This window comes from Micrasema longulum, unplaced genomic scaffold, assembly GCF_059751315.1.
Source record: "Micrasema longulum isolate JH-2025_06_02 unplaced genomic scaffold, ASM5975131v1 h1tg002829l, whole genome shotgun sequence".
Lineage (NCBI taxonomy): Eukaryota > Metazoa > Arthropoda > Insecta > Trichoptera > Brachycentridae > Micrasema > Micrasema longulum.
This window is the reverse complement of record NW_028279953.1, coordinates 5440-128008: the sequence shown is the minus strand read 5'-3', so window position 1 is coordinate 128008 and position 122569 is coordinate 5440. Positions and strand designations below refer to the sequence as shown.

Here is a 122569-nt window from a genome sequence, read left to right as displayed (position 1 = left end):
TTTTGTTGTGTATATATATTGCTTCAAAAAGTAGCGTTGATTCTTGGACTAGAGAGTATTATTCTTATGCTAATATAGAGTCAATGTTAAATATTTCTAGTTTACAAAAACGTAGAACTAATGTTGACTCCACATATATATTCGGCATACTAAATGGTATGATCGATGTTCCATCATTACTGGGACAAGTAAAATTCAATATTTCAAATCGTAGGTTGAGAAACAATGAAGTAATATTCATCGATCAGCATAGAACAAACTATGGCCTTAATTCTCCAATGATCCGTCTTTGTCGAATTGTTAACTCAAGACAAGATCCGGACTTTTTTGGTTGAAGTTTACAACGTTTTAAACGAGCACTAAATAAATAGTCAAGATCTTGTCTTGATGTCCTTTATGTATGTCAATGCTTCTTTTCTTTTTGTAAAATTAATCATTTGGCATTCGTGTAAAAAAATATCGAAATACGTCGTAATGAGGAACTTCAGTCTTACGGGAAATTGGATACAATAAATGTTTTCTTGCGCGCGGCAAAAATTGGAGCATTAAAATGTATTGCAAATTGTCGAAAAAATAATAGAAAGCATTTTGCTAAGAACGAAATACTTTGAAGGACGTCACTGGTTTATATGAATAAATCAGTGATAAGAGAGTTATGAAATATTTTTGGTTGGCTTGCCTTGAATGGACCAATGGGCAGAATTGATTGAGAATTAGCGGAAAAAAACCTCTGACGTCACACGTGGAGTTATTTCAGAAATACAAAACTTTAAAAAAAAAATGGCCCAGTTTAATAGTCTTATAACGAATAAAAAAAATTAAAAAAACCACTGAACTTCCTCATTGAAAGTCATCTCCGTGATCAATAAAAAAAGTGTGTGATTTATTTGCGTCATACGTTTCATATATCGATTGCTATGTATGAAAAGTCATTTATATTTATTACTAATAGAAAAATATTTTCTTTTTATGTTTGCGTACATAATAAATTATTTAATGAATACCTTTCAAAAAAAATCTATGCAATTTCAGTAATGACAGTAAATGGATGTCATTTTCATGTCCATATATGATTATATTTTATCCGTTTATTATGGCTGAATAATAAATGTATTTATGAGTAATTGATAAATATGTGTGTTTGTGACGTTTGTATATTCCAAAAGATCAGAGATGGAAAACATGTTAAACATTATTTTTAAAATTGTAAAAAAGATTTTTTATTAGAGTTAATTTAAACAAAAGTAAAACATTTTTCCATTTTCCTAGTATTCAATGTTTGGTTGTACGAAAAAGTATTCATTTGATTTTGTAGATATAATATCTACAGCTTATTTGGGTTATCAAAAATCAAATTTAAACAGCAATTTTTGTAAAATTTTCATAGTTTTAAGTACGATTTTGATTGATTTATAAAACAAATCATTTGTTTTATATCACAACGACAGTTGGCTCATTTACACAGCGCCGTTTTTGCGTAAGATCACCCCAAAGACGCTTTACAATCGTCTAATTTATTACAATATAAAGATTTATGAACTTTGATACTTAAAAAATTTTTAGTACATTAAACTAATACAGTATATTAGTATATTTATAATATAGTGTATAAATTGTAGATGAGGTTTATAAAAAAATGATTTGAGTTCGATGTTTTAAATTTGTATTCACACTTTAAATTGGTACATAAGGATTTTTTAAGTGTTTCTACAGTTCTTGAAAAAAATACGCTATTTAAATTTAAATTGGGTTATGGTCTCGTAGTGTTGACGACTCACGGATCAGAGGTCCAAAGTTCAAACTCCACTTTCCGATTACTTGATTCCCATTTTCTAACAGTGAGTTATTTGGAACTCATTGAAAATGACCCCGAAAATTGAAATATTTAGGTAAATCATAAAAACGCTTTATATATATATATATATATATATATATATATATAAGTTTTTTAGTTTCATGACTAGTTTTTATTTTGTGTTGATTTATTTATATTGGGTAATTTTTAACTACATTTGTTGTTTAGTTTATTTATGATACGTAAATAATGCTTGTACAGAAATAGTAATATAAAACAAAAATATTTGGAATATAAATCAAAGGTTTATATTATAAAATTCAATGAAACGCAAAAGAAAACAGTACAGCATTTCTTTAATATTCGATTTATCGACCAAGACTTAAAAAGTTGATATCAAAGTGCGCATTCAGTTATTAATTTGATATAAGTATATGGTTGGCAAATTTGATTATTTTTCCAATTATTGTTATTGGCATTGGTTTTAGGGTATCGATATTCGAGAACAGATTAATCACTTCGTCTTGAATTAACCATACAAATAATATTATTTTATTGCGCAATCATCCACGATTAGATTTTCCAGAGTAAATAACGTTCATAATCGTCTCGATTAAAAGGGGGAATGAAGTATTCTTCAAATAGACTAATACACGTATTACCGAAAAGTTTCTGGTCAGAAACTTTTTACTTTTGGAGCTCCCAAAGTTTGAAGCACAAAAATACAAAAAAGGTTTAAACCATTCTGCCGAAAACAAATCACAGCTTTATATTACTTCTAAACAAGACAAACTAAAGTTTCGTAGAATTCCCTGTATGACAACTTTATATAATATCGAGTAAATATTTACGTCTCTAATAACATGTTTGACATTTTCTTTTCGGTAAGAGCAAATGAAATTATGACTCAACTGACAGAACTGAGATGTACGATAAGAAATATGTCTGTTATAAGGAGTTTTTTGGAGAAATCTTTTCTTTTTTGTGTAATGTTTCAACCATGCAGAAATTAATTTTTTGGTTTACAAAAATTTAAGTTAATAACAATGTACAAAAATATCTTACTCTAATACCATTAAATAAATAGTAAAAAGAAAATTACAATACTTATTAACTTTTTAAAGGGATATTAAAATTGTTTTTATTTTTCATGGATTTAAAAGCAATCGACGTCACCGTGTGTAAAATAAATAAATAATACATATAAGTATATGCTATATACAATTAAATAGTTATCTTACCTACCCAAGAGGTCATACTTCAGAAACATGGTGTTTGCGAAAAACTTTTAACATACGTTTGAAATTCGCAAATAATACGTATCGTATATCACGTTTAAAAGGTTTTTTGCAATGAAAAATCTGGATAACAACATCATTTCTACCCTTATTTTGATTCTTAGCCGGAATTGCGCAATTGTAGAGGGAGATAGAATATCTGGAGATGATTGGTGGCAGAAAACAGTATTCTATCAAATTTATCCAAGATCTTTTAAAGACAGCAATGCGGATGGAATTGGTGATTTGAAAGGTGAGTAAAAAAAATAATGAATTATATATTAGGAAAAAAGTTTTGTTGAATTGACAAGCAATATAAATTCTTCATTACCTTCGAGTAGGTTAATATTAAAATTATTGTTTATGCGTAATCTTCAGATAGTGCATATATAAACACAATCTTATGGATGCTATCATAATAAAATTACGAATAATAAAATGAAGTATCTATAAATTGCTAAGTTTACTTTATATCTAAACGATTATTTCAAATCTTGATTATTTCATAATAATTTTTAACTTCCTTGCATACATTTGAATTTCTGACTTTACCTAATTTATTAGAAAATGGGATCAAGTTGGGGTAGAGTAGGATCCGAACCACGAACCTTTAAGCCGTGAGTCCGAGACACTACCCACGGGACCACAACCAGAAGTTTGAAATCATTTTTAGTCTAGTTTTAAGTATCTATTATATTATAATCGTATTATTGTATATATAAGTGTAGATTTCAAAAAATAAATAAATAAAATAAGATAAAAAAATCAAACCTGCAGTCGAAATTGTATTATAAATACTGATTTAGTTTGAAAACTCTCAATTGAGTAAAAAAATATAAATAGTTTTTTTTTATACGTAACTTAAACATTGTGTTATATTAATAAAATAAAATAAATTTTGATTTTGAGATTTATTTGCTCACGTCAACGTCAATAAAGTAATTGAATAATGAAGAGTGAAAAATAAATTCAGGTCTGTATTTAAATGTATACAATTATTGTTAATTATAGGGCAGTACTAACTGCTTTCAAGAATAGTAATAAGGGTTGAATACAGATTAGATTTGTGGCAGTTTTGGTAGAGCGTGGTATAAGTGGTTTGACCAAAAGGGGACAATGTTATGGACCAGAAGGTTCATAGTTGGGCTTGTGTGGGAAGGCAAGGTTCCTTTGTGTTCTGGTATAATTTGATAAACTGTATGCTACTATAAACTGATGATTAATTAAGTCTTGTTGCTATTTGGATTATATTCTAGACAGATAATTATTAATTTCGTAAATAACTCCCAAAACGCGTAATCAATTTTTCTTTTTTTCATGCGTATAATTATTCACCTCCTTTAAGAGTTCATCATCATCAATCCATGTCCACTCCCTAGTTGGAGCATATGGTGCCCACAAAGAGCCTCTGTGCATCCGTATTGGCTGCTAACTTCTGCGCATCCTCCCAAGTCAGATTCGCGCCCCGTAGTTCTGACATAAACTGCCGACAAATAGTCAGCAGCAGACGTGAAGATGATGTCTTGAAAAGTAAACGAGCGTGGTTAAGGCTCTCAGGAGGCATCTGCATCCGCATTATATGGCCCAGCCAACCGTATCGCCTCCGGTTGATGACAGCGGCATTTGGTTTTTACTGAGTAAACATCCAATTTTCTGACGGCCTTCATACAATTGAATGTGGTGCTTGCTATTCATAGTCGCACTTCCAGTACTTTTTGAATGCTGCCATTTTCCGTAACATATGCTCCCAGATATTTGAAACTCTCGACCCTTTCAATGACTTGGTTTGACAGAGTCAGAGGATTTTAAGCATCGATACACAAAGTTTATACGGTATATGAGTTTTTGCAATATTTATTTTTAAACCTACGCATGCGGAGAACCTATTTAGCTTATCGACAGTGACCTGAAGGTCCTCGACTGAATCATCAAGTATAACAACATCATCGGCATACTCTAGGTCGCAGAGTTTTTGAGAGGAAGACATGGATCTTTGAATTTAAATTGACTTCCTTAGGTTGAAGTCCATAAAGATTATAAAAAAGAACGGTGCAAGAACGCAACCTTGACAAACTCCGGTGGTGACCTCAAACCAATCTTTGACAATATTATTAATTCTGATTGGGCATTCGCTACTTGAACGACTTTAATAAGTTCGATTAGTTTTATAGGCATCCCATATGCTTCTAGTATTTTCCTGTGAGTGTAGGTCTATGCAATCAAATCAAACGCTTTTTGGAAATCTATGAAGCACATGGCCAAGGAACTATAAAGGTTTTTGTTCTTCTGTAGAATACAGTGTATGTTGTGGTCGTTATGGATATGATCTCCACATGACCTACCAGGCAGGAAACCCATCTGGTTCTATCTTGATGCTCTCATAATGGGTCCTTAAAGTCTTTGCAGTATTACGTATGCAATTGTTTTTCTCGTTAAACTAAATAGAGTGATGCCACGATACTTATCACAGTTTAATGGATCACCTTTTTTATGCAATGCAGTGATCTCTCCGTTCACCCAGTTTTTTGGCTACCTCCCTTGTTCCCACACTTTAGTCATTAGTTGGTGTAAAGGGCCAATAATGCTGGTGACGCTGCTTTTGAGAAATTACGGGTATATATCGTCAACTCCTGATGCCATTCCATTTTTCAAGGATGACAAAGCCATTTTTATTTCAGCCAGTGCCGGAGAATCATCAGGAATGTTGACGGCCCGCCATGCTTGCTGAAGTGATTGAGCGTTTATCACAAATCTAAAGCGTGATTTCAAAAAAGTTTCCGCGTGTCATTTCTTCGAACAGCCCCGCAGTAGCAATTATTGGGTCTCGATGGCGGTGTTTTTCCAGTTTTGTAAAACGTTTAACTGAACGATCCTGCGGTGCTATTCTAAATGCTCTCGCGGCCGTAGAAAAAGCTTTTATTTTGCGTATTTACATTCATACATTTGGAATATCACCCCTGCTGCATTTAGTTATCTCTACGGGTGCACACTTGGTCTGGATCATCTTCATCTCTCAATGCTTTGAGTTTGGCGTGGTCCTCTATTTTCTTCCATGTACAATCTGAAATCCAAATGGCTCTTCTTCCCTATTTCGGGCCAAGAATGTCGTTCGTGGAAGAAACAAGTCCTGATTTAAGATTTATCCATTCCGTTTCAATAAGATATGTATTAGTAGTGGAGAGTTGGTCGTCAATCAGCTAAATGCGTCGACTGACCATGTCCTCGAATCTGACACTCTGTCTCGAAATGTCGTTATGCTACTTATCACTACAAAAATAAAAATTGTTTTTAGACGACAGTATTTCATATACCCCTATTAATTTATAGTTGTAAAAAAATGGTGATATATCTTATTGTAGTTAAGATATAAGTTCACTTGATATTGTTTGTTTGGACTAAAAGTAAATCCAAGAACAAACACAATATAATAAATACATAATTATGAAATACGGTTCTCTTTGCACCCATAGGAATTACAAGCAAATTACGCCATTTGAAGGATTCTGGGATTAGTTCAACTTGGATTTCTCCAATATACAAGTCCCCTATGTACGACTTTGGATACGACATATCAGACTTTTACGACATCCAACCCGAATATGGAACAATGGAAGATTTTGAGGAACTTCTAAGGAAAGCGAAGGAAATGGGTATATTTTTAGCTTATCTCCATCAATAAAAACGCCAGTCTTCTTTGTTTACAAGTCATACAAAAAAAGAAAACCAAAAAGTATTACTCGAAATTTTGAGTCTATTTTTGTTGTTGTTAAAAGATGGAATATTTTTACACACTTAAAGTAACGCTTTAAATGTATCAAATAGATTTACGGCTATTACAGTTCAGACATGTCGTTCATAAGTGAAAATTCAAGTTTACAATGTCTTGAGAAAATAAATTTATTTTTATGTCCCTGTACTGAATTGTGGGTGATCTGAGCTGTCACGACTGTTAAAGATTTTTTTTAAAAAGTGTTTCACTTTAAAAAGAGAAAAATTCGCATTATTTTTATTTACGTAGATTTTTCAAGTGTGAAGCTGTTTTCTACAATTCTCAAATAACTGTGATATAAAAATAGGAATCAAATGGTGGGAAATCGGGATTCGAATCTCGCACCTTTATTTTGTGAGTCTACGACTCTACCACTGAACCACAACCCGGTTCGAATATAGATTAACGTATGCTATCTTAAAAAATGAAGAGTTTATTAGATTTGTTTCTTTTTTAAAAGAGGCAATTCGAAAAAAAACTTGGGTATCTGCTACGTAATTTATAGATTATTTAGTAACGCTTTTAAAAAAAAAATTAAAGCATTAACTTTGTGGTCAAATATTTTGTTGAATATTAGTTAATAATTGGATATAATCACTTATATAGTAAGATTAGCACCTTAGTGTAATTATTATCAAGACGAAAAGACGGTTGCATCTTAAAACCGGTGCACATAGAAAAGTCTGTAAGTGGTTATAAACAATTATTTATTTATGAATTTTTAGTATGAATGTCTTCCGTGTATCTAATTTTGCATTATTCTTTCAACTGTTTTTTTAAAATTATTTACTAAAAGAATAACAGTGAATTTAGAAACACTTAGCCATGATAAAAATCTTATTTACTTATTGTGATCTTATCGATAATTGAACCTGAAACTTTAGCGCCAGAAATAAGTTTCAACTAAACAATAAAGAAGTTTGGTGTTTTTTTATTTTTTTTTATTAGTTAATAGACTTTCAAAGTAGCCCAAAATTCAAATGTATCGTATTACGATTTTTATAAATGTTGCATTTATAAAATTAATTCGCCCGTGGTGTCACTAGTTCTCGTCAGTGAGTTGTTATTATATTTAAAAGTAGAGCCCCGTAGCTATCAAAGTTTTAATAAATGTTGAAAAAAATAACTTCCTGGAAATCAGAAATTTATCACAACACATGTCAACGCTATAATCGTTCGGTTGATTCACAAGAACTTGTGACGTCATTCGCAGTAGTCTTTTTTCATACATTATCGAGAAACTTCGTCGCTCCATTTAATGCTCTATTTTTTACCGCGTGTAAGAAAACATTATTAATATCGAATTTCCCATAGCACTGAACTTCCTCAATCAATTACGTTTATTTATTGACTGTAATTTTGTAAAATTATATTTTGCATATCGTATATGGTGAAAATAAAAAGTTCTGCCATTTTTTTTAGTTAAAATGCATACATCGAAAGAATTAATGAATCAATCAAAGAATAAGTTTTCAAATAAATCTAATCGAAAATGTAAAATAATTTTAAATAGAAAGCATTATTTTAAAGACCTTGAAAACTTCATCGATTTTCTAACTAACAATTAATGTTTGTGGGTACTATATTAATTAGAAATGCTATAGTAATTGGACACATTAAATCTAATGGTCAAAAATAAATTAAATTAACAATTTGTCTCAACCATAAAATAGACACTTTGTTGTGTGTTTTTTCTTAAAAAGGACGTATTAAATCGATTTATTTTCTACCATTAAATTTAGAATGTACAATTACTGTAGCATGTTCATTTACTATAGCACCTATCCTACGTACCCACATGAAAATTAAATAATGCGAAATTTTATCAGTAATTAGATATTTTTACAGAGATATTTCGTATAAATCAGTTATTTATACGAAAATACCCTGAGTGCTTTGTTTTATAATAATAATATATAAGATATACCATTTTAAGGTGAGGCATGTCCTGGAATAATCAAATTAATTCTAATCATTCCGCCTAGGGCGGGCGAAGATAGAGAACTCATGTATTAATATATTATTCACACAGATATCAAGATAGTTATGGATTTTGTACCAAACCACGCCAGTACGGAGGGCGAGTGGTTTAAACAATCCTTGAATGTGAACAGTCCTTATGCAGATTGGTTCGTATGGGAGAATCCTGTCATAGTGAATGGGCAGAGAAGACCACCAAATAACTGGGTACGTGATCACAATAAATGGTATTAATTATGTTTATCTAATTAAATGTTGACCTGGGTCACTGCTCACTCACTCACGGTGAAGTGGTTAATGTGCCTTTCTATCATGCCCGAGGTCTTTGAAGAAGAAGAATCGAAGTTTGATTCTAGACATCACCGACATGTATTTAATATTGATAAAGGGGTTAATATTCATTGCAATATTTCTTAGCTTAGAGAAATGTGTATAAGTATTTTTAAGCAGAAGAATTTATGTTATTAAAAAAAATATAAGCAAATACAACAAAAACGAAGAATTTTAGAGTAAAAATTAAACAGCAGAAATAACAACGAAATTCGGAGAAGATCCCTGTTAGCTGTAATAAAACATTTGATAAAAATATGCACAGTTATTCACTTTCCAGTTTGCACCTTTCCTTAGACGAGTTTTTTAAAAAGAAAACCGGGTAGAACTGATAGCCTAGTTTTTAAAAATACACATGTTTACATAAGTAAATTTTCACAATATTTCTTATGTGTATTTTATAAAACAACTCATCTCGGGAGAATATCATTACCTTATAACTACATAACACTGAGGAACAATTTTTAACAAAAATTTTTTTTAGTTCAGTTTTTCAGCTGTTTTAAAGTTAAATAGGCATGTTGATTTTAAAACTGTAGTTAGTTTTCTTCTACCATGACAACTCGGACAACATACATCGGATCATTGAAAGAGCTAGGGCTCTCCTATTAGCTACAGTAAACCTCCCTCGATCGGGGCGCGGGCAGGGCGGGGTGAATGATGTCGTAGGAGACTAGCGACAGGTTTGTACTTGTCTAGGCTATTCAGTTACACCTGAGACAGCGTAGTGGTGTCGTGTGTCGCTCTTTAAAGAGAAGCGCATTTCAAAGTGGAGTCTGAGTTTTTGTCTGTATATTTATTTATTTAACTTTTTGGACATAATGTTATTTGTGCATTGGCGGGCTTATTGCCAAATGGCAATTTCTTTCAACCAACCTATAAAATAAAAGTTTTATTTTTATAATTCAAGTTACAGAACATATTCAATAGAAAAAAAGATTAAAAAGCCAAGGATATGTAAAAATAGAAATAAGCTTATTTGTTTATAAATTACCTTAAATTAAAACTATTACTCAATGGGAAAAAAGGAAAAAAAAGGAAAAAAGAGAAAAAAAGAAAGGAGGAGAGATTAAGGAAGAGAAAGGAGATGTTTCTTCAGATGTGATTTAAACAGAGATAATGTATTAATATCTTTGATGGTGGATGGGAGATGATTTCACAGTGGAGCCGCATGGACACTATATAAGTATACAAAGAGTTAGGAGAGTTTAGTAGTTTTAATTAACATACAGACTAATTTCCTTCTCTTCAGATCATATGTGTCTCTGCAATTTTGCATGGCAAGCTTTGTGTTTTGTTATATCTGGGGTAGTTTTTCTATTCCCAGCCATGGACAAACGCAACTATTAATATTTGATATCTAAAAATGAACATTGGTGACCAAGATAAATCTTGGGCCCCTCATAAGGTAGGCAAGCATTGTATCTAGAGTTTAGGGATGTGAACAAAGATAACAGAGCCCAGAAATAATTCAAGTGACATTACTTTTGTATAGTGAAAACGAAAACCAAATAAAAAATAGAACATCCCACCATCAGGTATACATTCAGTCCTCATTCTTCATCCCAGATCCAGTATTAAATAGGAGTATGGTAAAGATCACCAACGATGATGAATTTGAAACTAAAGATGACTCTATTTGTAAAGGGTTTGATCAACTTGATATGAATAATTTAGTACAAGATTTGGGACTATGCAAAAAGGTTTCAGAATTCCTAGCATTAAGACTGCACTAGAAAAACTCGCTAAAAAAAGAACCTAACCAATTTCCGATCAAAAAAAAGTGCATTTCTGCAATACTTTCGAAGTGACTGAGAATTTGTGTATTGCCATAATGTACACGGTTTAAAGGAGTTGGGGATTCGAGTCAATAAATCAACTGAATGGCGATTGTTCTTCAATAGCTCAAAGCGGAGTTAGGAGCAAAATTTGTACCTTAATATGTATGTTTTTTGTTTGGTAAAAGAACTGAACAATTTGTGTGATAGCAATTCGATTAACAGTAACTTTATCATAGCCTTTGTATTAAATATATAAATTATTCTATGCGAACAGTAAATTTGGTATTTATTTCCTTTATTTTCCTTTGTATTTATATGTTGTTCGACCTTTGGGATAAAAAGAGAGTATCCTGTAGATAAAGGTGTAGACGTGATAGACTGAGGTTCATTTTTAGATTCAGAAGTCATAAGTGAGTCAAAAACAAGTGTCAGATCTAAGTCAAGAAAATTTGTGTTCCCCGGTGTAATTTACACATGCAAAATATGTACATTCAAAAATTCATAACAAACATTATTAAATTACTCATTTAACAGAAAAAGGAGTGAACACACATACAAACTTCACCCTCACAAATCCACAATTATAAACATATTTATATAAATTCATACACACACACACACACACACACACACACACACACATACAAACACATGATACATTCACGTAAGTTTATTATGTAAACTGCAATAAAAAGTAAGACGCGTAAAAAATCACATAAAAATTAATAAACCAAGCATACAGTGGAGAAATTTATTACTTCTTTTGTATTTAAGTGTATTTCTTGATTAAATAAAAATTTTCTTAAAAACGCTTCTTATCATCGATAAACTTAAAAATAAAATTCATCAATCGTAAAAAAACAAACATCTTACTTACATTTTACAAAAAATAACAAGATACTCTGCGATTGTTTTACCAATTCAGTGCCCTATGCACCATTAGGTCTGAAAAGGGAATCATGATGATGATGATAAAAAATTAAAACCATTGAATTTTGTAAAAAATTAATTGATTGATTGATTTGGTGTTTATTTTGTAGAACTACATATTTAAACTTATAATATTAGAAATCAAACACTTATTTGAGTCTACTGAACACTTAATTTTATTTTTACAAATATAAAAAAATATTTTTGTAAACAAATTTAAAAACAGAAATTTCGTGATAACTGTTTTGCCTTGTTAGGGCATTTTCAAATGAATGTGATTGATTGAATGTCCTTATATAGTTATATAATTCAAGGTACTTAAGTAGAAAATAAAAATAATCTTATAAAGTATAGCATGAACATTAATCACAATTGAGAGAAAAACCAATAGTTAAGGGCAAGGCTTAGTGTTTAATAGGTAATGGGAAAACAATTATCACGAAATTTTTGTTTTTATATATTTAAAAAAAATATTTTTTTATATTGTAAAAATAAAATAAAGTGTTCAGTTGACTCAAATCATTGTTTGATTTCTAATATTATAAAGTAAATAAATTTATTTTTACTTTAAAATGTTTAAAAAAAAATAATGTAAGAAAGGGCAAGATGTTGTATTATTACAATTAAATAGTATTAATAAAACCGACGAACAGTTAAGTGCTTTTAGAAAATCTGCTTGGGAATACAGGAAAGAGCGTGGACAGTATTATCTGCATCAGTTTGCCACACAACAAGCCGACCTTAACTTCAGAAATCCAGCAGTTGTTCAAGAAATGAAGGTAATAATAACGTGTGCACTTTATGCAAACATATCACATTAAACCGTAATTATCCACTGTTAGGTCTTACGCCATTGAAATAATAAACAATTTAGAAGATTGCTACATAAATGGAGTGTCATTATGTTCATATGTGTTATATGCTAGCAAAATTTTATGAGTGCCTTTTTTTAATCGTTTGCCATTTTACACTGTAGCATAATTTATCATTATAGTTTGTGCAATTGGTTTAATCTCAAAACAAATATTATACCATATTGATGCGTGATAGTTCAATTGTTTTTAAAAACAAAGTTATCAGATAAACATAAAAACAAAGACATATTTTTTATCGGAAGTATAGGCATTTATAAGTCACTTATCAGTAATTACTTAACACACTGTGTCACTTAGAATTTTAATGTTATTTATTTACAACTTTTCCTATGATCGCACAAGATTATTACTTAAATTGTTCTGACTTGTATAAAAATATATAAACGTGAAATTTTGAAAATTATTATAGGCCTTTGTTGCCGTTTTGTGAAATACTACAAAATACATAAAGCAAACAACATGAAAAGGGTGTAATATTGGTGTGTATTAATAAATTATATTTACATTTAAGTTACCAATTAAAAATACTTGGTACACTTCCACTCACTTATTTGACCAATAAGCACTTTCACATCGACATCTTCAGATTGGTAAAATTTTATATCAAGTATTGCCAATAAATAATTTAAATCGGAACATGAAAATAATGTAAATTTATATTATTTATCCTCAATGAAATTAAAATCAAAACTCTTTGATATTTTCTATTGCAAACTGTAATTATTAACTGTCTCTGTAAGTAAAATACATTACAGTCATCAGCCGTTGAAAAAAAAATGGACCCGAAAATATTATTTTAAATAATTTTATCTACGTCAAGGCATAAATGCCTGATATTTAGAAAAATGCTAATTGTTTTTATTATTATTTTTATTCAAAAGAATAAACATAATTAGGAAATAATTATTTTACAAAAATGTAAAATACAGTATTTACATGTCCCGATAATCTGCTTACCGAACCGTGTTATTATTTATTTACTTTACTTAGAAACTTGTAATATTATTTTAAACAAAATGCAGCAGGTAAAGTCCATTGAAATCTTTAAAAATCTCTGCTTTATGTGTGGATAACAATAAAATTTCATATAAATCATTCTAGGGTGCCTTCTAACACAAACGACATTAATTTGTGTTTACTTGGTTCACCGACTCTTTGTTAGTAAATATAAGTATATCTAGAAACTGTATAAGTTAGTGTATTTTAGTATTTGCATGTTGGTGTAGTGAGTGTCCTGGCGAAGAGACGTGCACGTCTCGAAACCGATAGGCATGAAAAGTCGGTAAGCGGTTATATGCTAATATTTACTAACATTAATTAAAATATTTGACCACAAAGTTAATGCTTTGAACATAAACAGAAGGTATTTATGGGCTTATTAAACATTCGAACGCACTGTGCTTGTCTATAAAATTTAAACATACCACAACCAAGTTTTAACTTATGGATACACATAATTCTATTAGTAATCCTAATCGTGTTTACTTGGAATGAAAAAAGTTGTGTTTGGCCTAATTTTTGTACTGTATTTATAGAATGTCATTCGTTTTTGGATGAAGAAAGGAGTCGCTGGATTTAGAGTTGACGCCATTAATTTTTTGTTCGAAGTAAACAAAAAAGATTACGGAGGAAGGTATCCTGATGAGCCGAGGTCTGGAATACCAGATCTCATGCCTGACGATTACGAGTACTTGGATCACATTTATACAAAGAACATCAATGAGTCATATTGGATGATATATGAGTGGAAGAAGCTTTTCGATGAATTTTCGAAAACTGACAACGTTACAAGGTAACTAATAATTCCAACATTACTAGGTATAATGCATAAATTATACTTGATTTATTGTTGGAAAACTTAAATTGTATTTATTAGTTAAAAACCAAAAAGATTGAAATGTGCCTTTGAACTATAGATGCCCGACTTAACATGGAATTTTCTAACAAGTCGGGACATAAAAAAATATAATTGTGCTCTATGATAAAATTGTGTATTATATGCATTAAATAAAAAAAATAAAAAATGAAAAAACATATTTTTAAAAGCAGTGCATTTGCTTTGTACATGTAGTTATGTATACGAAATACTAATTACAGTTATTTAGATTTATGAAGGTAATGAATATTATATGATGTACGATGCAAATTACATGAGATTTAATTTTCACAAACAAGTACTAATAATTTATAGAAAAATAGTTTTAGAGATTAGACGGAACGTACCTATTTGTTGGGAGTTGTCAAGCGTTGAAAGAAAGCGATTTGTCTGGTATTTTTTGTTTTATAACATTTGACAACGCCCTCTGTTAGCCGGCCATGTATGTTTTTCGATATTCAGTTTAATGTATTAATATACAATTTGTTCAAAATATTTAATAATTTAATTTAATATGTTACAAACAATTAAATCACTTAAGTCATTTAAGTTTTTATTATATTATATATAATTTTAGTATTTTGTTATTTAAATACGGTTCCTCGCCAAAAAAAAGACAAAATATTGTGCTTCAAGAGGCACATAACACTGAGTCAATAGTAGGTACAAGTATTTAAAGTATTTTGTTTAATAAAAATATAAAATATTGCCTTTTTAATAAGTTTAATTGTTTAGATTAAACGCATATTTTGTTTAATTGATAAGAGTGTTCCACAGGATGGCAATGATTGCCATAACATTTTTTTGTATAAAAAAAATATGGGATTCAATCAACATGGATAAGTTTATAAGTCATCCCATTTATTATGTGTCAACAAGAACCCACAGTGCTAAAGTTGCCAAACACACGTGAAAGTTGTAAAGTTTTAAATTCATTAAAAATCGCGATACATAAAATTGAAAATACCGAAAGAAAAACTCGTTTATTGACAAAAAACAAATAGAAAGACCCACGCTTCTTAAAACGGTTTCGGTTGTGTGGAGAAATGTACTTTCACCGTGTCCGCGCGGAATAAAGTATGACATTTTGAGCGTGAAAAGCAGAACCTTGGACGAGTGTTTTTGACGCGATGCTACTGTTCGGAAAAAAAAAAATAAAAAAAGTCGAGTGGAGATTAGTTCGCCTCATAGCATACTGGTCAGTGCGTTTGCCTACCATGCGTGATTGTTTTTTTTTGCAATATTTCATATTTCCTGGACATTCCACGGTGAAAAATTTTGAAAATTTTCATTAATATGTATTACAAATTTATTAACTTATGTAATGACTAGCATATCACTAGGTTAGATGAGGGAATGATAATGTTTGTGTAGCATCTTGCTATTTTTAAAACCCTTTTTTTTGTATCAGATTGATGATGACAGAGGCCTACGCTGATATCAAAATGACGATGAAGTACTACGGGAACTCTACAACAGAAGGAGCGCACGTTCCTTTCAACTTTGGATTAGTTTCTGAAATCGATGGATCGTCATCTGCCAGAGACATCAAATATTTAATTGACAGATGGTTGGCTTACATGCCGCATGGCAAAATAGCCAATTGGGTCGTAAGTTTTTTATTTTTAAATAAAGAAAAGAAACCTTACTATGTTTAAGTAAAATATTACAATTTTGAGGCTATTCTCTATATAACTAGTACAAGAAAAAATGTCTAATTTTATAAACGACCCTAAAAAATTGTAATTAGGTTATGTATTTCCGTAATTTAAATTAATTATGTATATTTGAAATGTTTTAACGTTGAGGAATTTGGCGTTTAAGAAAATTTAAATGTAAATGTCAAATGTCCGTTTTACGTTTCAAACTAAATTATTATCACTGATAATAGAAATGTTTTAAGAGTAAAGCGCTTTTGAGGAAGGCACTCTCTCATAATGGTGCTGTACACAATGTAACTGTCCGCCCTTTCCACAGATTATTTGTGATGACAAGAGCTGTTTTTCTCTTGTTTTACAGATATGTGTATATATATATATATATATACATATTTTAATATATATTTATTTAGTATATATGTTAAGATGAACCGTGATAATCAAGCCATAAAAAGCTTTTATTTCACGGTAGTTCAATCTATTTAATGCATACATTCAACACAACTAAAAAAGTACCCCTTGGCACTTGGCAGCATTCCAAATTTCAACTTATATCAAATACACACAGTCAAATAACAAAACTACTCTGAGTAAAAAAAAAACACTAGCAAAGAAACCCTTAAAAATTCTCACAAAACCCCGAGTAATAATGCGCTTCAGCTGTAGAGACGCCATTTCACTCTATTCCATATAACAAAAGCGTTGCAAATTTCCAGTTTAACAACAGCGTGTAACGGACGGTTCCGTCACTGCGCTTGCGGTTCTCGACCTGAGTACCTACGGCCTATTGTTTTGCTGTAAACTAAAGCTAACTTCGTGTTGAATAATCCAAGAATGAACTTTTTCCGTAAGGGCGGCTGAATAGCGTCAAAACCTTGAAAACTTTGCAATGATACTGTTGACAAAAAATAGTTTTACGAAATAAGAATAAATAATAACAATGAAAATTGTTATAATTATTAATAATAATTAATATCAATTTTTATTAAACATGTATTTAAAATACCAATAAGTGCTATGTAAAAACAAAATCTACACCATAAAGTAAACGAATACTTGCACTGATTTTATTATTTACAGATTGGAAATCATGACAACTCAAGAATTGGGTCTCGGTACGGAGAACAGAGGATTGATGGGATGAATATGTTGGTTCTTTTGCTACCAGGAATTGCTGTTACGTACTCTGTAAGAATACATTTTGAGTTAATCATAAAAAATTGTCGTTATTATTCGATTGAGATTCGACACAACATTAGATTTTCAAGAAGTAAATTTACCGTGAAAACCAAATTTAAAAAAAATAAAATCCGTTTTTTTGCAAAATAAAAAAAACCAACATAAAAATAAATAAAAAAATTGTGGGTGATGTGGATATCAGATATTTATTAAACAGATAAAATATATAGTTTTTAAAAATAACACGATTTCACAGAAGTAAATAAAGACAATAAATGATCTCAAATTGAGTAACACTACAGAACCAGATAATATTCGCTCAAAACTACTAAAATCAATTCGGAGTCACATTGCAGCTCCACTGGCTTACATATATAATCTCAGCTTTAATACAGGAATATTTCCTAGGCACTTGAAGGAATCTTTTATTATACTTATCTTCAAAAATGATTATAAACACTTAATCTAAAACTATCGACCCACTTCATGACTAAATAATATCTTAAAAATAATAGATAAAATAGTTAAACAAAGATAAAGCTATTTCTTAGAGCATAACAACTTACTGTCTAATAATCAGTTCAAATTTCGGGCAGGGTTAAGCACAGCAAACGCCATAGTTAAGTCAACCGAGACAATTACATCTATAGATAAAAGTAAGAGATTCTTAGCGGTATTCCCAGATTAAGCAGAGGCATTTGATACCATTTCTCATAAAAAACTTATATAAATATTATGAAATATGGGTATTCAGGCAATGATCCTGGATTGGTTTAGAAATTTTGTATCCAATAGATCACAAAAAGTAAAAATTGGCGATAAACTAGTGATGTTGCTTTGTTAGACTATGGTGTTCATCAAGGAGTATATTTGGACCGCTGCTGTTATTAGTATATATTGACGGGTTTGGTAAGAGTGAATCTCTTGGACAAATAATATCTTTTGTTGTTCATACAGTATTTATATATAGTGCCCCAAATTGAGCTAAAGTTCATGATAAAGCCGACAAAGATATGATGAGGCTAAAAAAATGGTTAAACGACAATTTGCTTATTCTCAATGCAGACAAAACGAAGTTTTATCAGTTTTAGCGCAACTTCGATAGGACAAACAAACTCCGGATATGAATTAAAATAGCATCATTGCATAAATAGTGTAAATTATAAATCTACAATATTAAAAAACGTAACTAGAGTAAAATATTTGGGTTCAAAAATAGATAAGTTCATAAGATGGAACCTACAAACTGAATAAATTTTTAATAAAATGACCAGTATGATATTTTTTTTCATTCCTTTAAGAAATATACTAAGGATAAAAGAACTAAAACCATTGTATTATGGATTGGTTTCATACTATTCATATTTCATACGATTATTAGAAAATGGGAATCGAGTTAGGGTAGAGGGGAATTCGAACCAATGACCTTTGAGCCGTGAGTCCAAGATACTAGTCACGGGACCACCACACCATTCAGATTTGCTATGGTCATAATACTAGGCACTTCAATAAGGATCTAATTTTACAGAGAGGAGATAATATTTTTTGGTTCAAAGGCAGCAATACTATATAAACCCAAGGATGTATAACCTAATCCCAGATTCATGAAAGTGTGGTTGGATTGCCTGGCTGACGAAGGTGTCGACTGCATTTTTAATATGTATCGGTCAGGGGGAGGTCAGAGAAGTTGTTGTCTGATATAGAAGGACGTAAGTTGATTTTATAGTTTTACTGGTAATGACTTAGGATTAAGGTATTCGAGGTATATTTACTAATTACTTTTAAATCTGGAAGTAGGGCACACATAAACATATTTTTATTTGTGCTCTTATAATAATAATAAAATTGTAATAGTTTTTTTTTTATTTATCTTTAAAATGAAAATATATTTACTTTCTTAATACAGGGAAGCTGGCATTTTAATACTTATTTTTGTAAATTTATTTATTTTGACGGGTGTATTCAAATAGATCGATAAATTGATTTCTAGTTTTAAAGGTTATGACAAAGGATTTAGATATTTGTGTTCTATATTTTTGAGTACATTTATAATTTAAATTATATCTGGAATTAGGGCACACATAAACATATCCTTATGTGTGCTCTAGTAATAATACAGTATAAACGTGTATCTTATTTATAAATATTTTTTTTTTGTATTATGTCTTAACTTTAAGTTTAAAAAACGATTAAAATGGATAAAAATGATTTAATTAAGTAAATGATATTTATGACAAAAATAACTTTAAAATATACATAATTTACTGCCTTAGAATAAGAAAGCTATCCCTAGTTACGCAGTTTAGATGACTTACCAGCTAAAACAAAAAATATGTACGTATACGTTTACTACTCAGTTAAGGTATTGTATATTTTGAAATGTAAATTGCGGTAATAAATTTGTTACAATTTTAAAAATAATACAAATTTTTAAATATTTGATAGTAAACTTATATTATAAAGTGTTGTTACAGAGATGATTAAAGTCAAACAAAGCAAAACAAGTTCCAAGGGTTTGTCTAGATGTTTTTTTATTATTCTTTAATTGAAAATGTCATATTTACAATTTTATATATCTCATCAAATTCCCAGTAAACTGTAAACGCAGTTTTTTTGCAGTGATTTTAATATTTTGAAACTTGAATAGGGTGAAGAAATAGGCATGGTGGATACAGAAATAAGTTGGAAGGATACAGTGGATCCACTCGCTTGTAATACAGACGATCCTGTCAACTATTGGAAGAAATCCCGAGATCCTGTAAGGACTCCATTTCAATGGAGTGGAGAAGTGAATGCAGGTAATTTAAACATCTGATAATGAAATTTAATCCTAATAGGTAGTTAATAACGTTTCGATGCGGTTTGCTTGATAATTCTTTAAATACTAAGATTAGTAGGTAATACACAACTTTTATGATACATGGCGAATATGCCTGTGTTTTACGCATCGCAGTCGCGGGTTTGATTCCTGATAAGATCACGAAAATAAAAAAAAAAACCTTTTTAAAGCATTTTGTATTCGTTAAGGAATTTGGCCTGTTATGGTGTAAACAAATAAAATAAAATTTTTGTAGTAAAATACACAAATAGATTTAAGGGGCTTCTCTTACTAGGCATACATTTTTAATATAAATTAAGAAAAAACCAATAAAATAAAAAATGAAAGATTAGCTTAAATTTCTGATAAAAAAATATTATGAAAAGTATCTTTCTTACAATTCTGGGTGATTTTTTTTATAATAGCTGAAAAATTACCATATTTGGTATATTCAGATCTAAAAATAAAAACAATATTTTTTTGTAGACATTCAACATAAAACTCTACTCTCATACTGCATGGTTAAGATTAATAAATTAACATATTACAACAGAGATGAAGAACATTTAAGAAAAGGTAAAATAGAAGTCTAGGCATCTACAGGGCTTATGACCTGTCAATGGCTGGTTTAAGTGGCCACTTTACACACTGTGTAACATTCACCATTCTGCCTATATTTGAACATCTATATTCCTTCAATTCTTTCATCTGTTGATGTTTGTGAAGTTAAAGAGCTGAAACCTTTATTTATGCGGGTGAGATTCATCTAATTGAATTATATCACCTACATACTAGGCAACGCCTGAAAATGTTATTTTTTCAATTTCTATACTTCTTCATGGACCAGGTAATTTATCAACAATATTTTGAGTTTGTCCAAACTTTTGTAGACAAAGACTGGATTCAACTTCCTGGGGAGCTGTTTATATTAACATATTACAACAGAGATGAAGAACATTTAAGAAAAGGTAATATATAAGTCTAGGCATCTATTACCTTTTCTTAAATGTTCTTCATCTCTGTTGTAATATGTTAATATAAACAGCTCCCCAGGGAGTTGAATCCAGTCCTTGTCTACAAAAATTTGGACAAACTCAAAATATTGTTGATTAATAAATTATTTCGAGCGCTTTTCCTCGTGTAAAGAACAGATTATTAATTCAAGATGCCTACTCATTAAAAAGCACTCAATGGTCAATAAATGATAAGCAAAGCTTACCGTAAAGTTGAATCGCTATTTTGTATGAAAACCATTACTCAAAAATAAAGTAAATGTTCTCTAAAGGATTTTTAAGAATAAAAGTTTGTTTGCAAAACATATCGAATATTTGTCTTATTTGTAATATATAAGTCTAGGCATCTATTACCTTTTCTTAAATGTTCTTCATCTCTGTTGTAATATGTTAATATAAACAGCTCCCCAGGGAGTTGAATCCAGTCCTTGTCTACAAAAATTTGGACAAACTCAAAATATTGTTGATTAATAAATTATTTCGAGCGCTTTTCCTCGTGTAAAGAACAGATTATTAATTCAAGATGCCTACTCATTAAAAAGCACTCAATGGTCAATAAATGATTAGCAAAGCTTGCCGTAAAGTTAAATCGCTATTTTGTATTAAAACCATTATTCAAAAATAAAGTAAATGTTCTCTAAAGGATTTTTAAGATTAAAGGTTTGTTTGCAAAACATATCGAATATTTGTCTTATTTGTTTTAAATATAAAAAAATGAACTACCAATCGAAATCTTCTTAAGAATTAAAATAATATTAACAAATTTCAAAAGGGATTAGAGAACATTTTAGAGAAGGGAATATGGAAGTTTACGCATTTACAGGGCTTATGATCTGTTATTGGCTCGTTTAAGTGACCACTTAAACCAGCCAATGACATGTCATAAGCCCTGTAAATACTTAGACTTCTATATTTCCTTCTCTACAATGTTCTCCATCCTTGTTGTAATTTTTTTATCTTAATGACTTCCTTGGGGGTGAAATCCAGTCTTTTGTCGAGAAAACATTTTGACAAACTCAAAATTTTGTACTTTAAATAATAATCCACAGTATATTAATTAACCGTAATCAAATTATTACTTTTCAAAATGTCTGGATTACTTTAATTCAGTAATTTTACTACACCTCAATCAATTTTGTTTTGACTTTCATGAACTTTATAATGTTAGTATAATAAATAATAACACACACATTTCTAATAATTATACGCATACTTTTTTCGTTACATACACGTAAACATAAGGTAATAAAACAGTTGATATATTCAATAATTGAATAATAACTTAAAAATTTATGAAAAGTAAGAGATGACTGTTTTATAAAACCTCAAAGGTGTAGAAAAGTCTAAAAACAAAGTCTATTCCCCTATATGGTCAAATTTAGTATTTTTCTAATCCCTAGAATAAATATACTCGATCATATTAAGGATATTGAATAGTATTATAGTAGTTTTGCGAATGGTTTTTCTTATCGTCATCAACAGTTGCGCTACAACCCGTCATGGGCCCTGGCCTCCTCCAGAATCTGTCTCCATTCCTCCCTGCACCCTGCGTCTCTTCTCCAGCTTGTCAAGCCAATTGCTCTAATGTCACTTTCCATATTATCCAGTCATTTTAATTTTAGTCTGCCTCTGCTTCATTTAGAGAATCTATTTCGTGGTACGATTATCATTCATTCTGTGCACATGGCCCAACCATTGTAATCTTCTTATCTTTAAGAATTGTTGGCTGGATTGGTGCTTCTTCTTATAGTGTAATTTAATGTTTTCAGGATTTTCTTCCAATGATAGAACATGGCTTCCAATCAATAAAAATTATAAAATGGTTAATTTACACAAACAAAAATCTATGAAAAGAAGTCACTACAAAATTTATCAACAATGTGTTAAGCTTAGATCACTATCGACGTTTTTGCATGGGAAATATGAATCAATCGCTTTTAATGATGAAGTGTTTGCTTTTTTAAGGTAAGTTATCAAAATGAATAATATAAAGTTTATATTTGAAGCACTAACTTTGTGGTTATTCAAATAATGATATCAAATTACCACCCGTGAAAGAAAAAAAAAACACTTGATTTATTGGGTCCACGTGTAGTATTTAGTGAACATGATAGAAATAAAATAAAAAGGAATCAATTCATTAGTTACATAAACCTTGACAAAGAAGCTTGTTTGCTTTGAAACCGGTCGGTGAAAAATAAAAATTAGTGGTTAAAAACAAAGTTGTTTTATTTATTTTATTAAAATGAATAATGTTTCTATCAATTAATTGATTATCAACAAATTCCTTGTTTAACAAACATCATACTATGTCACAAGGGCGAATCGTCAAAAGAGGCGATTATACACAGATTACCATTATATTTTAATTTCGATGGTAATGTTTTATAGTAAATATGTTTATGCGAAAATAAATAAAATAATTGTTTTTTATTAAAAATCACTACCACCGTTTATATATTCCTACAGAAAAATATCTATGAAAGGCGTCCAGCGCACAGCCCGTTCTTAGTGAAATATGAAACTAACCTATTACCTCAGTTTATTACTCCATACAAAAAAGTACACTATATTTTACATCCTTAACTCAGATTTATTAGAACTAAAACAAGCTTGCAGATTACGAAATATTTGACGATTCTCTATTTGAAAACTAGTATTTCAAACATTTTCTTTGATAGGATACCGTTGTAATAAATATTATGTATCATATAGGACATGTGGCGTTAGCAGGGGCCGTTTTTGACATTATTCATTTTAAAAGGAATCGGCCAGTGCTCAGTGTTGACAGTTACTGCTGAATGTCATTGTGGTTTTGTTAATGAAACAAGTATGGTATTAAAATAGTGTATAATAAAGCTACGTTTATCGCGTGGTTGATAATAATGATTGTTTAAGTTGATTTTCACAGAACCACAGAAAAAATAGTATTATTTAAATTATATTACTTACATATTATGTACTTATATTAATGAGCATTTTTTGTAGATTACTTATAAAATAAATCACGGCTCGCCACAGTTATGTCATCCGCTATCCGCACCTAATTGTACACAGGACACTGCATTGTAAATCAAAGTGAGATGATAGGTCTTAAACTTCAGAAAGTCCAGAGATAGCGCTGTTTCGCATTGTAAAACTATTTTAAAACTAATATTTCTTGTTGATTTTTCCAGCAATAGCATTTAGTACGCGAGGATTTTTTAATGAAAATGGTGGTGCACCATTTTTTCAAATATTTTTTTTAACAAATTACAACAGGGATGGAGAATACCTTAAATAAGGGAATATGGAAGTCTAGGCATTTACACATTTGAACAAACTCAAATATTGTAATGAAACCAACTGGTCCAAGAAGAAGTTTAAAAATTGGAAAATTGTTTTCAGGCGTTGCCTAGTATGTGAAATAATTCAGTCACTAAAATCAACAAATGGAAGAATTGAAGAAATATGGATGTTCAAACATAGGCAAAATGGTGAATGTTACACAGTGTGTAAAGTGGCCACTTAAACCAGCCAATGACAGGTCATAAGCCCTGTAAATGCCTAGACTTCCATATTTCCTTTTTTAAGGTATTCTCCATCCCTGTTGTAATTTGTTAATCTTAATGACTCCCGAGGGGGTGAAATTTGGACATTTGGGCATTTGGACAAACTCAAATATTGTATTGTATTTTTGTTACGTATTCTGTTGAAAACTATTTAATAATATATCCATCAACACATGGTTTTTGGTTTCAAAGAGTAAGGGATACGTTTTTTATTTGTTTCTTTGCATGTGTGAATAAATAAATAAAATAAATAAATTTAAAACAAATAAGTTGAAGTAAAGCGTTAAAGCTTGTCAAGTATGCTTACAATGTAATGAATCATTACGCAGGTACAACGTTTTTCTAAGTCGGCTTTTGAAATGTAAGAATTGCTTTGCTATTGTGTAATAAATTATCACGATAAGCTACAATTAGTGAGCTAATGCAGCGCTCTGTGTGATATTAGTTATAGAAAAGGGTATGAGTATGAAAATCAAATGACCTATTTTATGCTTCCCTCTTTTGGTCTTTATAAGACGCTAAGTATACATCAAGCATTTCTATAAAAATATACGATTTTTAAACACAATCGTTTTTCTAAATTATTTACTGTCTTTATAAAATGAACACGAAAGCATCGCTTTTGAAAATTGTTTTCTTTGAGCATTTAGTTTTATTTTCTATTAAAAAGATTATGTGTGTTAAAATGAAAGAAATCGTAAAAAAACAAAAACGTACACAGATAGTATAAAGGTGGTGGCCTCTGTCGTGTAGTGGTTAAGACACTTGAGTGTCACACACAGAAGGTTCCTGCAGGCTTATTCTGTCACAATTTCGTTTTGTAAGTTCGTTCGTTTGTCATATATCCATCTCATTCTAACGCAATCAAAACCACATTTCGCTCTCGTTCCATCTCATACTATACGAATGAATTTACGAAACGAATTATTTACAGCATAAGGCCATAGTTTTTGATTCTTGGTGAGAATACAAAAATAAACATATGCTTTTTTTTCAAGCCTGGGTGCTATAGTTAGGCCTCTTGGCCAGTTGTGGCGCAAAAAAAAATAGTTATAATAAAATAAATGAAAATATAGACATAAATCATAAATAAATTGATTCAACAACGCTACGACTTTTTAAAACGGCAATATTTCTACACCACGGCTATGTACAGAAATTAATCGAATAATTTTACAGTAAGCAGATATAAGTTCTTCATTTCGGACGTTCGAACTAAAAAACTCATCGCATGGTCATAATTCCTGAACTCCTGAAACGTGGCAATGTACTCTTATTATATAATATAGATAAAACAAGGTCAAGTTATTTTTAAGTACGTTCCTAGATTTCCCTATTTCCCACATCTCAGGATCTAATTAAATTGTATTTTAGGTCTCTTCGTGGACATGATTCGTATGTTGTTGTAAGTAATATTGGAAAAAAAAGACAGAAAGTTAATCTAAAAAGTTTCGACAAACTCGAAGACAGACTAACTATCGTTGAGGCCAGTATCGACTCAAGGAAAAAGGCTGAGTAAATAAATACATTTTACATTTTCCTAAAATTAAAATTAGCTTTATAATCCTGCATTATCTCTCTGTTCTTGCCTCAGCAATAAAAATATCATTATGTGAGATAAAAAGGTTGTGAATCGAGTTGCGGTCTCAAGGCTAGTGTCGCGGACTCACTGATCAGAGGTCTCGGGTTCAAACCCCGCTCTACCACTACTTGATTCTTGAATAGGAAGTTATTTACAACTCGTTGAGAACTGCCCCTAAAATTGAAATATTTGGGTTAATCACACGAAGAAAAATGTTTCTTTTACGAGTATTAAAGTAAAAGCTGGGATACTATTATTTTAAGTTAAATGATATTCTTTTGTCATAATATTTTCAAATAAGGGATTTCATCTCCTTATCCCCAATTAAAATAAAAAAGCAAGGTAACAAAGTTTTCTTCGATTGTCCTTAAAGTAAAATAGATTTTTCCGTACAAAAATGTTTGTTTTTTTTCGAAACATTCAATTATAAGTGACCGACAAAGATATTATTTACATACTGATATAAAAAATTAAAGATAATTTCCTATTATTATCGTGAAACAAAATGTTTTTGAGAAGATAATAATAAGTATTGGCTCTAACAGGGCTTATGATCTGGCTAAATATAAATATTTTTCTCTCTGTGTTTAAATAAATGTCAATTTTGAATATTTTCTATGAAGCTAAGAAAGTATAAGTATTCAAACATAAATCCCGTTAATGCTAAAATTTCAACGCTTTTTAACGTACAAGAAGAATTAATAAAAAAGCAATGTAAAAATAATCACAATATAAGTATATTAATACTATCAACATACTAAATTGTAACTATTTCTTTGGATAATGTCCAGGGTGTACTATTAAAATTACGAGTAAATAATTTGCAGATTCTAGTGCTGCGATTTGGTATGCAAATGTTGAACCTATTTAAAAACAATGGACAGTTCAAGAGATCGTTTAGTAATTCAAATAAAAATAAACTAAATTAGTATTTCATACAGTAAAATATTCTAATAAATTTTATTTTTCTCTAACTCGATTGGATAATGTATAAAATGCATGTTTTTTTGTTTAAGGGATATTATTGACACTGGGTTACTAGATTTGGATCCATACGAGTCTCTGGTACTTTTGTCTTCTGTGGCGAGAAAAACGAATTCAATATACAGTGTTATTATTAGTATCGTAATAAATACAATTCTAACAAATTAATAAAAAAGTGGGTAAATTTGCTAAGCACCGGAGTTTTAGACAGAGTTAAAACTGACGAACACTAAAAAAATAAACACATTATTTGTGCTGCACTGTATTTTTACAATAACGAAAAAAGCGGGTGATTCTATAAAAAAATCGCTATCATTTCCCTATCCACAGGGGTGCAAAGAGCACTAAATTGGTACTCTAATTGCAGCATATTATCAAACATACAAACGTAGATCATTTTGCATATAGATGGCAATAAATGCTTCAGGCGTCAGTTCAGGAAATATGAATGGAATATTGCACCATCGAACCACCTTTAAAATGTATTGATGTTTAACGTCAACCTTCCCAAAAATTGAACCGAAGACTTTAAGCATGGTAGGCATACGATCTTACCTCTGGACTATGAGGCGAACTTATCTCTACTCGATTTTCCTTTTAATATTTTTTACATGAGATTAAAAACACTTGACAGAACTTCATTTTTAATAAGTAATGAAATATCGTACTCAAATAATAAACAAATTTTGAAAAAAATGTATTTTTGGTTTTCATTTCTTTTCACATTAATCTATGTAACTTTATTTTATCTTCGATTTCTTGTTAATATTCAAGTACATTTATACTACAAAATTTTAAAACATTATCTTCCTAGTGTCCATGTCAAAAAGCGTACAAAAGACTCCATAAGTACTAAAAAAAGGACTCCATAAGTACAAAGTAAGAACAGCAATTTGTAATAAATATGAAGGTACAAAACGACGATCAGTTTTATGATCAGTTCATCAGTCCAATGACTACATAATTAATATCGCGGCGGCCTCCGTGGTGTAGTGGTCAAGACGCTTGACTCACAGACGGAAGGTTCCGGGTTCAATTCCCGGTGAGAACACAAAAATTAAATGTGATTTTTCTCAAGCCTGGGTGTTTTGTAATGTAATTCACCACTGTAATTGGGCCTCCTGGCCTGTTATGGTGCAAAAATAAAATAAAATAGTATTGCCAAGAAACATCACGTTCTTAATTTTATGATAAAAATCTATTCAAATTAAATTTGTAAAATTATAAAAACCATAGATTTTTAATAATATTACAAGAAAAATAGAATGATAAATTAAGTTATTAACAACTCCTTGAATAAGGCCCCAATAATCGAAATATTTGAGTAAATAATAAGAACGCAAATATTTTCTTTTAAAAAGAAAAAAAATAAAAGAGAGAGGAATACCTTATTCCCAGAGTTTATGATCCATCGTTTACTGGATAACTCAAACCAGAAAATGAAAGCTCATTAGCGCTGTAAGCGGCTAGATATCCACACACAATAAGTATAGTATTCGAATCGAGTTGTGGTCCCGTGGCTTGTGTTGCGGACTCACGGGCTAGAGGTCCGAGCCTCGAACCCCAGTCTGCCCCAACTTGATTTCCATTTTCTAATAGTCAATTGTGTACAACTTGTTCAAAATGGCTACAAAAATTTGATAAAATATAAATTGTTTTGGTAAAATATAAAAAAATGTTTCCTTTTTTATCAAAATGGAAAAAAAAGTTTTTTTTAAATATTTTCTACGGAGTAAAATTCATAGGTACCTAGTCAAAATATTAACTAAAAAAACTTAAAACAAAAGACCTAAAATGTTGTTTTGAAAAAAAAAACCTTACAAAACATTATAAATAAGTGGGTTTAAAACTCGTACAGTCAAAAATAAACATTTGAATTATGCCATGTCCGAAATAATGAGATCATTTACCACTCGTCTAGTCGTGAATAAACACGATTTAATAAATGTGGGTGAATTTATTTACATATTGAGTACGTAAATCATATAAATATCGCTTAATGGAGCAATGACTAAGTTCACCGTTTTATACCCAGTTATCTATACAGTATGTTTTATAGCATTTATGCAGTAATAAAAATTTAAAACAATAATATTATTGTAATAGTCTCAACGCAAAATTATAGCGAAAGTTGCAATGAGAAACATATAATATGTCGATGACGAAATATCACATTAAAAAAACATTACCAAAAAATACAAACAATTTAAAAAATACCCCACAATAGGCTTAAGTTTAACAATGACTTACATGAATAATTGAAGAATTATATCGAATGAAAAATTGAAATCTTAATAATTAAAAAGTACACGATGATAACTAACCACACGAGATATAGCATAATTCCACCTCATGTGTGCCATGAACCCAAGCGAGCTTCTAAAAATATTAAATACTCGTAGATGAGTATGTGGGCGAAAACAATTTTTCTTTTTAATTATACAGTTAGCAAATAACTATTAAATATTGGAGTTTCAAGTTTACAGCCTAAAAGATAAATGTTGTTCCTAGAAATCTAAACAGGGAACTCACGTATATATATTATTAGTGCTATTCTTAGTTTTCAACAATGAGGAAGTTCAGTGATTAAAAAAAATAAAAATGTTAATGAACTATTAAACTAGCCGAAAATTAAAAAAAAAAAAAATTATATCGTATTATCAGCGCCACGATTTTTTAAAGTTTTGTATTTCTGAAATAACTCCGCGTGTGACGTCAGAGGTTCATTTCCGCTTATTCTCATTCCGTTCTTCCCATTGGTCCAGAAACGACAAGCAGACCGAAAATCTTCCATATCTCTCAGATAATAGGTTGATAAATCAGTGACGTCATTAAAAGTAGTGCGTTTTTATGAAAATATATTTTTTTATTTTTTCCGTACATTTTCAAAAATTTTGCCGTACAATTTAATGCTCTAATTTTTACCCAGCGCAAGAAATCATTTTTTGTATCCAATTTCCCGTAAGGCTGAAGTTCTTTATTGAAAAACAACCACGTCGTCCCGTCATTCCCTTCTATGATTGGAAAAAATGATGCTGTTTTTTTACTGAGTTTTAAAGGTCACCACCGCTTGTCAAAATTTAAAAAAAGTTGAATTTATACACGTACGCCTATCGCTTAAATGCCTAATTTAGATTTATAAGGTCCTTCAAAGCACGATGTATCCTATTTTGAGATCCCCTTCTTTTTTACAGACACTGACTCCGTAGCTCGCGCATAAGGTAAACGAGTAATATTTCACACATTTGAAGAAAAAAAAGATTTGTATCCTCGCATCATTTTTTCATAGCGTCGTGTTCTCCTCTATCGGTTCGTTTTAAATGGCTAGGAATAAAACAAGTGTTTGGTTAAGGAGTTTTCACTGAGTCAAAACAAATATTCATAGATTGAAAAAGTGGCGAGATTATTTTTTCACTTCGAAATTTATATATAGCAAACCAAACTTTGTTCGAAAATGTTTACCTCCTGTGATGTTATGGCAATATGGAAACTAGCGGGTATTCCAACAAAATTTAAAAATAATGTTATTTAAAAGGTAGAGTAAAACCAAATTAAACGCCCAGGACTACAAAAAAAGAAGTATCGTGGCAACATAAATTGGAAAATCGTTTGAAGCTCATGCAGATGCTCAAATTCAGGCAGGCAATATGACAGGGCGTCGATTATTTTTTGTCGATTCCTAAACGTAGTCGTTCAGCTGTGCATGAAACTATTGTGCCCTGGAACTTAACCGATCAGATAAAATGCTTCCGTTTCTACATACTACGGTCAACGCTGGATTAAGAAATGTATGAGTAGATGGAAAAATATGTGCTTTTGTAAGCCTGTCGCCTTCATATAATGAAAATAATGCCATAAGCAGTCATCTTACAGGCCTTTGGTCCAAAAAGGAGATGGGAAATTTTAGTTTTTATATGTTTCAGAGCTGCTTAGTCAAATATCGATCAAAACAAGCTTAGCACATTTTTTTTTAGGCACCAGTGCTTTGAGATATATGAAAAATATAGCAAGCAGCACAATTTTAGACTACCACTTCTAATGTCTATCCAAGCTAAATGCAAATCTGAAAAAAATATCGAAAACTTTGTTTCCTGCAGCACATTCGAGATTTTTTTTTAATATTAAAAATAAGCGCTTTAAAAACAAAATTGTCTTCGGAGAGAAAATAAAGACTGCAAAGCTTCCAAAGATGAAGTGTGTTCTATGAGAGCCGTGAACTTTATTTCGAAGCAAATCATGGTATTAATTGAAGAGTAAAAATTAATTAGCGTAAATGAAGAACAAAAACTATATCTTCTGTTAACCGACAAACAATATCGACAAATGTACCCAAACACAAAAAAAACTTTAATTCTATATGTATAATATACATCAGGCTTATTCTATCACAATTTCGTTTCGTAATTTCGTTCATTCATCGTATATCCATCTCATTCTAACGCAATCAAAACCATATTTTACTCTCGTTCCCTCTCATACGATAGTAATAAATTTAGAAAACGAATTAGTCACAGCATAAGGCCACAGAGCGTTCGAAAATTTAACAGCCCTATGTTAATGTGATGTTGTTTATCGGTCAACCAAATAAACTTACAAATTTCGTTTGTGTAAGTAGGGCACACTGGACTGATTTATATGAAAACTTATTGTAACGCACATAAACGCTGAGGTTATTGATGATTTGAATGAACGGTAACTTGATTTACTCTTTTATGCTTGATTAACCAAAAAAAACAATTTTCCAATTATAAGTTTAGCTTTGAAATCAGTTTTTTTAATATTTAGTTTTATATGCTAGTAGCAACCTCTAAATTTCGTATAAAAACTATTTTTTGGGTCTTATAATCAAATAAAAGTGTGACAGAAAAAATCGTAAAATAAAGCTTTATTGGGTCAAATTAGAAGCACCCTAGTATAAATGTATATATGTATATATGTATATATATATATATATATATATATACATATACATATACACATATATACTATATATATATATATATATACATATGGTTGTCTAATGTAACGTTTCCCAACCTTTATAAGCCCGCGGACCGGTGAAAATAGGAGAAAAAAATAGCGGACCGGTAACGCAGGTATAAAAACTTTTATTTTTGTTGTATTTTATTTATTGGTTTTTAATTTTATATTTTGCCAGATATAGAAATAACAAATGCTGCTTTTTAGTTTTTAAATGGGCTACAAGTATTTCTGCGAACAGGCAGAAAATCTCAACGGACCGGTACCGGTCCGCAGACCAACGGTTGGGAAACGCTGGTCTAATGTGCTAACCTTAGAGTATATAAGATGTATATACTCTAAGGTGCTAACCCACAAAATGAGGTAGTTTCAAACCATTTTATAATAATCTAAAAAGTCTAATAAAATAGCAATTTGCTAGTAACTGCATTGTTGTTAACTCAATAAATTTGATATTTAAAATAAATACAAGTCTTCTGATTCCGCAAAGAGATAAACTGGTAACTAGGAAACAAAATAAAGGAAATGAAAAAAAAAATGTTATTTCTTACTTGATTTTTATCAAATATATCAATATTTAAAAAAAATATTTGTCATTGAAAATAATAGAAAATTAAAAGTACACATTTTAGTGGTCGTAATATGTAACATGTAGAATAAAAAAAAAGATTAGGTCTTTTGTAATTTTATTAAACCAATAAAGTTAAAGTACCTAAGATTGTTATCTCAAATTAAAGATAAATAATAATGTTCGATCTTTTATAAGTGATTATCATTTTGACGAACACCGATATTGATTAAAAGAACATAATAATGTTAAAAAGAAATAGCGACACAATCAGTTGTCCTTTCTTAATATCTAGAATAAAAATATTTTATCTGGTATATAAAACAAAAGGTTATTATATTTTAAAATATAAAATCAACTAAGGATTTCGTAAGAAGTTCACAGGAAAAAAATATTATAATACATAAACGATAGTAGGTATCAACTTTGTAGATAAATATTCAAACAAACATACATAGAAACAAATCATTTGTAGTTTTTTTTTGTGTACCAGCTACAAGACGAAACCGTCTCTTCGTCAAAACAGCCATTATACTAAGATGAAAATATTCATATCTAGTTACATTGTCGTAGGTATTACTAATCTTAAACCACATACTCAAATTACACACGCTTTTGAAAGTGTTTTTTTTTTTTTAAAACACAGAAACAAAAACATTTACTTGGTTTATAAAAAAATTCAACAAGTATAAAGATTTCAATAAGTATATAGTCCAGTGACTACATAATTAATATCGTGGCGGCCTCCGTGGTGTAGTGGTCAAGACGCTTGACTCACATACGGAAGGTTCCGGGTTCGATTCCCGGTGAGAACACAAAAATTAAATGTGTATTTTCTCAAGCCTGGGTGTTCTGTGATGTAATTCACCACTGTAATTGGGCCTCCTGGCCTGTTGTGGTGCAAAAATAAAATAAAATAATATTGCCAAGAAACATCACGTTCTTAATTTTATGATAAAAATCTATTCAAATTAAATTTGTAAAAAATATAAAATAGAATAGATTTTTAAAAATATTACAAGAAAAAGGTCTCTTCGTCAAAACAGCCATTTTAATAAAATGAAAATATTCATATCTAGTTACATTGTTGTAGGTATTACTAATCTTAAACCACATACTCAAATTACACACGCTTTTGAAAGTGATTTTTTTTTTTAAAACACAGAAACAAAAACATTTCCTTGGTTTATAAAAAAAGTCAACATGTATCTTTATACATGTCAACAATATCTTTATATCAATAAGTATTAAGAGGGAACAATAAGTAAGTATTGAGAGGATTAAGAGAACTACCCCATCGGTTGTTGCAAGTAAAATATTTATTTTCGTTTAATTTATTTGGAAAAAAAAACAACATTTTAATTATTACGAAAATTTGTAAATTATGTTGTCATGAAATTATCATGGATAATAATATAATTTAATTAAAATAAGCGGGTGATTAATCTTGTAGATATATTTCGTCAGTGATAATGCAATATCGCGTAACCTGTTTTTTTTTTTATGAAAAAGTTGTACTTCAATGAATTTTCTATAGGGACCAAGAGTCGTTAGTTTTAACTTATTGCTATTTTTATTTTGAATAATAAAAGTTATTCTGATGTATTTAAGTGGTATTTTTGGTTGATTAAAATCGTAAGTAATATAAATTAAAGGAACGCTATTTATGGTTTCCCCGCCAAAAAAATCGATTGATAGTTACGCGGTGTTGCAATATCACCGACAATTTACGTATTGAAATATTTATCAGATAAAAGGTATGATTAAAATCTAGAATTTGTGTAATAACACGAAAGAGTGTGTTAAAGCAGAGTAAACAGGTATATTTACATACACACAAATACGAATTTTACGTAGGACATCTTTAGATAAAATCACATAGTGGTTCACCTACTGATTTCATTTCTGAGATAGATTTTCGTTTCCTTTTTTTAGATGGTAAATATACAGGTTAACGAAAATTTACTTACGAGTGTAATACTATGATTGATTTTTAATTTAATGATTATTTATATACCGAAATTAAATACATCTAAAAATCGACACAATACAGAAATGAATTATCTTTATCCCTAATATAAAAATAGCATTTAGCTTGAAAAGTGGAGATGCTTCCGCTTTCCTGAGAATTTCTGGCAGCTCAGTAAACATTTTATAACCTTTATATTCAAGGTAGTTTTGAGTTCTAGTTAGTCTCACCTTAGAAAGCCTGAAATCACCTCCACTTTTTGTTCCGTAACTGTGGAAATCTTTACTGTATTGTATATTTTTTATTGTGTACCCAGGAAGCAGTCCGTTTTTAAACTTATAGATAGTCAGAGTATCAAACATATAAGTTCGGTATATTATATTAATAATAAAGGATAAATTGATAAACTTTAACAATAAAATAAAGAGTATTTTCATATCCGATAATCCTTTTCTTGGAATTATTGACAAAATACTTAGGGTTGGATGGTACAAGAATGCGCAGAATGTAGTTTTTCGATTTAAACTTACCACCTATGACGTTAAGTAAGAAATTCAATCACAATGTGGTAGTGTAAAGTAGTGCCGTGTTGCCAATGTCTGCTGAGTGTTATTAGGTGAACATTAACTATTGCAGGTACGATAATAGTTTTTTTGCTTGTTCGTTATACCATTTATCTATTCTGAAAACTCTGTCATGTAGAGGTTTCATGCAATATATTGTTTTTGTTTTGTTGTTTTTATTACAAATCTATCTTATTAGCTGTCATACGACCAACATTTGTGAGGTTTCATTAGATGACGATAATATGTTTTTGACAAAATATTTGCCGGCTGTGAAAAAACCGAAAATTCTAAGCAGTTCTCTATACAAACATAAATAAAAAGAAGATTAAGCAACTAGAAATACTAAAACGAAGAAGATAGCTGCTCCTTAAAAAAAATGTTTACAAAACCTCAGCAAGATCCAAAGAAGAAAATCTGGAAATGTCCAAGTTGCGGAGAAATATTTGAAGAACTATTGATTCAGTGCAAAATATGCCAGGAATGGTGGCACGATAGATGCACTTGTTATTTGGGATCTGCGGATTATGTTTGTGATTTTTGTCTTTAATTTTCGTATCATATACTGTTTACGCACTGGTGTACACCCTCTTACGCACTCTTGGACTGCAGGGTGTGCACGAGTGCGCGCACTGACTTTTTTTACTTTTTCAATTATGTGTTGTAATAGGTAAAAGTTAGACTACTCGCATTTCCTCTTGTAACAGCTGGATAGTGAAGAGTTGAAAAAAACTTATTTTTCTAATATGTTTAGTTTTATTTGCATTAATTTTAAATCCCAAAACCGCGTTTTTTTGTACCACCCCACCCTATATCAAATGAGCTGTAAAAAAATAAATGTTCTTTATTTGAATGATAATCATTTTCAAGTATATCTCATGTTGTACTTGCATGTGACTACAATCATGATAATTCTTTTAAATATTTCAGATTTTTCTAGATCGTTCTTACTTTTATATAAAAATGTGATATGGTAGATGCCTAAAAATAAGTTTTATGCATAAAAAACTCATTTTCAATTACACATCTCTATTATTTTGTACAGCGCAACTGAATGAATAGAATAGAAGAATTGTTTAAGGAGTTCTATTAAATCTAATTGTGGTGACATATTACGAACAAGATAAGAGATAACCAGACCTTGCTTATAAATTGCAGCACAGTAGGACATGTATCAGTTGGAAGAAAACACGTGAATCGGTATGTTCAAATAATATTTTTTTTAACAAAATGAAAATTAATTATTTGATTTAAGTGTCTAAATCAATGTAAATTATAATAACTATCAACGTATTGATTAAAATATAATCTAAGTGCTATATAATCCTCATTAAACTTTTGATAAAAGTGCTTTTGTCCCGCATCCAAATAAATTTTGACTAATAGAAGTGTGAAGGATGATAATCTGGCGATAAACATTTTTTTTATTGTATGAAAAAACTTGACTGGTGATGAATTGGTCTATTTCTTTTTCGGTTATTATTTTTCTTCTCGTTTCAATCCCTGGAGATAGTTTTTCAAAAAATACTCTCATCAACTTCTCTTTTTATTTCGGTCCTCAGCAACCTTTTTTAACTGGCCATGTGTATTTTTAATTTTCTTTAATTTGATCGAAGTACAGTCGGAACTTTGAGACTATACGGTTCCAGCCGTCGACCGTTCAGCATATTCGTAAATACCTGTTATCCGTTCGGGATGTTTCGGAATCCACCCGAAGTGACTTTGTAAATATCAGGCGTGTTGGATAAAGATACCCGATGCATTATCCACCCCGGTAATTGAAACATACCTTTTATAAGACTTTTAGAGATACTCAATGAAAACGAAAGTGTTTATGTTCAGTGACGTTAATAGGTGCTACTAAAGGGTTATTTTGTGGTGTTACAAAATTAAACAGTGCTAGTTAATAACGAGCGACAAAGTGATCCCGAAACATTCCAAACGGGAGAGGTATTTCCTGTTCCGGCACAAGTCACTAATCGGAAAAACATCATTTTGCGAAATCATAATTTGAAAGTTTAGAGACAAAGGAAAAATCAGATTTTTGTGTTTTGGAGGTTTTATGTACACAATATAATTAACTCGTACCTTTTTAATAACTCCATGGGTAACTTTTTCCTTCTGATACATTAAAAAATATCTGGAAGGTTTTATTGAGATAAGAATGGAAACTCGGTTAAGAGAATTTTGCCGGTTTACAATTTGGACAATGTAAGCTATTAGAGTTAGAGAAAGGAAGAAAATATTATAATTAACTTTTTTAATGGTTGTGGTTGAAATATAATTTTTATTTACAGAAATATTTTTCTGCATGTTTTAATACACAATAATATAAAGTCACGTAGTAAAAAAATATATAATTCGGATTAACGGAATATTTTTCTATGTTACCTTGGTGACGTTTGCCTCATAAAGAGCATGATTTTACCCTTCGAATGGCATATTTAACCCAAAACTGTTATTTTGAGGGTAAGTGACTTTTGGCTGAACGGCGGCGATATATTGTGACGTTTCAAGAATATTCGTTAAAAATTATACTAACGTACTTAATATTTTTTTAATGAAAACCAAGTGAATTTTTTCAGTGATTTTCAAAATGGCTGGACATACGCTATTTATATTAGCCATTTCCTTGGTTGTGAACTTGTGCTCGGGAGCTATTCTGGCCCCCAAGACGGAATCTCGCCATGGAGAAATGGAAGACTTGGAATGGTGGCAGAAGGCAGTGTTTTATCAAATATATCCGAGATCCTTCATGGACAGCAATGGCGATGGAGTGGGAGATCTTCAAGGTTATTTTTCAAATCGTTTTATTATTTTTCGCACAACAGAGATTTCAAGAAAAGTTATTTGTTCTTTTTCTTTTTTGTTTACCTGACTTTTTTATTTTATTTTGTTATTTGTTATTAGAATTTTGACTCTTAAAAGGCTGTGTTAAAAAAATCCTTCACACGCGGTGATATAACATTCTGGTACCTCAAGCAAAAGACAGATAGTTTAGACACTTGAAAAAATATCTATTATAGAGACATACTGTTAAATAATTATCTTTCCAAAACTCATAAAAAAAATTACATGATTTAGGCCTGTGAGAGTTAAATAAATTAAAAATCATACGCCTGTCGTTTATATTTTATTCATAAATACGCTCATTGCCAATAACTGACTGAACGAATTTCTTATTTGGTTTTTATCTCTTTAACACAAACACCGGCCACAGAACAGCGTCTCTATTTTCCTTGTTATAAGTTCTATTTTTGTGCTTTTTTTTATACAGTATAACAGATTAATTGTGGTATTGGCATTACTTTCATGCGTATAATTATTCTTCGCATAACAAGAATGAATATATTTTGCATTAAAATCCAGCATGTTCATGACTTTCACCAATGACGTCATTCAAAGTAGTTTTTTTTTCCATGAATTTTCAAGAAACTTCGCCGTACAATTTAATGCTTTAATTTTTACCGCAAGTGAGAATATACTTCTTATATCCGTTTTCCAGAAGAGCTGGACTTCTTGATTATATTTAAATATTAACAGACATTCAGAATATTTTTGATAGGTGTTATGGGGTGGCCTTGGTGGTCTTGTAGTAAAAACTCTTCTCAATAATTAGTGTGGTATATTTACAAGATATACAGAAGAACAATAGTAACAAGTGGACAAGTGTCTACAGAGGAGGCTAGCTGAAGAATAGCCTGTTGGGTCTAGGTATGTGGGAGTACCTTGTGGCCAGTAGGTAGGTGTTGTATTGGGAACAAGACAACCCTTACCTACACCTCTTACAATAGAGAAATATGGAAGTCAAGGCATTTACAGGGCTTATAAACTGTCATTGGCTGGTTTGAGTGGCCGAATATATCGAATAGATATCCGAACATTTATATTTCTTAAATTCTACTATCTGCTGGTTTTTGTGAAGGTAAACAGCAAAAATGATTTAAGGCCACACATATATGAATGAAATAAATATGGTGCATGTACAGTGAGCATAGTGGCCACTTAAACCAGCCAATGACAGGTCATAAACCCTGAAAATGCCTAAACTTCCAAGTTGCTCAAATAAAGATCTTGTCTTCAAAAAAATCGATCAACTACCGTTCTACTAAGTTTTAGTTATGGTTCATATAAAAATTATCTATAGTTAACACAATAAACAGAAAAAAAAGTCAAGAAACTGTCCACTGAAAAAATATTTTAAAATACAATATGAACAGAGATGTGCAGATTTAATCTTATAATAAACTTATAACTAACTTAGGTATGAGTAAATAAATTTACATATAATAAAACAGTATAATTATTAATAATTATTTCCGCCAACAACGTATTAAATATCACTATTGTACACAAACCGACGTAAGATATGCGTTAAAAATAATATTTTATATTAGGTACCTACAAAAATATTAAAAATAACATTTATTTTTTTAGTCGAGCAAAGAAATGTACGAAAGCGGATTATAAGGGGGATATGCGGTCTAAGATCGGTTTGATAAAAAGGTACATGAATATTGTTTTTCTGTCACTCTCTCGCAGATGTCTTTCTAAGTACTGCACGAAGTAGACAACTGCACGTCGGAGTGATTTTGCCAAAACAGAACCCATTTAATTTTCGACTGATATTACTGATGATTGAACTGTTTATTCTATGCAAATATTGATAGTGATTGAAATCTGAAATTAAAATTTTTAAAATCCCATGAGAAATAAAAGCAGGAACTTATATAAAGACTCACTAAAACGCCTCTTCTGTCATGCTCTGTGCGCCTGATATAGTCAAATAAAATAAGTTTAATAATTCTCTTAAGTTTAGAGCCTAAACGTTTTAAAACCACTTAGAAGTACTTAAATTTTTCCTGTGATTCAATAAAATTTTGGGAATATTTCGAAACGCTAGCAAATTTATCTTGGAGTTTTGACACACGGGAAATTATTCGAAGAATAAATAAATTTATTTGTTTATTTGAAGAAATAATTTGAGCTGGACGCACCATCGCGTCGCATAGTTTTGCAATGAATTTATTTTGAAAAATATAAGTCTCATAAATAATAATTTTGACATTGACAAGAATCAAACCCAGGTATGATAGGAAAATGCACTGACCACTGGACCACGGGGCTGACTTTGTTTTTTTTTTTTTTTTTGTTCACAAATAATGAACAATATATGAGACATCAGTTTATAATCACGATCTGTTAATTAGTAAATATTAGTATTTAACCACTTATCGACTTTTGATGTCTGCCAGTTTCGAGACGTACCCGTACCTTACCGGGACACTCACTACACCAGCATACAAATACTAAAATACACTTTTGCCTTTACCGTAGTGTAAATAGTATTAGTGAAAAAATACATAAATTACATGCAGATTTATGGAGTAGGGATGCAATTACCACCGCTAACAAGTAGGATATTAATATTCACTGGTTTGTTGGAGAATTGAGAATAAGAATGGTGCAAGGAGGTTGAAAGTTACACCATTGGTTAGTTTTCAAATAAAAAAGTGGGCTATATTGAAAAGATATTCGATTGTTTGTTAGGGGGAATATTATGTTTTAAAGCATTTTTAATGTAAAATATTTCTATGTTGTTTAATTTGAGTAATTTTCTATTACTCGAATGTAAAATATTAACTTATTTATTCTTCTTGAAACCGTGATTTGAATTTATGAGATGATTAGCAAACTCTGAAAAATTATTATTATTTAAACATCTCATGTGTTCTTCAATGCAAATATTAAAGCTACTTGACGTTTTCCCAATAAACCTTGATGGACTCGTATTGCATTGTAATTGGTACACCCCTAAATTGTTCAATATTTAATTTTTATCAGTAAATTTATTAGAAGTCTTCTAATACTATTTTGTTGTATAAAAGGCAGGTTTAATATTTTTTGCAAAAATTTAGAAATTTTAGTTGTGGTTTTATTTACATATGGTATTCTTCTCGATTTACAAATATTATCTTTATCTTTGTTGGTATATACAGGAGAATATAAAAATTTATCTACCGATTTTTGTTTAAGTTTTCTTTTTAAAAGGGCATTAATTAATTTTGTGGTTTAACCGCCATTTATTGCAATTTTACCAATAGTTTTTAGTTCAATTTCAAAATCACCTTTATAAGGTTTATCTCACTGTTACTTTGCGCTAGCGACATGTACAAATAAGTAAAAAAAGATTGGTGTTTTTTATACGGAATGAACAAGCTTATTTCGATTATTTAATAGTACCAAATAATTAACTTTTCACTTTCATTTTGCTTTAAGTATTTGCAATTTTACATAATTGATGTAAGGGATTTGATATTATGAATTCAATAAAAGTTCGTGTATAATTATCAAAAGGATCTTTAAAATATCAATATTAGCATTACTTTCTACACAATTAAAAAAACTTAGCATGCGTCAGAGTGATTCACACAAAAAATAAATTACATTGATAAAAATATAAATTAAGAGTTACATCATTCATAAAACATTTATTTTTAATTATTTCAGGAATAATAAGTAAAATGGATCATCTTAAGGATGCAGGAATTGGTGCTACTTGGTTGTCTCCGATTTTAAAATCTCCTATGAAAGATTTTGGTTACGATATTGAAAGCTTTTATGAAATCGACCCCGTGTTTGGCACAATGGCTGACTTCGAAATGCTACTCGAAAAAGCAAAAACCTTAGGTAAGTTTTACGTACTTTTTTCAAACATTCCGTGCTGTTTGCTGATTCGCTCGGTAAAAGCGAAAACAGGTTTAGATCAACCACTCATTATTTAAAATTTCGAAATGTTCTACAAAATCTTGTCAAAACGTGTTTTTAATTCAAACATGCAATACGTTCAATCATCGGTTTAATCAAATTGATATTAACAACACATCTTTTATTTTTTCCTACAGAAAACTTTTGATTTCTTTTATTATATATGAAAGTTTTACTTTACATATTGAATTACATATTGCATTACATAACATATTTTATTTGTACAAAATATTCCCAATCATCAAAAGCGCTGGTATGAGGGGATATAATATATGATGCCATGCATAATATAATAAAAGTCGATAAAATAACATCACATATCACTCGTCACATGGGTCGTATAACAATTTTTAAAGGTTTTTTTTTTAAAATGTGTACCTCTATGTTTTGTTTATCTTTTACGTCATTAGAAAGTGAATTGTGAACTTTTATTGTGGTATATACAAAACTGTTTCTTTTTCTGTTAGTCCTAGGTTGTTCGTAAGTAAAATTATTAGACGGTTTTGTATTTCTTAGATGTACATATATTATAGTTAAAATTTTATTTTGTATTCATCGGTATTTGATTATTTTTCATCTTAAATACCATCTTCACCTTTTCTGTGTAAATTAATAAATCTAAATTGAGAATTTTTGTTATTCTATATAAATCTTTAATTCTAGTATATTTATTAAAATAAATGTTACTTAAGTGATTTTTTCATTGTTTTTTCAACTTACTCTTGCATTTGTTTACTACACTGCGACCATATTATTAATCCATTTACAATTATGCTTACATGTATGTATATTTAATTGTATTTGGAACTAATAAGTAAAAGGCACTAAGTGCCGTTTATTTCAATAAAATAATTATTATAAAAACGTGAAGGTTTGAAAGCATTTTCATTAATTTTGTCTTTTTATCAAAGACTTCTGTTCTTCTCGCTACCCCAATAATTAAACCCAGTTTAATTATAACTGCTTTAATATGTTTTGTTCATGCTAATTTGTCATCTACTTCCAAACCCAAGTACATCACATTTTCTGTTTGTTTAATTTGCTCATCTTATTACTAGGTTAAGTTTTTTGTTTTGTTATCTTGTATTTAGTCTTATTTGTATTTACGGTCAATGAGTTATTATCTAACCAACACATAAATTTATTCAGATCCTCATTGATGTTGTTTTGGAGTTGGATTTTAGAATCACCACTAGAAATCAATAAAGTATCATCTGCATATTTGAAATACCTACCCTAAACATTTGAATGTCCTAAGGTTATCAATAAATACAATAAAGGGACTAATATTAACCCCCAAGTTACCCCTATAGCTATAAGTATCTTATCACTAGTAAAATCTTTAACATAGCTCTAAAATTAAATTAACAAAACAACAAACTCAAGTTATGGTGTGATTTGAATCTGTGGCTTATGTACATATGTGCCGCACTATAATAATTATAATAATAATAATAAAAAATAAATAAAATAATAATTATAAAAATAAAAAAAATATTTATAAAAAAAAATAATAAATAATAATAAAAAAAAAATACCTTATAGTAATAAAAATAATAATAATAATAAAATAATAATAATAATAATAGTGATAATAATAATAATAAAAATAGTAATAATAATAATAATAATAAATAAAAAATAAATAATAATAATAATAATAATAGAAATAATAATAATAATAATAATAATAATAATAATAATAAATCTCTATTAACCACACTACGTACAATGTGAGAAATACAAAAATAAAAAATAAGAAATTCGTAAATAAATTTAAAATTTAATTAAATTTAAAACTTATTTTAACATATGTATATAGGCACGTTAACTGTGCTTCCGACGTTGTAGTATTTCTGTGTTTATTATTTTCTTATTTATTATGATGCAAGTTGTGTACCATTACTTATTTTAAATGAAATATTAAATTTAGATATGGAAATGATGTCAATTACTAGGATTATTATATTTAGACTTTATTAAATGTATTTATAATACGTATCTTATGATTGAATCATCGCCTTTCAATAAAGCAAAATAAATTAAAAACATAAAATAAATAAATTTTACCAATACTAAAAAATACGCAAGTATACAGAAAACATAAAACTGCACTTTCCTTCTTGCTTTCGGGAATGAAATGATAGTTAAAATAATAATTATTTGTTTTGTACGTTTTATTAAAATCAATTAAGTACGCACTGAAATGCCGCTTTTGCTTGTATTTATAAATACTCTCTGAGAAAGTTTCTTCTTTGTCGTTGCGAATATCATAATCAACCTATATAATACCATAATTAATTGTTGACAGATATCAAGATCATTATGGACTTTGTGCCAAATCATTCCAGTGACCAGTGTGAGTGGTTCAAAGACTCTGTGGCTAAAAAGAATGGAAAAGGTGACTGGTATATTTGGGAAGATCCGATTTGGAATGAAAATAAAACTGAACACTTTCCACCTAATAATTGGGTAATATTGTATTTTAAATAGTAATTAATAACAATCATTTTGATACTTAGTATCGATCAAACATCATAGTGTAAATTTATTTAAATTTCAATATTCATCATCATCATCATACCATGTCCGCTCCCTAGTTGACGCATAAAGTGTTCACAAAGAGCCTCCATGCATCTCTAACAGTTCCCGAATCAGGTTCGCGACCCGTAGCAAATGGGTTTTTGCAATATTGATTTTGAAATCCACGAATGCGGAGTACCTATTTAGCTTTTTTATAGTGACCTGAAGACCCCCGACTGAATTGTCAATTATAACCGTATCATCGGCATACTCTAGGTCGCTGAGTTTTTGGAAGGAGAATATGGATCTCTGAATTTGAATTGACTTCCTTAGAAGGAAGTCCATAATGATCATGAAAAAGAACGGTGCAAGAACGCAACCTTGACAAACTCCGGTGGTGACATCAAACCAATCTGTGACAATATCGTTAATTCTGATTCGGCATTCGCTACTTGAAAGACTTTAATAAGTTCGATTAGTTTTATAGACATTCCATATGCTTCTAGTATTTTCCAAAGTGTAGGTCTGTGCTGACTATCAATCGCTTTTTGTAATCTACTGTAATTTTTGTAGCACATAGCCAAGAAACTATTAAGTTCTTTGTTCTCATGTAGAATACAGCGTATGTTGTGGATATGATCCGCACATGACCTACCAGGTAGGAACATCTAAGTATTAAGCGCGTTTGCCCAAGCAAGCATATTATAGAATAATATAACTATTTTGGCTTTTATTCTGTGGAATGACATAATTAAATTTGAAATAAAAAGTGCTAAAATAACTTTCTTATATTAAAATTTTTAATCACAACTTAATTAGATTAAAATAGAAATATTTATCATTAGGTGATGAACAAACATATTTTTAATTTCATATCCTAAAGAATAGTGATGTTGAATTTTTCTAGGTGAGTGTTTTTAGAGGATCGGCTTGGGAATTTAACAAGGTGCGTGGACAATATTACCTTCACCAATTTGCAGTACAACAACCAGATTTGAACTACAGAAACCCTGCAGTCGTTCAAGAAATGAAGGTAATTTTATTCGTAATTATTTATGTAATGTAGGTTATCCTGTTTTATAAAAATGCATTTTTTTTCTTTTTCATAAATTTATTTTGATGAAAATAAAAAAAAATGTTTCCACAAGTTACATACAAAGTTATTTTTTTTTTAGTTTACAATACGTACAAAGAGTAAATGACAAAATATATTTTCTCTATATTATTATTATATATATGTAGCTACAAATGTTACATGCATAAGTAAATAAAAATGAAAACCCTTTGTTTTAACCACTTATCATGTATTTCATTACCGACTGGTTTCTGAGCTACTGTATTTGTTATCAAAGTATATTATACACATTTATATATGATAATATTAATTTGTAAATTACATTATAATAAAGGAGCACGCAGTATTTCAGAAACCGGTCGGTAATTAAGGATTTTTAGTATATATTTTTATTACATAATGAATAACTACTATGTTAGTGTTTCAAATATAAATTTAATAAATGTTTTTGTCTACGGTTTCTCGAGGTAAAATTTTAAGAAATAATAGGAGTTACTATGAATGGTAAATAAAGGGTGACTTCAGATTTTCTGGCAACTTCAAATTAACTCTATGAAACACATGTAACATGGTACATATAATCACTTACATATGTAGATAGTGTTGAGTGCTGAGAACAATGGAGTAGACAAAAGTGCCCTTACACCAAAAAATGAAGTACTTTTTTTTCTAAGATTTGTTTTTTTTTTTTCTGCATTAAAAATTTTATTTTAGCAAAAATGGATAAAATAAGGGTGTAAAATTATGTAAATGTCCGATTGGATGAAAAATATACTTCTATATAAAAGAGTCGTTTTACACTGGAATATTTCATTGTCCCTGAACTTGTATAAAATGATTGAGATATGCTCCAGTTAGAGTATCTGCGCAATGTTCTATGCAGGGAAATAATGATAATAAATTCATGTAAACTGCATTGAATTTTTGTTTTGAAATGTCTTATTTTTTCCAGAATGTTCTAAAGTTTTGGCTTGACAAGGGTATTGGTGGATTCAGAATTGACGCAATCAACCACCAGTTTGAAGTAGACAAGAAAGACTTCAACGGAACGTTCCCCAATGAACCACTAACAGGATACCCTGACCAAGGACCCGATGACTATGGATATTTAGACCACATCTACACCAAAGATCTCCACGATACTCATAGGATGGTATACGAATGGAGAGCATTATTGGATACGTATACATCAGGCAATTTTAGTAGGTAAGAGATACATTTCACACCTTAACATTCACATGAAGATCAAATGATATCATTTACTTTATCCAGTAAGAAATATCACTAATTTAAAATATATATAAAACGTTTTGCACCTCTTCAAAAATTATTGTTATCAATTTTCAAATATAATGAGTAAGTGCTAAATAAACTCCTGACCTCACTACGACCTGAGTAGGTCTATTACAATGGGTCCTTGTAGATAATAATTTCCCTCTAAGCCTTTGAAGGGCCGAGTTACTGAACGAAGGCTTGCGCTTTCATATGTTTAGCATAATCTCCTCCTCCAAGCCCAAATCCTTAAAGTATTGGGGAATTAGGTAGGGGAGTGGTCTCACATCCGCAGGTTCAACCTATGTTCCAACGATGATACGACTCATTTTGTAGAGCAACACATTCACATACCATATGTTAAAGTGTTTCATCGTCTGCACTACAGTCTTGAAATTTTTTTACATCTAGAAATTTTAGAGAGGTTTATACGTGTTTATTCAATAAGCCACATCTTGTAAGAGCTTTAGTGATAATCTTCACTTAAGCTTTAGGCTAAGTTTCATCAGGTCAAAAGGAAGTTTTTCGTTTACATTTTTAGAAGTCTCTTCGCATGGTGCTGACCAGATATTTTTTTCCAGAGTATAACACTCTGCTTCCAGGCCCACGGCCTATGTTTATTGCAAGAAGCACATTTGGGAAACTCGCAGTAGGGCTGTGGGCCTATTCAGGCTGTCTCAGCTTCAGATCCCGACAGTTGTTAACTGTCTTGTTACCGTCGACGTTTGAGTGTAAAGGTACCCAAACCAATGTTATAGTATAATCCTCACTGACACAATAAAGCGCCTGCAGGGAATTCAAAACTAACTTAGAATTGATCTTCACCTTCTTCACATTAGCTTTTAAAGCTGTCTGATTGTCTGACAGAAAAAATATTCCTTAATTTTTTTGTTGAATGCGCAAATTTTCATTTGCACAGGCATAGATGGCGTTTTTCTAAAAATAACAATAACTTATTATAAATAAACTTACCGTATCCTTTAAAAAAAATCTTGAACCAACCTTTTCTCTAAATCATTTGGAAATCCTTAGCAATTGATAACAATGGTTGGTTTGAAGAAATTGCCATTTGGCAATAAGCCGCCAATGTAAAATTAACATTATGTACTGAAGGTCAAATAAATAAAATTTAAAAAAATATATATTGTGCTACTAAAATTATAAATTTTTAAAATCAAATTAAAGTCAATATTCATGAATTCATATTATAAAGTGGTCTTGAGTAATTAAATAAGAAAAATAACGCTATCCAAGTTTTCCATTATACAAATTAACACATTTTGTACCATAAAAAGGCAGGAGGTCCAATTACAGTGGTGAATTATTTCACGTACATACAAAGAATCCCAGGCTCAAGATCATATTAATATTTGTGTTCTCATCGGGAATTGAACCTGGAACCTGCCGTGCGTGGGTTAGTTAGCTTTAGTATCTAAGCTACTTTGCCACAGAGGTCGATTTTGAAAATTGACAATTGCCTGCTTTATGAGTAATGTTTTTTAAATTATAACAATATCACCGTTTAATTACATAGGTATACAGTATTGTGCGAATTCATGAAATAAGAGTAATTTTAACAATGTTTAAGTATGTCCAAATGTCATTTTTCAAATGTTATTTTTTACGTATAGCAATACTCATATGTCGAATTGACAGTTGTTTGCCACCAAAAAATATGACTGATACCCGTATGCAGAGACACAACTTAATTCGCACAATACTGTAAGTTATTCTGGTTAAGATTTTTGGAGGCATTTTTCGATTATTAGAAAAATGAATTAAAGAGATGGGAAAATTGTACATAAAACTTCGTAGATGCAAACATAATTTTTTTGGACTTGTCTGACTAATAAACTGGACAATTGAATACCTGTTTGTCAAAAATATAACGTATTTATAACATCTGGTTGTAATAAATCCGTTATATGTACAAACGTTTTGTTATTTTAAAGAATCATCATGACGGAAGCCTATACGGATATTGACAGCACAATGCTTTATTATGGAAATGGAACTATCGCTGGAGCACATTTCCCCTTCAACTTTGGTCTCATAACAAGTGCCAACGAAAATTCCACCGCTCCACAGTTAAAAAAGGTTATTGACGAATGGATGAAGCATATGCCGATAGGAAAAACATCTAACTGGGTGGTAAGTTATTTAAGTCAATTTTTGTAGTTTGATTTATTTATTTACAAGTTTTGAGCTTAAAAAAATAAAAAGTGCATGCACATACAAAGCAATTACAACAAAATAAACTGCGATCTAACACTTGATACAACAGATAAAATTAAATATCTTGGTGTATCCATAAACCAAAACTTAAAATAGAAAGACCATACAAGTAAACTAGTTACACGTATCAGAAAATGTATGTACATATTTATTAGACTACGAAATATTTTAAAAATCAATTATTTTAAAATAGCTTATTACTTAATTGTACAATCTTTGTTACAATATGGTATTGTTGGATGGGGTGGTGCATATGCCAATATATTAAACCCTCTTAAAATAGTGCAAAGATTTAATTATTAAAGTAGTTTTAAAGAAACCCTTCAAAAACATTCAATACGGAAATTCTACCTAAGTTATTTAAAGTTCACACTGTAGACACTATTTGTAAAATAAATTCCACTCTTCAAATTTATAAGGAAGCAAAAATAAAATAATTTGACAACAATGTTTTGAGTTTGTCCAAATTTTTATAGACAAGGACTGGATTCAACTCCCTAGGAAGCTGTTAACATTAGCATATTACAATAGAGATGAAGAACAGTTCAGAGAAGGTAATATATAAGTGTAGGCATCTACAGGGCTTATAAACTGTCATTGGCTGGTTTAAGTGTCCACTTTATACACTGTGAAACCTTACTATATATTACTTTCTCCAAAATATTCTTCATCTCTGTTGTAATATGTACATGTTAACAGCTCCCCAGGGAGTTAAATCCAGTCCTTGTCTACAAACATTTGGACAAACTCTAAACATTGTTTATAAATCCATCTGGTCCATGGTAAAGAATAGAAATTTAAAAAAATACATTTTCAGGCGTTGCCTAGTATGTAGGTGAAATAATTCAATTAGATAAATCTCACCCGTATAAATAAAGGTTTCAGCTATTTAACTTCATAAACATCAACAGTGTGGAATGGAATGGATGGAAGAATTGAAGGAATATAGATGTTAAAATATAGGCAGAATGATGAATGTTACACAGTGTGTAAAGTGGCTACTTAAACCAGCCAATGACAGGTCATAAGCCCTGTAGATGCCTAGACTTCTATTTTACCTTATCTTAAATGTTTTTTATCTCTGTTGTAATATGTTAAAAGAATTCGACATGAATTAGTTACTCAGATACCAAAATAATATTAAAATCCCTAAATTCCGCACACGTCATGGTCAAAATAGCTTGGTTTTCAAAGGTGTCAAAAATTACAATAATCTCCCAAATGACCTAAAAACTAATAAAACCAATATATCAATAAAAATTTTAAGTAAATATTTAAGAAATTTTTTGTTCATGTATTAAAACTGCTTTTAATTTCAATTAGTATGAATATATTATTTTTTTTGTTTTTCCTTTTATATTCTGTAACATTTTTTTTTCTCAGTTACTCGTTTATTAAAAATCATATAAGTTCTTAAACAGTGTAAGTCACTCACAAGAATTTGTCTTTTTTTGGAGAGTTACAGTTATAACATTTACTACATGTTTAAAAGTAGATTTGTAAAGATTGAAAACAAAAATGTTCCATTTTTGGAACATATTGATTAATTTGAAAAACAAATAATAAAAAACATAACGTATTTATACAAATATAGTTACTCAAAAGAAATAAACGATTGCATAAATGGTGATTGACTGTTATTAATCTCTTGAGACCCAAGCCAAACCTGGCCACCTGGGCTGGTATTCCAAACGCGATTTTAGCGCGGCATGACGATAAACTTTTATTAAATGCGATTAAATTTAATCTTGATAGATTTAATTCTGATAAACACTAAATGTTTTCAAAGATTTTTGAACTTTTTACGAAAATATTATTTTGGATTAGGATTTATTTAAATGTGAATTTTTAGATCGGAAACCACGACCAGTGGAGAGTTGCAACTCGTTATGGTACTGATAGAATAGATGGACTAAACATGTTGGTTCTATTGTTACCTGGAGTGGCAGTTACGTACAATGTAAGTTTACAATGTAATATTTTATGATCAAAAACATTACTTCTGCTTGCAGTGTTTGATAGTTTTTAAACATTCTTCCTAAGATTGTTATGCACTTCATAAGACGACAGTTTGTGATACCACCATAGAGGTATAGCTAACAAAAAGCTGTCCTCAAGAAGGTGTTCTATTGCCACTTGAATGGTCTATTGTGGTTGATGATCTATTGTGTGAGCTCAATGATTCACAGTTTATGACTCAAAAATATGCAGATGACTTGGTGGTGTCAATTGTGGGTTAATGCCGAAGTGCCATATCGAGTCTCATGCAGATGACCCTGAAAAAGATTGAGAGCTGGTGCAAAAAACTAAACTTTCTGTCAATACCAACAAAACAATTATAGTTCCTTTCACCAAGATAATAAGGTTGGCTGCTCTTAAACTTCCTTTTCTTTTTGATAAGACTACAAACTTTTCCAAAGATTTCAAATATTTGGGAATAATCTTGGATCATAATGTGATCAGAAATGCCAAAATCGTACTGGATACTGGCTGCCGTATGGTGGGCAAAAAATGGGGCCTAATATCAAACGCTGCACTTTGGATATATGCAGTTATGGTAAGACCTGTGGTTACCTATGGATGCATAGCTTGGCACAAAAAAGCCCAACAAAAGGTTTGCAGCGGTGCATTATCCAGCCTTCAGAAAATGGCCTGTAGCATTGCCACAGAAACAATGTGCTCTACTTCAACTACAGCAATGGAAGCAATGTTATGCCTAAATCCTCTACACATTCATGTGCTGATGGAGGCGGGTATGACCATGCTACGTGCAATGGAGTTGGGGAATGACAACTGTTTGACTGATATCGCTTGCTTCGAAAAATAGCGTGGATGCTTGGACTAGAGAGAGATAATTATTCTTATGCTGAAATAGAGTCAATGTTAAATATTTCTAGTCTACAAAAACGTAGAACTAATATTGACTCCATATATATGTTCGGCATACTAAATGGTATAATCGATGTTCCATCATTACTGGGACAAGTAAAATTCAATATTCCGACTCGTAGATTGAGAAACAATGAAGTACTGTTTATCGATCAGCATAGAACAAACTATGGCCTAAATTCTCCAATGACCCGCCTTTGTCGTATTGTTAACTCAAGACAGGATCAGGACTTTTTTGGTTTAAGTTTACAACGATTTAAACGAGCACTAAATAAATAGTCCAGATCTTGTCTCGATGTCCCTTATGTTTGTCAATGCTTCTTTCTTTTTTCTTTAAATGTTTTAAACTATTCTTTTATTGTTATATTTAAACCTTATAAATTGTATACATGGACAATGTCCGTTAATAAATAAATAAATAAACTGTAAGTCGAGAATTATGAGGAATTTGCAGCAATACTTACATCCGATGTAAGCTATGCCACCGGATGTAATGGCTATGGAATTCAACTTCCAAATATACTTCACGGTACTAATGCCTGATAGGGAACAATAGCTGTTCGGTAGCTCCCTACCCTACAGGAAAGAAAACATTGTGTGGTACATCGATGGCTCCAAGAAAGGTTGACAAGCAGGTTTTGGGATATACGGAGTTAGACCCGCAAAAAGGTTTCCATTAACCTATGGCTCTATCCCACTGTCTTCTAAACGGAATTTTATGCCGTTTACGCTTCCGCACATGAAAATTTGTGCAAGCAATACAATAATAAAATAATTTTTATTCTCTCAGATAGTCAGCCTGCTCTCAAAACACTGAGCTCTGTTGAGATCAATTCTAAATTTACATTGGAATGCCCACGGGCGCTAAATTGCGTCGGTGAGTTAAACAGTGTGACATTAATTTCGGTATCTTGACACTCAAAAATCGATGGTCACAAGGCACTGATGAATTGGGAAGGCTGGGAGCTGAGACAGCTCCAATAGGCCCTAAGCTCTACTGTGGGTTGCCCAAATGTGCTCCTTGTAACGACGTAAGGTCATGGGCCGGGAAACATGACGTAATGCCTTGCCAAAAAATACTTGGTCAGCACCATGCGAAGGAACTGATAAGAGTACTCGCAAAGGTTTGCCTTTGACATAATAAAGCTTAACCGAAATCAAGTAAGGGTTATCACTAGAGTCCTTACAGGACACTGCAGATTAAACAAACACCTTGCTAGAATGAACCAGTCCAAAACTTCTAGATCTAGGTTCTGCAGCGCAGATGAGGAAACACCTATACACATTATATGTGAGTGTGATACTTTACATGATAAATGAAGCCTTATACTCGAAGGACCACTGGTTAAATTTGACGATGTTTAAGAGCCCGCTCCCTGCTTAATAGCCCGATAGTTTACGGATCTGGGCTAAGAAGAGAGATTTAGCAAAATGTATACTCTCGTCTTCAACAGCCAGGCTCTTTATGAGCTTGGGCTTGGAGAACGAGAACCATTCATGAGTACTCATCACAATAGATCTTCACAGGTCGCAGTGACATCAGAAACTTGCATAGCACTGATTCCCACCTCTAAGAATAAGAATTAGAATAATGCACTTTATAAAACAATGAAAAGATAGGCACTTAACTTATACGAGTACAACCTTAGAGTATATACATTATACTCTAAGAGTACAACAGATAATATTATTTAAATATTCATTTATGCTATTATATTCGTTTACAGTTTTACACATAAAATTAATTATATAAAGTGATTTTGATCGTCTAACTAGGGCAATAAGCCTGTTCTAAAAAAATAAAAATATATTATTTATTATTTTTCTCGAAAAAACCAGAATACGCATTATGTACAGATAATATCAAAACACTATTAAAAAAAAAATTTTAGGCAGGTAAAATGTTAAAATAATAAAGAACTTAAACAATTTATTACAAAAAATAACAATTCAAACAAGAACATGTGTCCAGTCATTTATCAGCTATCATCAACCTCACAGACTCTCGGCGATTAATTTTACTAAGAAAGTGGCCAGTTACCTCTTTAGCTTGAGGCTCTTACATTTCCATGGTTCTGACTTTATATTATATATTTTTTGTCCTATCTAAGAAAAAAGGAGAGAAATGGGAAAAAGCGAAAAATTTTAAGTACATTGGATCCAATTTAAATGAAAATTGGGATCCTGATATTGAAAGTAAATGCGGTATAGAACAAACAAATCCGCGTTCATTAAGATGAGAAAGGTGATGTCCATCCATGATATTAATCGTAACCTCCAAAAGCGCATGGTGCGGTGCTACGTGTTCTCTGTGCTCCTGTACGGAATGGAGGCTCGGACCCAGGAAGCCTTCGAGATGTGGGTGTTTAGAAGGATCCTCATAATTCAATTGGTGGATATAATCTGAAATGAAGACGTGATGAGTAGGATGTATAATGAAAAATGAATAGTAAAAATAATTGAAATCCGAAAACCCAGAGAAATATGAGATCCTACACCTCATTATACCAGGCCAAATTGCAAAAGGCTCGGAGAAGAACTTCATGGCTGAAGAATTATTTCGAACTTTTACGGGCCTTCATAAATTAAATAATGATAGAAAACATGATTGTAGACGTCCGATAACGGACATGCGCCCAGAGGAGAAAAATAAGAACGTAAGAGTATTGTCTCTGTGCTAAAGAAGTTCTAACCATTTTTCGAGAAATCACATCGCCATTGGAACCACGAGTCTCAAAACGATAAAAAAACTGATGGGTTTGCGTCTCTGTTAGTACGAGTGAACTGTTTTTAGAAAATATTATTGTCTGATATCAAGCAATTAGAATGCTTTATTTTTCTAACCTATTTTATGACACTTAATGTTGAATTGTTATTATAAAGCGTATTTTTCGTTATAATAAAAATACTTTATAGGCTTTATTAAATTGGTACAGTTTATTGTAATGGAATGCAAAGTTCTTTTAGATACTTACTCTGGTGCAGCATTATAAAATGATTTATGTACGCCATCAAAGTTTGATAAACCATTTTGAGGAAATCGTGGCCAGTTTAATTGCAAATTAGTCGAATTGAAAAAATATTTTAAATATACCATAAAAAATAAAATAATAAAAATACTTTATAGTTCTATTCCACTTTTATTTAAAATTATTTTATATTTTTTTTACCAGTGACCGGGTTTCGTCGTGACCGACCCAATTATAAATAAAAGTGAAATAAAACTATACAGTATTTTTCTTATTATAATTGAAATACAGTTCCACCAAGTAATTTTAGTGGAAAAACTCAATATATTATACCATAATATCTTACAGGGAGAAGAAATCGGAATGGTGAACACGTTTATTTCATGGGAAGATACTTTGGATCCACAAGCATGTAACACTTTAGACTCAGAAAATTATTGGAAGGCGTCAAGAGATCCTGCTAGAACCCCATTCCAGTGGGATGAAACAACCAGTGCTGGTATAAAAGCTTCAATAAATTTTTGACGCATAGTAAAATTAGTCATAGGCTAGGCTTTGGGCTCTCCTATCTATTGAATTAAGCATATTTAAATATCATCTAAGCAGCAAAGTTTTAGGCTATTATGATAATAAGTGTGAATAAATAAATAAATAAAAAAAAAAAAAAATATATAATAAATTGCACAATATGTTATGTCCTGCAATAGCGTTCTGGCGTAACTGGTTAAAACAATCGTATTCTGAAAAAAATGTCGCGGTATACGGATGCCGAACTTACTTAGAAGTATCATAAACTCATTTAAAAAATTCTAAAAGGCTAATTATTGCTGAGTGTCAAAAGAATTACAGGAAACGAGGAAACGCTTAAAGTATATTTGATCGTACGTCAAACTCCCCAAGCCGAAATGAGCACAGTGAAACCGCAACTGAGAAGGTAGTAGGTACACTTATTCTTCCGCTACCTCCAAACCTATATACTATGGCATGAAAAGACGCGGAATGCGAAAACAATAATATTTTTTTTTTTAAAACTTGACCATCAGCGAAGGCCATCACAATTCTGTGGAATTTATGTAAAGGGGTAAAATTCAGTATTATCTGATTGTGTACGTGCAGTACTGTAATTTTTTTATTTTTATCATACGACAAAAATAATGTGTTTGGCTGACAAGTTACGGTTACCAATATATTAAATATAAACCAAAATGGATATTTTCGCATGGTAAGTTTAAACATAAATGAATTCATCGGTTTTTTAATTTCTAGGTTTTTCTACAAACAAAACAACATGGCTCCCAGTCAATACCAATTACAGAGAAATCAATTTGAAGAAGCAGCTGCAGGCCGATAGAAGCCATTACAAAATTTACAGAGACCTGGCTAAAATGCGATCATTCCATACTTTCACCCACGGAGGCATTGAAACCAAAGCTTTGGATGATGATATTTTTGTTTTTGTCAGGTAAAAAAAATATTTTGTTCGGACCACAATATTTTTAATATTCCTCTGTTGTTAAAATATAAATTGTTTTAATAAAACAATGTTTTGAGTATGTCCAAATGCTTGCAGACTGGCTAGATTTTCTCCCTAAGGAGTTGTTCATATTTAAATTTGTTGCAACAGAGAGAGAAAACAGGAACAACTCCCTAAAGAAAAAATCCAGCCAGTCTGCAAGCATTTGGACATACTCAAAACATTGTTGAATTAACTATCTGGTAAAAGAAGAAGTATAAAAAATTAGAAAATTGTTTTCAGGCGTTGCCTAGTAGGTGAATTGGTTCAGCCGGATGAATCTCACCCGCATGATGAAGGTTTCAGATCTTTTTTTTTTTTAAAGAAATGCGTTGCGTTCCTATGATATACTCAAATATTTCATTTTGAGGGCCATTTCCAACGAGTTGTAAATAACTTACTATTAGAAAATGTAATCAAGTTGGGGCAGAGTGGGATTCGAACCACAGACCTTTGGTCCGTGAGTCCGAGACACTAGCCACAGGACCACAACCCGATTACTTACTTCACAAAAGTCAACAGATGGGAGAGTTGAGGAAATGTGGATGTTCAAACATAGGCAGAATGGTGAATGTTACACAGTATGTAAAGTGGCCACTTAAACCAGTCAATGACAGGTCATAAGCCCTGTTAATGCCTAGACTCCCATCTTCCCTTCTCAATAATGTTTTCCCTCTCTGTTTCAATAAATTTAAATATGTTTTAATACAGTTTAAAATAAATAAATCTCGCGAAAATTATGATCATCGTCCACTTAAATTAACTCAAATTAACTAGAGTCTAGACCGATCCATGAATTGTAGCTTTTATTATTACGAATTCGATATGTTTCCGAAGAACCATCACAATATATTACTAGATGGCAGTGGTGACAGAATCTTACTTAGCAGAGTAAGCACTGACGCCATCTTTAAAAGCACTGTGAATAAACAGTGTTTCTTTTAAACCATAAGAACGAAGCTAAAAAAGGGTGGGTTTGGGTGAAATGTTTCAAAGATGACGACGCGAGCGATGTTCGCCGAGGTCTCAAACGAGTCACATTGCTTTATGGGTCATTTTTAAAATTTCAGTCCTAGTTTCAAAATCTCTTAATCTTTTGCATCCGGAAGACTGGAAAATGCATTAGCAATGGTTAATGTAGTGAAGTATTATCAAACCAATCTAAGTAGTTAGCCCAAGGGTCTGTCAGTATGAGTGTTTGTTCATAGGTAGCGGAAACATAAATACGTAAAAACGTAATACAAAACACAATATTCCAATTCTAAATTAACACGTACCTAATAATGTTTTTTTTTTTAATTTACCTTCTAAACAAAAGAACAATGAAACTTTTAACAAACGACAAAAAATCGGTTGCACATATTGTGTATGTGCTAAATTTGGTTTTGAGGCTTAAAACAAAAAACAAATTCCTCTGTTTATTTTAATATTAAACTGTACTTCACAAACTATTTCTCAGCTTAAATAAATACTTGTACATACTATTCGAGTAGTTTATATAGTAGGCTAGTAAGTGATCTTGTTTTTAAAACAATTGATATATTTATCTAGGTAATTATGACGAAATTCAAAGTCATTAAAACCCTACTGTTTACATTAAAATACACTAAGTATTATCTTTAAATTAGTTTCTTTTTAAAAATATATTGTGCCTACAGATGAAATGCAAAAAAGCAGTTTACTCGAACTAAAATGACACTAAAATATTGATTTTATGGCGGAATTCTCGATTCCTGAAAAATGTTCTATTCTTCGTCTTAAGATACGGATGTAATGTGATTAAGTTGAGTTCTAGGAGAAAAAAAATGGTGACCAATATACGACTTAAAAAAATTATTTCATTGGGGATATTCATATTTATGGTGTTACTTAAAATATACAAGTTTTTTTTTTTAAAGCATTAAAAAATACCGAGGTTTCATTTTTAAAACGATTAAATGTATCTGTTTATTTTTTCAATTTTAGATCACTAGAAGATCACGATTCGTATGTGGTGGTAATTAATTTGGCTGCTAATAATCACACCATCAATCTAAGTATATTTAAAGATCTAAATGAAGAACTAATTGTTATGGAGACAAGCATACAATCTACAAAGCCCCTTTCGTAAGTATTAATTAAGTGATTTTTTTTGGAGAAAATAACGCATCATGTATATAAAATATACCTAGCAATGCATAATAATAAATAAAAAATACATTCGAAAATATTAACAGGTAATCAACTGACAATATCAATAACAAATTTCGTGTTTTATAATGAATTCTCATTTTGTAAAGTAACAGATATTACAAAAAAAAACTATTTCAAAAGGTTTTATATTCAAACTTATAATTAGAAATCAAACACTAATTTGAGTCTACTGAATACTTTATTTCATTTTTACAAATATAAACATATAAAAATAAAAACTTCGTGACAATTGTTTCGCCTTATTGGGGCATTTTCAAACGCCCCCCTTTTTCCCTAATAAGGCGAAACAATTGTCGCGAAATTTTTATTTTTATATGTTTATATTTGTAAAAATAAAATAAAGTATTCAGTAGACTCAAATCAGTGTTTGATTTCTAATTTTAAGTTTTAATATGGAGTTCTACAAAATAAACACCAAATCAATCAATAAAGTTTTTTATTAATTGCATTTCCTTTTTCTTATTATTTTGACTAAGAAAACCTCTGTATATTATGAGCAGTATATTTGTTTACTTAATACAATCATTATTACACATATTCCTATGTCAATAATGTTATAAGGTATTTAATTTAGTATTTTAATTTCCATCATCATTATTAAATTTATATCAAATCAACATTAATAAACACAAAATAGATAAGTTATTGAATTATTGCTCCGTTATTTAATAAAACTTGACATCAATGATAAAATTAAATGGATTAAAATATGGAGTAGTTATATTTTCCAGACGAAAATTGTATTTTTTTGTTTAATTTTATCTACAATATTCTATAATACAACATTTCCAATAGTTTCATGTGGATTATGTACCTCTTTTGTAGCAGAAATTTTGTTTAAACAGGTTTAAATTGATTTATTAAACAATTCTTAATATTCACGTTTGATATCATTAATAATTTACACAAAATAATGATTTCTAAGGTTTTGTCTTTCCTAAAATGAGCGTCACCTTTTTTCGCTAATTTATTTGAGTAAATTGAATATTAAAATTATGTTTATGTCGTTTCAAATTATTGTGTTGTAGAATTTGAAACATCTCTTTATGTGTATTAAAATAATCATTTTTTTTGTTTTCAGTACGATTTCAATGCTGAAATAAAACTGATTTGCCTAAAAAATACACTAGTTTTAACAACTCCCAAGTCAATATATTACATGATAGAATAAAGAAAGACAATAGAAAGTTATTATTACACACTTTTGTTAGAAGTGCAGAGAGCTACAAGCTAATACGCTATATCTTTTTAATCTGCCTTATTCAATTAAAATTATTTAGGAAAAATGTATCAATGTAATATACGAGTACGTCATGACTATCTCTAAGTTTAGTTAGTTGACAGCTATTGTATTAATTGTTTTTTTCATTTCAGATCTAAAGTAACGACCAAAGCAGTGGAATTGCGCCCATTCGAATCTTTAGTTCTCAAATCAGCAGCATCATCTGTCACTGCTGGTCTAATGCTAATTATAACAGCGCTATTTTTGAACATGTTCCAGTAAAATAATGACGGAAAATTTGTACTTACAGGTGCAATTAATATTTTTTCGAGGATATTAAAATGTATTTTTTACTAATGATACTTAGTGTATTGTTTTTATATTTTAATTTATTTTTCTACTCCCTTCGGCAGTACACAATGTACAAATGCAACAAATAAGTGTGGTTCATATTTTTGTTCAGTAACTCATTTTTTGTTTGCTACAAATAAATTCTTTGAATTGAAAAAACATGATTTTACATAAGAAAAGGTTTTTTACACACAAGAATTGTTTATTCAATCAATATCTTTCAATTTCATAAATATATGTAAGAAATGATGAGTGAGTGAAACAAATATTTGTATATATGATATTTTGAATTTTTTTTGTTGCATATTTTTTTAACGGGTTTTAATAAAGATGTATATTTATTGACAGTTTTTTAGAATACCATAGAAAATAACAAAGTACGTAGAAGAAGCATAATAGATTTCCAATCGTGTAAAGTAATTTTTGATCACTTCTCAAACAAACTGCCAATGTAAATTTGTTTTCGTAATGTGCATTTGTAAATAAATTACTGTCATTGTTTAATTTAATATGTAAAATTTATAACTGTCTATCGATACTTTACTTTATTATAGAAGTAAAATACGAGTTACACTTAAGGGCCAGATATTAGAAACACCACATCGCGTCATTTCAACGGAAACAATTTTACTGATGATTGAACTGTTGATTCAATATGAATAGTTAGGTAAATATTTAAGTTTAACAGTGCAGTGGTTGAAGTCTCTAATTATTCTTTTAATATCTCATTAGAAATAAATGCAGAAACTTACGTAAAAACACGCAAAAATACCTTTTCTGTCATGCTCCGTTCGCCTGTTACAGTCATTAAAAAAAACATTTCTAATACCAGATAAACTAAGTTTGGCGGCCTCCGTGGTGTAGTGATCAAGATGCTTGACTCACGCACGGAAGGTTCCGGGTTCGATTCCCGGTGAGAACACAAAAATTAAAAATGTGATTTTTCTCAAGCCTGGGTGCTCTGTGATGTAATTCACCACTGTAATTAGCCTTCCTGGCCTGTTGTGGTGCAAAAAAAAAAAAAAAATGTAAAAAAAAAATGTGCAAGTTATATAGTACTCTAACGCTGGGTTATTTGATCATGAAAAATAGTTAAATATGAAAAACAATAGAAATTATAAAGAAGTAACACATACTACAAATACCGATAAAAATACATAAAATGGATTTGGAATAATTAATTGTATTTTCAAAATCAATATGGATATTGTGGAGAAATGTTTTCATTTATAAGTTTTTTTTTAATACGTCACTAGAAAAACGCGACATGTTTGGCCTTGACAGTTGTGAGTCAAGATTTGTGACAATGTTCTTAAAAAATTTGAATGGTTAGGAAGAAATAAACATGACTTGTGACGTGTTAGGGGCGTGGCCAATGGAATGACCGTTTTTTGCGGGAATTCAAAATTACAAATTTAAAAATATTTTTATGCTACTTATGAGTAAAAATTTTTTTTTTACTTTAGAGTATTTCATAGACCTCTATTATTTTTAAAATGTAAAAAAAATATTTATATTTCCTTATTTTAAAACAGAATTTTTTGTATGAAATATTATTTTTCAAAACTTTAGCCATAAGATACATTTAATTTTATACTTTTACTAATAATCAAACAACCTGGCTTAAATGCAGTCGCCCGTCTCCATAGAAATTCGTGTGCCGGCGGCAGAACTCCGAAATAATTCTAAGGCTATATTTATTAATTGGTCAGTTCTGATAAATACTTTGAGCTGGAAGTACGTTGGTTTAAATTGTAAATAAAACAAGTGTATTGTGCAATGTGGGGTTGTGTAAGTAAGTACATAAAATACCTGGCGTCAGCGGCCGGCTAGTTTCTGTTTTGGGCTTTAAATCCAGAAACTAAGAATAAAAAGTGCGTTGGCAGAAATAATTGAATTATTTCACTATTATTAATATTATGTAAATTGATACTGATTATTTATTGAGTTGCGTAAGTTTTTAAATTTATTTTCCAGACTAAATGAAAATGATAAAGCTACTCACTGGATATTCAAATTTGTGGGTTTATGATGTGGGAGTTTATGAGGGTTGGGTTTTGTGGGTCTTTAATTTATATAATAAATTATAATGAAAAAATTCCAGCACGAATTCTCACATACAAATTAAAATACTTTATTTTAAACATGTATATACTAGCAAAAAATAGTAAAAAAAAGGCAATATAATTCGACATGAACGTGCACACATTTGTTTAAGAGTTTGTTTATGATTATTATCTTATAGTAGGAGAAAAGTTATTTGAAAGATGCTGTGTGTAAATAGTTTCTTTAATAAAAAACTTCGCCTCTACGGGGAATTGGATCCAAAAAATGTTTTCTTGCGCGCGGTGAAAATAAAGCATTAAATTGTAAAGAAATTTTTTTCGAAACTGTCCGAAAAAAATAATAAAAACGAACTACTTTGAACGATGTCACTAGTTTATGTGAATCAACCGTCCATTAAAGAGCTGTGAAAAATGACCAGTTTACTTACCATGAACAGACCAATCGGCAGAACTGACTAAGAATAGGCGGAATAGAACCTCTAACGGCACATGCGAAGTAATTTCAGAAATACAAAACTTGGAAAAGTTATAATGCTGATTATAATAACAAACGAAAAAATAAAAAATAAAAAACATTTTCGGCGTAGTTTAATAGTATGTTAACAAATAAAAAATATATTTAAAAACCACCGAACTTTCTCATTTGATAAATGATTTCATCGCGAGAAGGATTGTTATCCCCTGCATGTAAATATGATTTTGGCACAAGTATAGAATTTATAGGTATATACAGCATTATGGAAAATATTGGAATGTGGGTTTATACAATTTACGATCCAAACTTTATCATTTCTCAAACTGTCCCGATAATAATCGAAATAAATTATAATCCAGAAGTTTTACGCTTCTTCACACACTTCAAAGTCAACACGTGGATCAGTTGTGAGTTGAGAGGCGGGAAATTTGTTGAAACTTTTCCCCCAATAATGAAGTTTTATTAGCAATAAATCATTTCCGTGATAGAATTATGTTGATTTTTATCTCCCTACCACACATATTTCCGATTTCGATGAATTCACCAAAATAACAACATTCTGCGCACAAAATACTCAAAAATAATAATTCTTAAATACGAAGCAAGTATCTTATTGTGGGGACCAGAGAGTGAGAGACGAGGATGTGTTGTTGTTTATGGCCGCAATGTCCAATGAACCTATATAAGGGCGCGTAACACGTCACTCGCCTTTCTTTGTCTTTACCAGTATTCAAATTCACTTTAATGTATTCTGAGTTTAATCTCTGTATTTTCGTGTATAATTTACCAAAAATTGTAATTAAGTTAAAATATTTTATTTATTTATTCCTTGAGGTTAAATCCATTCAATCATATGTTTTACATGAACTAACAAATACATTACATTTTTTTAAACATTTTTTTTGCACCACAACAGGCCAGGAGGCCTAATTACAGTGGTGAATTACATCACAGAGCACCCAGGCTTAAGAAAAATCACATTTTAATTTTTTGTGTTCTCACCGGGAATCGAACCCGGAACCTTCCGTGCGTGAGTCAAGCGTCTTGACTACTACACCACGGAGGCCGCCAAATAGCTTCCATCTAGTGAGTATAATAAAATACCTCCACATTATCATTAAGCCGCGGATTCTACAAAACGGAAAATGAGCGCATGAAGAAAAAAGGATAATTAAATTTTTACCGAGAAGTAAAAACATAATAATGTACCTACATTTTTCAATATATTGTTTATCAACCATTTTAATATCAAAAAGCAAAATATTAAAAGCTTGCACAACCGATAATAATTATGTGTCATTTAGGTAAAGAGGTACAAGTCACTATTAGGTGATTGTGCAGACGAGCCATTGAAAATCTCCAACTGATCTAATTATTAAACATTTAATTATTTAACATTACACTTTAAACAGGTAAACGTAATTAAGAAACAAGTAAAGCGGTACTATTCATCATATTGTGTTTCATCTGATTCTATTTTTTCCATAGTAATAAAGGGAGTTCTAATACAAGTTACCAAACAGTACTTTCCAAATATACGACTTAAACCAATTTTATTTATGCAATATTGAAATTAATGTTTTTTTTCCAATTTTTTATTTCTTCACCCAACCTTCTTCAACCTTTTAGAGTAAAACGGCATACTTAACTAATTTTCTCAATTTTGATGATATGTACCTCCTTACCTAAATGCCACAAAATTAAACCCTAATGGGACTATAGAGGTATTTTTTACGATTGAATTCTGAGTTATAATAACTTACTTTTTTTAATTTCCATATCGACAGCTTTAGTATGAGAAGTCCTTACCTGAAAAAAAAAAAAAAAATATTAGTATAATTTAATGTTAATAACTAAATTTTAGTATTGAAGAGTTGAAAATCAAAATAATATTAACCTTTTAAAATACAATGGCGTATTGTATAAAATCCAGAGAAAAAAAGAATAGAACTAGCAATAAGAAGAAAAACCAAGTCTAAAAATTCATTTGACAATAGTTCATATAAGGAAAATATCACAAACCACGAATACTAATAAAAATATTTTAAATGGATTTAGAATAATAAATTGTATTTTCAAAATCAATATAGATATTGTGGAGAAATGTTTTCATACGTAACCTTAAAAAATATGTCGCCATTATTTGAAAATATAAAAATATTTTTAGCTATTTATTAATTAGATGGATCTCACCCATATCAATAAAGGTTTCAGCTCTTCAACTTCATAAATTTCAACAGATGGAAGAATTGAAGGAATATATATGTGTTCAAATATAAGCAGAATGGTGAACGCTACACAATGTGTAGCGCCCTTCTATATTTCCTTCTCTAAAATATTCTCTATCTCTGCTCTTATAGTTAAATTACCTATTTATTTTAAATAAACTAAAAGTTAATTAATAACATGACATTAAACTGTAAATCTATTAATGAATAGAAACCCCTGGCTCATCGGGTTTCTGGAACAAGTAAGTAACAAAAAAAATTCAAAATTAAATCTCTTCACAACTAGCATAACACATTTTTGTTTAAAAAAATATTTCATAACATCCAACTAGCTATTTTATTTAAATTGTTGATACGGGATGAGGTTTTTACTTTAAAAGTGCAATATATCACAAATAGTAAAGTGCTAGTTATCAACTTGTTGCAGAAACCCGAAGAACTGTTGCTTAACTGAAATAATATTAAAAAGATTTTATTAGTTACGCCGTCGGTAATCCTTTAGGGATGACATGGCATACACACAAAATAACCCCATGATCTTTGTTGCGGAAAATATTTTACTGAAATATAATGTAAAGTGAACGAAGTTACGCAGAAAGCGCCCAAAATACCATGCGAAAGAAGTTTAATATTCAAAATTCAAATCTGGAAAGCTTAAAATGGAAAATTTACAATATTGAACCACAAGGACGTAAGATTTATTGACATTTCAACAAAGGTTGAAAACCTCGTTAGAAAGAAAAACAAAATGAATTTTTTAGGCGTTTCTTAAAAAACTAAATAATTCTATGGAATCCTACCAAGTTTAAGGTATTTTACGTCACAAAGGTCAACATAATCCATGGAAGAATATGAAAAATTTGGATGTTCAAGTATGGAAATCCGAGAATGTTACACATTGCATAAAATGGTCGTTAAAACCAGCCAATAATGGATCAAGTCCTAGGCGCATTTATTTTTTTCGCGAGAGGTCAATAATGAATAATGCTAAATATTTATCCAAGTAAAGCGATTTGCTAATCAATGTCGATAGATCGGAAGCAATGGTTTTTAAAAAGGGATAAAGCATAACTAAATATGAGATTAGTGTAAATGGAGATATTCTGAATCAGGTAGAAGAATTTGTTTACCTGGGAAGTATGTTTACTAGGGGTGGAAATACTGGGAAAGATATTGAAAGGAGGCTGAGTGCCGGAAACAGGGTGAACGGTGTAAAATCTACCGTGGAAAAAAATTAGCAGTTCACAATGGAGTTCTAGCGCCGACTCTTACGCATATAAGCTAGCTGACTTTTTTTCGTACAAAAAAATCCCTTATATTCATCCTGGGTTATGGCACTAGGGTAATATTTTTTTTACACACTACAGATATTTACCATGGGCGGGTCTCCACGTTTTTTTTTATTATGAGAACTAAATTCTTTACAATGGGAACTAGGACCACGCGAAAACCCTTAAAAGCGTCCAGTTTTATCTGCCATTCTCAGGCGTACGGTAAAAAATACGATAACCATTTTTAAGAAAACGCAAAAAGAACCGACACAGAAAATTACATTTTGATATTTAAAAAAAAAAAAAACTACCAAATCAGTTTAGTTTTAGGGTGCGAAAGACGGGACAGCGATACGTCAATTGTGTTGATATTAGTCCGGCATAATCAGTCCAACAAGCAGTTATCTTTTTCGCACATTCTCGGGGAGGCATTTGCGAGAGAGTTACATTTAACCATGTTCAACACATATTCATCGAAACTCTCAACCACTGCATACACTCAAAAGTCCTCAGATACGGTGTTGATTATGACTTGAAGTTTGTGAAGTTATGGCGAGCAAAACAAAAGAGGCAGACAGACTTGCGTTGGTTTTATTTAAAAAAAAATATCGATGCAAAGTAGTTTTTAAGAAAAATATTTCCGCATTTGTTCACCAATCCCAATCGCAAACGTCAACGTAAATTTTGTCATTTAAGTTCACGTAAAATGGGAAATACAGATGAGAACTTATTAAAATATATAAAAAGGATTTTGATGATGTTATTGTGGCCAATCGAAGGGCATTGGATTCTGCCCACAACAAAAAAGCAGAGTTTAAGAAAACATACCTAGTTATGATATTGTCTTTCTTTATTATTGTCACCGTAATCTACGTATTAAAAAAAAACAATAAATTTGATTTTTGTGAGTTTTTACCTCCTAAATTTTTAGTCGATTGAGTTGGGAACCCCAAGTGATACACCTAGAATACGTGGTGGGCAAGCTGTCGTAAGTTGCAACTATACAAAAGAGTTGCATATGTTTAGAAATGCATCAGGGTCGCGATTATGAATGGCTATCTTCATAGGTACATACTGAGACGGTATAAACTAATATTAATATTTATGTACGAAAGTGTGTATATTTGTGTGAAAACTCTAAGTATGTTTGTCGGCAACCGGTAATTCAACACGTTCAGAAAAAAAATTGAAAACACATTCTATTTTTCATACAGAATACTTCATTTTACTTTGTAGATAAAATTGAAGATCCATTTTAACTTCAGAATACGCACCCAGAAGTGGACTGACTCAACACGGATTTTCTAGAGTGAAGATAGCTCACAATCATGGGTTGTCCAAGTTTTGTCGCTATAAACTGTCTTTGTATTTAATAAATTCATGTATTTATTTTTAACTTTGCAGGCACTATGACATTATTATTAAAACATTGAAACAAATATCAAGTTTCAGTTTTTTTAATTAGGATTATTAGATGTCTAGAGTGTTTAGTTACATTCACAATTTTTTTTTATTAAGTTTTTTATTTGTGTTTTGTTTCAAATTATTTCATTTCATATTTTATTATAAACATTTGAGAACCATTATATGTTTTATTACTGTATTTTAGTATTTTTAAAATTGTTAAACACATGAAACTATTTAAATATTTTAATCACTAATTAAATTCAAAGTAAATTGAAAGAATTTTGTTGAACCCGAGTAAAAACAGTATTCCATTTTAATTAGTATAATTGTATTATTATTTTATGTTTTTTTTTTATATGGTGTAATTTTTATTTTCATGAATATTCGAAATTATATTATTTCCAATTACTAAATAATTATAACGGTGTTAATCACTCTCCAAGTAAAAGAGCTAGTTTCTATTCTGGAAAGTTACAGTTTTAAAATTCGCTAAATATATCAAAGTAGATGATTATAAAAAAAAGTGTGTTTTTTTATCAATATTCCTACAGAGATGAGGTAGAATTTTTTTCAAATTCAGGATTATCGATATTCGAGCGTTTACAGGGCTTATGACCTGTCATTGGCTGGGTTGAGTGGCCACTTTACGTTTTTTTACAACATTCCCCATTCCGCTCATTAGCGAATATCGACATTGGTACCATTTTGATTCTTGTATATATCTTATTAAATGAGAAAGCATTCACTAGCGTGTTGTAGCGTGTATGCACAAAAATACACATACCAAAAAAAAAAAAAAAAGTGTGATTACATTAATTAAAAAAATATATATAAAGTGTATATTCACATCTCTATTATTATTGTATATTCATTTATGTATGCACATACATGCAGCACATACATTAGAATAGGTATTTTTACACCCCTAATTTCGTTGCAATTTTAAATTGTTTTTGTAAACTTCCTGTTTTATACTAAATATAAGCAATTAATTGAATTTTATTTATTTATAAATACAACGAGTAGATTATATGAACTATTATTTTTTGCCAAAAAACCTCATATTTCGGCACTGAAGCTGAATATCTTTGTTTTTTTTTACAAAGTATACAATTATATTCACATTTGAAATTATTACAAAAAAAAAATTGTTAGAATATTGGCAAAAATAAACTAATATTTTTGGCCTTTTTTGATTCAAGTATTGGGTTTTGGGTTGAATGTTTTATGCATTATCACGTTTAATTATAACACTCCCTTGATATAAATTATTCCGAGCACAAATATAATTTCAGACTCTAACGCCTACTTATAGAATTATAATAAAAGCATTATCTCAGATTTAAAACATTTTTTAGTGAATGGTTCATCGAAAGCTTAAAGGATTTAACCGCACAAAAAATTAAATAACTTAAATAAGGTTCTTAACAAAAACGAAGAATATTTTTAATATTTAAAGAATTAACTTTGTAGTCAAACATTTCAAGAAAAATCTGTACCTTTGAGGATAAAACACGGGAGTCAACTTTTTGTTGTTTTAATGTTAAAAATATAGAAATAAGCTATTTTATAAGTGAATAAAACACCGAAGTCCACATTAGTCATAAAAATGTTTTTTAAGTTAAAATAAAAATCACTTTGTTTTAATGTGAAAAATATCTGTAGTCACATACGCTATTTTAATATGTACTTTAACTATCAAAATAATAATTATTTAAGATTAAAAGTAATTTATAGATTGGAATTATCTCATTTGGTTGAAAAGTTATCACATTTTTGAAAACGTATAAAAGACTTTAATCTAAAAAATCAATAAATAATCTTTTTTTATTCTTAAAGGAATAAACCGCTAAGCCTTTATATTAAGCCTTGTCAGCAGGTGGAATAGAAGGAATATGGAAGGAGGTAATGAAAAATACACCACAACACCCAAACTAATTGAGAAAAAAATATTTTTGCATCTACTTTTTGCAACGGGAGAGAATTGAACCCGTGACGTTAGTTTTACAGTTGGCTGTCCAACCAACTGCTACACGGCGCCTGTCAGCATTTAATTTTCCCTAGATTGGCACTTGAAGCGTAAGATAAATAAACATTATTTTCTCTTTTTTAACATCACAGGTCCAAGAAGCCCAATTACAATGATGCATTACAGCAAAGAACACCCAGGCTTGAGGAAAATAACATTATTTTTTGTGTTCTCCTCGGAAATCGAACCCGAAACCATTCTTGCTTAAATCTAGCCTCACAGCCATTACACCACAGATGCCTTACTTGTATGTAACAAATGATCGAGCCACGTTGCATTTGGTATACTGATGCAGTGGCCTAAGCACCATCGGGTGCGGAAAAGGAAATGATCATGATGATGATAAGCAAAACAAATTACTATTTACTATGAGATGTCTTTAAAATCCAACGTCGTAGAAAGTCAAATGTGACTTGTTACCAAATGAAATCTTATATGAAAAAGTACGCAAGAAATACAATCCATAATATATTTATATCAGAAATATATCAAGGACCTTCGGAAGGATTACGGATTCATTTATTTTTTCAGTTAATTGCCCAAATAAATATACATATTTAATACCAGCGAATCTATACAAACGAGTGAATTAGAAAATGCATATTGAGCGTCTTCTGGTTAGGACAGTCTTCATCTCACATGGCTCAGCCTTTGTTAAGATGGAGATTTTTTTTCTTTTAAAGTATTCTATAATAAAAAACAATAACATAAAAACCAAAAAAATGGTTAATTATAAATGCATTGCATTGATTATGATATATGATTATCTAACAATCACTTTTTAATTTTTTTATATTTTACAATTTTAGATATCATTATAAGATATATGGTAAATATAATGTTATTTTCGCTAGCAAATACACTATTTTTCTTTCGAAACATATTTTTACTAATTAAAACTATCTTCTTTTAAATGAGCCTATTCAATTTTTCCAATCTATTTCTTAAATCGATAATTTTTTATATTTAATAATATACCGTTATTAGATGAAACTCTAATAAATGTCAGTAAATATTTATTTATAACCACTTACCGACTTCTATATGTCTACGGTTTCGAGACGTACTAGTCTTTTCGTGAGGACACTAACTCCAATAGCCGCCATTAATAAAAAACATCGAGCTTAAGAAAGAGGCTGTTGGCCTAATCGGCATTGTAGAGCGTCGTCTTTGTCATTCAGACATACTGGACTCGTGCGATAGAGACGGCGTACAAAGTCGGCAGTTTCTTTCTTAAACCCGATGTACTTTATTTTCTGCCGGGTACTGAACTTCACATGCAAATCCCACTATGCACTTTCACCACAGTTGTTGCACACAAGTACAAAACCAACGTGCTGACATGTAGCTGCTATGATGCAGGTGTATTTGTATGTAGTGTAAGTAGTGTCCCGACGAGACAGATACGGCTCGAAACCGGTAGACATAGAAAAGTCAGGAAGTAGTTGTATGCGTAAAAATATTAATATTTTAAATTTTAAAAAGTGAAATCATTGGAAACTGAAAACAATCCATGAATTTGACAGTGGTGGCAGTAAAAATATGTACCTGCGTATTATGTTATTATGTTTTTTTTAAATGAACTATTTTTTTAACATAATATGTATCATTAAAAAAATAAATTTATTTATTACATCGTAACAGAGACGAAAAAAATCTTTGAGAAGCATTATTTGGAACTCTGGGCGTTTTCAAAACTTTTAACTGTCATTTGCTGGTTTAAATTTTAAATGATAACTTTACAACAGAGAGAGAAGGAAATATTAAAGTCTAGCATTTACAGGGTTTATAAGCATTCATTGACTAGTTTGAGTGGTCACATTACACACTGTGTAGCATTTACCATTCTGCCTATAATTGAACATCCACATTTCCTCAACCTTTCCATATGTTGACTTTGGTAAAGAACAAATTTAGATCCAAAAAATTCCCTAGGGTGGAAATCCTGCCTGTCTACAAACATTTGCACATACTCAAAACATTGATGATTAATTAACATGCTTTTTCTCCATTCCATCTTATGTTTGAACTTCTACACCGATAATATTTAAAAAGTATTGTAATTTTTATTAATATTTTAAAATATCCTAGAAGTTTAAACCCGTTTATATTTTCCCCAAAATTGGAAATCCTTACAATATTCTTGAGTTTTAATTAATTTTGTAATGTGTAACAAAAAAAATATATATCTAGATTTTGCCTTGCGCCTCTAGAGGCGCAAGGCAAAATTATTATATACATGTAAATAGACATTGGACTTACCGCATATGAAGTCGGAAACTTTGGCTTTGTGAAGAAGATCGTGCTAGGATTGACTATTAAATTATGTACTCACCTATGACGTAAGAATAGCCATCGAGGGTGAGCACACAGCGCCTCGCACTACCGCCCGTGGAGCGATGGCGGGCGGGGCGAGGGGGAGGGCCGCCTCCCCCCACGGCCACCCCTCCCCCGGGGTCACTGTGACACTTGTGCACCAAGTCCTTCACCCTGGCTTGGACTGGCATCATGCTGGAACTGGCCCCGGAGTCGCTGTCCACCGAGTTCTGCCGACTCGACTTGTCAACACTGTTTTGCCGACTTGACTTTTGGCTGCTGGCGGTACTCTGGTCGCTGTCCATGATGCTAGTACACAAATTCTCTTTTGTCACTCACTGGCATTTTTATGCCCGCAACACCGTTTTATGTACGTACATACATACTTAATGACCCTGATGGTTGATTTACATATTGCTACAATAGCCTGATATAAAGTGCACCTATTGCAATTTTTATGCGATACTTAACGCGCTTGATATGTTGATTTACTAACCTGTATTTAATTTTTCTAATCTAGTGCTTATTTACGCGTTTTCATGAGAGTAATATCACATTTTTAATAATTGAATAGATTTTGTTTATTTTTTACATTGCGTAGTTATCACACTGGGCTCTCTGTACTCTGTTACCGGGTTTTAATGTGTTGTTCGAATGTAGGTGTGGTGTTGATGAATAAATCGATACCCGTTCGTTAGCTTGCAGTAAATGCATTTTTATACCCTGGTCACGTTGGATGTTCCACATTTCAGTTCACATCTTTGAGTTCAAAGAGGAATCATCGATCCGTGTAGTATTTTTAAACTGTTTTGATTCATTAGTAACACAAGACTAGATTCACTGTCTATTCTGGATCATTTCCAGAATTTTTCAAAGTTTATCTGCAATAACAAAAGTTAATTCATCAGAATAATAAAGCATTTAAAGTTTAATATGAAATTATATATTTCTACGTACACGTATATTCAAATGCTTGTCAATAACATTTATTAAAAAAAAAATTATTAGTCAACTAACTGAAATTCAGTATAACCTTATTGAAATGATGTAATAACTTATATTTACGTACAAGTTATTAATTTAAAAAATACTTTGTACACTCCCACTTATTTATTTTGACCAATTAGCACTTTCACCCTCTAATGGGCATCTTCAGACTGGTGTATGGATAATTTATATAAAACTAAATATTATCTTAAGTGTTTGTACATTTAAAAATTAAGTTGAAAAAGATACAATACGCAATATTGTAATGGAACAGAGTGAGACAAATGATTGAAACATGTGTTGGCGATGTACTTTAAGAGAATATTCCAATATATGAAAAATATTTATTGTTTTATTACAATGTACAGGGTCTAACTAAGGGGGCTAATAATTGGTCAAAACAAATAACTGGAAGTGTACCAAGTTTTTTTAAAACTAATAACTTTTATGTCAATATAAGTTATTACATCATTACAATGGAATTCCATCAAGAATTGTCAATAAATAATTTAAATGAAATAACCTTATTGAGTTTATTTTTTGCTAGGAGTCTCCTTTATTATAACTGATTTGTTAAAATTATACCATCGGTACCTATTATCTTAATAGATAAGGTGGCTTTTATTTAATATGCATAGACATTTCATTAAATCCTAAATTTTACATGCCATCTACATAATACTCAATGTATAAACATATGTAAAGAAAGTGTGTTCCCTTAAATTTTGAATTTGACAGTGTTCCGCGTTGTCGATAAAGCAGCGCTTCACAGTTACACGGTAAAACAGATAAAACTAAAATGGCGACGCAACGTCAGATTTTTACATGGCTGAAGTAATTAAGAATATAAATATAAAGATTTTATTTGAAGCACTAACTTTGTGGTTATTCATTATGATAAAATAAATAAAACAACTTTGTTTTTAACCACTAAATTTGAAATTAGAGGTTAAAAACAAAGTTGTTTTATTTATTTTATTATAAGAATATAAATTGTTGAAATAAATCATAAAAGCAACTTGGAAAAAAAATTACTTAATAAACTTAAATGTAGTTACTTTATTTTTAACAGAGCAACACATTTATTTTATCAGTCAATCAAATGAAAGGAATTATTATCATACATAAATATATACATATAAAAAAAATTAAATATTTGCGTTCTTACAATTAACCCAAATATTTGGGTTTTGAGGGCCCTTTGCAACGAATTGTAAAAAAGAAAATGGGAATCGAGTTGGTGTACAGTGATATTTTGATCCGTGAGTCCGAGACGCTAGCCACGAGACTACAACCCGATTCGATCAGATATAGTAATAAATATTCTACCAAAGTCCTAAAAACGTCTTATGTTATAATATCAATAAAATATAAAGTAAACACACGATATCCGTCTGTTAATAAACTTTTTGGGAGAATAATAAAGTAGGTATTATAAAATAGAAACGTGACAGAAAATGAAACGATTTTATTTTATTGACGAATTTACTCACAGCGTTAATTTAAGAAGCAAAACCTTTGTGAAATTTCATTTTTAAGAACGAAATTTTCAGGTAGAAAAAAAGTGAATGAACGTGTTTTCTCGCAAATTCCAAACAAGACAAAAGGAAATGTTGTTTTATGTAAAGTCGTCGCCAAAAAAGAATGCTTACGCCAACACATATTTTACACTGCGGTCACTATGTGAGCGTAGGCATTCTTGTCTGTCGTCGCCTATACAGTAGTAAAACATACAATTTCAACATAACTTACCTATTCTTATAATATATTAAAGATTAATACTGAGATTTTTTCTGTTTTATTTTTCTTGGACAAATTTAATCATATTTATAGTTGATTCGACGACCGACGTAGTTGACATGAAATATTTATTTAAAGAAGTAAACAATAATATTTTAAAGTCTCTGAACTGGTACTTGAAGCGTAAGACTGATCATCTTACCTTCATATAACACGAATGATCAAGATACACTGCGATTGGTGTATCAATGCAGTGCCCTATGTACCTTTAGGTGCCGAAAGGGAATTATGCTGATGATAGTTAAATTATTATCAAAAATAATTCTGTGCAACTTGAGGTCACCAATTTTAAAGCGGACTGTTTTTAAAATATGTAACTTTAATTCAGCTCTGTTGTCATTTTTTACTATGAAAACCTTTACACATGTGTATTTTTCAGAATTTTTTAATGCTCCTGATGAAGAAACACAAATATTAATTAGTTTTTTTATTTATTTTTTGTATTGTTTTTTTTCTTTTTACCTTAAAACAATAAATATTTTATGCCGTATATGTACGCAAAGAAAAAAAACATACTTATTTAAGTGTTGTGTTTTATCTGATTTCGTTATTGCGAAAATCTTAAATTCACTAACCAAAATTACGTATTTATCAGTTTTTTTGTGCTTTTTTGACATGTAAATCCATTATTAACTTTCTATCGATTGTAAAAGGGCGTCATAAAGTGAACTTTGCAGGAAAATCAATCGACGAATTTTGAAATTTAAAATTCCATAACAATGTAGGTTATGAAAAAATGTCAATGATATTATTGTTATTCTGCATAACTTCCTTAGCGCTATTTGAAAATCACCTCAAGGGCGATGTACTATTAAAATCCCAACATATCTTGTAGCAACAAATTGCATAGGCGGTAGAGATTAGGTTCCCCGTTTCCAATTATGTAAAATTTTAGTATGTGGAAATAAAACGATTAAAATTATAAGAAAAGGGTATTTAAACCAATCGACATTCTATTTCTTGTTTTTACATACAAAAATGTTTTAAAATTTTACAAATGTTCCACATACATAATAGTCTACACATAAAACGTAACGTGTGGATAAAATACGTTCAAATAAGAGAAAATAATATGTAGTGTAAGATAAAGTGGTTTATTTCCGATTGTTGTTTTTAACCTTCTCAAAAGCATTATGTAAATATGATGTGAGGGCTGCCTCTTTGGTACTAAACTCGTTTTGAAAACTAAATAAGCAGTCAAGTCACGCATAATACTTTTACTATTTGACAAAATACTGTAAAAAAATACAATGTTATTTTTAATTTAATAAAGTTGAGGTTGAGATTACGCGATATCGCTTCCTAAATTGTGCATTAAATTGATTTTAATCATTCAAACTTTATTCGAATACAATAGATAGCATTTTAATTATTCCAAAATATTTGTTGATTTCATATTGGATTTCTTCCTCGGAGAGTTTTATCAAGATAGATCACAAAAGAGAAGGATGAAAAAAATAAGTGAATATGGCTGTCTATGCATTTACAGAGCTGACGTCCTGTCAGTAGTTAGTAAATTTACAGTTCATTGAAAGTTAAGTTGACTTTTCTTTTAAAAAAAATCAAGCGTTATCAAGTAGGTATAATAATTCAGGCAAACCTCTTAAACCCTTACGGGTTACATACATTTGACAAAATATTTCTACTATTGAAATTCATATTCTACTGTTAATAATAATATTTTTAACATCTTTTGTAAAAGTTGTCTGAGTCTTTTGTTTAGTTTTGTCTGGTAGTTTATTGTATAATTTCAGTCAATGGTTTATTAGTCTCGATTGTCCCTTTCTCGTTTTAAAAGGTTGTTTATAATATTTTTGTGATATTCTCGTATTGTGTTCATGTTTACTACAGTTTTTTCAAGTTTTAATTATTTGCCTACAATAGGGTATTTTCATAAACTAGGGATATGATTTTTAATGTATTCAGTATTCAAAGAATATTTTTACGATTGCGAGCATTTTACTATAAAAATCTGATATGAATGTTTTCATTTATAATTTACTATTTAAAGTTTGATATAAATAAAACGGCCCGTAACTGGCCAAAAGGTTGATGACGTCACGCGTGACTTATGGATCCTACGTTCACTCAAATCCTATACTGAGATACTCCGACGCTGGCGGCTTGTGGCTTTTTATTTGTTTTTTATAGTTAAATTTCGTTTTTTCCTTTGCTTTTTTTTGTTTTCATTTATAAACATCTATAGCATTACGACTGACATTGGTTTTTTACAAGGAAAATCCGATAACTTGCCCAAAATAGATATAATCATGATGGGTATTTTTTTCTCATCCAATACAAACTTTTTAAGTTCTGAGTATAGAAATGTAAAGGCCGCAAGGTAAGGAAATATATAATGTTTGCTTCCAGAATGTATTCATTTAAATAGTTGTATTATTTGCATGTACTATAAATGTATTGTTTTGCGTACATTTAATGCAAAAGGGAAGTAACGTGACTTTGACACAACATAATCCATAAAATACCATTTCTTGTAAACATCTCTGTTGCTCGAGTGCGTGTTATTGCCTTTTACTTATAAATATATCAGCCAGGGAAAATTACGGAGACAATGCCATAGGTTACATTCAAGTAAAACAAACGGGTAATATTTGAATGGTTAAAGGTCACTTCACCCCAGAACATAAAGTTAGAACCAAAGCGTACTCGGTGACGTTGATTTGCGATAAAGTCTAGGAAATAATAGATTCCTGCAAGTGTGAAGACTGTCCAGCATCCCAAGGTCAGTTGCCATTTTATAAATGCAATAAATTTCACAAATAAATAAGGAAAGTTTTCATACAGCAATTTTTTAGTAATTTTATTTTTTATTTATTTAGAAAACCAACAGTTCTACAAATTAAACTTAGTAACATAAGTACAGAAATATAATACAAATATAAACAATAATGTTCAAAGAATAAACTATTAAGGTATTGTAGTACCTGTCAAGCTTTATAAGTGCTAATTTCAGTACCTACCGTTAGTAAATTTTTATAGTCTACAGTCTACATCATTAAATTTAGTATTTTGAACTGAACAAGACCCACGGAAAAAAGTATGGTGGTTTGTTTTTTTTAACATCTCGTTTCATAACGTTCAAATGCGATAATTTTTTCAGTAGGTACTAGGAATGGCTAAAAAAGCTTTATTTGGCGTCTTCACCGTAGTGTTTGTGCACATCGGAACTAAACAGTACTTGTATCTTATAACTTAAGACATTTTATGCGCGTTAATTTGTTAAAACAGGGTAAAACAACCGACTACAACAAAAACAACACGTAAGCTATACACATTCGTATGAATTTTGTTTGAACGGTCAGTCAAGTTCGTAACGCGTGACATCACAAGCCCATACGGCATCCGAATGGTCGTTTTGGCGCCAATTCAAGGTATAGGTTTTTAAACCGCTCTGAAAAATTAACGCGTGGACATAAAAAAAAAACTGTACAGTTCCCATCGTAATTTTTTTTCCTTTTTTTGCAAAATAAAAAAAAAAGTGAAAATACTCTTATTACATCAGTGGCTAATTTTAAAATAAATTTTAAGGATTCTAGTTAAAAGAGTTCAGTTACATTTGATTGTTTAGTTTGTTTAAAAAAATTCTTTAGTTGCTGTTAGATTAATTCACCAAAATGAACATAATAAAATAATTGAAACACAAATTTTGTGGTTCTGTAAAATGCTGCGAAATGCCTAGTTGCATAACATCGGCAGCACTACTAAATAGTCCAACCCGTTAGCGCCCACGTCGCAAACCCATAATGGTGCGATCACAGCATATAACGAGAGGATAAAATGAGAGTTTCTGGCGCCTCCAAACCAAAAACAACCAGCTCAGGGAACGTAGCTCCGACAGAAAGTTCAGAGAAGGCAAAAGGAAACCACTTAGATATTTTTCCCAGGAATCACCATGGCAAGACATACAATAAGGAGAGTCAAAGACCTGTTCCGAGAAGTTCAGGACAGAGATGCTTACTCTGCAGTGATCACTGACGCCGAGTAAACTTGACAAGGCTAACTGTATAGATGTCCATGATATCCTTGTTCAGATAAACCTTAATGTACCTCACCGTAACTTGCGTACTAATCTTGTCTTTGCTCTGGGAAATTATCAACTCAACATTATCAACTCAACTCAACAACATAAAACAAAACCCAGTAAATGCATATCCTCTACATAATAAGACCATCTTGCACACATTAATCAAATAAAATATAATACAGAAATGGAAAAGATTTATTGTATTGTGTTCAAAGAGTGATTATTGTAAGCAGTCAAAGTAATGTACGCGAAATGAAACCGATTAGTGTTCGGTATTTGGTCGAAAGCATGTACACATTTATTGTACATAAATATTTACATGTTTACAATGTACAATACGTTTAATTTTGTTGTGAAACACACAATTGATTTACTGCTATAAATATTGATAAATTAGTGTAATTAACGAGCCAACTGAGTCGACACATGATACTTATATTTAAACTAATTATTTTCTTCGATATAATTTTATTTAAAAAATTACTATCGAACACTTATATATACATGATAGTCTAAAGGGCATTGAATTAATCTGTCACCAAAGGTAAAGTGATCAGTCTTACGCTTCAAGTGCCGGTTTGGGGCCAGTGAAATTTTGTGGTGTAAAATCAATCATTAAACTAATATTTCATTTATATCTTGCTAGAAATCGAACCCGGGACCTAAAACACGGTACGCAAATGCGGTTTCCACTGTTCGTCCGCTTTTGGACCCTGGCACTTAAACAATTTTTGTATACTCATTTTACCGTGTCTGGGTTCGCGGAAAGAAGAATGTCGTTTTGTGAAAAGATGTGTATTTTAACCACAGAAAAAGTTACAACAAATTAGTCAATAATTCATAGCATCTTCACCGTACAATGTACAAATATCGCGAGCAGCTTTGACAGCTTTATTATCACGATTGAACGCGAACAGAAAGATGTGTCGAGAATGGTCACTTTCGTCTACTTGGCATTGCATTTTGAAGTTTTGTAGTTAAATAAAACAATATATTTAACGAAAAAGCAAATACAAAGTCTTGTAGAACAGAAAAATTTCTTTCGAATGATTTTCGTAATTTTTAATTTTTTAATTTGTGTTCCTCATTTTTAAATTTGGAAAAAAAAAACGGACACGACTTATGTTAACACCGAATACACTACTTTGTAAATTTAAATAGCAGAATTACTGAACTGGCCTTGTTTTCGTGCAAAATACTGAAAATTTTAGGTTTTATAATTGATTGATATTCTCTGTTTGATGTTTTAACGAAATTATACATTTTACCATCCCTTTTCCTTCTACTATTTTATTGACATCAAATTACTTTTTCATTTTGAAAACATTCCATTACCAGTTAATGAATGTTTAAAATAGTCAGATTTAGGATTCTCGTGAATTTGCGAAGATAAATTATGCAAATATATTTTTTATTTATAAAACAAAGCATCAAACCGTAAAAGAACATGACGTTTATCTGTATTAACTACAAACTTCTGCACTCTCAGCCGATTAACTGACAGTTTTTAAAAGCAGTGTTCGAAATTTCTTCGAAAAGTTTACGAGTTATAAACCATAATCGCCGTGGTTTCGAGTGGGTAAATAGACCACAAAAGGGTGGCGGTAGCTGCGAGATTTACACCGTAGTGGTCAGTGTTGCGAAATCTCATATAAAAATAATGGACCCAGTATTAAAATTAACATATTACAATAGAAATGAAGAAAGTTTGAGAGAAGGTTATATAAGTCTAGGCATCTACAGGGCTTATGACCTGTGATTGGCTGGTTTAAGTGGCCACTTTACACACTGTGTAACATTCACCATTCCGCCCATATTTCAACATCTATATTCCTTCAATTTTTTCATCTGTTGATGTTTGTTAAGTTAAAGAGCTGAATCCTTTATTTAAGCGGGTGAGATGAATGTGATTGAATTATTTCACCTACATACTAGGCAACGCCTGAAATAATTTATTTTTTATACTTCTTCATAGACCTGGAGGGTTTATCAACAATATTTTGAATTTGTCCGAATTCTCTCGTTGTAATATCCTAATATAACAGCTCCCCAGGAAGTTGAATCCAGTCCTGGTCTACAAAAATTTGGACCAACTCAAAATATTAATTTTTATTTTTAAAAGGAATAACCCGCTAAGCCTCTATTTCGAGGCTTGTCAGCAGGTGGGATAGAGGAGATATGGAAGGAGGTAATGAAAAATACACCACAACACCCAGACCAATTGAAAAAAAAATCTTTCTTGGATTTTTTCTTGCAACTGACGGGAATCAAACCCGTGACGCCAGTTTCACAGTTAGCCGTCTAACCAACTGCGCCACGGCGCCTGTTTAGTATTAAAATAATAAAAAAACGAAAAAATTAATCTCAGGTTTTTTTTAATGAGTAGCGTAACTGAATTTTGGTGTTTTGCCAATGTATTTTCTTAATAGACATCAGAGACGAATAAGGTGACTTTAAAGGGATTCTGATAGGAGTTTGAGGATAGAGGGAGAGGGCTCGGATAATTCACAAAGAAAGAAATATATTTTTTCTTTTCTTTTTGATTAAAGTGTAGTAAAGAAATATGTGTTTGAGATTCCTCTCACCTAGAAGGCACTCACACATTTTGGAGTAAAATGTTTTTATCCTGATAGGTGAGATGTCATTACATCCGACAAGTAGTTGAAGCTTCTTGTTCACCGAGAACAACACTTTTGAACCAATTAGTTTTCTTACTCAGGACTTTCATCCGAGAGTAGCCATCGAGTCAAAAATACTCGTCCAGGGTTCCGTTTCTATTACACACATAGAACAGTATTCTTCTACCGCCTGGACAGGGAAAAACCATTTTAATACATATTTATATCAATATCACCAAATATCAAACAAAAATAAAGAAAACACTGTCCTATACTAACTCAATGTACAACCAATAAATTGGGTCTAACACTGCATGTAAAGATCTCGGAATAATTCTAAACTAGAAATCGAATTTTAACTTACACATTGACTTCCTTATTTCAAAATCATATAAAACGCTAGGTTTAATTTTAAGAATAAGAAAATTTAAAAAAAAATCCAAAACCCTCAATATGCTTTATTGCGCACTTGAAAGAAGTCCACTAGAATACCTATGCATCTACAATATGAAATCCTCAATATATAACATAAATAGACAACAATATAGAATACCATAGAATTAAGAATAGTCCAGAAACCGCATACCCGCATCAAACAGAAGGCGACTCAACTACTCATAAATGAGAAGGTTAACATTTTGACCCATTAGTTTATTTGTAGACGTCGCTCAGTACGCAACTTCCTATTTGAATTTAACTATGCCGTGTTGTGTCCTTTTTAAGTGTAGAAATACTGCTAGGATCTTAAAAAAACAGGATGCAATCACATTTCATGTGTAATTAGCAAATAAATGTGTATATAAGAAATGTATTACTTAAAAATTGAATTATTATTCCATCTGTCAGATTGGCAAAGAAACAAAATAGAAATTTCCTTAGTGTTACCCGGGTAGTAATTTTTTTACCCTACTTTGATCATCTAATGAGAGCATTTATGAAAATTGGGTCTCGGATTAAACAACTCTGTGGTGGACATTTGACCGACATTATCTTCAAAACATCAAATATTATTTAACATGACATAAAAACATCCGTTTTATGTAAAATAAAATTTGTTTTATACGAGTATTTTAAGTTTAAAGTTCATTAATTCAATTACTCTTACAAAATGACCCATTACTACTCTGTTGTGCCAATCAATATTTCCGAGTGCACAGTAAAATTTTAGAGAAATTAACAGATTGTTTCTTACATTTGTGTTATGATTTTTTTTCCCATCATTACGCGGCGACATTACGAATACGCGCGGCGAAAGTGAGGCATAGTAAGGGGATTATTAGATACAGTCCGACGTATTCAGATATGATTCTACGCTCCTTCTGGACTATTCTTAATTCTATGTAGAATACATTCAAAACAAGTTCGTAAAATATCTCAACTTCAAATACCGCAACAATAATACGTGTCACCTATTTGGGAATTCGAAAACAACGAGTACTTGCGGACCTTTTATTTTTACATAAAATACTCTCCTCCATTAATTTAAATATCCCACCTAGGCGGACATGACAAACTAAAGTTTTTCACATACTTTAATACAATTTTTTTTTATTTTGTTTATTTTTTCAGATATTTAGAACATTACAGAACAAAAACATAATTCATTCTTAATACAATAATACATCACAAATTACAGTAGATAGTCATGTTATTAAAATAATAAAACAAAATGTAAAAAGAAAAATTAAAAGTTAGAAAGTGTTATCCTAAGGGAAGGCCCACTGTCGTGTAATACGTCGATATCCGAGGCGATGCGATTAAGAAGCAAGATTGCTCTACCAACCGGCATAACCATTAGCAGGTTGGTTTTGCATCGTAGTAGGTAAAACAGTCGATGCTGTCTTTGTCGAAGATAGTTATGTATGCGACCACCAATCACCTGGAAAAAGTTAACACCCAAATGAACGTCCCTCCGCCTCCATAATGACTGATAGCCTAGCATCCCAAGTAAAAAGTCGGTTAGGAAGAGCCAAGGATAATATCCACACTCTTTTAGGTAGAGATAGCGCAGAAATTTTTTCTGCACTCTTTTTTTTTAATAAAAAGAAATATTAGCGCTCTTATAATTTGCCCAAATATTTCAATTTTGGTAGCCATTTTCAACGAGTTGTGAATAACTCACTATTAGAAAATGGAAATCAAGTTGGGGTAGAGTGGGGCTCGAAACTCGGACCTCAGATCCGTGAGTCCGCAACGCTAGCCACGGTACCACAACCCGACTCTCTTCACCATCAAAGGGTATCGAGCCTCATGTGGCGACCAAATAATGGAACTAAACTCCAAACGACTTCTTACCAAGGAATTATACAATGTCCTCATAATCTGAGTGTTAGAAAAGATCTTGGCATTTCTAAGAACAAAACCAAGCATTTTAAGGGAGTCATTACATAGATTCACCGTATGAAGATTAAAAGATAACTGAAATAACTTCATAACTTACCAACTACAAAAAAAATGCAGCAAAAAATCCACCCATCAATCGTGCCTTGACCTTATACAATCAAATACATACTTTCGACATCGACATCTCATAAGACTCTGCAACATCTTTTAAAAATATTGTTCTTCCTGTATTCATTTTCCCAGCCCTCACACGTAAACTACGGCCGAATTTTCGTATTGTCCCAGTGTCCGGTCCTGCGCGAATAAGGCCGTTTACGGAGCTGAGACAAGACAATGCGCTGCCCTACTTCTCGTATGTTCAATAGAATATTTTGCAAATTGTAAAAAAACATTTTACTTGTTTTTAAAGTCAAAGAAGACAAATCAGTGAGTGGAGATAAGCATTAAAAAAATGCTGAAAATACCATTTAGTAACGGAAAAAATAATCATTCTTAAGCTACATAAACGCGTAATAAGATAATGAAGATATTGGCATTTATAACTCTTTTTTTTCAAATGATCTATTGAATATACAAGAACGAGGGCAGCAAATGTATTGTCCTCGTGTAAACGGTACTTTATTGAGCATATGTAAAGATACTTATTTTTAAGTTGGATTGATTTTATAAAGGTAAATCTACAGATAGATTTTTTTCACTTCCTAGAATTTTTGAATTTATTTAATTTAATTATTACATTTTTTTTTTAAGGTTTAAACTTATTTTTATATTCGTTGAGAAAAGCCTAAATTTATGCAAATTTTTCCTCAGTATTGTGAAAAATTCTGTTAATGTTGGTGAAAAAGTTATATTAAAAATATTTTCGGTCACGTATTTTCGTTTTACGATCTCATGGTAAGCCGGAATAAAGGCGGAATATTATGATGTCAAGTGTTTTAATATTTTTATAATGGCTAAAAGGACAGGCGAAATTTAATGGTAATTCTAAGTGATAGGCCTTGTGAGAACGTTTCAAGAATAAAGAGACGGATTGAAAAAGTTTCCGGAATCGATCGAGTTTTTGCGGATAATTTGTTTTTTGAAGACTTCGGATTTTTAAAAAGATTGCGTTAAAATTTTCGATTTATTTTATTTGATAAATTATATTTACAACCAAAGCCAATTACAATAGAACATATGAACAAGAAAGTGAGTAAAAAGAACATATAACTATGGAACAAAGACAAATAAGGGCAATGAAATAATTGTATACAATATATTTAAAAGCACCATCAACATAATACTTCGAGTTAACCTGTGCCAATCCATCTTCACCCCACAATGTGTTAATAGGAAAGACATCTATGAATAGCCAGAAGATCTATCCCGAAGAATTTCAAGATGTGTGAAGAATTTACTAATATACACATTCTAGATATACGAGCATAAAAACGAGAGTTGCTCTAAGAAGATTTGATAAATAGCAGATTTTGACTTCTGGTGACACTGTTAAGAACACGAAAAGAAATTGATTGCAACAGAGATGGAACGATGGATTAATATGTGTAAAAAAAGTGAAAGACGTTAAATACGGAAAAAAATAGTAACATTTTTATTCAAAATAAATAGTGAAATACCTTCTTCGAAATAAACATGACAATATCTAATTTGAAATACGCAACAAACAATTATAAATCTTAAAGAGAAATTTTGTGTCACAGAAACAGAAATAAACTAAGTTCTTCTTCTTATAAAGTCAAATTCTTGTGAAAATGATGGAATTAGTATTTCTATGATTACCTTGATCATTGACTCTCTCCTAACTTTTATTGCTCACATCATCAGTTGACACAAGTGACAGAATTTCGTCCGATCTAACAGAAATAGTAGCATTCAATCAAATAAATGTGTATTTTACTAACAACAACTTATTTGATCCTTGCCAATCTGGTTTCCGTTCAGATCACAGCACTACGACTGTTTTTACAAAATTAACAAACGATATTTAGAAAGATCATGAACGATAAGAAAGTCACGATTCTAACTCTACTGTGTTTTAACAACGCTTTTAATTCTGTTGATTTTGATATCCTTCTTGCACGTCTTGGTTCTCTAAATTTTTCTTTTCCAGTTTTAAAATGGTTTTCCACTTTCTTAAATGGGAGAAGTCAGAGCGTCATACTGGTAAATGAGGCATCTAAATTTAATAACCTTAGCACAGGATTTCTACAGGGTAGTGTACTGTATCCACTTCTATTCTCCTTCTTTATATATTCAATATCTTCACATTCAGACAGTTCGTTTCATCTCAATGCCACTAATTTTCAAATTTACTTGCATACTGATGTAGAAAATATCAGTTTTGCTATTAAAACGCTAAACTCTGCCCTAAATTTGATTTTTGCTGGCCCAAAAATAACGGGTTACTGATTAATTCCAAAAACATTCAGGCGATTATAAATGGTGGCCATAGACCAATATCCTTTCTAAATTTTTCAACTTTTCCTACTTTGGTAATCGACCAAAACGGGATTCCTTTCACCAAAAAAAACCGTGGCATTATTATGGACCAACACTAATGTGGCGGAAACAGATTACTGAGATTGGGAGGAAGTTTTATGGCACCTTCCATTTACTGAAAAGATTTCAGAATTTTCTTCCAACCACAACCAAAAAAAAATCTGTCCTCATCTATTCTATCGTCTTCTTTGTGCTATGATTATATTTGCTATCTTGACCCCAATACGGAACTCATAGATTGTCAGGGGCTTTTGCAGAAACAAAGTATCCGCTTTATTTTTAATCTCAAAAAGTATGACGATGTATCACTTTTTTTTTCCGAACTCAAGTGGCTTCGTTTTTATCAGCGCGTAAACTTTTAATCTCTCACTTCTTTATAATATTTTTCACAACCCCTGCGCTCCAAAATAAAATATCATGGTCTTTTGCTTTGCTCTTCTCAGGAGAGCATACTTTTTATTCCTCAAAACAGCACATCATTTTTTGACTAAACCTTTTCCGTTTAAGTGCTAGACTTTGGAATGAGCTACCTTTTTATATTGATCAACTCTTATTTTGACAAGTCTGTTTTTTGGTTGGCTGGAAGATATTGTTTTTAGCAACAAGTCCGCTCAAAGTACTCATTTTGTGTTCTTAAATATTTAAATAAATATGTGTCAACAAATGTGCAGCTCACCAGGCTTCTTATTTTATAATATTTCTATAAAGAAAAACAACATAAGTTGTATAGAAATAATAGTAGATACATCCAGTTTTTTACAAGTATATGCATAACAGAAAATATTTTATTTGCACCACAATAAGCCAGGAGGTCCCTGTCTATGACTTGTTTCGGTTCTGAATTGTCTATACATATTTTAAAATGTACAAGTATTAGTCTTAATATAGTCTTTCCGACTGGCAGTCTTTTTGTTCATGTATTTTTTTCTGATGCCAAGTCACCTTTTTGATGATGCATAATATACTGGATCAATGCATAATTTACAACAAACCCGGATCATCTGTTATGAAGAAAAAATAATAATCATATCATACTGTGAAATAACACTGCTTTAAATAAATACTTCGGTAATAAATTTGGTAGTCAACTTCGACACCACGAGACTGACTTTTATTTGATTTTATTATAACGAACAACCAAACAAACTAACACTAGAGCCTTTATAGGGCACTGCTAATTAAATAAACACCTTGCTAGAATGCACTTTTCTGACTAAATACGAGTATAGGTTCTGCAGAGCAGGCTATGAAACACTTATACTCATTTTATTTTAATGTGATGCTTTGTATAACCTTTTTTTATACCTTATTTTCGGGGAACCACTGGTTAAACCTTAAGATGTTAAAGTGCTCGCCCCCTTTTTAAGGAACTGGGCTAGTAGGAGAAGATTTAGCAATACGAAAACACTTGCCCTCTACTCGATTGGCTATCGAGTGGAGGGCGAGTGGCTCTTTAAAGACTTGGGCTTGGAGCGCGAGAACTAATTTACGGAAACTGTCACAAGTAGATCTACACAGGTCGCAGTAACGTGAGAAGCTTTTACAGGGTGTTCATTAAACCCTGTTACATCCGAAACTATGATGATCAGTATGAGCAAGAAGACATATTGGCACATTAAAATATTTTTTAAAAACGATATTTTTTTTAAAAAATATATCAAAAAAAGCAAATGGTTGTTTACTTCTGCAGGAGAGAAAAGAGGAGGGGGGAAGGGGAAGTCTGATACTGCACCGCGCTCCCTTCATTTCTCCCCTGCAGAAGTAAGCAACCATTTGTTTTTAAAAATATTTAATTTGTTCTAAATATTTTTTTTCCAATATGCTAATATGTATTCTTGCCCATACTGATCATCGTGGTTTCGGATGTGCGGGGTTTCAAAAACACTCTGAATAGTACTGATACTGATAAGAATATGAAGAAAATATTAATATTATAACAAACAAAATTGAAAATTGATAATTATTTTATGCATCTAATCCTTAAAATTATGATTGTAAATTTTTAAGAATTGTACAAGTGAAGAAGAAAAATGCAGTACCGTAGTTAAATGGATAACTTTAACATGTTTTAGAAATCAACAGGTTAAAAAGATATCTCATAATGAAAAAAAGAATACATACCCTAAAAAGTAAATAATTTTAATACCTTATTATTTATTTTACAACTCTTTGAGTATTTCATGAAGTCATATAATGGTCCGCGTTATTTTATTTATTGTTCAGTTATTTCATATAACTAACGCCATAAATTTTCATAAATTACATTCCCTCGTACTTAATTAGCGTTAATCATTTTAGCCTCTCTTTATTGCCTGGGGATCAAACTATGGAACAATTTATTAATTAGTATATTATCGTAATACTAGTAACTATGTTATCATAATATTACGCGGCTTATTGTGAATATGGTTTTATATATTTTACCTTTGATTAATCGAATAAGACATGTTAACACGAAAAACCTGATTTAACATGCCGAAAAAGTCCGCCTCGTAGATGGTCAGTGCGTTTACTTACTATGCAAATAGTTACGGGTTCGATTCCTAAAATGATTTCTCTTTCTTTTTCTTTTTTTTTTCTTTATCCGAAAAAAGATTTCTCCTTGTAGTGATTGATTATCTTACTTACAGATAACAAAAAATGATCATGGTATGATCTGGTCGGTGTACTATTGCAGTACCCTTTGCACCTTTCGTTTCACTAGGGAATGGTGATGATGAAAAAATATATTGAATTTTAAATAATAATATCGTTCACAATCGCGATGGGGATTTTCCCTTTAAGAAGAGTAACCTTTCTTTTTTCTCCTCAGTTCATCGGCTTCTAAATTCTTCTTGGGTTTTCCCTGATCACTAATTTTATTGGGTCATGGTAAATTGAATGAAAAATGTTTGTTTTTTATATTATTGATTGTCCTTCGTGCTGCTTCAGATATCTCAATCAATCTTCTGAACACATTCGGTGGTCTTGTCCTTTTTCCCGTCTCTACGAATACCAAATGGCACTTCTCGCTACTATTCTTAGGCTTTTTGTAGGTCTTGTCAAATATACAGATCTGGTGGCTTCCAAAAATAATTTCAAGGGTTTTAAAAAATATTAAAAAAAAAACTCGTCTTCAATAAATTTGATGAGACTTCGGGATCAAGATCGGGATTATTTTTGCGTTCAATTAGGATGTTGAACAATGCAATTACAATTAAATTCAGTAGATCGTTATGCTCAGATAATATATCAAATAATATGGTTGCAGTGTTTAATCCAAAAAAAACTTTATAAATAGAATACCTATAATTTAATTGAACTCCGAAATAAATTTATTAACTAAATTAAAACCATTTGCATATTGCATATAAATAATATTAGGCGAGGTTATGAATAGTAAGAAAAATATATTTTTGAATTCGTTTACAAAAATTAATTATCGATACTAATACTAAGATCAATAATGTTTGCAATTTGAATAATACTTCAGTTGTTCATTATATCTGCATGATCGAGAAAATCACTGTTGTATTAAAATGATTAATTATATTTCTTGATCAACAGTTCATTAATCTCGCTGATAGAAGTAAACTTAAGGAGTGAATTCATGTCGATTCCTTCAATGAAATAATATAGATCAAATGTCGTTTCCACGTGAACGCAGTTGGAACTTTAGTTCATACTTAATTTTCACATCATCAATTTCGAGTGAAATAATTAATCTCACAAAAGATTTTGCAAAAGCCATTAAGGAGTTATTTTATCTGCAATAATTACATATCCCAAATAGCTTCATTGAGTTAAATTGATTTTGAAGCTGAATTGGTTAGTAGGTATATAAAACATTTGGGTTGTAACACAGTATTGGCAATTTATTTCAACATGTTATTATTTTTCTTGGTATCAGATTCGTGTTATTCGAAAACGGTTTGCCAAAATTATAAATTTGGTAGGCGTAAAAAAATAAATTTACTAGTAAAAATATTAATAATTATCGGAATGCGTCGCAAGAAGTTTTAAAATGATATTTTTTCTTTAGTTTTCAAAATTCTCACAAAACTATTTCACTAATATAAAAGTAATGAAATTTTATTTAACATAGAATAAAATATTAAAATCAGCACGTTTTTCTACCATACAGGAGACCTCGGGTTTAATTCTCGGCAAGGTTGACATTAAATATTAATTAAAAACATGTGTTTTTACACTAACTTACCTACTCTCTTTAACTAAGTGCTGGAACATGTCATCCGTAGAACATTAATCGATACTGGCTCCCACATATGTTTCAAGAGTAGTCAGATAGTCGGATATGCAGATGGCCTAAATATTGTTGAAAAATCCTTAACAGCTGTCAAGGAAATCTTTTATCTTCTGGACTGTTGCGCGTGAAGTGCGTTTGAGAATTAATAAAGATAAAACAAAGCTTGTCACTCAAAACCGAAACCCATCCAACAGAGTAAGAGGTAGCGTGCAGTTCAGAGATAGTTACTCCTTTGAGGCAGTCGACGAGTTTACGTTCTTAGGCTCTCTTCTCACGGAATATAACGAGGAAACTACAGAAATAAAGAAACGAATATCAGCGGGCAACAGAACATATTTCTCCTTGCTGCCAGTGTTTGGATCAAGAAGCGTGCATGGGAAAACGAAGATAACCCTGCACAAGACCATTATTAGGACTGTATTGGCGTATTGATGCGAGGCACTGACCCTGACAGTAAGGTCCGCTGAGATGCTAGATATATTTTAAAGGAGAGTTTTCCGCCGAATCTGTGGTCCCGTGAAAAATGGAGAAGAGTGGCGCATTAGGTAAAATGCTGAATAGTACAGCATATATGAAACCCCCTAGTGTCTCAATGCACATAAAACTGCTCAGATTGAGATGGGCTGGACACGTACAAAGAATGCTTGATGCTCGAATAACTATGAGAGTCATTACTGGACATCCAGGGAGCAAAAGAAGGATTGGAGGACCTAGACTGAGATGAGAGGATGAAGTAAAAAAAGATGCAGCACAGCTTTTAAAAGTTGCAAATTGGAAAATGGCTGCTGAGGACAGGCGGAGATAGAGGCAAAAGTTGAAGGAGTCTAAGGCTCGATTTCGGCTGTAGCACCATTGAAGAAGAAAAAGTTTTTATACTAAATATTACTTCAACATTTTTATAGTTAAAGTTATTAATATAACTTATATGTATACTGTGATATTATAATGTGTTTTATGTTTCTAATTTTATGTTTTCTTACTATTTTGTATCATATGAACTGATGCGTATTATCAGAAAAATGTTTTCTTTTTATGCACCGTCCCAAATGAGTTTTTTTTATAACTCCCAGAAGTATAATGTCTTGTTCAAATATTACATGTTTTATCAATGTTAAAAAAATATATTTTAAAAAATCATAGTTCCTTGACTAGCACCTGAAGCTTTAGACTGGTCATCATATGAGTAATAAAAATAATTAGGTCCGATGTGGTTGGTGTACCAATACAGTGCCTTATGGACTACAAGGTGCGGAAAGGGTATGATGATTAAAATAGGGAATACATAATGTCACTTGAAGAGAAATAATATATTTATTAAAAACATTGAAAAAATAATAAAAGTAAAAATGCGTAATTGTTTAATTAATAGAATAAATAATAATCATGTGCATAATCGAAACTTAAGTCCATTGACTGATAGCTTCTTGAAAGTGGAAAAAAAACGATATTTTCATTTATTTATTTTTATTTTATTTATTTCGAATACAAACATATTTGTTACATTTCAAACACGTTTACTTAAAGTATTTTATGATTTCATCGGGAATTTTTCAAGGGTTAATAGCATAAAAGTACTTATAAATTATTGATCGGCTAATTCATATTTAACCAAGTGACTCAACAAAGATAATGAACTTCATTTTTCCCCCTTTTTGAGTAAATTAAAATACTGCATATTATTTTTAGCCAATGAAAGTGCTTCGCATCACGAACGTGAACGGTTTGAGGGTAGTACTTCTTTACAACCCAAAGATTCTTAACTTTGAACTTTGCCCTTTATCTACCATTATATTATATTTAACAATGATGATACACGTTTTTGGATGATACAAGATACGCTGCCAAATTGAGATAAAAACCATTGTATACATTCACAAAAGAGAGTTATCTTCTATAAAAACCTTAATTTTCTTTGTAGATATACGACAACTATATTTAATTCAATGATTTATGATAATGGTTTTTATTTATTTTACACTTTATATACATATACAATTTAAATAATTATAAGGGCGTGTAAATTGCCTTAAGGCAATTTCTGCCTACCAACCCAAACCGTTCAGTTTGAGAAAATGACAAGTACATGGACATATTGAATCTTACAATTTTATACAAAATTAAAAACAAAGATTAACAAAATAAAACTATTTTAAAAATTAACCCTAAACTATGAAGAGAGGAGAGGGGATGGGAAGAAAAGAAGAAGGATAAAAGAACGACTTAAATATTTAGATAGTGACATTTTAATCTTGACTTAAATGTTAATAAAGAACGGTCTCTAACATTAGTGGGTAGATAATTCCATATAATCGAGCAGCTACTTCTGCAACTAATGACAGTTTTTCGAGCTGTTTCTTAAAACGTTATTAGTAGAATCAGTAATCAAATCAAAACAATAAATTAGATTACTATGTTGTTAAAATAAAGAGGGCGTTTTTACTGGCCTGAGCCTGTTTTTATTGCGGGTAATATTCTGCGGATGTTCCCGAGAGGTTTAAAAAGTATCAGGTTCTCGCGATCCTGGGCGTTTGAGGCTGATAGTTGATCGGAAAATTACGTCAAAACTATGGAATACAAACCTGACTTAGATGGACGCGCGGAGTTGTCCGCTGACAAAAAGGTCTAGAGAGACTCCATCCCGCGTGTGATTGAGTCTCTCCAGACCTTTTTATCAACGGACAAAACTTCTCCTGCTTATTGTGGGTTATCTTTATTGTCTTTTACTTTTTTAGTGTACCTGCTGTTCAATCAAAGTTTTACTGTTAGCTAAGTTTAATTTAAAGACACAATGAACAAAGTTGAGTAAAGAAATTTCAGAGGCCGTTTAAAGAAAATAATTCCCTAAGGGCTTTAATTAAGTTTTATTTGAAGAAAGCCCACTAAGAACTTTGTCAATATTTGTCACTTCTACTTTTCATGCCTTCTAAGATAAGTCTTTTTAAAAAAAAAAATTTTTTTTTTGTTTGTTTTTTTACAATAAAAATTAGAGGTAAAACAGAGTATTCAAAAAATAAAGCTTTATAACAAAGCAATGAAATCCATACTAATAGTAAAAATAGTAAACAAAAAAATCTCACAAAGGCATGCCTCGTTCGTGGGTATACAAGAAAATGTTAATGAATTTTTACTCCCATAATAAATAATTAACAGTTATAATATTTTTGTGTACCATAAGAAAGAAAAAAATAAATATTCTGTAAAAGATTATAAGTAAATAAAAAAAGATATATTTAAACACTTTTAGAGCATAAGTTAATATTCCAAAAGTCAATGCTAAGTACTAAATAGAATGAGAAAGTACAATGTTTTTTTTAGGCTATCGATTTTTTTATTATTTTTATGTATCGTTTTATCATTGCTATGCTTTTTTAAAGTTTCGTAATTATGAAACAACACCACCTGCAACGTCACGAGTTCAACTCGGAAAATTTTTCAGACATTTAAAAGTAGGATCCCCTACGCGTCAAAACACGCTTAACATCGAAAAACATGGCTACCCGGAAACCCGAATTCCATTATTCCTCATAACACCGCTATTACTGATTTTTGATGTTACGGTTTTAGTATAAATCTCAATCATCTAGAAAAATCGTCCTTTTGGGCATCATTTTTTTTGTTGTTATTCGGAGTTATCTAAATGTAACAAAAAAAAATCTCTAACTCAAAAAAGTACTACAAATATCGCATAAAATTTATAGGAATATTTAATATCTACGTTAGAATATTGGTTAATAAGCAATCAAAATAAAAGGATAAGAATAAGTAAAAAAGATCACGGTCAGTTGTGGTCGACTGATGGTGGTCAGCATTAATGAATCTGTCCTCTTGGTCTTATTAAATCGGCCCTACAGGCCTCAGTTACATTATTGCGAATGAATATTAAATATCGAAACAAAAAGTTCTGTTTATAGGTGATCAAAATTTAATAGCAAAGAATCTGTAATTTAAAATAATAACAGCTGTCGTCTACTGTTACATGCTATAAAGTTTGGATCGGGTTATAGTCCCATGGCTAGAGTCTCGGACGCATAGCTTAAAGTTCCGTGGTTAGAATTTCACTGTACTTTAACTTGATTCCTATTTTCTAATAGTGAGTTATTTATAACTCGCCCAAAATGGCCCTCAAAATCAAATATTTGGCTAAATAATAAGAACGCAAATATTATCAAAAAATTAAAAATTTGGCTCTCCAGGGTGTACTTAGTCGCCACTAAGGGTCTTAATAAATCTGATCTAATGGTCTTTTTCAATTGATTATCGGTTCTAAGGGCCTTGATTAACCCATTATAGGACATTCATTTTTTATTTAAATCTAAAAATAAATGTTATTTTTAAGATAATAAATCTATTGCATTTGAAAAATCAGAGTAAAAGACTAATCTACCAAGTAGTAGTAAAATAAGAATTATTATATATACATATGAACTATTTGAAAGTAAATACCTCAATTCTGGTGGTATATTTATGAGCCACTTTGTTCTAGGGCTAATTAGGATCTCGGATGCACTATGATAGTTATCCACAACACAAAATTAAATCAGTATTCATGAATCTTAGCATTATAAAAGTCTAAATCTATAATAATATTAAAAACTACATATGTTATTAAAGATGCAAGGGAGTTATTTTCGCAATGAAAATACTTATTAAATTTAAGTGAATCTATAAATATGTTCTCTAAGTTATTGGAATTTTGACATAATACATTTTGAGGGATTAAATAATGATCTCACGGCTTTAGAAACAAAATAGTTTTAGGGTCAATGATTTTATGATAATATTTAAAAAATATATTCTCGTGGCTCATTAAAAAAACAATTAAGGTAAATATTTTTAACATATTACAACAGAGATGAAGAACATTTAAGAGAAGGTAATATAGAAGTCTAGGCATCTACAGGGCTTATGACCTGTCAATGACTGGTTTAAGTGGCCACTTTACACACTGTGTAACATTCACCATTCTGCCTATATTTGAACATGTATATTCTTTCACTTCACAAACATATTTTTTTTTCGAATATTAAATTTTAGCAAACGAAAATGACCCTGATTTAGCGTTGATACCACGGTTATAAGAGACATATGCAATCAATTAATTCTAACGTAACAATATTTTTTATTACAATAATTAGTCCGATAAACTATGAACTGATAGTTTGTAATCGAGGACTCAGACATTAGTGTTAATAATAATTTAAATAAAATAGTACAGACGTTAATAAAACTTCATCAAAAAACTAGATAAAATACAATATTTTGAGATCGCCCGAATATTTGTAGACAAAAGATGGGATTCACCCCCTAGGGAGTCATTCAGATTAACGAAATTTGTTGTAAAATCCAGTCTTGGACAAACTCAAATATTGTAATAAAACCAACTGGTCCAAGTAAGAGTGTAAGAGAGAAGAAATAAGAAGAAGGGAAGTAAGAGTGTCTAGCCTAGTGACTAGCCTATGTGAAATAATTTGATCTGATGAATCTCTTCACAACAATAAAGGTTTCAGATCTTTATTTTCTCTAAAATCAACAAATGGAAGATGTGGAGAAATATGGATGTTCAAACAATGGTGAATGTTACACCGTTTGTAAAATGGCCACTCAAACCAGCCAACGACAGGTCATAAGCCTTGTAAAGCCTAGACATACTTCCATATTCCCTTTTCTGGAATATTCTCTATCTTTTTTATAATGTGTTAATCAAGATAATATGGTTAAAAATAATTTAGGTATTTAAAAAAGAAAAGAGGAATAACATACAGTGGTTAGCTTTAAATATAAAAAAATACTAATTTACTATGGTCCACTGTCTATTGTACTATTAACAGTGTTTAGTAAAGTGAAAAGAGAAAAAAGGTCGCCAAATTTTTCTGTTCAATTCAATTTTATTTGCAAACTAGTAGGCATTTTGTCAAATATCGAAATAAAAGTAATCACTTATTTATTAATTTTATTATTTAAAAAAAAAAGAAATACTAGCGTTCTTATAATTTACCCAAATATTTCAATTTCGATGGCAATTTTCAACGCCATTTTCGTAACTAACTCACTATTCGAAAATGGAAATCAAGTTGTGGTAGAGTGGGGTTTGAACACCAGACCTCTGGCCCGTGAGTCCGCAACACTAGCCACGGGACCACAACCCGATTATAAAAAAATAATACTCGCATATCGACGCTGGAAAGAAAAAAATTACTTTTTTTTATTTTTTAAATATAATATTAGGAATCTCATATTTTATATTGTTGTTTAAATTATATTGAAATCACGCCAACATAACTCATATGTATTAGAATTTTTAATTAATTAAAAAAAAAACAAAAAGCTTTAATTGGCTCTTCTATAAAGTTGCTACGTGTCGCTTGGTAAACTTTTTCTAAGAAAAAAATAGATTCTAAAATAAAAATATCTACGCGTTTGCGTATAAAAATAAATTAATATCAATTTTAGTCTACAAAAATAAAAAAATATTAAAAGGAGAGAAAGAGAAGGGTGTTTAAGAACGAGATAGGAAATGTGTTTTCAGACGTGATAAAGTTGATGTAGAAACTTCTTTGATAGTGGATGGGAGATGGTTCTACAGTCGTTCCGAATAAAAAGTGTATGGTTTTGTAGGGAAGGAAAAATTATTATAGATGTGAATTAAAAGGGTGGTATGAGAATATGAATGTTAAGGCAACCCATGATTTGGTAATCGTTGATATTTTTTAGGAAGGTGCTATAAAACGTAAGTTTTGTTTTAACTGTAAAATATTGTTTATTAAAGGTTGAATTTTCACTATTTACATTTTCTGTAAACTCTGCTTATATTTCAGTATTCGATATGTCGAAATAACCATACTACAATCTACAATGCAAATACAATTTCTAAGGAGCTTTACAAGAGCAGAAATAACATTCTATTATCCTCAAAATCAAACCTCATGCTTCGTTTGAACTTCCTTGTCAATCTGTACGTATTGTATTGTGTGAAGTGTTTGCAAAGGGTCCTTTATAACGTATTCAGCAAGGCAGAATCAAAGGACTGCATTTCATAACTCACGCCAACTACCTCGTTTGTATGTGTTGTAGGAAATGGGAATACGTTGGTCTAATTCCCTATAAAGAACGCCCACCATATATCCAGGCAGTAGGTATGACGCTACTTTAGAAACTATCCACTGTGATTTTCAAAATATTTTTCTTGAAAATATGATTTTCAGATGAGGAAACTTTACACACGCTGCAAATTTCCTATTTTGCATATAAATAATTTATCTAAAATGCAGCATACAAATGTAAAAAGTTTTTTTTTGTAGTTGTTTTTTTTATATTTATTATTTTACACATGGATCAACGCCATTTATAGAAAAAGTGTTCAAAAGTAATATCATTTGTTTATAAAGCATTTATTAAACTTTAAACAGAAATTATGTGAAATCAGCTGAAATTCTTACATCATATACATTCTTGATGATGAAATAACTTATATTCACATATAAATTATTAATTAAAAATACTTAGTACACTTCTACTTATTTGTTTGACCAATTAGCGCTTTCACCCTATAATGGGGATCTTCAGACTGGTGATATTTAAAATGGTATAAGGATAATTGATATAAAAATAAATATTATCTTAAGTTTAGGTACATTCAAAAATACGTTAAAAGATATACAATACTTAATATTTCAATGGAACAGAGTGGGACCAATTATTGAAACACGTGTTGGCGGTGTACTGTAAGAGAGGATTCTATTATATGAAAAACATTTATTATTTTATTACAATGTGCAGGGTCCAACTAAAAAGACAAATAAAGGTGAGTTTTTGAGTTCTTTCTGCTGATTTATTAAAATTCTATCGCTATTATTTTTATCCTATTTATTTCTAAAATCTCTAATACATCTAACTTCGTACCTTTATTTCCTTTGTGTAAAATTTTTACGTCTTTTAATTCGTTAAAATTATGTTTGAACTCATTTAAATGTGATGCATATTTATATTATCGTTTAGTTTTCGAAATATTGTTAGAATTTTAAAAAAAAAGAACGTTATTTTGGTTCCAAATCTACGTGAAACCTGCTTACCAGTTGACGCCATTTAAGTCTTTAATCTAAATAAAGTGTCGAGTTTGCTTCAATCGGAGGTGTCATATTTTTTAAACAAGTTTCTATCACGCAATTTGTGTTGTATCAATCTGAGTTAACGGCTATTTAAATAAAACAGGTGTTTAGCGACTAAAAACTGATCAAAGAATATTATATTAACCAGGGATGTGCCGTGATTTTTCGGACAGGGAAATTATCAAAATCAGGTCACTAAGCGAGGGCGATACGGATGGCTGGGTCACATGCTTAAGAGGATATGCGGTGGACAAATAATTTTTAAATACAGTTTTTTTTGTTACTGTCTTTTCGATGCCTCTCCAAATACTGAGCAAAGAAGACAACTGCAAGTTGGACTGATTATGTATAGCAAGAATCGACAAAATTTAGGTCAAAAGTCGCAAAACTCAACCGATTTTGATTGTTTAAAAGAAAAAGTATCAATTTAATCTTTATTTAAATACAATTCTTCTGTACGCGTGATGTTACTTAATTCCTCCTAAATGGCTATTTACGTGTGGTTTTCAGAAAAATGAAGATTTTTGCGCTGCGCGTGTTCGTAGATATGAAAATCTTTAATCTAATATGTAAAAAATAAGTTAGAAGCGTTAATATTTTAATCATCGATCTACCAGGGTTACATTCGAGGAGAATTCATATCAAATACACACTTACCTGTCCCTAAACCTACCCTCACACCCATATACAATCACACACATATTCACATACCTACCAAAACCACACTCCATTTTTTTACACACGCACCCTCACACAAAAAAAAACTCGCACACATGCACTTCTATGAATTATATCTAACTAAACTAGATTTTTATAATTGTATTTATGTGGAAAACTGATTTGGTTTTATTTTATGTTTTTTTTTATAATGTTGTAAATATTTTTTTGTATTGCTGTTGTTTTTCTTAATAAACAAAAAATTAAAATTAAAAGTTAGAATGCATTTACAAAAAATGGAAGGATGTTGTTTTTTTGTGAACAAAAAAAGTTTGTTTTTGAATGTTCACAAACAGAACTCGTTTTTATGAATCTCAAACAGGTTTTTTCCTTAAATTTCTTATAATTTCCACACATTTATTTCTTTTTACTGGATTTTTCGTAACACTGAAAAAATATTGACTGACATTTAATGCATTAAAAAATCGTATTCCTACATATGTCCACCCCTTGATTGATGAGAACAGCGGAGTTTGACATTTGTAAAAAGAATTTCATATTTGAAAAATGTTCTTTTCATGTTTTGGAATTTAACCATAAACAAGTACCTAGGTACCTACTGGAATATTTGAATAATAATAATTTATCACGTGTACAGAAAAAATATGTGTACGGCTGGTGATATTGTATTTTTTTTATATTTTGCTTTTTGGCAACAGCAAATCACCCAATGACGAAACCAAAATATTGAAATGTCGAACTCAATGTCAAATATACGTACAGTTTCTCGAAAATTCGAATATTAAAAATACGTTTGGTGAACCAGCTCATAGTAGGCAAGCCAACGTTTAGGCAGGACAACGTATGTCAGGTCCATTAGTTATATCTAAAACTTTCTGTGTCGGACCTTTTGCGTTTTTTAAAAATAGTAATCATTTTTGTAAACTGTCTGTCCGAAGACGGCAGATAAAACTTGGCGCTTTGAAGGATTTTTGAATGGTTCTATCTCCCATAAGAAACAATTTACCAACATAAAAAAACGATAGGAACACGCCAATAAGAAATATCTACAGAGTGTAAAAATACATTGCTCTAGTGCAAAAATCTAGGTAGAAAATACGAGAATACGTTTGTATGAAGAAAAAGCAGACCGTGTATCCTCTGAACCACACTTTCCTATTTTACAAGGGATCAGGTTCGTGCTATCCTGGACGTACAGTGCTGACAATTCGTCGAATATTTGCTTTTATGTTATAAATATTATTTTATTAATTGATTAAAAGCCTTCAAAATGGAATGTCAAGTAGAAGAAAGTGAGCATTTTTAACACCTCCTTCTGTTCGCGTTTAATCAAGGGAATAAAGCTGTAAAAACTGCTCGCGATATTTGCGCGGAGGATGGTGAAAACGCTATGAATTATTGTTTGATTTGTTGTAAAAAATAATGAAGGAGAAAATATTATTGACTAATTTGGTTTAAGTAACACAACTTATGCTACGAATTGGTTAGTGGTCCCGTGGCTAGTGTCTCTAACTCACGGCTTAAAGTTCTGTGCTTCGAATTCCACTCTACCCTAACACGATTCCCAACGAGTTATTTATAACTCGTTGAAAATGGCCTCATAATTAAATAATTGGGTAAATCATAAGAACGCAAATAATTATTTTTAAAAAATAAAAAAATGTTAACATCTAATAATATTATCATCCACTAGCGATATACTCTTTCGATAGATATTTTATGAATCTGGAACATCGTTGTCCTCGAATACAGGTGGGGATGGGTGCACGAATTCAGAAAATGACCTCTTGTGTTTAAATATAAGTACGGAAGATTTTTTGGCATTGCATCGTATCAAATTGTGGTCAATTGCATATTTTTCGCAAATATTGAGCAACAATCTCATACTATTAAAAAATGGAGTCAATAATACCATATCACCTGAATAACTAATATTGTTAGCGCAGACGCCGTTAACATGACATCCAACTTTGGTTGAATTAAAGAGCACGTTAAGATCATCCCTATATACATTTAAAAGCTTAGGAGACTGACAGCCTCCTTATCGGATTTCACATTTTATATAAAAAGGCTTTGATGCAGCATCTCCCCATTTTACAATATTTTCTTGTTGTGTGTGCCAAGCTGCCAGAGTATTAATAATACAAGATGGAATTCCTCTCTTCTTCATTTTATTTCACAATATTTTAAATTTTGGAAATGGAATTATTTTATAGTATGTCTCTTAATTATTTTTTTAATATTTCGCTTTTTGCTTGTAACGCGATGATACAGCACCGCGTGAACGGATTTTTTCGCACTGCCTTTTATGGGATATAGAATACGGAAGTAAGATATATATAAAGCAATAACAAAGAATCGAAGATGTACTCGTATATGTTGAAAGTCGGAGCAATCGGCGTCCGTGAGTGAGAAGATGTATTAATGTAGGGATATTGATGTCTGCATGCAAATATATGATTGTTTGTTTGTAATTATGAGTACCGTTTTTCGTTTTAATTTAAATGATTTTTTCCTACCGGTAGACATTTCGAGGAAAAGAATTAGCGCATTGATTTTTTTCTATTGTCAGCTAAAGTTAGGCGTGACCTTCTCTGGATATTTTCGGACGGTAATGGTTGGATTGTTATCAGTACCTTAACCTCAGCAAAATTTCCTGTATTTTATCAACTCGTTAACGTTCTTGAATCTGTCCTCGACTCGAAAAAAATGCGAGTACTAAAAATGTAACCGATATTCAATTTAAGTACTCGAACCTAACCAGTGATATTGACTGATGCAGATCAATAAATACGATGACATAGATTTCGGTTTAACGAAGTCAAGTTTTTAAGAAATCAAATACAATATACACAAATTCATCATGTTAACATCCCTATCTACATCCGGTGGAGCATAGATTCCAAATGCAGCGTATCTGGATTAATTTTGTTTCATAGAAGGTAAAATGATCAGTCTACACTTCAGGTACTAGTCTAGGAACAATTAAATCGGGTTGTGGTCCCGTGGCTAGTATCTCAGACTCACGACTCAAAGGTCTGTGGTTCAAATCCCACTCTACCCTAACTTAAATCCTATTTTCCAATAGTGAGTTATTAACAACTTGTTGAAAATAGCCCACAATATTAAATATATAGGTAAATTATAAGAACGCAAATATTTTTTTTTCTTTTAAAAAAAAATCTTGCAGTGCAGATTCACCTAAAAAAAAAACAAAATTTAACATCTACCCTATTAGGTATTGAACTCAGGACCAGTTGCAAAGGCAATAACCTCTACAAAACGAGGTAGATTTATTTCTACTCTATTTTCTTTCTCTTTTTGTTTAAGAGTAGCCATCTTGTCGAAAACGCTCGTCCAAAGTTCTGGTTCTTTTTTACACACGGAACTGTATTCTTTATTTGCCAGGACATAGAATGCCTGAAATAGAAACCCGGACGCAAAATATATCAATTGAGTTAAATAATTTGCCATGTAGTCTCTTAATAGGCGAGAATAATACTTAATTCGTGAATATTTCATGTTTGGAGACCGACTGATAAAAGATTTTCAGCCGAAGCTGAAACCGAATTTCGGCTTCTGTTCTAGTTTTGGCTGAAACTAAAACCGAAACTTATATAAATAAGTTAAACGTCACTTCAAAACGTCTGAAATTAGTCGTGTTTATCACGCGTTCATTAAAATATGTTTAAAATAAATGATACAATGATATAAAAGACAAACATGTGTTAATTTTTAGCGCATTTTGGTACGTTGTTATAAAACAGTTAATTTTAATGAAACGGTTCTTCTATGTACGCCATAGAAACATTTTTTTACCATTTTTTTTTTTAATATTTGCGTTCTTATGATTTACCCAAATATTTAATTTTGCGGGCCATTTTCAACGAGTTGTAAATAACTCCCTATTAGAAAATGGAATCGAGTTGGGGTAGAGTGGGATTCGAACCACGGACCTTTGGCCCGTGAGTCCGAGACACTAGCCACAGGACCACGACCCGATTATTCATTAATTTATTAACTATAAAGGAATTATTGAATATAAGTATAGTATGAAAGATCTTAGAAGTATTAAATATACCCAACAAATTACAAAATCGGTCTGGTTTACATTTTTTGTATTTGACAATGGCAATACAATAATACATTATTTGAATGGGCAGCAATCCAATATTTTCATTTTTTCTAATTTTCCACCCGAGTACAACCGAATGTAATCCGATGCATCCCGACGCAGGTTTCGGCTGAGCCAAATTATGGGCTAATTTTTGGCCGAAACCAAAACCGAAACTTCGGTCGGTCATTATTTTTTTTTTAAAGAGTAAAGTGATCAATCAGCCAATATCGGGTCACGAGCACTGTAGATGCTTAGACTACAATAGTCCTTATATGATTTAATTGTCTCTACTGATGTATTTGTCCACCATAATGACGAAAAATATTCTTAATCTTTGTACGTGTAGCCGGCGATTTTTCAAACAAAACCAAATGAAAGAGCGAAATATCGGCTTTTCGTTGCGCAATAATTACTCGCCTCGTTGCGAACGTTGTTGAATGTACTCGTATTTCGGGAGCTACAGCCGTGGGCATTTCATGTCATGTCGTGTTGATAAATTATGGTGCGCTCCTTAAATTATTCATGAAACATGTTCGAATCGTCGTGCATGCATTTCGTGCCTTTAAAAAATACATCACCCAATGGGAGTGTGAATTGTAATGAATTAAATTCTCTTGAAATTTTTTTCTTTTCTCTCTTACGCTTTAACTCGAGACGAGTAAAACCAGTTTCCACATGTGAGGTCTGAAGGTCATTTTTCCTTATAAATTATCTTTTGGCCTCATACATTTTGATATATATACACGAAATAACTAGATTATTTATTATTTTTTTACTTTGACAATATAACAGCCATTATAAAAAAATGCAATATTTACAAATAAAACTAAATAAAAAGGCCAATAATATCAAGTTTCTAAGCAATATTTAATGAAATGTTTTTTTTTTATACTAGTGTTGGGTATTCTTACTGAAAAGAGTAGGTATTCCATATCATTTCACTTGCATAAAATATTAATGATGTCCACTTTATATATATTGTGTACCGTTCACCTTTCTGCCTAAGTTTAAACATCCACATCAAAAATGTTTTAAGTATGTGAAAATGTTTGTAGACATGCTGGATTTTCTTCTCAGGGAGTTATTTAGATAAAGATTACTTTGTCTTTAAACATTTGGATTAACTCAAAGCATCATTGATCGAGCCGTGAGTGTAAAACTAAAGAAAGTGCAAATTTTACATTTTTGAGGTTTGAATGCAAAACAATCATATTTGTCACTAGTTTGAAAGTGTAAAAAGGGAAGTATATTTTAATCAAACATTACCGCATGAAAAAAACTACATATTTCTAAATTACACTATTTACACATACGACGGTTTTACACTCAAGGTGCGATATTACAGTAATACTTGATACCAGTTATAAATGTATCTTAATTATTGTATCATTAAAATGAAATAAATAAAAAAAATGGAAATGAATTATTGTTAAAAGGGCATAAAGGCATATTACAATGATGTAAAATTAATAAATGTTCATACAAAGGTTTATTATTATAATTCTACACCTGGCTCTCGTGACGTCACTTTTCCGTTACTTCTAATTTACATGTTATTTGAATAAAGTTTTTACTAGAGCGCAGTTGGTGATCGATTCATATCTCAACAATCTATTTTGACAAGCACTCTGAATTAGGTTCATTAGCAAATATGTAATCCGCACGTGTTCGTTAACTCGTAAAAAAATTATAACAAGCGGTTTTTACAACACAAATGTCATCATTAGCCACAAGATGGTGATCGAAACTGTAGCAAACATCACCGGTATTCGGTTGTTGAATAACAATCAAAATGGATGACTTTTATAGCGCCATTTTTGTATAAATGTTCCCAAGGGCGTTCAATGAAATATTTACTTCATTAAAAATATTTTGAGTTTGTCCAAATTTTTGTAGACAAGGACTGGATTCAACTCCCTGGGGAGCTGTTTGTATTAACATATTACAACAGAGATGAAGAACATTTAAGAGAAGGTAATACAGAAGTCTAGGCATCTACAGGGCTTATAACCTGTTTTTTTTGTTTACAAAAATTTGGACAAACTCAAAATATTGTTGATAAATCCACCTGTTTCATGAAAAAGTATTGAAATTGAAAAAATAAAATTTTCAGGCGTTGCCTAGTATGTAGGTGAAATAATTCAATTAGATGAATCTCACCCGCATAAATAAAAGTTTCAGCTCTTAAACTTCACAAAAATTAACAGATGAAAGAATTAAAGGAATATAGATGTTCAAATATGGGCAGAATGGTGAATGTTACACAGTGTGTAAAGTGGCCACTTAAACCAGCCAATGACAGGTCATAAGCCCTGTAGATGCCTAGACTTCTATATTACCTTCTCTTAAATGTTCTTCATCTCTGTTTTAATATATTAATTTACTTCATTAGAATATTAAAAAATACAAAATATTAATTTTGAACATTTTGAAAACTAGTGCGTTATACATACACAAAAAAAGTTGCAATACAATACATTTTAATGTTTTAATATTCAGTTCAATTCATTCATTTATTAATACGTTAATGAACATTATAAAAAAATATTCGAGAAAAAAACCATACGTAACACGAAAAGAAAATTGCAATTCATTTTCAATTTGAAAAAATGATCAAATACAAATACCAAGTAATTAGAATAAAGAGAAGCTTTCCTTTCTAAACTTTCTATCAAAAACATGAAAGATATCGATATCCTAAGAGATACGATTGAGTCAAGACATTGCTCTTCGTACTGGCATTACCATTGGAAGGCTGGTTCTGCAAGCAGGAAGAAAAATATCTTAACCCATTTATGTTTTAAGTTGTTGTTGGGAACACGAAAATAAAAACTCGCCATTACACTAAAGTTGATCGTAATACCACGGATCAATCGATAAAAATACATAACCAAATATACAAATCTTATTTTCTTCAAACTTCTGTAGCTAGGCATTCCTAGTATAAAGTCTGATGGATACTACCACGGATAGTATGTGTACTCTTTTATGTAAAGATACTTCAAAAATTTCTTCTGAACCATCTCCAACAAAACAGATTTCTTCAATTCGTGAAGCACCCAGATTAGGGATTCATAGTCAAGTCTGCTCCACACCAGTGACTTAAAACATTTTGCGCGCATTGTCTCAGACAGCCTATGTGAGTATGAAAATTCAGTTTAGGTTCAAACATAACTTTCAGGTCTTTGACAGTGGCAGTTTGCTTGAGTGAACACTTTCTCATATAGTACCGCATATAAAAAGTTTTCAATTTATTTTAAATTTAATTTAGGTTTTAATATAATAATACTAAGAGTAGCCAACAAAAAGCCTTACCAATACTCTACAGACAGACTTTTTACAGAATTTTCAGTACTAGGCATAAGAAAAATTTACATAAAGACAATTTTAAGACATTTCCATCAAAATCCTGACAGACATAATGCCGGACACTTCAAATTTACGACACTAGGCAAAGACAATACTTCTGCTCCCAAAGAAAAAAACAAATTACGGACAAAGGCATTATACTTTTCTGGCCCCTAAGCTATACAACTTTTTAAGCAAGGACATATTAGCGAACAAAATGAAAAACAATATTTTCAAAGCTAGAGTACATAAATGGATTGCTTAAAAGACTAGACAAGCTGAGGAATATGTTTTATATTTAAGAATATAATTTTAGTTTCTTGAAAATCCTTTTTCGTTTTACTGATGTAGGTATGTTTTTAATTTTTTATTGTTTTTATTTCTTTTGAAATTTTACGAAATCGATGTGAAATTATGAACAATTATGTATTAAATAAATAATACACTGACACTCCGGAACGTGCCTGTGGGCCAGTGGAGTGGCTACATCCATGAATAAAAAATATATATATGTATATATATTGAATGTACCGTACCTATTTTAAAAACATTTTTTTAACTATGTATTTGTATTTTATATTGGATTAAATAAATAAAAAAAAATAAACAAAATATTTATTAATTTAATATGAAAAAAAAATAGTGAATTGCGTTGATTAAGTCAAAGAGATATAATATTGCTTGGTTTTACGAACCTGTTTCTTAAACACGCACGGTGAAATTCATACAACATGATATAACAGTAACCAAAAGTGCTGACATACTCGTACATAAAATATCAGACAGCAACATTGCCCCATTAAAAAAACAAGGACAAATAATGCAGGACTGTGAAAAATACCATGCAATGGACTTCAATAAAATTAATGACTTACCTGATCGAAGAATCATATCGAAAACAAATTTAAATTCAACATTAAGAACATAACCTATACAATTCAACTTCAAAATTATAAATACTTCCCTTTCAATGGTTTCGTCAATAAAAGATCTTGGCATTACTTAAGATAGTAAACTCTCCTATCGTGAACACATTGATAATATTGTAAACAAATCTCCCAAGCTTCTCGGTTTTTATCAATAGAGTGACGGCGGACTTCAAAAATATTGATACCATCAAAACTCTTTATTGCTCACTAGTTTGACTCCATCTAGAAAATTGACCATATCGAGTCTGTCCAACACCGTTTTCTAAGAAAAAGAAAAGTGGCATGATTGCTCGGATTACAAAGGGGTAATTATTCCTATTTTGAAATAGAGCAATCTCTTAATCTGTCTTCATTGGAGAGACGTAGAACTGAGATGGACCTTATATGCATTTTCAAAATACTTAATGCTTTAAGTGATGTCCCATCTCTGTTGCAATCAATTTTTTTTCATGTTCCCAACCGTGTCACCAGAAGTCAAAATCTGCTATTTATAAAATCTTCTGAGAGCAACTTTGGTTTTTATGCCCCAATGTCCAGAATGTGTAGATTAGTCAATTCATCACACGACTTGAAACTTTTTGGGATAGATCTTCCGGCTTTTCGTAGATCTCTTCGCTACTAAATAGTGTGGGATGAAGTTGGATTGGCATGGTTTAGCTCAAAGTTTTAGGTCTTTCGTTTTTTTAAATATATTGTATACAATTATTGTTTTGCCCATGTTTGTCTTTGCTAAATGGTTTTATGTTCTTTTTCTTTAGTTTCTTGCATTTATGTTTCTTCATGTAACTGTTGTAATTGGCTTAGGCCGTTTATATAAAAAATAAATAAATAATATTAACCAGATGAGAAATAGCTCGAATCGACCATATAATACACAGTTCACAGGCATGGGTCGTTCTTGGTTGTGTGACTATAAACTGTGTATCTGTAATCAACTAATGTATGTATAATATATATCTAGACCGAGAAGACAAAATCTTCTGTTTTACACTGAAAACGCGTCAACAAACTATTTTAAACAATCTACAATACCTAGAATATGCGACCAATATAACAATATATTTACCGAGGCCGATATTTTTTGTGACAATGTATGTAAATTTATTTTTAAAATTATGGAAATTTTGAGAGAAGCAGATATTTAACTTTTTTGTTGTATACATATATTTTCATTTCGTTTCTTTTACATTTATTATATTGAACATACTTTAAATTGTTGTATTAAGTGTAAACAATTTTTTTGGTGTGTGCGTGAGTTTCTTACACTAATGTACAAATAAATTGGCCATATTTGTGTTCATACTGTTTGTTTACCTAATAAAATAAATAAATAATGTTTTTAATAAATACATAAAAACTAAAATTAACATGCTTATAAGGGGCTTTCTCAAATTATACTACATAAAAGGTCTGTAGGTAAAACTCATATTCATTTATTTATATACGGCATTTCTAACATTTACATAAATGTGGTTTAAAGAGTGCTTGAAAAAAAAATCGAGTGTGATAATATTTATAAACTAAATGACTTGAAATATATACGTATTTTAAAGTGATTAAATTTTCAACAAGTTTCCGATAAAATAACAAAATACACAGTGTAGTGACTAATGCACAATTAGATATGAACTCGCGTAAAAATAAGAAGAAATTAAATGGTATGTTGCGGAGTGCGAATTTACTAAAATAAGCGTATTGAGAGGTCGCAACAGAACATAGACAGTATTGTATTGTGTATCGAGACAGTATATTTATTGTATGATAAAAATATATGTAATAACAAAGAAACTTTATTGTCTACAATATGTAAATTGTAAAACAGAAAATACATACATACGTGCGTATTCTAGAAGAACTCCCTCGAAAGCCAAGTCGTAGTGACGCGACGCAATGTAAAATTTGGATCGGTGAATCTTCATTCTAGATGTAATTTTTATGTCAGGAAGATATTCTAGCAAATATTTCCTTTTTTATTTCGAGATAAGATTTCGAGACGTCGAGAAACTGATGCTTTGTCACGTAGGCAAACGTGTTTAAGGCTCCTCGCTGCAGCACATGACCTAGCTAACAGTATCGCCTCCGCTTGATGATAGTTTTCACCGGGATTTGCTGGGTCAGTTCTCTTATTTCTTCATTTCTTACGCAATCAAATCTCTGTACACTCGAAACTCTTCTGAGACATCTGTTTTTTCATTTCAGGCCCTAGTGTGCCACAATTCGCTTTCGTAGAGGAGAATAGATGTTATGCGGGCGTTATATAGGCGGACAAATGTATTAAAACGTTGTAGTACTGACGAGTGTAAAATTTAGTAAGAGTCGTTCCGAAGGTGAATAGATTGAGATGATGTTTTCTGAAACAATATATCGCATGTAATACCTTTATGATAGTCCACAAACGTTGTATTTAATTAAACATGAGTGAGTTTGTTGACTCTCGGAGATAATCATCTTTCCCGCGCGTTAGCATTTCCCGCGCGAATTATTCGGTTGATAAAATGGCGAACATAATTAAAGCGGTACGCGAACTTATGTAAACCGATGCCGGATTCCGTGGATGGAATATATTACCACAAAGCCCGTAAGTTGGGTAAAACGTGTCTCTGTACATAATGCGTCCTGCGAAGGTAATCTGTTAACCGTCACCGAAATGTTTATGCCACAATTCAGCATTCAACCCTACAAACATGAAATGGAATCGCATGATCGCGATGAAGCAAGCGGAGATTGCGCAACATTACATCGGCTACCATATTAACATTTCTTCGAATTTGGTTTGTTCTTGATTATGTATTTTTAAGAGCTCAGTACTTCTGCGCATTCATATATAAAATATGTTCATTATATTATATTCTTACCTAAAAATAAGAATAATTTAAGAGCCATTTAGTGAAAAGGTCTAGATAATGTTTTTTTGTCATTTTTCTTATAAAATTTGAATTTATACATTGGAACTTTTTTTGCCCCTTTTTTAACATGATATGGAAATAACACGGCACAAAAATTAAATTAAAATATTTTTTGAACATTAATTTAATCATGCGTTTTTGGAATTGCCTACATCGCTCTTTTACTTACTAGGCGCAGAGAAGTATGCGAAAAAAAAGTGAGATAATGAATAATATTTTTTACGATTTTTTAAAGTAGATATATATTTTCATGATATCTTTTTAAAATTCTTATTCATCGCAGTTTCAATCCTAGGAATTGCTTTGCAGAAAAGTCCCGCATCTCGTCCTCCACTGCTCTCTATTCCCTGCAGCTCTCTTCAGCTCAACATATGAGGCGCAGTTCAAATCCTCGCACACTTGTTCTAGATACTCCAGTCGGGGGCGCCCTCTGAGATTTGTCCCCTCAGCCATTCCCTCTGTTATGTCATGCAAGAGACCCTCGTGGTGAAGACGATCCACTGGACTCGCCTCTATGAGATGATTTTGATTATATATCTCCCTTCTTTGATTATACTGAGAAACTCGTCATAAGTGATATGGTCTCTCTTTTCAGGAATTTCCTAATATTCTTCTGTAACACCACAATATCTTAAAGGCCTTCAGTCTTTTTTAATCTCTTTCGATAAGGCACCATGCCTCACAACCGTATATCAATATACTCCATATTTATGTCTTGGCAAGTTGCTTACGGAGTTTTAGGTTAATGCTGTTTGACTATAAAATCTTAGGTTTTTTTTGAACGCAAACCTTGCATGATGTATGCGGCAGTCGACTTCTTTTTTTGTTCTACCATCCTGCTTAATCCTGTTTAATCCTGCTTCCAAGGTACACAAACTCTTACGCATTTTTCAGAGTTGTTCTTAACGATATAGATTACGGCGAATTTAATTTTTCAATTCTCGAAATTATTTTTATTCAAGGTAACTTATTTACCATTTTTATTTTTTTAGCACACATACTTTTTTAGATGGTACTGCCTGAAACGTATCCTCCGTGTAAAAATAGGTTCCGACGTATACTGTTTGATTAAAAATCTTTCGTTTGTGATTTGAAACTTGCTTGCCCACTTGTTTGAAGTGTGTACTACTTCGTAGAGCTAAGACTTAAACCACATATTACATATTATACTGTATGAAAAGTCTTAAGCATGAACATACCACGGTTTAATGATATTAATTAAAACATGTTAAGTTCTAATCTTAACATGTTCTAATTAATATCAAATAAATAGTAAATAAGTCATGTATAACACACGTTTGTAAATTGTTTACAAGTGCACGTGTATTTATGAAATTAATTTTAAATCACTTTATTTTAACAAGATAATAAGAATTAAAAAATTAAGTAGTTCTGCGAAAAATACAAACCAGGTTATACTTGTATAATAAAACGAATTTCTAAGCACTGAAGGATGATTAAATAAAGATGATGCTTTATAGAACGATGTATTGAAATTATGTTTAGAAAAATGAGCGTTGTTGCGTGAACATTGCCGTGCAAAACGCATAGAAGAGTAAAATAGACTAACTGTCTATTCTAGTTTACTGTCAATTCAAAGGTTTATCTCACGCCTTTTTACGCTGCTTTACGTTTACTGTTCATAATTGAGGTTTCGGAACTAGGGTTGAATGAAAACAAAACAGATGCCTAGTGCCGCATCTAGTGTATATATATACTGATGGTTTAAAGTTTAAAGTACAATAAAACTCCAATAATCAGAATCCTTTGCACCGGACTCCATCAGGATAATAAAAAAATCAGATTATTTGTTTTTTTTCAAAAAAACAGTTTATCTTATACATACTGTTATTACTCAAAAAACGATTGATTGCGTCTATCATGTACGGGCCCGTTTCACACGTGTCGCGCCAATCCACATGGTCCAGTAAAATTAGTGTAGGTGGATACTAATAAATTATTTTCCCTTTGGTTTTATTCTGTCGTTTGTTGTATTTTCATCGGCCCCGTGGCGTAATGGTCAGCGCGTTTGCCTACTATGCGAGAGGTCTCGGGTTCGATTGCCGACATGGTTGATATGAAATATTTATTTTAAATGGTGTTTTCACTCCAGAATATTTCGTAGTCCCTGGACTGGTATCTGAAGCGTAAGACTGATCATCTTATCTTCATGTAACAAAAATAATCAAGATACGCTGCGATTGGTGTACCAATACAGTGCCCTGTGCACCATAAGTTGCGGAAAGGGAATGATGGTGATGATTTGGTTTAATTTATTAAGTTTCTACCCGCAGGTGAAAATTCTGCCAAAAGAAATCGAGTGAAGATTAGTTGGCCTCGTGGTGAGCTGGTTCGTGTTTTTACCTGCCAAATGAATATTACTACAAACCTCAATATGCTACTGATAAAAATTATTACAATACAATAAATCTTTTTGTATAAATACGGCAAAACATAACAAGGATCACTGTAAAAATATCTCCTAAATAAAATTTATCCGAATGAAACGAAAATTTGATGATCCTTTTAATACTCAAACGATATCTCATTTTAAAATCTCTGGAAAAATAGCATGTTTTGTGAATTGTTCAAATTTTAGATAAATACAACCATTTAAAAAAAATAACATTTCACGAATGACGGATCGGTTTTTTCCATCGCCTTGCCACGTTGGACTACGGTAAGCGTGGAATAAGTAACTTGGTCGCTATCACAGCTCTATACCGAGTAAAACTTTGTTTTTTTTTTTTTCTTATTGAAAAAATAAATATTTGCGTTCTTATGATTTACCCAAATATTTGATTTCGAGGGCCATTTTAAACGAGTTGTAAATAACTCACTATTAGAAAATGGAATAGAGTTGGGGGAGAGTGGGCTTTGAATCACGGACCTTTGGTCCGTGAGTCCGAGACACTAGCCACAGGACCACAACCCGATTAATGTAAGATTTAGAATGTGTACTTAACCATCCTTATTCTACCACTATGCCTAAGTATAATTTTATACTTGGTCTATAAATTATACTTGTTAATTGATATTATAATTTAATTATGTTTAATAAGACATGTTTCAAAATTATATAAAATGTCTCCCTCGGCACCCCCCAGTGAAAGAACATTATCTTTAATATAAAAAAAGTAATGCATAAATTGTAAAATGAAATGTGATCCATAAACATGTTTTTTTTGTATTATGAAAAACTTATACAGCGCATCTGAGTCAGCCAAGGCCTTTGTAAAAAAATCATTAAAGCCCATAAGGCTTATTATATAAGGCCTGAAAAGCCAAATTAACTAGCATGTAATAGTCAGCGATAGCTGACTGTTATTATTTTAAATTACAGATATTACGCAGTTCAATGTTAATCGCTTATTAACCGAACTTTTTGTGAAGATATTTAATATATTATGATATCTTTAATTTTTGGGCGGGTTCGGTAGCATTATTCTTAGTGACAAATGTTTCTTTATCACATTTAGATTGCAATGAACAAAACAAATGTTGTGATGTCCAAAGGGGCGACATATCAAGATGCTTGGGACCGTAACTAACCGAGGCCCGGGGCCAATCAACTAAAGCTCGTAGGGCCGATTACATGAGGCCAAATTCCCTAGTATGGAACAGTAGGCGATAGCCGTTATGTTGAAAATAAAATATTGAAAATGAAAAATGAGCTTTTAACGAATTAAATGAAAAAGCAATATTTTTACAAGTTCAGCCAAGATACAAGTGCTTTACATTGGTACAATATGTACGTACCGTACTGTAAATGAAAGTCATTGCTTGCTAAACAACTCGGTCAAAGTAAGCTGTTTGACTGTCATCATCTGTTTTCGGGCAGCCAAGTCGTTATTTTGCGAATCGCAGTACGTTTCCTTCTTATTTTTTTTCTGAAATTTTTAAGGCGATTTGGATGGTCGGAGTTCAGATAATTGGTGTTCTACTCTACATTATTTATTACGGTCAAAGGAAACAACTACTTCCATTACGCAATTTTCCCGTGGCAGAGAGGATGGACCGCCACACACGTCTATCCTAACATACATTCCTAGCTTTTTCCACATTCATACATCTTGTCATACATTCTCTTTGTTTCCTACATACTTTTATCAAAACTAAAGACACGTGTCTTTATACAATATTTAAATTAAAAGAGTTATCGTTAAATATGATGTGGAATTAGTTTAATTAAGAATGTTAATTATACATCAAACGCTGTGTTTACGTCTTGCGTTAATGACGTCGCGTTAGAACGTTTGTATTTAGAGAATTGAAGTTTACTTGTTTCAAGTCAAACTTGTCGTCGAGTCAAGAAGAATCAACACTTATACATGATAGATATTATTCGCTTGAAAGAGCTTAGCCTGAAACTTAAGCCGTATTTATGAATAAGTTCCTCACTTTGCTTGAAACTAGGGTTGCCACAATCGTCAAATTTTGTGGGTAGATTCTAAATATTTTTATGATTGCTATCTTTACAATCGCTACAGTTTACATTAAACAGAAGAAAACATAATTTAAGGTATTTTAGCGTATTTAGCAATGCGATTTTGTATGGATGGTACTCTGTTATTCAATTGCACACTAAATATAACATTATTAAAATAAATTAAAAATGCCGTTCAGAGATTGAAGTTTAAATAAACTACAATAAATCAAAAGATTAAAATATGAAACCTTTAAAATAAATAAATAATAAACAAATAGTCTTAAATTGCACTGAAATGTTATTTTAAAAAAATGTTTGAATTTATAATTGAGAATGCATTAAAAAAAATAATTAAAGACTTTCTGAGTTATTTTGCCATTAGGAGTAGGTAATGTGACTCATTTGAAATGGTGGTCTGTCCTATTTTGAGTGCGTTATGACAAAATTATGACATTTTCTAATTCAGAAGTATAAACTAAAACAGAAAAGGATGTATTCAATATTTTGTTGCTAAATAATTCCACCTACATTTTACCTTTGACTGTAGTCTTTGCTTTCATACATAAATATTTTTGGTTCACATTTTTGAAGTATCGCTTTACTTGAAAATTACATCATATGGACGTGTGGTCGAAAGGCAAGAATTTTGGAAAATGAGAGTACTCAATTCACCTCATACTTTTTACAAAATAAAGGTGTTGAAATATTTTATTTTTTTCAAATCTTTTTGATTTCTCATACTGAAATAAGGAGTTAATTGCATAGTATGTAAAATAATTCAATCAGATGAATCTATTCACAACATTAAAGGTTTCAGCTCTCAAACTGCAATAAAATAAACATATTTGAAGAAATTTGGATGTATAAAAATAGGCTAAATAGTGATTATAATACCGTGTGTAATGTGCACACTTAAACCAGCCAATGACAGGTCATTCCCACTATAAATAAAATAAATAAATAAATAAAATTAATTCTGACGTAAGGTTGCGCTAGAACAATACGAGTAAAAGTATTTACCATATTGAAATACGGTTAAGTTATAAATTTATTTTGTTACCCCAGTTTCATCTTCTTAAGGTAAAAAATACTGTTAATAATATGAAACTATTGTTTTAATTATATTTTTAAATATACGTGTACTCAAATTCTGATTTTATTCATGTACGTTACTTAGATACTCTATCATGTATGTCGTATACTAAGTGCACTGGTCAGCGCGTTGGCTTACATGCAATATATCTTGGGTTCGATTCCCGAGATGGTTGACGTGAAACATTTATTTAAAAATGTGTTTTTACACTAGAATATTTCAGTCTCTAGACTAGTACCTGAAGCGTGAGGCTGATCATTTTCCCTAAGTGAAATAATAAAATTTCTGTTCCGATTTGTGCACCAATGCATTGTCCTATGCACCATTAGACGCGGAAACCGAATGATGATGATGACTGTCTTAATTGAATTTTAAAATGTAAGTGTACTCAAATTATGTACTTAACTAAGATATTGTATTGTTGTTCATGTATTTCTTCTGCAAAAAAAAATAAAAAATTTCATTCAGCTCAACATAATTTAAACTGGCAGCCCTAATTGTACGAGTAACCTGGGCAAAGTAGCTCGCTAACATTGCCGCTAATATAACTCGGAAGAAAGGATGGAGCTCTTTGTGGTAAACAACGCAAGGAAAATTAATTAACTAAGTCCTGAAACCTTTCAAATTTTCGATTTTTGGCGAGAAATAAAGTAAACGGAGACGCTGAAAAGTTACCCAAAGTGAGCCAATCAGCCGACTTATAATTACTTTTATACTATGTGATCTTCGGATGAATTGGTGCTTTATAATTTGTTGGAATTTATGACGCATTGACAAATTAAGAAGTATTTAAACAAATTGTGTACTTAAATTAAAACAAAAGTTTCTAACAATTTTTTATAAACATTTATAACGACATAAAAAACGTTGATTTTATCGCTACGCTATAATTAATTTTAAAATAATCGGATTATGATTCTATAGAAGAGTTGAAATTCACGGATCAAAGGTTGAAAATTCATTCAGAGCGCGCAGCTTTTTTCAACTATTTTAAAACGGTCTCAAAATTAAGGTGGGGTCCATAAGAACTGAAACATTGATTTTAAATATAAAATAATTTGATCTTTATCCTCAATTTACTCGCACCAAATGATACATACAGTATTTTATTGGTTTATAAATTGCAATGTAATTAATACACAGTTTAACTAGCAAAGACAAAACTCAAAGTCATTAGCTTCAGGCATAGAACTAAGAATAGTCCAGAAGGAGCGTGGAATCATATTCACATCGATCTGTGTCCGAAAATCCCCCCACTTTGTCTAACTTTCGCCGCGTGCATTTGTTAAGTTGCCGCGTAATGTTGCCAGATGGGAAAAATATAATCATAACACAAATGTAAGGTAAAAAAAAGCAATTGATTAATTTCTCTAAAATTTTATTGTGTACGCGGGAACATTGATTGACACAACAGAGTAGATGAGTAAAGGATCAATAAGAGTAATTGAATTAATGAACTTTGAACTTAAAATATAAACCAAAAATTTTTTTTACTTATAACGGATATTTTTATATCATGTTAAATAATATTTGATGTTTTAAAGATAATGTCGATCAAATGTCCACTACGGCGTTGATCAAATCGAGATCCAATTTTCATAAGTTCTCTCATTAGATGAGCAATGTAGGGTAAAACAATTAACTACCTTTGCAACACTGACAAAATGTCAATTTTGTTTTCTTTGACAATCTGACAGATGGAAAAATATTTCAATTTTTAAGTAATGCATTTGCTACTTACACATGCATTTGCTAATTACACATGAAATGTGATCTCATCCTGTTTCTTAAAGATCCCATCAGTATTTCTACACTTTAAAACGACACAACGTGGCATAGTTGAATTCAAATCAGGAGCTGCGTACTGAGCGACGTCTACAATGAAACTAATGGGTCAAAAAGTAAAACTACTATTTTGAGAGTAGTTTAGTCGCCTTCTGTTTGATGCGTGTATGCGGTTTCTAGACTATTCTTAATTCTATGGCTTAGGTATCGGCCTTACTATCATCATTAACAAATTATTATTCGCACCTGATGTTGCATAGGGTACTGCATTGGAAAAGTACTTGAATTACTCGATCATGTGTTACGGGAAAGTAAGGTGTTCAGTATTCCGCTTCAAAAATGTTGTAATGTAAAACCACCATGTAAACATATATTTCGTGTTGAACCTCCCAGGAATTGGACTCAGGCCCTCAAGCGTGGTAGGCGAACACCCTAACCACTATACTACGAGGTAGGTTTCTCCACGTTTTCATTTTAGAGTAGTCATTAATACAAAATCACTCAACCAGGATTCTGTTTATATTTCACAAACATGAGTTCTTAACACGGACGATTGTAAAAATAGACATTAAAAATACAATAAATAATTTCTAGCCGAGGCGAAAACAAATTATAATCCTAACATAAATGACTATCGACAGATTTATAGATTAAGTTCACATGAAATCTCAATTTATATTGAAATTATTTCATAAAACGACATGAAACTTTCTTCCGAGAAATGCGTTTATTTTTCGTGAGAAGCCATTTATAATAAAAATGAATTGCAAAAGACCTAAGTATTTTATACATATTTTGTCTGGGTCCGGGCAGATCAAAAATACAGTTCTGTCTGTGAAATAGAACCAGAACCCTAAACGAGTGTTTTTGACTCGATGGCTACTCTCAGGTAATAATCCTGAAACAGGGAATCAAGTGGAGATAAGTCTGCCTCGTTGTGAAGACACTAGCAATTATTAAATGACTTTCTATAAAATTAGTTTGAATATTTAAAAAAAAAATTGTTTCTTATCCAGATTTTTTAAAACACTTATGTAATTATATAATATTACAACCTGACCCGACAGACATTGTCCTGCCCAAACGTCGGCTTGCCTTGGAAAAAGACTTTTCATTGATAATTAAAATTCTATCATTAAAAGAAGGTAAATTTCCAATGTGCTGGAAGAAATCTCACGTTACTCCTGTCCATAAAACTGGTGATCTACACAATATTGAAAATTATAGACCCATATCTAAAATTTCAATTTTTAGCAAATTAATGGAAAAAATCATCACTGAACAAATTTCTCCAGCGGTGAAGCACTTCATTGATCCAAACCAACACGGTTTCTTTAAAATGCGAAATGTTTCTACTAATCTTGCTGAATTTACAGATAGGGTTCTAAACGTAATGGGCAGCCGACATCAGGTCGACGCTCAGTATACAGATTTTAGCAAGGCTTTTGATAAAATCAGTCACAAAATCCTTCTTCACAAATTAAAATGTTATGGCTTTCACGGTAATCTACTACGCTGGATTGAATCTTATTTATAGTATCGCCTCCAATCAGTTGCACTATTAAACTATCAGTCTTCATTTAAACAATGCTATTCCGGTGTACCCCAGGGATCCCACTTGGGTCCATTATTGTTTATTCTTTATATTAATGATATGGGTAACGTCTTTAAATTTTCCGAATACAAAATATTTGCCGATGACACAAAAATATACAAGAAAGTTACTTCCCTACAAGATTGTCTTGATATGCAAGAAGATCTTGAAAACTTCTCTACTTACTGTGTAAATAATCAGCTCATATTAAATCCGCTTAAATGCAAAACAATTACCTTTACGAGAATAAAAAATCCGATAGATTATTCGTATTCTCTATCGGGTACAGTCTTGCACCGTGTCCAAGAAATACGAGATCTAGGTGTAGTTCTGGACTCAAAAATGACATTTCAATCACATATTGATAAAATTATTGAAAAAGCATATAAAATGTTAGGTTTTATTATACGAGTATCTAAGCCTTTTAAAAATGATCTAACAATAAAAAATCTTTATTATAGTTATGTAAGAACCCATCTTGAATTTGCGTCTATCGTTTGGAATCCACAATACATTACTTATATTGACAGGCTGGAGAAAGTACAAAACAAATTTTTAAAACATTTGAATTTCCGATGCTCTCTTATATTTCCAAATCATGACTTATCTGGACGTTTTCACAAACTGATTAACCTCGAAAAAAGGAGAACATTAATGGACCTCACATTCCTCTATAAAATTATTAACAGTCTAGCTGATTCGTCCCAGCTCCTAAATAAAATTCAAATTAACTGTCCATCACGTGCCCTACGAAATCACCCAACCTTTAGAATACCTAGTGTCAATACGAACTATTGCCAGAATTCGTTTTCACAAAGATCGTGTTCCACTTTTAACAGCTTTTTTAACCATATAGATATATATCATACAGGATTACAATTATTTAAAAATAGTGTATTGAAAACTTTTGAATAAAACTCCGGTTGGTCCCTTTTTCTCTTATATCACTCAAATTACATACATTCATATTATTATTATAAATTAAATTTCTCTTTTGAAATTTTGTATTACTTCTAAAATCGCTTTAATGAAATTTTATCGACTTCTCTTGGTTTAAAATCTTCTCCTTATATTGTTTTTTCAAATTTTAAATGATTACTTGCCATACTTGTTATTCCTTCTTTATTTTTTCTTTTTTCTCTGCTGCCATTGGCATGTTTTTATACTTGTTATACTTTTAAACTACTTTTAATTACTTATATTATATATGTTAATAAAATCAATATATTGCTGCTCTTACTATAATGTGTCATTAATTTTGAAGATGTTTTTTAAATTGACCTAAATTTAAATTTATTGTCTTAAATTTCACTTAAAGATTCTTCTCATCGTTTCTTTGAATCCCTTAAAATAAATATGTGTTTATGTTTTTCCTTTTTTAAAAAAAAATGTTATTACTATTTTATTTTATTTTTACATCTGAGTATGTTTTTCATTCTTTATTTCCATTCTTAATTCTTAATTACTCTTACAAGTTTTCTCCATTTTTAATATTATTTCCATTTGTAAATACTCACTACAAACTACAAACCTTAAAATATATTTTTTTTTTCACTTAAATTTAAATTTTTAAACAACTTTCATTTATGTTTTCTTTTTCCTTCTCTTTTTTATACTTTCATAATTAACATTAGATTTAATTGCTTTTTAATATGGAAACTTCACTGGTCCATTAGAATTAAGTCCAATTGTGTAAAATATTAAACTTTGTAACTGTACTGTATGTTTCCTGAATAAAAGAAAATAAAAAATAAAAAATAATTATGTACGCAGATACTTGTTTGTGATTAAATTCCAAAACTAAAAATTGTCCATATTAAAATAGTATTGAATTTAAGTAGGTGCTTGTTTATGGTCGAATTCCAAAACATAAAATAAATATTTTTTAAAATATGGCATTCTCTTTGCTAACATCAAGCTTCGGTCGTATTACCAACAAAGGGGTGTACTTATGCAGGAATACGATTTTAAAAAATGTGCTGAATTTAATATTATTTTAGTTTTACCAAAAATCCAATAAAAATAAATAAATGGGAAGAAATTATAAGGAATTTAAGAAAAAAATCTAGTTGAGATCCACAAAAAACAAATGTTGTTTGTAAAGATTAAAAACAAACTTTTTTAATACACAAAAATACAACATCTTTCCATTTTTTAAGAAATGCATTCTCCTCGAATGCAACTCTGGTAGATCCATAAATAAAACATTTATGCTCCTAACTTTTTTTTTGCATATTCGATTGAAGATTTTAATTTACGAACACGCACAGCGCAAAGATCTATATTTCTCTGAAAACCGCACGTAAATCGGTTAAGCCGTTTAGAATCATAACCGTGATATCACACGTTCAGAGGAATTATATAAATAAAGATGTATCCAGCCAATGACAGGTCATAAGCCCTGTTAATGTCTAGACCTCTGTATTTCCTTCTCAAATATGTTTTCCCTCTCTGTTACAATAAATGTAAATTATATAATGCATTTAAAAACAGCCTTGGTATTACAAATAGGAATAACAAAATTTATTTGTTGACTTTGGAATAAATTTTCTAGTCGTTTTATCCCGAACGGAAACATTAAACAATTTAGTGCATAATGCACTAACATAATATATTTACAACATTCATGAATTCAAATTTTATTTAAATTTATATTTTTCAGTCAAAAAACAAGAAGAAACTTGGAAAAATGCCCAGAAGATCTTTTGTAATTTAGATACACAGTAGTCTAATACATTGTGGCATGAATAAAAAAACGGACTCAATA

At 30.9% G+C, this 122569-nt stretch overlaps 3 protein-coding genes across 3 annotated transcripts; 2 read left to right on the top strand and 1 right to left on the bottom strand.

The window, feature by feature from the left end:
• The first annotated feature begins 6619 nt into the window (after positions 1-6619).
• On the top strand, positions 6620-28060 carry LOC148271508 (maltase A1-like). The gene is made up of 10 exons (XM_088241309.1): positions 6620-6722; positions 8874-9028; positions 12516-12641; positions 14273-14529; positions 16025-16223; positions 17352-17459; positions 20098-20248; positions 23051-23246; positions 26207-26347; positions 27431-28060. The coding sequence occupies exons 1-10, from the start codon at positions 6620-6622 to the stop codon at positions 27564-27566; spliced, it is 1572 nt and encodes a 523-aa protein (XP_088097435.1). The 3' UTR covers positions 27567-28060.
• Positions 28061-36637: 8577 nt separating this feature from the next.
• Positions 36638-60503, top strand: LOC148271507 (maltase A1-like). The gene is made up of 12 exons (XM_088241312.1): positions 36638-36678; positions 38064-38270; positions 41989-42168; positions 44558-44718; positions 45677-45802; positions 46797-47050; positions 49069-49267; positions 51204-51311; positions 55558-55708; positions 56476-56671; positions 58688-58828; positions 60290-60503. The coding sequence occupies exons 2-12, from the start codon at positions 38075-38077 to the stop codon at positions 60417-60419; spliced, it is 1842 nt and encodes a 613-aa protein (XP_088097438.1). The 5' UTR covers positions 36638-36678; positions 38064-38074; the 3' UTR covers positions 60420-60503.
• Positions 60504-64608: 4105 nt separating this feature from the next.
• Positions 64609-73389, bottom strand: LOC148271506 (uncharacterized). Its single transcript, XM_088241311.1, has 2 exons — positions 72300-73389; positions 64609-64838 (listed from the first exon to the last, which is right to left on the bottom strand). The coding sequence occupies exons 1-2, from the start codon at positions 72583-72585 to the stop codon at positions 64819-64821; spliced, it is 306 nt and encodes a 101-aa protein (XP_088097437.1). The 5' UTR covers positions 72586-73389; the 3' UTR covers positions 64609-64818.
• Positions 73390-122569: the final 49180 nt, after the last annotated feature.

Excerpts from the sequence above, each read along its gene's own strand:
- LOC148271506 (XM_088241311.1), bottom strand. The coding sequence starts at position 72,585 with ATGGACAGCGACCAGAGTACCGCCAGCAGCCAAAAGTCAAGTCGGCAA. Across the intron at positions 64,839-72,299 it reads TGGCTATTCTTACGTCATAG|GTAAGGACTTCTCATACTAA; the intron begins GTGAGTACATAA and ends TTTTTTTTTCAG.
- LOC148271507 (XM_088241312.1), top strand. The coding sequence starts at position 38,075 with ATGGCTGGACATACGCTATTTATATTAGCCATTTCCTTGGTTGTGAAC. Across the intron at positions 51,312-55,557 it reads GAGTGGCAGTTACGTACAAT|GGAGAAGAAATCGGAATGGT; the intron begins GTAAGTTTACAA and ends AATATCTTACAG. Across the intron at positions 56,672-58,687 it reads GATATTTTTGTTTTTGTCAG|ATCACTAGAAGATCACGATT; the intron begins GTAAAAAAAATA and ends TTTCAATTTTAG.
- LOC148271508 (XM_088241309.1), top strand. The coding sequence starts at position 6,620 with ATGTACGACTTTGGATACGACATATCAGACTTTTACGACATCCAACCC. Across the intron at positions 9,029-12,515 it reads GAAGACCACCAAATAACTGG|TTAAGTGCTTTTAGAAAATC; the intron begins GTACGTGATCAC and ends ACCGACGAACAG. Across the intron at positions 12,642-14,272 it reads CAGTTGTTCAAGAAATGAAG|AATGTCATTCGTTTTTGGAT; the intron begins GTAATAATAACG and ends CTGTATTTATAG.